Raw genomic sequence first — 142,303 nt, forward strand, 5'->3', positions numbered from 1 at the left:
GAATAAGGGAATTTCCCGCAAAAAAAGGGAAAGTTGACGGCACTGTTACAGTATTCCACTATGACCCAGGTTGACATATGGGCCAGTTTTTCCTGGATTCTGGCCATGCCACCCCATGGCCATTTACTTTCCTGGATTCCCAGCTTTCCTTTCTTTAAAAAGGCTCTAGTGCTTATAAAATCAGATATTTAAGGCAAGATGTGCAGGGAGTATTCTGCCCAATCATTTCGTGAGGGGGAAAAGCTTTCTCCTCCCACTATGGAAGTCACAGCTAGAATTGGCATGCAAGGGAAGGAACAGGGATAAAACTGTAGAGTCACAATTCAACTGTCTGGGATTATGGAACTTCTTGGTTCATTTTGCATTTTATTTTTCCCCTCCCCTGAAGAAGTGAGACACCCATAGTAAGCAACAGAGGTTATTTGCATACCTGATCTTGGGCAGCATGGCCCTTCAAACAAAAGTTCAAAACTCAAACAACGTCTTATTTTGTTGCAAAAATGTGCCCCCCCCTCTTAACAGATTAAGTATTTAATAGATTGTTGTTTAGATTTTTACTTTTTAAACAAAGCATACATATAATATACAAATTAGGCTGGCAAGATACATGAAACTAGAATATTTTTTTAAAATAAAAAACCTACCCTTTAACCAGAAGGTTCCCAGCACAGAATACAAATCACTAAAATGTAACACAGCAATATCACATAAAAATTATAAAAACAAATGATCATCATAAAACAGCATTCCAGCAGTAGAATTCAATTCTAAAACCAGTACTCAGAATCTATGAGGGGGAATTGAGGCGAAGAAAGTGTGGTTTGTCCAAAGTTGAAATGAATCCACAGTACCAGAGGGACTTAATCCCAGGTGTGTGATAATGACACACAACTTGTAAACCATTTACTCTTATCAAACAAGCAGACAAACTATTACAGAGGCAATGATCACAAATCAAAATAACCTTTATTAAAATTAATATTGAAAGCATAAAAAACTTAAATGAGGAGAAAAGGACTGAAGTTGCACAGTAACACTGTTGATCACACAGCAACGAGCACATTAACTGTATAATTTAGAGGTACTACCTGTTTATCTGGAAGGAAACACCCTGTTAATCCATATGCCACCATTTCAAGGGCCTGAAGATATACTTAAGAGTAAGAGCTAACGTACAAAACAAACATAGAAAATACAGTTCCTTAATGTGTGCTGAACTATACTAAGAACATGCAGATGACCAAGACTGGTGGTGGCATTTTGGTGTTGAGCCTGGGATAAAAGCAATTGCTAAATAGCCTATGATACCATCCTGTAATGACAATTCATGGTTTACAGTGCGAAGTGTGGAAATCAATTTCTGCAAAATTTGTATAAACCTCTGAGCAACAATTCTTCATTTAAACTGAAATGGCCCTGCTAAACTTCAGTGTGCCATTTTGACCAGTGAGATGAGATCATCATGGTCTCATTTTGGCTTGCAAGTTCTGAATGTACTGCATTATTTAAACAAATCCCCCCCTCCAAAAAAAACCCCTCAATCTCCAAATTTCCTTAAATGGGAACAGGAAGGGTCATTGTTCAGTAGTACAGAACTGTGTGTGTGTGTGTGTGTGTGTGTGTGTGTGTGTGTGTGTGTATGCAGAAGGTCCCAGGCTCAGACTATGGTACCTCCTCATAGGGCAAGGGAATATTCCTGTACCTCCATCAGGGTAGAACAATTTAAATAAGCAAGAAGAAAATAGCAATTTTAATCACTGACTTAAGTTTTCTACTGATACTTCATATATTTTTCCTAAGTGATGCAAATCTGACCCCTAACCATGTTAACTTGCAAGTAAATACAGTATTTACAATTTTTGACTCTTGCATTCTCATTCCAGCATTGCCTTTCTTTGTTGTATGCATTTTTGCATGTTTCCCTTTTTTTAACGTACATATTAAGAAAAAATATTCCCATAGAGGGTGCTTCTTACCACCAGCAACCATGATAGCTTTGGAGATTTAGAATGCAATCCTATACCCTTTTTCCTGGGAATAAGTCCCATTGAACTTAGTGGGACATCTGAGTACATTTGTGCTGCAAGTTTGGGATACAGAAACCTGCACACTAGACAAATTTTATCTTCTCTTCCCTCTTCCTGTGTGTTGCTCCATTCTGCTTCACTTTGCCTGATTCACCGTCACAAAAACAAAGTAGCAAATAAAATGAAATAGCCATGACCAATTGGCTGACGCAAGATCTGATATAGTTACTGGGCAGGCTAAAACAACTTGTTTTCATCAAGCAAAAATGAATTGCCTATGTTTGTTTAGTTGGTAGAGTATAAATATTCCTATCTGAGAAATGATCAAACGGGTTTGTCATTTACACTTGAGAAGCCTGTTTTAATGCAATATGCCTGGTAGACTGTAGGGCTAACATTTTTATAGCCAGATTATTTAACATTAACCTAGTTATCCTTTGAAAAACTTAACATTTACATTTTTTAAATATTAAAAATTCTGCTTTTTAAAAGCTTATCATCATCAATGTTTATCCACTATGCACAGATAATGTGGTCTGACTTGGTAAAAGGCTGCTTCCTATGTTTCTAAGGGGCAGAAGGTTTAACGGTTGACTATAAGATAGGGGAAAGTTAGATTTCTAAAAGCTCCATTGTTTGAGATGTCACTAAGCACAACAATTTGCTGAATTCTTAAATAAAAATACAAAGGATTTTAAAAAGTTGAGAGTAGATATTGCGCACCTTGGTATCAGAATCTCTCACGAATAGACACACACATTCTAACTGTCAAAATCAAACTATCATATAACTGAAACCAAATAAGGCTCCTTCGTTAAAAAAAGAAGTCAACAGAAATGTTTAGTACAAAGAACTGGTTTTTAAAAATTGGCATTAGACTAGGCTTCCATGTAGAACACTTATATTAACTTAAGAACTTACTGTGTTCTTAGCAAGTCAGTTTCGGACTAAATTATTGTACAGAAGATGTCTTGAGGAAAAGCATGCACCATCAGTAATGTTTTCTCCCAAAGGTCATTTTTAATTGCAAGGTGATTCAGAGAATAGTACACAAGAGCTTCTTCTCCCGGAAGGGATTTTCAGATGTGGGCACTGGAATAATAAGGGGATCTTCGCCCATGTGAGCATCGCAGTATGCCAATAAATCAGCAGCAGCCTTGGATACCTAGAAAGGTTTAGAACAACAACAAAAAAAGGAGGGGGGGGGGAAACAGAAACCTAAGCATCATCATCACTGCTGCCTCAGAGCCAATGGAATCAGTTGAAATATTTCTATAGAGTACTGATTTGCACTAATAAAAGCAAAAACACACCTCAGAGCACATAGTCTTTATACTCAAACCTGGGCACAGGGCAGTAAGAAGGGTCCTCTTAATAGGCAAATGAGGAATGCCCTGGGGGCACAGCATGCCATCGCAAACCCCCAAATATGTTGCTTTTGGTAAATGTATAAAGCAAACCTACATATTCATGACAATTCATTTGTCTTCTCCACGATTGTGGCAGTGCCTGAAAATGGTGCCCACACAGGCTGAACTGGTAGAAAGTGTGGAATTACTTTTTAATGTGAAGAACATGTTCAGCTCATTTGCTGTCTTGCTACATCTTTTATCAGATGTTTTACAGTGTTGATTCGAGACTCAGAAGAGCTCCACTGAACTCTCAACTGGTTAAAATGAAACAAAACAAAGGAGGACAATATATAAATACTATCATTATCTTTGTTTAAATGGCTTGTTAGACTTGGGTTAGATTTAGACAGTGATGTCTTTGTAGTGGGTGGTGGCTCTGAGATTATCCACATTGTACCTTATCACAGATATAACACCCAGTTAACAACTAGCACAACTGCACCAAGTCCCAAAAACTCTCCTGGGTATGACAGTCACATAGGAAAATGGACAAAGGCAGCAGGGTGAGAGAAAACTCTACAACATTAAGTGGAGTTTCATTTGGTAAAACATTAAGTGGAATTTCATTTGGGAAACATTTCCTTCATGTAACAGTACAACTTGGAAACACTCAGACACCCCTTCTTCCTTCTCCTGCCCTCTTTTATATACTACATATATATTACCACACCCTCCACCTCCTCCTCAGGATAAAATGACTACTCAGGGGTTCAAGTTATCAAACATTTGAGATTTTAGCGTGAGTTAACAGCCTTGAGGAGAACTGTGGAATTTTACCATTACATTTCAGAGTAAAGGAGGTGATTAGAAGCAGCCCAAGTTAGAACATAATCCTGTTAGATACACTATAATTATAAGATTCAGTGACAAGAGAAAATGCTGCAATTACTACAGTCACCTTCCATGACAAGACAGACATAATTGCTATTCTTGTGACAACGCCCACTCTGCTTTTGCTTTGTCTAAAATGAGCACATCCACAAACATCTCTGTAACCACACTGTTGATCTCGCAACACTTATTTATTTTAGAGATATTTGCTCAGCCTCTTTTTTAAAAAAGGAAAGAGAGAAAACACAATAGCTATTGTATGCAACAGTGTGTGATCTGTCACTTGTAATAAAAAGCAACTACAGTGTTTCTTGATTGGAAGGCAGCAAGATCAACCCACTGGATATCCACAGACATTTAATTACACAAATGATTTATATCACTCTTGTCTAATTAATTAAAATCAGACACGAGTATAATTTCTTCCTCCTTTAAAAAAAATCCTCTCACAATAACAGTGGTGTATGAGTTTCTGGATCATAGCAATTGCTCTTCTCCTTTACACTCTCTCTCTCTCTCTCTCTCTCTCTCTCTCTCTCTCTCTCTCTCTCTCTCTCTCTCTCTCTCTCTCTCCACAAACACACACACACACACAAAACAAAAACAAAAAACAAAACAAAGATGCATTTTGTGGACTAATAATGTTTTTTACACTTATACCTCACTTTTCCTTTGATGAAGGCACAGTGGCGTACAAATGGTTCCTAGGCCTCTACTATTAAAGCAGCATACAGCATTAGACCCGTTTATCTTTAGAAGGAGAGTCACTTGCTTTCATAACTTCAAGCAAAATCTGCTTTGGCACAGTCTTAACACTTTCAATACACACATGCTTATGGAGGTGCTTTCAGAAGCTACTTTTGCTTTGTAGCTGAAGGCATCCAGTTTCAGTTTCTGACAAGGAAAAAACAGCAGATTTGCCATTTGTGTTTTGCTCTTAATGCCATTGCATGATTGTGAATTAAACTTGTACTACCATTTAATTTATTACTGCAGAAAGTGGACCCTTTGTACAGCAAGCTGAAAATGTAAAGACCATCAAGGCTTTCGAATGCCTCTGAATCCTATTTTGTTCAATGTAGCAAAAGTAAATTGTACTCTGAAAAGAATGCATCAAGTCTGACATTTAATAAGAACACTGACTCCTTTGGGAAAGGAAATAATGTACCTTTTCCTGAATTAAGAGGAGAGATGGCCCTTATCAAGAAAGAGCGAGATTGATCTACAGTGAAATCATTTTGGTGTAATCTGATCCTCAAGTCAACAGCCAACTGATCTTCAGGCATGAGATGTGCATCCTGTCAATGCTAGAAATGTGTCCTTTGTTTTAGCACAAGCTGACCAAATATTTATGCACCCCAAGAATAAACATTATATTATGATGTAATAAATGTAGACATAGTAGCAGTTTGAAATTTACCTTTATCCTGTCCAGATATGCCTCCATTTTCAGCTGCTCCACTGCTTTTCTTGCTTGAGATATATTTGTTGTACTGTTATTAGCCATTACCTCCTTCATCCTCCTTTTTCTAGAACAATAAAGATTACAGCATGGGGGAAATGCTCAAATTCCAAATGTAAACAAATCAAAGCATATATTCCTTTCTAGCCATGTTTTCATCCTTAGATCATTCTCTCATTTCAAACATCATGGCATGGAAAAGGGTCACAATTTACCTCCACAAACTCTCTTTTCTCAAAACTCTTCCAGTATATCCAATATCTAGTTTTCTTTACTAGGAACAGAATACACTTATACCGTGTTTCCCCCTTTTTAATACGTAGTCATAAAGTAAGCCAGGGCAGCAATTTTAAACATTTGTAAAATGTAAGACATACCCCGAAAATAAGACGTACCCCCATGCCTGCCAGCTCGGGGCCTGGAACTGGCTGCTGCTGCAGCAGCAAGCGTGCGGAGCGCCCAAGCCAGCGGCTGGGCCTCTGCCGAGCCTGGCCGAGGAGCCTTACATCCCAATGCCCGGAACCGGCGGCTGCTGCAGCGCCGAGCACGCGGCATCGCCGAGCACTCGGAACGCGCGGCAGTGCTGAGCGGAGCCCCCGAACCAGCGGCCGGGCCTCTGCTGAGCCTGGCCGAGGAGCCTTACATCCCGCCGCCCGGAACCGGCGGCTGCAGCAGCGCCGAGCGGAGCCCCTGAAACAGTGGCCGGGCCTCTGCTGAGCCTGGCCGAGGAGCCTTACGGTACATCCTGCCGCCCGGAACCGGCGGCTGCTGCAGCGCCGAGCACGCGGCATCGCCCAGCACTCGGAGCGCGCAGCAGCGCCGAGCGGAGCCCCTGAAACAGCGGCCGGGCCTCTGCTGAGCCCGGCCGAGGAGCCTTCCACCCCGCCGCCTGGAAGCGGCGGCGGCTGCAGCGCCAAGCACGCAGCATCGCCGAGCGCTCGTAGCACGCGGCAGTGCTGAGCGGAGCCCTTGAACCAGCGGCCGGGCCTCTGCCGAGCCTGGCCGAGGAGCCTTCCTCCCTGCCGCCCAGAACCGCCGCTGCTGCAGCGCCAAACACGCAGCATCGCTGAGCGCGCAGCAGCGCCAGGCGGAGCGCCCTGCCATCCCGCCACCCTGAACCAGCTGCTGGAGCGCACCGAGTGCTCAGCAGCTCGGAGCACCCAGAAGCGCCCTTGCCCCTTTCTTCTTCTCTCTCTTTTTTCCCCCATACGCCCATCCTGTCAACAGCATATCCTCTGCTTTACTGGTAGGTGATAGAGATAAATGAGAGAAAAGCTACATCAGCAGAAAATAGACAGATTTCTGTCTGACCTTTATTTCCTAGGAAAGTCTTCCCACTGCAAAAGTAGACTGCAGCGTTAACTCAAATCTCATGCACATTCAAAGAACTTGCTTTCCCTCAAAGAATTCTGGGCATTATACAGAAGTTTGCTCCTCAAAAATTTACAGTTCCCAGCCAACCCTTAACAAACTATATTTTTGCATACATTGTATTGTTCTAATACATACAACAGCCTTGTCAGGTAGGACAGAGCCCAGCAGCGCCGTGTGCAGTGCCCAGCAGCACCCTGAGCCAGCGGCCTGACCCGGCCAAGGAGACCGTAAGGTAATAAAAACCATAATAAAAAAATAAGACATCCCACCAAAAATAAGCCACCCTGTGTTTTTTTGAGGAAAAAAAGTTATAAGACGGTGTCTTAAAAAAGGGGAAACACGGTACCAATCAGGTGAGGCCACATTTCTATGCTGAAGCAGGAGCCATGAGACAGGTTATAAATCAAAACAGGGACAGTAAGGACTCAGATCTCTGTATATCCCCTAAGCAGTGGCTAGTGTGACTAACACTAGCGATCATGGCAGCCTACTAGCTAAATTTGCAATATAAATTTCAGGGGGAGGAGGTTCACTTATGAAACAGCCCAAAGCTCTGGGGTCCCATGGGCAATATGCCGTGCTTTCAGACACCACAGTTGCTACCCAAGGCCTCCTCCCAGGTTTCCCACACACACAACGGATGGCACTGGGCTGGCTAGAAATAAAGGTGAAGACATCAAGTCACCCCACCCTCTCATCTCCATTTCCCCAGAATGCTTCTGGTACATGCTTTTCCCATTTGGTGTTTGATTTGCCTGCTTTTTCTCTGGTTTGGGTGTATTGCCAAATATGCCTCTGGGCCCAAAAAGGCTGGTAGCCCATACCATACATGGAGTACTCTCACCAAAAGACCCCAGGCAAGACTATTTTAAATTTTATGATCAAATCACTCCCTAGCCTTTTAGAACAGAGAAAGCTATCTCATGACTTGGTTTCTCTTAGCATTTGTCTCAGGGGCCTGCTAAGTCCCCGAATCATGCATTTGTCTTTCAACTGAAGGCTGATGAAAGACAATGGTGTAAGCAAATGGTGCTGCTTAAAGACAAGTGTGGATTCACATTTGCTGTTAAATCTTTGGCTAAAATGGAAGATGATGCCTTTGAAAAGGGCTGAAAAGATGTTTCTCCAGTGGGCACTAGGACACTGCCCCCCCCCAAGTGGGAATTGATTCAACTGAGTTGTTGACTGAGATCAAGAGAATTTTAAAGTTATATAATCAACCTCAAAATAATAATAATGCAGATCTGTCAGCCCTTCAATTTATCCATAAACATAATAGTCAATACTGTATATTTACCCCAATTTATGTGTACTTATTCTCATTGCATCTGGTGAGAGGTAATTTTCAAAGCTGAAATCGATAAAATTACCCGCACTCCTCTATGCCTCAAGAATACCTATTAGAATTAGCACTGAATTCAGCTGAATGTTGGGAGAGGTTTGCATTACAGTGATCTGATTGAGAACTTTGGTTCCAAGAAGGCTCAAAAAGCACATTTCATTACATTACATCATTACATTCATTACATTAATTAAGAGAATTGCCTCTTAAATCATTAATCACTGTACCATTATTTATTAGTGAAATGGCCACCAACAATTCACCATATGTCCCTCCCATGATGAAGCCATACAACATGCTTTTTTTTGAAGGAGTACGCTTTCTCTGTTTCTCCATCACATGTGGAGTCAACAACTTGTATTCATATATTTGCATTGCAGTGTTGATATGCTATATGAATCTTTTCCACTCCGGTTGTAATAAAAATAGACCACAATGCATGCAATATGATACTTTTATAATACTTTCATTGAAGCTTCATGTACAGCCGTACTTTGGTTGTCGAACGGAATCCGTTCCAGAAGGCCATTCAACTTCCGGAAAGATTCGACAACCAAGGTGCGGTTTCCGATTGGCTGCAGAAGCTTCCTGCATGCAATCGGAAGCCACGTTGGACGTTCGGGTTCCAAATAATGTTCGCAAACCAGAGCACTCACTTCCGGGTTTGCGGCGTTTGGGATCCAAGGTACGACTGTATAGAACTGAATGAAATTTTATGCCTGACTTGTTTTCACATCTTTAAGGGCCCCCATAAATGATTGCCATTTATTTCACAGCAGGAACAGTGATGTCATCTCCTGGAGCCCCATTTTCCAACTCTGCATGCCAAAAACATTTTTCTCATGGAGAAAAAACCCACCAAAAAAGCTAGGCCATAGAAGAGGCAGTTTACATCAGTATGCACAGCTATGAGTTAAACCCCCACTTTTAGTTGGAAAAATTCCATTATCACCAAACAAAATGTGGAAAAAATTTCAAGTCCACCCAAACTTTTAATCAGACAGGATGTTAAACAAAACATGTGAGAAGGGGGTGTCTTGGGGGGGGTATTGCCTTGGTATTAAAGCCATAATATCTGCATTGGCCCAAAGTTCATTTTTTGTTCTATATAGCCTAAGAATGTGTGTGGCTAAACAGCGCTAGTGCTTCAGGTTTTACTTCTGCACACACACACTTCTTTCACTCTGCAAGCTGAGAGTCATGGATGTGGTGGTGCTAAACAAAACACTGGATAGCCCCCCCCCCCCCGGAAACCAATGTTTCTTTCTTGGTGGTGATGAAAGTACTGATTTTGAGACACTTGTGTTAAATGCAGAAAGTGGTGGAAAGTTGATAGCAGATAGAGGTCCTTATTACACAACCACTGCCTTGCAGTTCAGCTGACAATTTTTTATTTTATTTTTTGGACAATTGAGGCCAATACAAGCATATCCATCTGTCTATTTCCAAAGTCAAAACCTGAACAGAATCTGGCTTTGGAAAACTATATCTGTGTGTGGTGGGGGTGGGAAGTACAGCAGGAGAGGGTCTCTCTATCTGCACAGTCCCTATGCAAAGTCCCTCTATCTGCAACAGAAGGGGGAACTGACAAATTTACCCACCCACCTCAGAGGTTTTCAGCACCAAATCAGGGACTGTTCTTCGGCCCCTGAAAAGATCATGAAGGTGGAGAATTAGACACAGACTGAGTGAAGATTGAGTTCAGCACCCATTGTCTACTACATAAAGGACTATGAGGCATGATATCCCCTGTGAATTTTGATCAGTCCCAGGTAGTCTAATGTTTTGGGGTTGTGTTTTTTTTCCTTTTTAATGAATGCACTCAACATTGAATGTGGGGGCAGATGGGGCTCATCAACCTGGGAAGGAATCCCATCTAGGAGAAGGAAACTCTGATCCTAAACCTCCACTGCCTTGCAGGCTACCGGTATCTTCTGCACAAATCCAGAGTGGGGTCCCAAAGATGGTAGGATGGCACCTTGTACGCCGCCTCCTGGCAATTCCTGCAGCCAAGCTGGTGCCAAATATATTGCTCTGCTTTCCTTCGGACTACATCAGTGAGGGCAAGGGGGGACGGGACTTGTTATATGTGCAGCCCAGAACCTCCACACGCACTGCCTAGACTTATGCCCTGGGGAGGACACTTCCTGATACGAACTCAACAGTTTGACTTCTCTCAAGCCAGATGGAGGCCAACTAAGCAGAAAAGGCATTACAAATCCTAGTTCTGCAACTTGACAAGTTTTTCATAACATAAAAGCCCTCTTAAATGAAGCCAAAGGATTATCTATTCTTATCACCTGTTTCCCCACTGACCAACCCGATGCTCATGGGAAGCCCACAAGGACAGTCCTCTCCTGCTGATGTTTCCCATGAATTTATCTAATCCACTTTAAAGCTATCTAAGTATGCACTGTGTGAAGAAGTGCTTCCTTTTGTCTGTCCCAAATCTTCCACCGCTTGGCTTCATTGGAAGACACACACACACACACACACACACCGTCACAAGAGAGGGAGGAAAACATCTCAATCCATTTTCTCCACCACATGCATAGTTTTATGGAGCCGTATAGTGATGCATTCTTCCTAGTCTTTTGTCCTTCCTTCTCCTCATGATTATGCTTATGCTGTGCCATTTGTGCCCTGCTCATCTCACTCGGGACACTGTGATACCTTCTGCAGTGCAAGCTTCTATTTGCACTCGGGAAGCTACGAAACTGGGGGGAGCGTGCACTAGGAGTCTGCCTGTCTTACAAATATTCAGATTTCTTTGAACAAGATTTTCAAATGCACGTCAAGCAAGAGATATCTGCTTTCAGCAGGAGGTCATCTTGATAACCATTCTCACACAGCTCACACGTCTGCAGAATTCTGGGAAATACGTGCCAAAATTGGCTTATTGCCTTTCTTGGCTACCATCTCCTTCGTCTACCATCTCTCCATGTTCATTATGTTCAATTTTTTTCTGAACAAGTATCACTTTTTACATAATAACCCTCTCTAATCAGTATCACAATGGCCACTGGAATCCAATATTTTCCGGGTGATCTAGGCAGACATGAAGGCTCTTCTGATAACAGAGGCTGGGTTGCAGGTTCCCTTTATGGAAACTCACAGTACCCATTATTTCTTACTAGTAGACTGACTCAAGTGAGAGGTACCAGAGCCATTAGGGTTGTGATGATTCTGGCCAACAAATCACATGAGAGTCATTAAAATACAAAACTGGCACACTTCCTGCAAGTGATATAGAAATCTTGTCTAACCTGGAAAACACCAAGCTTCATTTGCATCAGGTTGTCTAGAACTCATTCCTTGGACCTACAAGCTCAACGGCAGAAACATGTGCACAATGGAAAAGTATGTCTCAGAGCAAGTACAGAGTGCATAGCCCAACCACCCATTTCTGATGCCAGGAAATAAATGTTTTCAAAATCGGGCAGCTTGTTGTTTAGTCCTTCAGTCATGTCTGACTCTTCGTGACCCCATGGACCACAGGCACCTTATACCCCACTATTTTTCTTTGTCAATCCATCTCCCTACTCCCAGGTACCCATTACCTTTAGGATTAGGTAGAACACTACTCTCACCTGGAAAGACTATCCCATTATTCAGTAGTTCCTTCCCAAGTTACCACACCTGCGGATAAGCAGAGTATCCTTGAAGTCAACCCTGCAATATGTGCGAGTGATTAAAATATTATTTCCTTACATGCACGCAGGACCCGGGTCTCACAGGCGTATCTATCTATAAGGACTAGCAGGCACTTACGGTATACACCTCGCAGTATTTTGCTCCCTCGTCCATCACAGAGAACACGAGATCGACAAACGCTGGAGCCAACCCACGCGAAGGGATCCCTGGAGACTGCGCCCCTGGGAAGTCTTCGACTCCCGCCCAAGATTGGGCGAGACACCAACCCAGCGCAGCGGTCTGCTGCTTTCCTTTGCTTGCCTACTTTCCCATTTCCATTCCTTCCCTGATCCTGACCCGCAAAGACTCACCCCTTGCAGTCAGACGACGACGGAGGCTCGGGACAGTACGAGGGACTCTCGACGGCGGAGCAGCCCGAAGCGGCCACCTCACGCCCCGGCTACAACCAGGCTCGCGTCGAGGCGGCACATGCCTGTCCGGCGCGGGGGGTTTGAAGGAGCACGGCCGGCCCACCACGCCCTGCTAGACGCGCCTCCCTCCCGGAAAGGGGCCCAGCGGGACCCGCGGGCTGCTCAGCCGCCTGTCCTCCTGCGACAGGAGAGCCCAGGCAAGCTCTTTGCAGCAGGCTTTGAGCAAGGCAGGCGGGGGCGCGCGCGCACCCCCGACGGAAAGGAATTCCAGCTCGTGACGTCAATGGAGTTGGGTGGGAGAGCAAGAAAGAGCGCGCTTCCATACCTACCGGTACTAGCTACTCCTGGCTTCTCATATATATCTTTGTTTAATGAGGGCAGCCCGTCTGCGGGGTGTCGCGTGTTGCAGGAAGAGAGAAACGTGTGTGAATTTTCATCGCGCAAATTAAAGTGATCACAGTGTCTGTCTCTCTCTCTGCCCATCCAGCAACGTTTCTGCCTCTTAAGCAACGCAGAAATTTCCCTAGAAACGCTAGGAATTACTTCCAACCCATGAAAGCGAACATAGAGTTTACTGTTTATATAGGTGGCAGTGTTATATGAACTGGAGCAGGCATCCCCAAACTGCGGCCCTCCAGATGTTTTGGCCTACAACTCCCATGATCCCTAGCTAACAGGACCAGTGGTCAGGGATGATGGGAATTGTCCAAAACATCTGGAGGGCCAAGGTTTGGGGATGCCTGAACTGGAGGTATAGAAATGCTTGCTTGCTTGCTTGATTTAGGAAGGAAGGCACTAAACCGATTCCAATGTCTAAATAACCAAATAAAGCTGTATCCCGTCACGTAGTAGGCCCTGAAAGGTGTTCGCGGGTTCACTTTTGCACGGGGGGGGGGGGGGGGGAGGATTCGAGATGACACACTTGTGGGTTGACTGGGTACCAGCAAAAGAATATTGCTCATACCGTGTTTCTCATATTATAAGTCATGTCTTATATTAATTTTTTCTTCAAAAAAACACGACATGGCTTATTTTTGAGGGATGTCTTATTTTTTAATAAAGTGCACGCGGGCGCTGTTTGCCGGGCTTGTCAAGCCCAGCAAACAGCGCCCGCCGATCTTCGGTGACAGGCGGGGGTGGGCGGAGAGCGGAGAACGATCTCCGCTTCCCCCCCACCCCCGCCTGTCACACAGCACAGGTCGGCGGGCGCTGTTTGCCGGGCTTGTCAAGCCCAGCTAGGAGCGCCCGCCGATCTTCGGTGACAGGCGGGGATGGGGGGAGAGCGGAGAACGATCTCCGCTTCTCCCCCACCCCCGCCTGTCACACAGCACAGGTCGGCGGGCGCTGTTTGCCGGGCTTGTCAAGCCCAGCTAGGAGCGCCCGCCGATCTTTGGTGACAGGCGGGGATGGGGGGAGAGCGGAGAACGATCTCCGCTTCTCCCCCACCCCCGCCTGTCACACAGCACAGGTCGGCGGGCGCTGTTTGCCGGGCTTGTCAAGCCCAGCTAGGAGCGCCCGCCGATCTTCGGTGACAGGCGGGGATGGGGGGAGAGCGGAGAACGATCTCCGCTTCTCCCCCACCCCCGCCTGTCACACAGCACAGGTCGGCGGGCGCTGTTTGCCGGGCTTGTCAAGCCCAGCAAACAGCGCCCGCCGATCTTTGGTGACAGGCGGGGGTGGGGGGAGAGCGGAGCACGATCTCCGCTTCCCCCCCACCCCCGCCTGTCACACAGGACAGGTCCGAAGATCGGCGGGCGCTGTTTGCCGGGCTTGTCAAGCCCAGCAAGGAGCGCCCGCCGATCTTCGGTGACAGGCGGGGATGGGGGGAGAGCGGAGAACGATCTCCGCTTCTCCCCCACCCCCGCCTGTGTCACAGGACAGGTCCGAAGATCGGCGGGCGCTGTTTGCCGGGCTTGTCAAGCCCAGCAAACAGCGCCCGCCGATCTTTGGTGACAGGCGGGGATGGGGGGAGAGCGGAGAACGATCTCCGCTTCTCCCCCACCCCCGCCTGTCACACAGCACAGGGCTGAAGATCGGCGGGCGCTGTTTGCCGGGCTTGTCAAGCCCAGCAAACAGCGCCCGCCGATCTTTGGTGACAGGCGGGGATGGGGGGAGAGCGGAGAACGATCTCCGCTTCTCCCCCACCCCCGCCTGTCACACAGCACAGGTCGGCGGGCGCTGTTTCCCGGGCTTGTCAAGCCCAGCTAGGAGCGCCCGCCGATCTTCGGTGACAGGCGGGGATGGGGGGAGAGCGGAGAACGATCTCCGCTTCTCCCCCACCCCCGCCTGTCACACAGCACAGGGCCGAAGATCGGCGGGCGCTGTTTGCCGGGCTTGTCAAGCCCAGCAAACAGCACCCGCCGATCTTTGGTGACAGGCGGGGGTGGGGGGAGAGCGGAGAACGATCTCCGCTTCCCCCCCCACCCCCGCCTGTCACACAGCACAGGTTGGCGGGCGCTGTTTGCCGGGCTTGTCAAGCCCAGCTAGGAGCGCCCGCCGATCTTCGGTGACAGGCGGGGATGGGGGGAGAGCGGAGAACGATCTCCGCTTCTCCCCCACCCCCGCCTGTCACACAGCACAGGTCGGCGGGCGCTGTTTGCCGGGCTTGTCAAGCCCAGCTAGGAGCGCCCGCCGATCTTCGGTGACAGGCGGGGATGGGGGGAGAGCGGAGAACGATCTCCGCTTCCCCCCCACCCCCGCCTGTCACACAGGACAGGTCCGAAGATTGGCGGGCGCTGTTTGCCGGGCTTGTCAAGCCCAGCAAACAGCGCCCGCCGATCTTTGGTGACAGGCGGGGGTGGGGGAGAGAGGAGAACGATCTCCGCTTCCCCACCCCACCCCCGCCTGTCACACAGGACAGGTCCGAAGATCGGCGGGCGCTGTTTGCCGGGCTTGTCAAGCCCAGCAAGGAGCGCCCGCCGATCTTCGGTGACAGGCGGGGATGGGGGGAGAGCGGAGAACGATCTCCGCTTCTCCCCCACCCCCGCCTGTCACACAGCACAGGGCCGAAGATCGGCGGGCGCTGTTTGCCGGGCTTGTCAAGCCCAGCAAACAGCGCCCACCGATCTTTGGTGACAGGCGGGGGTGGGGGGAAAGCGGAGAACGATCTCCGCTTCCCCCCCCACCCCCGCCTGTCACACAGGACAGGTCCGAAGATCGGCGGGCGCTGTTTGCCGGGCTTGTCAAGCCCAGCAAGGAGCGCCCGCCGATCTTTGGTGACAGGCGGGGGTGGGGGGAGAGCGGAGAACGATCTCCGCTTCTCCCCCACCCCCGCCTGTCACACAGGACAGGTCCGAAGATCGGCGGGCGCTGTTTGCCGGGCTTGTCAAGCCCAGCAAACAGCGCCCGCCGATCTTTGGTGACAGGCGGGGGTGGGGGGAGAGCGGAGCACGATCTCCGCTTCCCCCCCACCCCCGCCTGTCACACAGGACAGGTCCGAAGATTGGCGGGCGCTGTTTGCCGGGCTTGTCAAGCCCAGCAAACAGCGCCCGCCGATCTTTGGTGACAGGCGGGGGTGGGGGAGAGAGGAGAACGATCTCCGCTTCCCCACCCCACCCCCGCCTGTCACACAGGACAGGTCCGAAGATCGGCGGGCGCTGTTTGCCGGGCTTGTCAAGCCCAGCAAGGAGCGCCCGCCGATCTTCGGTGACAGGCGGGGATGGGGGGAGAGCGGAGAACGATCTCCGCTTCTCCCCCACCCCCGCCTGTCACACAGCACAGGGCCGAAGATCGGCGGGCGCTGTTTGCCGGGCTTGTCAAGCCCAGCAAACAGCGCCCACCGATCTTTGGTGACAGGCGGGGGTGGGGGGAAAGCGGAGAACGATCTCCGCTTCCCCCCCCACCCCCGCCTGTCACACAGGACAGGTCCGAAGATCGGCGGGCGCTGTTTGCCGGGCTTGTCAAGCCCAGCAAGGAGCGCCCGCCGATCTTTGGTGACAGGCGGGGGTGGGGGGAGAGCGGAGAACGATCTCCGCTTCTCCCCCACCCCCGCCTGTCACACAGGACAGGTCCGAAGATCGGCGGGCGCTGTTTGCCGGGCTTGTCAAGCCCAGCAAACAGCGCCCGCCGATCTTTGGTGACAGGCGGGGGTGGGGGGAGAGCGGAGAACGATCTCCGCTTCCCCCCACCCCTGTCTGTCACACAGCACAGGTCCGAAGATCGGCGGGCGCTGTTTCCCGGGCTTGTCAAGCCCAGCAAGGAGCGCCCGCCGATCTTCGGCTCTGTTCCCCGATGCGCGACGGCTCGGGGAAGCAGGCAGGGAGCTCCTGCTGGGTTCCGCGCCTTCGCCTCTCGCTCGGTCGGGGCTACACAACATGGCTTATTTTCGGGGTATGTCTTATTTTTCACCAACCCTTAGAAATCCTGTCATGGCTTATTTTTTGGGGATGCCTTAAAATATGAGAAACACGGTAGTAACAGTGTCACAAACCGATTTGGATTTGATTAATAGGGAAAGGTCATCCAATCTCAATCTGTAATTTAACATGACAAGTGTGAGGGGTGAGTAAGAGCTGCTTCACACTTTGAGAAGGAATCGTGTTTGCCAGTGATATACAGATGGTTCCCATAGCGAACACGAAAAAGTGTGAAGGACAAAGAAGCGTTCCTAAAACATTTTGTTAGCCACGCTCCAAGCACAGAGGACCTTGGCAACTGTTTAAACTTTAACACCATGTGTTATTAAGGTGCCTCTACTCTTCATACTACTACAGGGAACGCTGATGGAGGCTCCGCAAAATAATGGTATATTACCAGAAAATGTTAAAACGCTCTTAACTAATGGGGAGTTTGGAATTATAACTATGTAGGGGGGGGGGGGACTAAAGCTCCCAAGGCTCTTTGGGGAAAGCCCAAATGGATGGTGAGGATGTGACATTAGGGCCAAGAGTAGCAGCCTCTGGCTATTCCTCCTGAGCCCCAGCCATTCCCCACTACAGTGGTACCTCTGGTTAAGAACTTAATTCGTTCTGGAGATCCATTCTTAACCTGAAACTGTTCTTAACCTGAAGCACCACTTCTGCTAATGGGGCCTCCTGCTGCCGCCACGCCGCCGGAGCACAATTTCTGTTCTCATCCTGAAGCAAAGTTCTTAACCCGAGGTACTATTTCTGGGTTAGCGGAGTTTGTAACCTGAAGCATTTGTAACCCGAGGTACAGTACCACTGTATAACCATGCCTGGGTTCCCAAATCCAGCCTGCTATTAGGTGTGGAAGATGCTCTCTCCTCACTTCTTGTTGGCATCTGTCTGCCTCGGGAGACAATGGAAGAGTGCGCCTTTGGGGACGACGTCGAACTGTTGGAAACTTAGAGTTCCTGCTGTGGCTGTAGAGCCCGATGTGGGAGACATGTTTTGTTGCAGCTGGGGCAGATGAAGGCGTCCGGTTGTGCTGCTGGAGATGCTCCATGGCATTCCTTCTAGCAGTCATTCCTTCTCTGCTATGGATGCACAACCTGACTGTCTGTCTCCAGGCACTGAGGTTGTCTGGAACGGATTTCAACTGCCAGCCCAAGCAGCTTCTGTATATGGATATATGGAACAGGAGACACCCTCTTGTTCGGGCATCCCCAAACTCCGGCCCTCCAGATGTTTTGGACTACATTTCCCATCTTCCCTGACCACTGGTCCTGTTAGCTAGGGATCATGGGAGTTGTAGACCAAAACATCTGGAGGGCCGCAGTTTGGGGATACCTGCTCTTGTTCTTCACCTGAAGCAACAATTATGTCTTTGGCCAGCCCCGTGTAGGACATACATGAAAGCCCTATTTATTATCACTGTGCTGGTGCAGGAGGCAGGGGTAGAACAGAGGAAAACACAGCTGTGACTGACTGGTTGAAAGGGGTCTATGACAGGGGTTCCCAAACTAAGGCCCGGGGGCTGGATGCGGCCCAATCACCTTCTAAATTCGGCCCGCGGACGGTCTGGGAATCAGCATGTTTTTACATGAATAGAATGTGTCCTTTTATTTAAAATGCACCTCTGGGTTATTTGTGGGGGCCTGCCTGGTGTTTTTACATGAGAAGAATGTGTCCTTTTATTTAAAATGCATCTTTGGGTTATTTGTGGGACATAGGAATTCGTTCATTTTTTAATAAAGAATATAGTCCGCCCCCCCACAAGGTCTGAGAGACAGTGGACCGGCCCCCTGCTGAAAAAGTTTGCTGACCCCTGGTCTATGAGGTAAAATGACGCTAAAACTGTATTATTGCAACAGCAGAGCTCGCAGAGGTGGATTTAGGGGAGCGCCCCTGCTGGGCCCCAAGCAGGGGGCACTGCAACAATGGCAAACAACAGAAGGTAAGGCGAAGGGTGGGGGCTGAATTTTGGTGTTGTACAAGGCACCACTGAAATTTTAAAGCCTTCAAAGTCTGCCACTGGAGCTCATTTTAAGGCCTTCTCTGTAATGGAATGTAAATTGTTTTTCAAATTTCAACACTAGGTGAGAAACAGCAATGGCTGTGTCAGATGAATCTACTCAATAGCATGGAAGGAAGCATAAGATGCAGCCCTATAATGAAGCAAAATTAGGCAGTTGCCTCAGGTAGCAGACTGACTTTTGTTAAGAATGGTACAGTGAAACCTTTGGCACCCTTGTGTCTGTGCTGGCTGGAGCTGCGGGAAGTTGTAGGCCAAAGGACTGGCATAACGGGCGGGAGATAGATCTGATTTTCAGGGCACAGTCCAATAGGAAGTTCTGAAGTGAATGGAATTCCAAAGTAGAATTGTCTTACAATACTGAATATCTGCAATTTATTTTTTTGCATTTAACTGGTCCTAAGAAGGAGATTGCACTGGAGCAAATGTAAACAAAATAATGACCCAAAATAAGTAATGTGAGTTTTCATCTGTATATTATTAATGCCTTATCTATATTTGTATGAAATACTTTATTACTCAGCAATATAGGAGCAGTGAACATAAATATACTGTAATTATATTATTATTATTTACAGGGATATTCAATGTATGCATAAACCTCATGAGGTGTTATTAAGATTTCCAGAACAAAGCTGCCATGCTGAATAAATATCATTCTATCCGAAAACCTTATTGCTTAGCATAAAAATACTGCATCTCACAAGGTCAGTTGTTTTGCATATTTAAGATTTATAATAATGTCCTAAAAGTAAGACTTCATAAGTGACATTTTGTATCCTAATGTAGAAGCAATTAAAATGCCTTAAGAACAATGAAAAAAAGATGTTACCTCAAGCACAGCATTGCAGTATAAGTCCTTGTTTTTAGATGGTAAACATGATTGAAATGTGAACCAAAATGCATTTTCCTTTTGCAGTTTTAAATGTGGAAATCCATAGTAGGTGTTAATGTAACGTCGGCATCAAGTTGGGAAAAGACTAGGAAGAGACATACATATATTCACACACCATGCCTAGTGTGCTTTTTTAGATTCTGGATTAATCAGAAATACTTTTTTTTCCCAAAAGAAAGCTTTTTTGAAACAATTCTGAAAGCTTCAAGACTCCTACAATTTTATATTTGAATGAGCAAGAAAAGGGCGTCGATTGCATATTTCTGAAGTGACCAGTTACAGTTTTCATGATGCTTTTAAAAAGAGGCACATGCAAAAAAGAAACATCAAAGGGAAGATCAAAATGAAAGATGTAGATTATGGAAAAATGTATAAGTTAATACATCACTAAGGAATTCTGGGCTTATTTGCTTTTCCCCAAGAAAGAGAGTAGATGCATTTATACCACATGTATATCAGAAATTTAAATCAACTTATTTATTGAACTAGTCACATGAGAAAGCCATTAAGATTCAGAATTTTATAAACTGAATGTTAAAGGCTTTACATATTTAACTGTTAATTGTAAATATTGTTGTTGTTGTTTAGTCGTTTAGTCGTGTCCGACTCTTCGTGACCCCATGGACCATAGCACGCCAGGCACTCCTGTCTTGCACTGCCTCCCGCAGTTTGGTCAAACTCATGTTCGTAGCTTCGAGAACACTGTCCAACCATCTTGTCCTCTGTCGTCCCCTTCTCCTAGTGCCCTCAATCTTTCCCAACATCAGGGTCTTTTCCAAGGATTCTTCTCTTCTCATGAGGTGGCCAAAGTATTGGAGCCTCAGCTTCACGATCTGTCCTTCCAGTGAGCACTCAGGGCTGATTTCCTTCAGAATGGATAGGTTTGATCTTCTTGCAGTCCATGGGACTCTCAAGAGTCTCCTCCAGCACCATAATTCAAAAGCATCAATATTGTTACAATTTGCTTTTAACAAGAGTGGGGAAAGTCATGCTGAAAATGTCATAATTTTGTTTAAATGCATAATTTTGAAAGAAAACGTATGGGTTCCTATTCTGTGAGTTCATGTTCTGCGCATGTAACTCTTCATTAGTATTATACAGATATACCGTATTTAAAAATGTAATTCATGCAGTTTTTAAACAAATCAAAATGATTTTAACAGAATTATGATATTTATAGTTTTTCAATCCCCTACCATTGCTAAAGCTGAATTGGGAAAAAATAGTTTTGGTGGAGTTTAAATATTTGAAGTAACAGAATTGCTCAGTTAGCCAGATTGTCATAATTCTGCTCCCCCTTCCCCTCCGCCATTGCAGAGTTTTTACAATTCTTATATGACAAATAGAAGCATATTTCTGCTTCTGCTTCCCCATTCTTGATGTCCAGAGTATAAACCACAAGATGTTCCAGTCTTTGGGATTTTTATATAATTTGAAATTATTTTGAAAGATCTCTGTATTGCTTCATGTTGTCACAACAGTTTTGCCTATTAAACTACAGGTACCATATATACTTAAACAGCTATAGACTTATGGTCTGTTATAAATTAAGACAGTGAATAAATAGAATCACATTTCATAGAATTGTACTTCTGGTATTTCAACAACATTGGTGCAGAGACACCTACAGAGAGTTAATTTGCTTCTCTATAAAGCAAATCTGAGTTCTTGAATTTTAAAACACTGGTAGTGGGTGTGTCCATTCTAGAGAAAGGTGTACGACAGTCAACTAATAAGTTACACACACAAACCGACCTTGTGGTTTTTTTTTTAAATAAACCTTTGAAATATTTTAATTCTGTTTTATTTTTTTACAACACAAAGGGGCAGAAGTCACCATTAGCGCTTCAGGGTTTAGAATATACATGTCCACAAAATGATTTGTAAAAATATTTTTACATTATACATTGCAGCATTTAAACTTCTGGGTTAGCGCTTCTACTCTCTCCTGAAAAAAGCACACCAGAAGTTTCCTATAACCAGTGATATGGTCTGGTGCGTGAGCATACGTAGCAGCCTTCCACTGATATATTGCTAATCTACTCTCAGTTATCATGAAGATGTTGAAGAGTATTTCAAGACCCAGTTAAGCAGAAGAGGTTCTATAATCTACCCTGGATTGAAAGCGCTTCAAAACAAACCAAGGCCAAGGAGCAAGAACAGCCATCAGCCAGCTGCATAGCTGCTCAGGAATGAGTAGAACATGGGGAGTTTCAAGCGCTGTTGGTCCTTGCGACACCAAGCAATAACAGTTCCTTCATTATTTGCTGTGTACAGATGATGGCCATCACAGGAAAATGTAAGGCTGTAAAGAAAAACAAAACAAAAATCTGTCACATCTCACGGGTTATTGAGAAAATTAAACCCTAAACCAAGGATGTTCCTCAAAGGGATTGCCGGGGGGGGGGGAGGAGACTCAGTTTTAATATACCTGTGCTAATACATACATTTATTTTCAACACTGACATCCTGCCTTTCTAAAAATAAAGTCTCGTACAAAACAGCACGTTGTACATATACTCAATTCTGCAAAACGTTAGGAATGTTTGCAACAGCTCCTCCGCCCTCACCCCTGAATAGGTCCCAAGGAAAACTGCGGCACATCAAGTCTACACTCACTCTTATTTTATTCTAATTTTTTGGAATTTGCATGCTTTCCCTCCCCCGCTCCCCCATCCCGGCTGCCACTTATGCTGGAGTGCAGTCAGGCAACCATAAATTTCCTTGTGCAGTTTTCTGGATTCCTGCAAATCTTAGGGATCGAAAGAAAATGTATGTGAAATATCTATGGAAAGAAATATATATGGCTAAGCTCCTGATGTGCCTTTACTAGCCCACTGCAAAAGAAATGGCTTTTGAAAGTAAATTCCCAGCATACACTTTTCAGTTTGCTGCCCAATTCATTTGGCGCTAAAAATTTTTTATGCGGTTTGCTTCTGCAGTTTTCTCGTTTTATGTAATCTGACGGATCAAAAGAAAGAATATTTATTCCTCCATTCAGGAATGCACCAGAAATAATTATGAGCACAGCCAGGAAAAAGAAGAAAGAAAGCACAGAGAAAGTCATGGGCATGGAAAGGAGCATAGCAGATACTGACAACTGAACACAAAAAATGATCTACTGCGGCCCTCAGTAGAGCAGTTGTGAGCCCAATTTCCCCCAATTTATTGGATTATCCCCATTTCAGACAAACCCAACTTTACAAGGGAAATTGATATTGTTGGTGTTTGAGGGTAATATCATGTGGACTACACAAACTAAATGGGAACACAAATAGATGCAAACAGCCAGTAAATTCCAGTGTGAACAAGCCCTAATGCAGAATTCTCAAAATTATCTGTAATAGGAACTTCAAAACGGTAAGCAAAACATATTTCAAAGACATCAATTTACACAGAAAACAATGTTTTCACAGCGTAACAGTAAATTGCTATGTGTTCCAAAATGAAGACTTTTGTTTGTTTATTACCTTACAATAGGTTTATTTGATTTAGGGAATGTAATTTCCCGCACAGGTTTCAAATCCCACGTGCTCCACAGCCTAAGGAAAAGACAGACAAAGACAGAATGACTGCAACCGCATACAATCCAAAAACATCTTTTCAGAGATTTGGCTGCAGTATTGTAGGACTAGCACTTTCATCTCATTTTGTGTCCTGCCAGAGTCTCTGGTTAAACTTGTGTTGCGGATTTTTGGCATTTTTCAAGATGCACCCATGACCTTTCTGCACTAATGTATATGTATACCTTTTTAGTGCAAGTGTAACGGACAAGCTAGTTGTTGTTTTTTTAGAAAAAAGATTTAAAAGCCCCTTTCATATGCTGCAAACAGGTCCCTTCTGAAGCAAGAGTGCCCTCCCTCCTTCACAACCTTGTTGTAAAGCTGTGAAACTAGGGTTACTGTATGGAGGAAGCTGTCCCCTTTGCTCCACAGAAATAACCAACTATACACATATTCAGCACAGATGCAAGGGAAAAGAAGTATGCTACAGCGTTTCCCAAAGAATAGCTTTTATAAGGAGCACTTGCAATCAAAAAGGGAAATTGCCTCTCGTAACCACTCACCGTACAACTCCATTTTCCAGCCCTCCAGCAATCACATTGATAGAGACTCCTTCAGGCTGGTTAGAGAAAGCAACAGAGCATATAATTTCCCTGCAGTGCACATGTCCCACAAGATCACCGTTCACGGTCCAAAGTCTCAGATCACTGCCACCACCAACTGAAATGCAGTAGAACAGCTGCATTAGCAAAATAAAATCTAGAACATGATCTAGATGAAACAATATACTACCCAAAAGACCACTCAAAAGAATGAAGGACTAGCATCCAATCATATGCAAGCACTGATATTACATAATGTTTTTCTGGCACTGATTATTTCTCAAAAACATAAAATCCAAATGTATTACACAGAAGCTATAGCATTAACAATAGGTAATACCAATCACACCTAAGAACCGCTAACCAACTGAAGGTGTTACTGGACTGCAGGGGGACATCTTTGTCAATATAAGGGGCACCCCTAAATTGCTCTAATGTGGAGGATCTCAAATATTTTTCACATTTCTTTTATTTCAAACATTCACATACAGCTTTTTAGATACAAATTGCTTCTCAAAGTGGTTTGAAGCACGATTAAAACATAATTATCAATGGATACAATGAGGACTGGCAACAGAGAAAATATGATGAGAAGTAGCAGGCTGTATTTTGTGACTCTGAAGCTATTGCTCAGACAATTCACTCAATTCAGGTAGGCATGAAAAGCCATGCTGAATTCCTCATGGAGGGAGGTAAAAAGGATGTCTATTTCCACTGATAAGGGGAAAGCTCTTTGGTGACTCATGTAGCTCCATGCCTTTTCCCATATATAAAGAAGAATAAAATATATAAAAAGGAACACAAGCATTTGATATTTATTTATTTATTTATTTATTTATTTATTTATTTATTTAAAAATGAAGACAACACACCTCTGGGTCATGACTTTTGATTGAATTTTACCAGTCAATCAACCAAATAAGAAAGGTATCAAAATAACAAGAAAATCTAACTCCAACACGAATTTATAAAGAGGCAGGTGGCAAGAAGGCAGCTTTAAAAATTAATTAGCTTTAAATCACCAAGGAAAAGGAACAGGTTAAAAGTAATATCCAGATATATAACACATCATTTCCCATCATAACACATCCAACCCCTCTTTACCTTTAAGTACTCCAGGACTAGAGTAATTATTACAGGTACCTTTAGCTCAAGCTGAGGAGCAGAAACAAATGAAGGTGTAAACTGGCCATTAATCTCTCTAGGATTTTAGAGAGTTGCTGATAAATCAATTCAGTCTCTCGAGATGTGCAGTAACCTACAAATAGCTACAGATAATCCACATTCTCTTCTGGAATCTCCTCTTTTGGAACACCTACGCTGCTTGTTTTAATTCTATCGCAGAGCCAATGAGAATATCACCGATATTTGTCTTGCTATTGCATGTATACTTAATGAACATTTTAATATAGTCCCCATGCTACCAGTTATTTAATATTAGGAAGCAAGGAGAAGATATAATTTTAACAAAAGCAATTTCGGCTTGTATATATCCCACAGGAAATTTTTTGATACAGTATCTTGGATAACAAATCTGATGGTTGGGCCTTAACTTCAGAGAATGGAAACTCCTTAAGAGCTAGCTGAACCATTAAACCTTTGAGAGGTTGAAGAGGCGAAAAGTTATATAAAGGAGGGAAATGATTGTATGTTAAATAGTTATTATATATTTCAAATTCTAGGAGGAAACACCATCAAAGCATTCTTGACATATGGCTGTCAAGCCTCTGCTTAAAGACCTCCAGGTTTCACCTGGGAACATGCATAGTAAATATGATGTCCAGGAATCACAGGTATGCAAAGTGTTCAGTCCCACCTTCCTACCCTACAACCCTTTGAACCCATTACTAAATGTTGGGATGACCCTCTAGAACATCATTCAATGTTGAACAAAGGGCATCTCACAGAAGGGAAATGAAGCTCCCCTTTAGGTGACCAGGCCTTTTGAGCCAAGCTACACCTACCTGCCAAGCCCCTTTCAGATTCTGGATGCTTGGGAAGCAGCACAATGTTTTTAAAAGGAGTATTTTTTTTTCTTTGCAAAAGAAGTACCGGTAGTTTGTATTTAAAGCGCTTTCCCCAGCACTTAGAATATGATCTGCTTTCTCTGTAGGAACTTCAAAAGGCAATCAGCTGATCACCATTTAAAAGAAGCCTATTTCAGCTGATTGGCACTGAAAGCTCTTCTTCAAATAAGGTTGCTCTAAGCAATGACCAGCCATTACAGAGACCTTCTTTGAACTTTGGTGGGTGTCAATCACCTAGTGTCATTTATGGAGGGTCCCACCTACCTGCCATAGTTTGCCAGTGGACGAGATCAGGATCTGGTCCACTGGACAGTTCTGGTTCCTCAGCCCTGTTTAATGGGTCAGTCTTTGCTAGTATGTGCCAATAAGAACCCCGGGATCTTGCCTTTAGGGGCACACAGCTCAGTGGAAGAGCATAGCTTTTGATGCAGCAGGTCCAACATTCAGTCCCTAGCATCTCCAGCATCTCCAGGGAGGGGGGGGGGGTAAAGGCTCCTGTCTGAATTCTTAGAGAGCCATTGCCCATCAGCTTAGACTGAACTACAGGGTCTGATTTAATGGTCTGGTTTGCACACCAAGGTAAGCTAGTCTGAAATAAATGATACCTTCCCTTGAACCAGCAGCACCCTTGTGCACACTGCTTAAATAATGTCTGTCCTACACCTGCCTTTGCCCAATAGGAAGGAAACAAACCACAGCACTGTTTTTGAGAAGGCACCTACCTGAATCACAAACTGTTGCAATGTCACCTGTTGTTTCACTAGCAGACACTGCTGTTACAGGACTCTTGTGCCCAGCAAGACTTTGCACGTAGCAGAGCCTGTAAGAATCAGAGTTCAGTGATGAAAGAAGCAGCTTTCACTGCTGTTGAAAGTATCAGTATCTTTCAATCCACATTTTATTTAATGTGCCTGCCTCCAATGTCCATTATGAATATCTGACTACAATATTTTTATATAGTATGGGTGGGATAGTACTTAGTTATCACCATCCATTTTATGATAAATGAAACAGAAGTCAATTCTACATTATATTTCAATATTTAAAATAAAGAAGTTGTGTGCAGTCAAGACAGCAGGAGGATATATTGAAGGATATTCGTACCTGTTCAAATCCCAGATGATGCAAGTTCCATCTTTGCTTACGCTTATCATTATACTGTAAGGCTTGCAGACAAACAAGCTGGTGATCTCTGCAGTATGGCCATACAGGTGCACTTGAGATTCCATCTCAATCTCAGATGGCTGAAAAGGAACAAAGACACACTAAGTTCCAACTTTGGTTGAATTGGGATGTGGGGGATGAGGAGGGCACAAAACTATATTGCAAAACAAGGTCTGATGCTAAACTAGTGGGTGGGGGATAGATGTTTTAAATAACGATTTTCACTTGCATCATTGATAGCTCCTATTCTATACAGTTGTGTTTTTCCATTTCAGCTATCAAAACAACAACATGTAAGTGAGGGTTGCTCAAGTCAAAAGCATCCATACCACTTAAAACACACACACACAACCTGAATACTTGGCTGACAAACAAATGGTAGTATGGTATTAGTGCTGAAAGGTAGCATCTTCAGATGTCTCACATAGTTATTCTCACAGCTGCCTTATTTGTCGAGACACATTGTCGCTTGAGTAATTTATATCTAGATGTGTCTTTCACATTGCCATTGTTAAGAACAAACTGCAGCGAGAAGGAAATAAAACCTTGCCCAACTTTACTATTATTTAATTCCACCCTTTCCTCTCTGAAGAGCCAAAAAACTTATTGAGGTGCAGAATTGTCATTATAATAAAAGAAGCTGGTAAGAACAGAAGGAAGAGGCGACAGACAAGAACCAACACTTTTCCTAGATACGCTAGCCCCATCAATGTGGTGCTAGACTCCAAAAGCCCATTAAAAACAGATCTGTCTCTCTCATGTACCAAGTCTAAGATTTCTTGTGCCAGGATAAAAGTATAGGGCCTGTCGTCCACATCTGCACTATGTTAGAAATCATAGCACCACTGTGTTGCCATCTCACGCTGGTATTTCAGGTAGAAACAGCAACGCAAATAGTTTAGAGCCACATTGTATGTCTTTCATTCTTAAGTATGAATTACTTCACACGTGATTGGCATGGTGGCCCTTTTTAGTGGGGTGGGATCTGCAGCCCTGCCTTTGTATAGCTGTGCTTTTTTAGGTTTTTAGGTTGGTAGAGCATGAGACTCTTAATCTCAGGGTTGTGAGTTTGAGCCCCACATTGGGCAAAAGATTTCTGCATTGCTAGGGGTTGGACCAGATGACCCTCGTGGTCACTTCCAACTCTACAATTCTATGACTCTGTTGTTGTTCCTAATTGATTTTAATGCAAGTCGCTTTGGGTCACTCTGTGACAAAAGTGACTAACAAATAAAATACATACTAATTATTTCCTGCCTTGCACTGAATCAAGTTGTCCACCTAAATTAGTCAGCTGGGAGCAGAAACCAAAACAGATGCCAGTGAACATGCTGTCAAACCATATGGCCTTATTTTGAGACACAGACTAGACACAGAAGTTTCCTTTGCATGCTGTCTGTTGTGTGTAGAAATGCCAGAGCTATGGGACTCCCATAAAGATGGTCACACCTGAGCAGAAGGGAATGGGAGAAATGCCCACATTTAGGTTGAGAGCATTTATAGACCAAATATAAGCCCATGCTGTATCAGTTTATTTTCTGGTCTTTAAAGCACCACTCTCATTTGCCACAAACAATATTTTCAAATTTTAACTTCTGCAGTTGATGTAAACTAAAAATGGAGATCTAATCATGGATCTCCTGCATCACATGTAACTTGGCTCCAAATCCTCATTTATCTAGCAAACCCACAAAAAAGGGAAGCATTTTGCAATTTAAGCAATGATAAAACATTTTGCTAGAAGATGCAGCCCAATCAGAAAACCGATTTGGTACAACAACAAAAAAGGCAAGGTGGGGGGAATCAGTTCTTGCTAAGATGCTTTCTCTTTGTATTATTGTTTTTTATAGTCATAGAGAGAGAAATAAATGCGATTTACTATAGCCAGGCTTTTAACTAGTTACTATTTCACTTTCATTTACTTACTGTGCTGCTAGTGAATCTGTTCATATATGCTGTGATGACCCCGCACTTGCTGCCAGTAAAAAGCTGGCAGCTGTCAGGCACCCAAGCACAGCTTGTTACCTTGGATAAAAGAAAAAGTGAGAGACATTTAAATAGTATCCTACTCTACTTTTGTTTTTATTAAGTTTATGGCCTGCTGTTCATCTCAAAGACCCTTCAAGGTGGCTTATAACAGCAGAGCAGACACCCCACACTTTTCAGTTCTTTAGCTGTTTTTTGGAAGTGCAATGGCTAAAGCTCTCTTAATCACAGAGAAACCTATAGCTGGTTAATGAGGGTGCAAAGCCACCCAGCACAGCAGGGCCCCTTGCTTTCATCATCTGAAAGCAGATATTTTACACCAAAAAGGAAGCTGAATCCAAACCTTGCAGGGGGAGCCCAGAAGTAGTTTCTAGAGCTGTGCAGAGGCAATTGCGCCTCAAAAAACAGAAAATCCTGTTGCAGGCAGGCCAGCACATGAGCGTAACTGGGCTCAATTACTTTACCTTTTCCAGATTTCATATTCATTAATTTTAACAGTGATAGCTGTCTTCACTATTTTTTATTTTTTATTAAATTCCTATACTTCCCTTCATCTGGGGCTCACAGGGCAGTTTACAATATAAAAACACAATAATGCATAACATAGTAACAAACAAAAACAATAATGCACACACACAAACAAACACAATTGAAAAGGCCATAGATTTATGAACAATTGTTTTCCTATAGTCTTGCTGAAGTGAACAAGTCAAGTGATGACTGGTAGGGAGGTCCTATTCATGGTGCCACCACTGGGTACGGCCCGGCTGGTGCTAACCTATGACAGGGCCTTCTCGGTGGCAGTTCCCTGTTTGAGGAATGCCCTCCCTAATGAGGTCTCTCTTGGTCTTGGTGTTTCTCATTATGCACATTCAGGAGGGAAGTAAAATCATTCCTATTCGCCCGGGGATTTGATGGCTGAAAGAGACTGTTCTTGGCAACCTTGAAATTGTTAACTATGAGGGCATGTGAACATTTAAAAAATGCTTTTAGATGTTCTTAAAGTTTTAATGTGATAAGTATGTTTTGTTTTAGTTGCACTGTTTTATTGCTTGTTTGCTGCCCTGGGCTACCTTGAGGAGGAAGGGCAGGGCAGAAATGTAGCAAACGAATACTACTAGCAGAGAAATGCTCACAGAGTTAGCAGGCTTATCTACATATCTATAATCCAGAGGAAGCAGAAGTCCAGGAAAATCAGGGACATGAACGTAAGACTAATAGATTTATAGTGGTATAAGCCCTCATGGACGAGAAGCCATTTCTTCAGTTGCAGACCTGCTCACACACATTCCGGATTTCCAGTAAGTGGCCTTTTGGCCCCACTAACAAATACATAGCTGTCACCTGAGGATGAACACTGTCTAAAGTGGGCGTTAGTTCACAAAAGCTGATGTTATATTAATAATACGTGTATTAGATCTTGGTATAATTTAGACATAACACTGTGCCCACATGCTCCCTCATCCCTTTCACACCATAATACATGGCTGATTGGCCTCCATCTTGGGTTTAATAAACCACAGTTTCTCATTACATCAAAACCAAGAAATTGTGGTTTAATCTCTGTTAACAAACAAGGATATGATATCAGGGATCAGTTCATGGTGAGCAAACAGAGATTAAACCAGTTTCCTGATCTTAATAGAATTTTGTTGTTGTTTAGTTGTGTCCGACTCTTCGTGACCCCATGGACCAAAACACGCCAGGCACTCCTGTCTTCCACTGCCTCCCGCAGTTTGGTCAAACTTTTGAGAACACTGTCAAACCATCTTGTCCTCTGTCCTCCCCTTCTCCTATTTCCCAGCATCAGGGTCTTTTCCACGGAGTCAATAGGAAACCGATCTTTTAATAAGCCATTATAGAAGTGCCAAAGAGAGACAAGCAATGGGAGGAGAGGGGCAAGAACAGCAAGCATATGGACAAAATCATTAGACTGATTTATTGAACCTCAATCATTAGACTGGGATTATCTTTGAACCAGCATTTCATCTAAGATGCTATGGTTTTGCTGGTCTGGTTTCGCTGCTGCAGATGAACACTCTTTACCTTCTCAAGTTTTTCAAACATGGCATTCTATAGATGAAAAGAGGGGAAATAAAAATAGCTTTTACCTGATGAAACTGTGAGCTCTGTATAAAGTTAACTGGAGGTTCACTTTGCTTGCTTTTCAGTCTCAATATATTGTCAGCATATCCCCAACTCAGAATGGCTGACCACTGGATATCTGTACTGTGCATGCTTCTTACACCTATAACAGCAGTCAGGACATTCAGATTAAGTAGAAAACTCACAGTGTGTTAGTCTACAACAAAAAGACACATATTATGTATCTATTTTGGGATTTTAAATTCCACTGTTCAAATGTCTGAGCAACAAATGAACACTTCCCAATAAAGTCTTAAAATCAGGGGTGGAGAGTCCTTTTCAAATGGGAGGGCCACATTCCCTGCTAAGAAACCTTTTGAGGGCCACATGCTAGTGGCATGTGGGACACAGGCAAAGGTGGGTGTTATCTTTGCATTAACATTGTTGAAGGTCAAATTCCAGCAAGGCAAAAATCCTGAGGGTGGAGGTGAAGCCAGTGTGGGCTGTGGCCAAGGGAGAGTTCTGTAGGCCTTACAAAGCAGCCTGAGAAGCCATATTTGGCCCCTGGACCCGAGTTTCTCCACCTCTGCCTTCAATAATGTGGTCGTTTTTAATTTTATCTGTGCTGTATATCCAAATATCAAACTCTGAACTTGATAGAGAACAGACACACTTGAATTCAGTTTCTTAAACATAAAAAACACTTACCACAGTGAAGAATCCTTGTTTAACAAGTTTACTGGGACCAATTCACATGTGATCAGAGCAGTACAATTACTACAGAGATCTAAAGACCTTGTAGGAAACTGGCTGCTAGAAGTGACTTTGAAGCAGATTCTTAGTACATCTGCAGAACCACTTATTTCTGGATGGTTCTGTAGATGTGGCTAAAATTGCTCCAACTCCCCTGGGAGCCACTTCACTAACTGCTTCCCACACAGTTCTGCTCCCATGCACTTTGAGATCTCAGCAACAATTATGCCACCCAGGTAACACATGAGTCAGGCCTCAGCATTATATTAGCTGCGATCTTTGAATGAGTGAGAGACTGGACAGAGCAGTTGAGACAATTAGGTTGGCAGCATCAATTCTTTTTTGCAATGCTACTGCAGAGACCACTGAGCACCCTTACCTTGCTCTTTGCTATAGATCATCAGAAGACAGAACTTCCGGGATAAACCACAAATTGCTCTTGTTGGCAGAGCCTGCAGGGAGCCAAACCTTTCTCCATGTGGTTGGCTGAAGCAGACAACAGGATCAGGGGCACTTGGGGAACCTACATATTCCCCCCACTTTAAGCCTTTAATCCAAGGTAAAGGACTCTAAAAGATAATGAAATAAAACAGCTGTCAGCTAACACATTTTAAACAGTCATTGTAGCAAAGCTTTTTAAATCTCAAGCTGAATGCAATTTTCTTTAACATACATAAATTAACATATATAAACCATGGTTTATTGGTTGGAATGGCCAATCCTAGCTCATGTCCTGGTTTGGGAGTAAGCTCTTAAACCAGTCTCGCAATTCAGAATCACAAGATACTGTAGCATACTAGGGAAGTGTTTCTGAAGCAGGGTGGAAATGAAGGCTGGAAAGAGGCATGAAGAAGGAGCATGAAAGTACAGGACTTGTTTCCAGGCTGGTAAACTGCTAGACTGGGATATCTGAGCCAGACCTAAGGGTTTGCTAAAGGTAAAGGTAAAGGGACCCCTGACCGTCAGGTCCAGTCGCGGACGAGGGAGCTGGTGTTTGTCCACAGACAGCTTCCAGGTCATGTGGCCAGCATGACTAAGCCGCTTCTGGCTAACCAGAGCAGCACACGGAAATGCCGTTTACCTTCCCGCCAGAGTGGTACCTATTTATCTGCTTGCACTTTGACATACTTTCGCACTGCTAGGTTGGCAGGTGCTGGGACTGAACAACGGGAGCTCACCCTGTCGTGGGGATTCGAACCGCCGACCTTCTGATCGGCACGCCCTAGGCTCTGTGGTTTAGACCACAGTGCCACCTGTGTCCCAAGGTAGATATAATCTACCTTGCGAAAGATAGATTATATCTTTATTTCCATTTTTGGAAATTTAATTATTTCCATTTTTGGCATAGATAACTGACTTCCTGGTGCTGATCTTAACCTTTAAAGCCCTAAATGGCTTGGGGTCTGAGTACCTTCTTCTGAATTTTCCTCCCCACAAGCCCTAATCATCATCTGAAGCCCTAACTCATATCCCTCATGCCCAAGAAGCACAGCAGACAATACCCAGAGCTAGAGACTCTAATGTTGAGGTGCCCTGTGCCAAGTGAGGTATACCAGACCTTATCAGTGCTTCTAAAAACCTGGATGCCCCAAAAGGCTTTTACAAGATTCTTCCCTTTTTGCTGGTTTATCTTTGTAGCCTGATAGCTGTTTTGCTGGAGTGTGTGTGTGTGCGCGCGGGTGTGTTAATGGGAGCTTGGATTTGATGTTAATATCTGTGGCTTGTTAAAATTTGTGATTTTAATGTGGATTTTGTTATTATTTTAGACATTTGTGTCGTGAGTTTTAAGCCACATGGAGTTTCTTTAAGGATTAGGTATGCTAAATGTTTTTAGAGTAAGTAAAATACATTCCTGGGGAAAATAAAGTGTGTGATCTAATAATCTTAGGTTTTAATAAAACATTTCTGTGAAGAAACTTAGGGACAACATTTGGGGATTAGTATCAGTGAACGCTTTCTTTAAACATGAGTTTCTTCTTTTCTTTTAAAGGAAAATCTGTGGACCTCTCTGGTCAACACTGACAAGGATTCCATGAGAAAATAAAATGAACAAGTAATCAGGAACATGAAAAATTACTTGATGCTTTGCAGTCCAACTGAAATATCTCCTTGTCAAAGGAAAACAGCGTGAAATATAAGAGGGTGATGTTCAGACACAAACGTTGATAAAAGCTTTAGAACAGGCATAGTGAACGTGTGCCCCCCCCCCCAAGTTGGTGATGAACTACAACTCCCACCGTTCCCAAACAGTGACTATGCTGCTGAGGATGATGGGAACGTGAGTCCAAGAACATCTGAAGGGCTTCAGGATCCCCTTCCCTGGTTAGAAAGAAGGGGAATCTTCTAGATACTCCCCTACAAAAAGAGCCCACACACTAGCTGCCACATATTAATTAATATTAAGCAGCCTTATGAATCACTTCGACATACCGGATATGTGATCTCTTTAGTTTGCTCCTTTGTGTCTCTGAATGCAAGCTGCACCAATAGTCCCATGGGAGCAAGGAGCTCTCCTTCCATAATGGGCTTGGATCCAGGTCTGCTGACATGTGCGGTGTGGAACAGCTGGCGAGGGGTTTGTCCATATGTTTTTATCATAGTCTCCAGGGCTCTTCTTTGAACTGGATCTTCTACAGCTGACACGTCCATTCCAAAGTATGTCTAAAATGTGAGCCAAATACAAGAATATAATGTTCTATTGAAAAGACAAAAAAGGGGGGTTCTTGCTGCGCAGTCTGATGCACTTAACATCTGCATGTGCTTGAGACTTGGATTAGACAAAACTCTCGAGTAATGAAGCACAATACTAAGCTTAGGTAAAGCATACCAAATCTGCAGACTGACAAGTAATGTTCTTACACATGATCAGAATTTTAAACTAACAAGACAAATGCACTATGGCTGCAGGCCAGCTACTCCTTTGTCAGGCACACTGCCTATTAACGATCCAGAATGGTTGGCGGATTTTTCTTTAGTGGAAGCTGAATTCGCACACCTTGGCAGAGTAAACTGAATCAGTGGCGGAGCTTCATGTTCATGCTCTGGCATGGGGGGGTGGAGAGCAGGCGGGGGCGGGGCTGGCGCATGTTCTGGGGGCGTGGTGCGCCGCCCGTAGGGGCATGGCATGTGTTCTGGGGGCGAGGTGCTCAGCGCGGGCGGGGGCAGCCACCATGGCACCCTCAGGATTGTGCTGCCCGGGGCAGAGCGCCCCCATCGCCCCTCCCTTCCTACTCCCCTGAACTGAATACAGGAAGGTCTTTAGGATGCAGGGTCTTTCCCTGAGGACCTGGTGCTCAGGGTCGAAGATGCACTAATAAATGGTCAAGGGGATTGCCAAGAAGCTCAAGGAATTCTTTGCATCCATCCTCAAAGAAGAAGATGTAGGGCAATTCCCTATGCCTGAACTAACTTTCACAAGAGGGGAAACTGAGGCTACTAGTGATGACAAGAGATGACCTTCTAGGCCTTAGGACAAAACAACACCCCTGAACCTTCTTACTTATTGAGGAAGTTGGGGAGTGTCCTGTAATATGTTCTACAAATACAACATCCAGTGATTCTGTACAATAGATCAAAATCGATTTATGAAAAAAAGGTACTCACAGCAGGGTGAAAGACATTGATAGCTTGAACTGAAGCCTTGCCCTTTTGCTTATACCCAAACACTAAATCAATCCAATGGCAGATTGTCTGGGAAACATGGTCAGACTCCAAAGCTTGTCGGTGGATCAGGATAAAAAGTCGGGGATCATTTCGAGCCCAAGGTGGGAGATTCACGTGGTTCACTCTTTCCCCATTCTGACGCACCCCAAAATCAAATCCTATAAATATAAAGCCTTGTTTATAGTAGTTGGCTTGGGTTTGAGTACCCAATGCAAGCAAACGTTCACAACCCACGCTTCCCTACAAGCAGCTCAGAGCTGCCTACACAATGTTCCTCTCCTCCCAATTTTATACTCAACGAAACCCCAACACACCTTCTCTGTTAACCAAAAACTCAGGAAGATAAAAAAATTCTGGAATAAGCTCCTTTACATCAGTCATTGATTCATATGATGAAAGGCGCCAGGTTGTGTTGGTGGAGTGGAAGGTTCTGTCTGGAATGTCAAAACTCTGGTCTGTAAAATGAAGTCAAATTAAACTGATTATACTACAGAAAAGAACACATTGCATGAGCTATGCATTTATAGAACCCTGTAATAGGGCAAAATAAAACCAACATGGATTATTTTCTTGGTCATACAATACTACCGGGTATCAAAGCATCAGCGTAAAAAATTCCAAAGCTATATAAATGTACTACACATACCCAGTTCATAATAGATATTATCATAATAGTCACATTTGGCTAACGAAACAGCGATAAATACAAACAGTTTCCATATAAATGATCAATTGAAGTGTGCATGCACACGAAAGCTCATACCAAAATAAAAACTTAGTTGGTCTTTAAGGTGCTACTGAAGGAATTTTTTTATTTAAATGTATATATGAAAACCTAAAGCAATTCTTACCTTGATAAGCTAAGAACATCTTTGTGAAAGGAGGCATCCTAACCAGGAAGTGAAGTACAGTTCCACTATTGGAGTAATGAGATCCATAGTGATAAGGTTGCACAGGGGGCATTGGGTCATCGTCTCTCGCTCCTTTACGGTATTCCTCTTCTAAATACTGTAAAAGGGAGAACATATGGACATAGCTATGCTTCTCTTAAAATCCACACAGAAATGGACACACAGTCCTGTCCCTATGTAGACAGACACCAAACTATAATCAATCTATCCACCTGTGCTTATTGTGAAGGCTCCCTTTAGTTGGTGGGCAGAGGCTTTATCTCCAACCAATTCAGAGGCAGGGTATCATGCAATTAGGCTTCTGATATTTTAACTATCTGGAATACATCCCTATCCAGTTAAAAAAAAAATGTTGGGCAAGCTTATAGTAGATCAGGGTGACCAACCTACGGTCCGTGGGCCAGATAAGGCCTGAGGGACTCATTTATCTGGCCCGCAGTGACCCCCACTGCCGCCCGTTCTTACCGGCGTGGTGCGGTGCAGCGTGGCACGGGGACCCACTTCTGGGTGAGAGGATCACCAGAAATAGCTTGTGTGCATGCGCACGGGCCTCCTCTGACCCGGACGTGCACTGGAAATAGGTGCAGCGGGTCGGAGGAGGCCTGTGAGCATGCACACAAGCTATTTCCGGTGGTCCTCGGACCTGGAAGTGCGCCAGAAATAGCATGTGTGTGCGTGCCCATACACATGCACGCCCTCCGGCCCGCTACACAATCATCGCTAGAGACACCGGCCCGAGGCAAGGAAAGCTTGGAGACCCCTGTAGTAGATGTACACAGGAAAATGAGCAGAATCCTGCTGGATCAAGTGAAAGGCACAAATTTGACAGGTGGCTGGGACTATTCACCTTGCCAGTGACACAATAACATGACAAATGTGGGTGGAAAGGTATATTTCACCAGCACATTCCCTGCAGAAAGTGTGCTGTTGTTGCAAGACTGAACTTTCTACTCATCAGCTGGTGAATTAAGAATTCAGTCTTGCTCTCTACAGAGATCTGCAGTGTGTTCCCCCCCATGACTAGACTCTGCCATGTTGTTCATCAGCTTGAAGTCATACAGTGATGTCAGCTGACTGACAGATGGGCGTGGTTTGGGGGAGTATGGTCTTGCGGGCCAAATTGGGCCACCTGGTAGATCGGCCCACAGGCCAGAGGTACCTCAGCCCTGGTTTAGCGGCTAATCTCTTCACAAAGGCCAGTATGGGGAGGAATGTTGGGTTGTGAATGTTTTATTTCCTTCCACTCAGTTGAACTGGAAATGTATGCATATGTTTGCAGAATGAAAAGCAAAGTCAATAGTGTTACATAGAGTTCTCCTTTTATACCAGGCTCGCAGTAAGCAATAATGCATTAGATATCTTAATACCTTGTAAGTGTCCACATAACGATCTTCCTTTTCTTTTGATTGTACAGCTATGGGTTTGACCAAATTTCTGAAATTATACAAATATTAGCAGCTTGTCAGTTCCATAAATTACTGATACTTGCTGTAGTTAAGAAACACAACAATGAATGCAACAATGAAAAATATATCAATTCTACAGCAGATGGCATATTTAGTAAATTACTTTAAAAGAAACAATTCATGGTATTTCTTATTACCTATAAACGGATGGATCATTGAGCTCCAGTGTTTCACTAGTATAGTCGGAAAGTATAAAGGGAAATACTGGATACTGCATAAGATCATTGAAGGAACGGCCTGCATGTTTGTTTAAATGAGTGAGGTATTCAAAATTAGTGATCTGTCCTGTGTACCACAGTTGGGTTAATGCTGTAATGTTGCCATACTTCAAGATGTTAGGGAGGTTGTTTGTTAGGATGTGGTGGTACACATCATCACGCACCTAAAAAGAACCAAAACATCAAGCTTTTACCAAACCACAAATGATCTAGTCTCCTGAAACATGCATATTTCAGTTTTATAACATAGTCATACTTTTATTTCGGTGCTTTAGTTGAATTAACACATGCAAATACCTACATGCATCAATCAAGCATTGCAGTGGGAGAGATCTGCCCATGGAACGAAACTGGCAGAAGGGGACTTTCCTACCTTCTCCTTTTCTCTCAGACCCTCTGAAAAGAACCCTCTCCCCAAAAGGATTCTGGGACCCTGCTGAATAGAACAATTGCCAGATTTTGTGGAGGCACCTTATGCCCTGCTCATAGACACCGCCTCTACACAATCTCCTTACAACTTCTCCACATCTCTCCACCACTACAGCACATCCTAGGCAGCAGTGTCCCGCAGCTGTGGGATGGATGGATAGATAGCTAATATTTTATTATTTGTACCCTGCCCATCAGGCTGGGTTTCCCCAGCTACTCTGGGCGGTTCCCAACAGAATATTAAAAACACAATAAAACATCTAACATTAAAAACGTCCCTGAACAGGGCTGCCTTCAGATGTCTTCTAAATGTCAGATAGCTGTTTATTTCTTTGACATCTGATGGGAGAGCTTTCCACAGGGTGGGCGCCACTACCAAGAAGGCCCTCTGCCTGGTTCCCTTTAACCTTACTTCTCACAGTGAGGGAACCGCCAAAAGGCCCTCGGAGCTGGACCTCAGTGTCTGGGCTAAACGTTGGGGGTGGAGACGCTCCTTTAGGTATACTGGGTTGAGGCCGTTCAGGCTCTTTTCAGAGGGGTTAGGAGCTGCTCAGGGAAGGAGGTAATGTTGGGGAACTCACTTTCTAGCCAGCCCTTCTGTAGGCAGTTCTCGGGCTCCAATGTATTAGTTTCAACAGTATTTAGGACAATCATACAAGCATAAATGAGTACATATCCTCCATTTCAAATGAACGTCACACTCACATACACAATCTATGCATGCTATTATATGAATGATCACCACTAAGAGGTTTAGTCAGTGACTGCTAGGGGTGGAGACTTTTTGGTGACGCCTGTCCAAAATGTGGAACCTCATCCCAGAAGTTCTAAGACAGGCTTCCTCTCAGGGTTGTGGGTTTGTTTGTTTTTTTAAAAAATAATTATCAGGTCTTTGAATGGCACTGTGGGCTTTCTGATGTACTTTGTTTCTTGTATGGTAATTTAATAGTGCTAAATATTTTTGGTTGGTTGAACACTGTTATGAACTTTTGGGGAAAGTAATATAACATTTTAATAAGTGTTAAAATATGAAACTCTGCAGAAGTAATGTCAAGATTGCCCAAAGACTAATCCAATTCATAAAAAAACCATTTTGGTTTGTTTTATGATACAGCAGTATATAAATATCTTTTTTTATAAATAAACAAATAAATATATTTCTGTACACATTATTCCTGCCATGGTTGGTTGCCCATGCCTTGACTACTGAGAATCTACCACAGTAACCATTGCTGAAAGCTAATGAAAATGAAAATGAATACCATTTCTATCAAATTCCATCTAACAACTTGCTAAGCATTTTTAATGAGATTAGGAAAATTCAAAACTAAAATTATTTTCCCTCTTACTAATAAAACAGATTACAGTAACAGATAACATTGCGATTGACATCCTATCAGATACAATATGAAAAAGCCAACATTCTCAGGCCACTATTCTCTCCTTGCTGAAAAACAAGTTATTTCACCGCTTTAACGAAGTGATGAAAAATCTGCCTTAATATTCTATTAATAATAAGCTTATTTTGGTATATACTAAAGAATATATTTAGGCTAACTGTTGCTCAACATTGCTATGCTGTCATGGAAAACATTTACCTTTGTGTTGTCAAAAGCTAATAGCAAAGTTCTGCCATTTGTTAAAAATATTTCTACAGCGTTGTCCCGTAATTGCCACCAACGCTTGTGCACTTCTTTGATTTCTTCAAATGTCCAAGAAAACGATGCTGGTTCAGTTTCACCATGAAAGCTCTGAACAAAGCACAGCATATTAAAGTTATTAGCTTTTTAAAAACCGTGTTCATTTAAAATGCATTTATTTGCCATGCTAATATTTTGTAATATTTCAGATACTCAGTAATAAACTTTGCAATTGGGTGGCATATGAACACTGTTAATACATACTACATTATCTGAATCTATCATTCTTGATTTCATATTATATTTGACTCAATAAGCATTCAACAACTTCATGGCCAGCAGGAGCAGTTGACCTGGTCAGGCTCCAAGCAAGGGGCCACTGCTATGGGCATGAATCTACGACCCCATCAGGACTATGGACCAGATGTGCTTGCAGGAAAGTGTCACATGTAGAGTTATGAGATGTTGCATGAGAAAAGAAGAGAGCTAGGAGCAATGAGGAAGAGCCAGAAGAGCTTGGAAGTGGCTGATTGTGCCCTATGGGCAGCAGATGCCCAGAAGACAGGGTATCTTCTTGATGGGGCCTCTCTGGTGTTAAGGCAAGCTATCACTACACCTCCCTTGGCAGGGGATAAGAGGATGCCTGTTTGTCATGCATAAACAACCATAGGTTGGTTGGTTGCTGTATGCCTGCATCCTCTTGTCATTCTCATTAGGAATGCCAAGGATTCTGGAGAAGATCCTCTTGGTTGCACATTCTGGCCTCCCCCAAACAAAACCTGCTGGGAGGGAAACAAGCTGCACTCTATAGAGAGTCTTCAGTGCAGGATTTTGTGCCATGGTCCATTACCAGTTCCCCTTATGGTGTTTTCACCAGTGCAAGCACTTTGCGGGGAGTCACCGCACATGGGAACCAAATCACTCCCATTAAATGTTCCTGGCCTGCAGTCCCAGCCTCTGGTCTGTAATCCCTTGATGAGAATTCTAAAGTACTTACAATTTTTATTTAAGTTAGATGCTTGAAAATGCAATCCGATATACATGCTTGCTCAGACGCAATGAGTTTAATGGAACCTGAGTACGTATAGGACTGCAGATTAAGTTATGTTTCTAAATTATACTGTCCACAAATTTTTTTAAACTGCTTTTCTTTGACAATAGGGTTTTCCCATGTTGGTCAAAATTTGTTTTAGTTTATAGGCCAAGAGGGACGTGTGTGATTTAAGGAGGGAAGGGATGGGGCCAGTGCTTTTTTCCTAAAAAAAAAAGTTTAGGGGTACTCTCATTTTCCTACTCATATTGAAATAATGCCCCTCAATGAGGCCAAACTTAGATGAACAAAATGTTTAGGGGTATGTGTCCCCCTGCGTCCCCCAGAAAAAAGCACTGGAGGGGGCCAAGGGCCCACCAATAGCCTGTGCTCATGGGTCCCCAAAATCTGAAGCTGGCCCTGAACAGCTACCGCAGACTTTCCATAAAGAATGTAAAGAATGATGAATGATCTATTGATAAATCAGTTCTGGTACTATAAAGCCTTGGATAGAATTTCCAACCCCTGAAAAGAAAAACAAATATCCTAAATCACTTTCAAGGTTTTGAATATAAGTTTTTTTTTACTTAAGTTGGGAGGACTACTTCTGAAATATTTACAAAGTAAATTGCTCAAAAAACACATTAAAAATGCATATAACTGAAGTCCTGGGATTTAACACAATCACAGGTTATGGCTAAAATTATGCTAATGAAAAAGATTCACTTTTTTACTTTTTTTTACTTACCAAGCTTTCAATTGTATCAGAAGCATTGTCTTCCACAAAATACATTCCGCATTTACCTGCACCATGAAGAACATTTATATGGATTACAGTATTTATTCACCCACTTTGTAATATATAACCTTATTATGGTAGGCATTTACACTGGAAATATACCATTGATCTCAATAAACTGACATGAAAATAAGTCGACACTAGATCCTCAGCTATTGAACAGTTTCTAAAACTAAACACGGAGAGAGCTCCAATGTTGGTCATGGTCAGAGTAGACCCATTGGCATCAGAATCAGGACCACAGCACGTAGGGAGGAGGAGGAGACAGCACTCCCATCTGCATTCACTTCCATCATGGTCCTGATGCAAATACCCCACCATCCACAGAAAAGCCATCTATTCAGCCTTGGAGTAAAACGTCTATTAACATCAATGGAAGCTTCCCTCCTTGGGCTCATAGCAGTGTTGAGGAGTTAGCTGATCTTATGGGGAGTAATAGCACTTTTGCAGTTTTCATTGGAACCACAGCAGGAGATAGGTTAAGTCCCTCATCTCATGCACTGTTGTCCAAATCCTGATAGAAACGCAAGGAGAAAGCAGTTGTTTATAAGAATCATGCATTTAACATGATGTCTAGCTTGGCCTGAGGAATAATAGCTTTTACCTGCAAGTTTTCTTTCCAAAGTTTTCCAAGTTATTTTTTTTAAAAAGGTGCTGATTGCAAAACATTCACTTTAAATAAAGCAACTCAACCGCTTAAGTGTGAGGTTAAAGAAATAATATCTGTTACCTAGTAGCAATTCACCAGGAGTCTCTCTAGATGGTGCCACGTTGATGCATCTTCGATTTACTCTGCAGCGACATACAGGGAATTCACTGGTTTGCTGTTACGAACCTCTCCAAAGAATGTCAAAACTACCATTCTCAAATAAAATACTTTAACAACATGGTCAATGTGTTCTGTCAACTGAATTACCAGTCAAGGTCACTTGCATGATTCCAACTATACTCGGCTGAAAGCTGGCTAGTTGAAATTCCGCAAGTTAAATGCAAGGTTTCCCTGGCACGAAAAGAACTTAAAAGCTCTCTGCCTTGCTTGCTGTGCAAGGCCCTCACAGTGCTCCAACTCCAGAAGGCTTGGGATGCTCACAGGGGGGCAGTATGAGTGTACACATTTTTGTATATATGCAAAACCCTTGGAGCCGAACCCCCGCATAAGGTGCAACCATACTGTACACCTTCATTAGTCACGGACTGCCTAATTTGATGGTGGGGAGGGAGGAGAGAGAAAACGGTTCCTGATCGCTAGGAACCAACTCTCACTTTGAACAGGAAAGTGGGTATTTGCAATCCTGAATTATGCCAATTCTTCCTTAGATGAAGGGCAGCATCCAATGAAGCATGGCAATGACTTCTAGCTGCACAACAGAATTTCACCCTCTCTCCCCACATGCCCCCTAATTCTGTTCTTGAGGTTCCCCCAACCCTCTGGAGCATATCTGGGGAAGGCACAGGAAGCATCCAACGAGAAGAAAGGGAGCAGAAGTTCCCTTGTGCTAACGAAAATCCTTGTGCTACTGGGACTGCTATCTTGGATACTGTCCACTGTTTCTTTGTCCCTTTTAACGCAGATGGTCAAGCTATGCAAAAGCTTTTTCTCTCTAATTCAAACTAACCTTATATGCTCACTGGCAGCTTTATCTTTTACAGTAGAAGAGTGAGAAGAATGTGTTTTGTCTTCGAAGAGATACGACAGAGGGGGTTTAATAACCTCTATTAAAAAACACAAAACAAAAAAATTATTTTTTGCAACATTTAAGAGACAGTGACAAGAACCCCCCAGAGGATATTAAAGCATACCTTCAAATTTCTGCCTGTCTTTGAGAAGATATTTATTTGGAATAGTTAAGTAGCACCTCTGCAAACGTCGCCTCTCTCTGTTGGGGCCTTCTGTCGGATCCAGTTGCCAAGATGTTGGGTAGGAGCTTGGGTCATACCAGAGTGCTCTGAAAGAAAAAGCATTTCATCAGGGATTAGGTGCCATCTCTGTCTTAAAACAGTGGTGCAAATTTCAGGAAGTCAAGATCTTCCCAGTGTCACCTTATGCCCCAAAACTCAGTTCTGAAGAGCCTCAAAATATTACCACACATTCAAAAAGTACAGTTATGCTACTCATAGATAAAAATACAGTCTCTTAAGGTACTGAAAACGGAGGATGGGTATAATTTTGAGAAACTTGGAAATCAATTTGGTCCAGCTTTCAGTGACCTGCAGTAAAATGTGTTTTTATTCCATTAACCCTTCCTGATTTTTGAGATCATGTTAGAAGAAGTCTAAGTTTGCTAAGTGTACGTCCTGCATGTATTCTCTGTAAGAATAGGAATTTGGTTTGTATCACTCTTTCCTTGAAGATGGCGGTAGGGATTCCTAAACACTTTGCTGCTAATTCATTCATCAGTTTTGTAGACACAGAATGGCATAGTTTACATGCAACCCCAAACTATGGTTTTGCACTATGCAGAAAAGTATTTGCAAATCCAAGTGAAGTGTCTGAGATGTGCTCTCTTTCTCCACCTCTTCCTGCACAACCAGGAGGAGAGCTGCCAAGATTACTTTAGCACAGTCAATAAGGAAATCATATAGCTCAAGACTATATGATTTCCTTATTGATTGTGCTAAAGTAATCTTGGCAGCTCTCCTCCTGGTTGTGCAGGAAGAGGTGGAGAAAGAGAGCAATGACAAACCTAGACAGCATCTTAAAAAGCAGAGACATCACCTTGCCGACAAAGGTCCGTATAGTTAAAGCTATGGTTTTCCCAGAAGTGATGTATGGAAGTGAGAGCTGGACCATAAAGAAGGCTGATCGCCGAAGAATTGATGCTTTTGAATTATGGTGCTGGAGGAGACTCTTGAGAGTCCCATGGACTGCAAGAAGATCAAACCTATCCATTCTTAAGGAAATCAGCCCTGAGTGCTCCCTGGAAGGACAGATCGTGAAGCTGAGGCTCCAATACTTTTGCCACCTCATGAGAAGAGAAGAATCCTTGGAAAAGACCCTGATGTTGGGAAAGATGGAGGGCACTAGGAGAAGGGGACGACAGAGGACGAGATGGTTGGACAGTGTTCTCGAAGCTACGAACATGAGTTTGACCAAACTGCGGGAGGCAGTGGAAGACAGGAGTGCCTGGCGTGCTATGGTCCATGGGGTCACGAAGAGTCGGACACGACTAAACGACTAAACAACAACATAGCTCAAGACACCTTCTTTAGAAGTTCAGTAAAAAGGCATTAAGTTCTTTATAAATGAGCAAATATTTTCTATATGCATTTCAGATCATTTTCCTTTGAGATAAGAGACGAACACAAGAACAGCCTCTCATATCTTGAAAGGGAGATTGCCACAGTGAAGTTGCTTACCTATCATGTGTTAGTTGCTGAATAAGCTCCTGCCAGTGTCTGCTAGCACTTAAGTCTGTTTTATACATTCCTCTGATGTGATGAATCACCTTCTTTCTTTCTATTCCTTGGGACAGAGACACAGCCTGGGTGATATCTCCAGCTGCTTTAGAAATGTCCTTCGACTTTGCATCCAGGCGCTGAAAGAGGCTGAATAAGCAAATCAACTTAAAAGGATTATCAGCTGTCTATGTTTAATAAAAATAAAATACCGCAAGTCCAAATACTGCTAGGAACACGACCAGTTTATGGGTGGATCCAGGCATTCAAGCCTTATTCACTTATACGACAGGAATACTAAATTACTAAAACTTGGTAGGAATAGATTATCTGTCAACACAGCATTTATATGGGTAAAGTAACTATTTCATGTTTCGGAATCCGACACAGTGTAGGTTTAAAAAGTTAGTATGAAATACTTCTGTTTCAAGTTGGCCTCTCTTGGGGCACTGAGAGACCATGCAAGCACCAAGGCTATTCAAGCAGAAGGCATGGAGTGGAACCTGACATGGCCAAACACATGGGACTGTTGCTACTGGAAATTGCAAGCTTCTTTTGAGTTTGCCACCTCCTCCTCTGTAATGTGTCATTTAAAAAACAAGATGTGACACCATGACATGCATTTTCCTTTCTTTGTTTCACATCAATAGCTGCTATAGAGGTGGGCAGAAGTGGGGAAACACATGGTATGACGCTATCCCATATGCATTTCATTTGTTGGGGTTCAGTAGAAACAAGTTTGGTGATGTTGCTGCTTTTGGTGACAACTTCATATTTTTGGCAACACCTCATGCCGTTCTTAATGAAAACAGGAACAACTTACGTTTGCCTATTATTAGCCATAGTCTTCTCCCAAGCAGCTTTGTTCACATCTTCCTCTGCCTCATATTTTTTTTGATCCTGACAAAAATGGTTAGAAAAAAGATTTAGGGGCTCTTTTCTTTTCAGTTACTTACCAGTATTTTCATATTTCTTGTATCAATGATTCATTTTAAAGTATTTTATAAGCTTCTCCCTTTTTTATTATCTTCAGAAAAATGTTACAGAAATCTCCAGAAAGCAATCTTTTGCGGCACAAAAGCTAGCTCTCTTGTTCTCTCAACTGATGTATGCATCTCTTAAACAGGGCAAAAGTGTGACTTTGTCCCCCAGAGACCATTTCAATGACAATTAGTCAAATGAAGATCAATAAGAAAAGTCATTGCATAGACTTACACACCTCTCTCATAGCTTTTATAAGGTCTGGCTTTGGTGGTGCGTTGAGAGGAATATATTTGTAACCACAAAGTTTTAATGCATTCATAAATACTCCCACTGCTAACTGATCTTCACTGGACAGCTGCTCCTTGTGATCATGCATTAACTCAAATAAGTAGAGAGACAGTTTGGGCCCATGCTGAAAAGCAAAACAAGAATCGGAAGTAAATTTTTTAAGGTCAGTGGATTTCTCGTTCAGTGTTAAGAAGCACCACCATGCTTACTTGCAAAGTTGGACTTAGACAGTCTCGCAAAATTTCCTGGTGGCTGATTTCAGATATGATCTCCAGAGTTTGCTTTCTCTCCTGTAAAGGGCGTGCAGGAGACAGCGCATGCACAAGCAATCTTCCAAGCTGCACCCGAAATGTATCCTTACAGGACAAGAGAATTCTCTTCCACTGTTGCCTTGGGGTACTAGATCTACTTGTGCCCTAAAGAAATAAAAAAGTTAAGAAAACTTAACCAGATGCTTTTTTCCTAATCTGACAAATAAATCCTCTGTTTGATTTTGTACATGAAACAAAATGCAAGTAACATAATGCACTTTCACTGAAGATTCCACCCCCTCTTGCCATGAATAAGGTTTCAGATATACATCCTCTCATTTTCCTACTCATATTGAAATACTGCCCCTCAATGAGGCCAAACTTAGATTCACAAAATGTTTAGGGGTATGCGTACCCCAGAAAAAAAGCACTGTATATGGAGGTAAAAGCCAAAAGCTTTAATAAACATGACTTAATCAACAACAACAAAATATAACAGGATTGGGTTCAAACGTTTTGGAATGTTTTAATATTGTTCAAGCTGGCATATCAAATCCATACTGAACAGTTACTTAATAATAATTACTTATTTAGAAACTGTATGCAAGTTCCTTCTGACCCCAAACCGAAATACACATGCACCCTAAGAGATATTTTTGGCTTAAAGGATAAAAAAGAACTGAGAAAATAAAAGGAAAAAACAAACTGTAAGGCTTGTATATCCAGAATACATAAAATGGGATTTAGGTAGTGGAGACAACAGACTGCAAGAGATAACACCAAGCATGGTAACTTACAACAGATAATCCAATTCCTTCAATCATTATCTTCAAAATTTCTTTCAAGAAAGCAAATTTAAGGCTAGGTTTCTCCGGTTGCTCCTCCTTTTCTGCCTCTTCCATCTGTGAAACTGAAAGTCTACTCTGCACTGGGTCCTCCATTATGTCCAGCATATCAAGGCAGTTTTCAGAAAGCTCTGTAATTTTTTAAAAAACATTGCTAGGTCAGTGTTAAAAATCAGATGATTCCAATCCAGAGCCACATTCACCCTTTTTTAAGCAACACAAGTAATATCCATTATACAGTAATGTGTATAAAAATAAATTTATTCAAGTCTGTGTTGGACTGAATTGTGCTGTAAGTTGGGGAAAATCTTGTTACTGCTTCTCTCAATGTGTGCTATTGTATTTTTCATGAATTTTAGAGTTTTGTAAGTCACCTTCCTAGGATAGTGTGCTCAGGAGAGGTGCTTTAAGAACTCTTTTAAATAATACTACAACTCATGAATTTTAGAGTTTTGTAAGTCACCTTGCTAAGATAGTGTGCTCAGAGAGGTGCTTTAAGAACTCTTTTAAATAATACTGCAGCAAATTACCTTGAGTTGTATCCAACAATGTCAAAGTAGATCCACTGAAATCAATGGATTTCATCAACATTGATTTCAATGGGTCTACTCAGAGGCATAGCTAGCCCAGGTGGTACCCGGTGCGGAATATTTTTTGTCACCCCCCCCCCATGCCGCTTTGCCAGGGTGCTGGCAAAGCTGCACCCTCTTGGGAGCCACGGCTCCCGCCCATCCCCCTCCCTCCCTCCCCAGCTCACTGTAAAGCGGCAAAGCGGGAGCCACTTACAGTGAGCCAGGGTGGGTGGGAGGGAGGGGGGCCCGGCTTACGGCAAGCCAGGGAGGGAGGGAGGCTGGGAGGGGCGGGATCCTTTGCTCGTGGCTGCAGCTGCAAATGGAGAATCCTCTACATGCGGCTGCGGCGGCGCGGTGGCTGCTCGCGCTGCCATGTCACCCCCAGAGACATGCCACCGGGAGCGCACCGCCCCCACCCCACTCCCGTTGTGATGCCACTGGGTCTACTCCATACTGACTCCATATATCTCTCCACATTCTTACTAGCTAATTTGTTTAATTTTACATCCTGAAAGTGTGGCCATTTCATAGAACTCCATGCAACAATTCCAATCTTTCACCTGTCTAAAAACAAACTTTAACGCTTCTCATGTAAGCCAAGCAAGCCAGAAATGGAAATGCCTTCTCCAGTTTGGCAAAACCAATGCTATGTCCTAGTGGACTGCAAAGTTTCAATTGAGGAAGCTGATAATATAGCTATTGGTAAATGGGATGAATTTTAAGGTTATTATTATTATTATTATTATTATTATTATTATTATTATTATTACCCCGCCCATTTAACATTTAAAAACTTTCTGATAATTTTTGAAGGAATATTATTACCTTGATACATGAACCTGTTGGCTGACAGAACAGTAATTCTCTGTAACCTCTGTGTAAGCTCTGCCTCGCTGGCACAAACAGGGTTGTCATTACTCATTCTTCGCTGCATCATCAAATTGAGCTCATCGCTTGCAATTGTACGCATTCTCATTACCAATGTGTCTGACTGAGCAAGAGAAAATTTTCTAGGTGCTTCAAAATGAAAAAGAAATATCAATAGAAAAAGAAGTATCAATAAAAGAGCTATTGATTAAGAGCCCCAGCGCTACTGATAAAGACTCTGGTGGTGATCAAAAGGAGGGAAACTTTCAATTTTCTTAGGAAAGGAGCACAAATGTTAGATGATTAATCAATGCGAACTAAAAAAGGAGGGGGGGAATCAGTCAGGCTAAGTGTCAAAACAGGTTCAATAAATCTAGCTGATTTACATATCATCAAAACATTTTTGATGACACGATGCTCTAAATCTAATTCTGCAAAAGCATTCCCTGAGGAATGTTTTTTCAGAATGAGCTGGTAGGCACAGCTACCATTACTGCACCTGTATCTGTAGGGAATGAACAGAAAGCAGATCCAAGAGGGGACAGGAGGGACGACTCCAAATTTAACAGACTGAAGGAGGAAGGCATCTCAAGTTGACCATAAGAAAGGAAATGTTGTCTTGGTAGATGAGGAATAATGGAGTCTTTCATTGCAACTGAACCTTTGTTTTAAACAAAAAATATCAGTTTTATGTGACTAATCTGAAGTATAGACATACTGTACTGCAAAGTCCTTTTACAAAAAAATAAAATAAAATCAGAGTTCAAAGAAAGTCTAGAACTGGCACTCCAGTTCTGAAAATGGCAGTAGGCTATTGGGCTATCTAATATCCCAACTGGGTGAATTGAAGGAGATTAAATGTGCCCAATGATAGGTCTACACTCGCTGTTTTTTGAACTCATAACTAAATAACGATGACCAGGTGCAGTCTAGGGATGGAGAGTATGTCCATTTAGGATTCTCATAGCTTTTCATTTTTCTAACCTTAGCATTCAAATCAAGTCCTCATGAAAAATTGTTATCATCTGGGTGCTCATTTTTTCCTAACATACCTATTTTTGCAAACAACCTTCCCTAATATAATGCACTTTTGTAAGTCCTTTTTGCACTTACGTGCATTTTAATGCACACTTTCCCCTAATACATGCATCTTTGTACACTCCTTTTGCTGTACAACTGTATTACAAAATTTAGAGATGCACAAAAGGAAGGCTTGCATATTGTTTCAGGAAGGGGAAATTTAGTACACTTTCATGAGAACTGAACATGATTTCTAAACTATCTTTAGTCGGTACCCTATCCTGAGTCCTGTCTCTGATCAATGCTCCTCTTTATGTGGTCCAGAAAAGTCTGCCTCTCCCTAGCCAGTGTCTTGCTGGTCCTCCTCAATATGAAAGGGCACCCAATTATCTGTGCACACAAGCAAGGTTGTCATTTAACTGAACTGGTTCAAAATTACATGTCCCAATCCTGCTTTGCAAAGTCCCCCATAACAGCATTCACTCATGGGAAACTTTGACATTTTAAAAGAACGCCTCCACATTAATGGGATAGGTTTCACTGCAAATTACGACCAGGGATTTCTAATTTCAAAAAAGAAGAAGAAAAAGAAACCTGTGCTGAATTTCATTACTCACCAGTGATGCTCTGACTTTTTTGCAATATAGCCTGCTGATGCAAAGGAATTAACTGGGATGAATTGCTTAGATCTTCTGAGTCTTGATTTGCTGCGGTTTTTATGAACTCAATGCCTGCTTGCAGGACTCTGAACTGCAAAGCAATGGCCATATCTGAAAGGAAGAGATCAAATGAACAAGCATTTCTTCAAACTGTGAAATCGTTAAAATAAATAAAAAAGTTACTTTTCAGTATATTCACAGAAAGGAACTTGCGACATACTCTGTGTTCTTTCATTCTTGCAGTTCTGAAGATGTCCAAGTAACACCATGAGATCTTCAATAATCCGAAAATACTGGGAGCCTGAAGAGCTGCAGGCATGGATTGTCACTGCTACGAGTAACTGCTGTATATCACACACAAGTACCCTGTAATCGTCTGAGATGCTGCTGCAAAGGAAGTTAAATCATTCACTTGAATTCCAGTATTTTGATAAGAACGACTCACATATTCAGTGCCAAGTAACCTGTACAGTCCTACCTCGGTTTAAGTACACTTCGGTTTGTGTACTTTCAGTTTAAGTACTCCGCGGGCCCATCTGGAACGGATTAATCCACTTTCCATTACTTTCAATGGGAAAGTCCGCTTCAGGTTAAGTACAGACTTCCGGAACCAATTGTGTACTTAAACTGAGGTAGCACTGTATCTACCCTAATCCCATTATTTGCTTGGCAATTCCTGACCTTCCCACCCAATACTTAATTTATACATCTAACTAAGAACCATAAGCTTTTTTAGGAAATGTCCATCGAAAGATGTTCATCCTGTACAATGACCAGCACATTCTAAACAAATGTTTATAACAGCATTCAAAGCTTTAAAAGTTGAACACAGGAAACCCTGCAACAGGGGTCAGCAAACTTTTTCAACGGGGGGGGGGGGAATCCAATGTCCCTCAGACCTTGTGGGGGGACGGACTATATTTTGAAAAAAGTAATAATGAATGAATTCCTATGCCCCACAAATAACCCAGAGATGCACTTTAAATAAAAGGACACATTCTGCTCATGTAAAAACACTCTGATTCCCGGACCATCTGCAGGCTACATTTAGAAGGCAATTGGGCCGGATCTGGCCCCCGGGCCTTAGCTTGCCTTGTTGTTTAGTCGTTTAGTCGTGTCCGACTCTTCGTGACCCCATGGACCATAGCACGCCAGGCACTCCTGTCTTGCACTGCCTCCCGCAGTTTGGTCAAACTCATGTTCGTAGCTTCGAGAACACTGTCCAACCATCTTGTCCTCTTAGCTTGCCTACCCATGCCCTATAAGAAGGATCCGTTATGGTAATATAATAAGCACTCTCTTTCATAGCTGCCAAGTTTTCCCTTTTCTCGCGAGGAAGCCTATTCAGCATAAGGGAATTTCCCTTAAAAAAAAAAAGGGATAACTTGGCAGCTATGCTCTTTGGCAACAGAATTTATTAGACCCATTACTAATTTAAGAATGGAAATGTGCTCCCCTGTCACTTGCTTACTGCTTCTTGGGACAAGACTGCCTGCTACTTGAACAAAAACTAGAGCAATCTATACAGTGTAGCAATTCTAAAATAGTACGGACTAATCCATCACTTACTTGGCTTCTAACCCGTTGAGAGCTGCTAAAGTATTGCACAGTGCATATAGCAAGCCATTATCTAGCAGCATGTCTGCCATTTTAGAACAGGAGTTTATGATTTGCATCAGGAAACAGAGGGAGTTATGCAGCAGGATGCTATCGTAGAGGGAGTTCTCTATAAGCCCCAGAACAGGTATCACACACCACTTTTGAAAAAGTCCAGCACCTTTCACATCTTCTAAATCAAAGCTGTTAAAGGGGGGGAAAGGCAATCTGTAAGGCAACTTTAAATATACAACAAAAATGACAATCAACCCACATCTTATTGACCTTTCTGTGTTAGGCTATTAGAAGCAAGATGGAACTTGGATTTACAAATTCATATGTGGTTAGTTCAGTTATAACAAGGTATGTGGATGAAATCAAACCTCTGGCACTGAATAGCATCATGATTTGACACACAGCACTATCCTAAGTACTTAATTTGCTAGCCTAACAAGTCCTGGGGTTTAATAATAAGAGATAACAAATTCAATTCATCTTCTGCATTACAGGACAGAGAAAAATCACATTAGTAGAAAAACTAAAAATCTTACTGGCTGTGATAAATCATTCTGCAGCTGGCACCATCAATGAACACGAAGGCAGAAAAACCTTTGCTATAAATAAAATAACTTGGCCACCAACAGAGACTTTGATACACATGCAAGGATTAGTAGTGAAACAATTAGATCATGGGTGGAAAACCTTCTCTGCTTTTTTTTGTTTCCTTTCCTTTTTAACGCCAGTAGACTCTCAGTAGTAGAACTAAACCCTCAGGGTCCCTTCCAATTCTGTGATTCTCCTGGAGCCTGCCTTCCCACACACCCACGTCTTGCCCAGGATATCTTCAAAATTGGGAGACCCTCTGGAGAAGATTTTGCGCATGTAAAGGAGGAGGGAAAGAAATTAAAGAGCTGTTTCACCAATGGAACACTATTAGTGCTGCTTTGGATACAACCAAATGAGCCTAATCTGGCCAAATACAACACACAGTGCAAAACAAGGAGTGTATATTTCACAAAACAAAATAAGGATTGATGAAATGGTTTTCTTTGAGGTGCGCTAATGGAACTGGAGTTCTTATGAACTGTTTATAGCATAAATTGATTTATTCTGAGTGGGCCTTTGCAGGGAGATGAAGGCACTTGGCAAGGAATTTATATTTGCCTACAGCATACTGCCCAATTTTTAGCTCAACTAAAAATAAGTTAATCTATAGATGATAAAAAAAAGTATTAGTTACTCTTCATCAAGACTGACTGATCGACCAAACAGCATTTCCATGAAGCATTCCATAAGTTCTTGAGTGCCTTGGTGAAGATATAACTGGTTAGCTAACAAAGAGAAACCACGATTCTTCAGGAACTTCTCCTTTTGTTCCCTGGTTGCTCTGCTGAAATACGTGTCCAAAAGCTGAGGGAACAGAAGAATGATTTTAAGTTATTCATTATGAAATTCTTTTTCTAAAACTATTTAAGGTAGCAGTCATGCCATTGCTTGTGGCAGTGAATTCCATATCCATATTTAATATAATTATACTTAATATATATTATACTTGTTTCCCACTCTTGCATGGGAATTCTGGTGGTTTCCCATTCAGAGAATAGAAGATATATATATGATATATATATGACAATGCTCGGGGCCAGATTTAGGTTTGATGAAGCCCTAAGCTACTGAAGGTAATGGGGCCCTTTATATGTCGAGCTGTCCTTTGTCAACAACAAACTGTCACTGTTTTTTTGTGTTGAATATATGCTATATAGTAATTTATGAACCTAACAGGTATTTAAAGCCATTTCACGTAACAAATAGGAGCCTACACAACACAAAACACTGTTGCTCTATGTAGGTTTTATTTTATTTGCTTTTTATCTTATATTTTGGAAATGTACTTCCAGGTGTTTTTTTCTTTAATTTTTTTGGGGGCCCCCAAGAGAGTGGGGCCCTAACCTATAGCTTGTTTAGCTTATATGTAAGTCCGGCACAGACAACGCTGCATGATCATGTGCTTCTAGGCCATTCACTGGCATTCATTCATTTTATAATTTTTCATTTTATAAACTACTTTTTATACCATATTCTAAACCTACAGCTAGTCAACTTCATTGGGTGTCCCCTATTTTTAGTATTATGGTAGTGGGAGTGAGAGAGGATGTTCAGGAAAGGTCCTTAGTTACATCTTTGGTTGTGACCCATGAGATTACTTAACCAGTTTAATCAGACTGCAAATGTGTATAATATACTTTTACACAAACACACAAACAAACATATTTTTCCTACTTTAATAACTCCTTGTTGTATGAGAGCAGACGGATGGTTCACGAGAACTATGAGAACATCGGGCTGAATAAGCTTGTCCATCACATCTTGAAGCATGACATCCGGCAAGATCAAAAGTACTCTCCTCAAGAGCTTATAAAAACCACAGCATACGAGTACGAGAGAGTCTTCTGTTGATCTGATCAGAAGAAGAGAATTTATTACTAAGATGCCCTTCGTATTTATTGTTGCACAGTAGAAGAAGATTGCAGCCATTGCCAGAATGAGTGGGGGCTGGAATGTAACAAGAAGAATGGTAATCCACTTGCTTCTGCCTCAACTGCACCATGTCTTACACCCGGTAGAAGAGAATGAATCTCTTTAATAGAAGGTTAACTTAAGTTAATAGCTCCACTCTTTATATAAAACTCTGAAGCATGAGTCCTACCCAAAAGAAAAGTTCCCATATGTAATTCATGGACACATGGAGAATTGTGTCTTGTGGAGTGGCAGTACACTTCTATTCTCTGTTACAGTTACCGGAGAAACTGTGGTTGCTGAAAATACCACTACAGTAGAAGAAATTAATTCAGACCGCATGCATACATACGTACAAATAGTATTTTTCTCTGTGTGACTGCATATGAAGTGGTTTATTGTGTCCCCAAGGTCCTGCAAAATAGGTCCATTTCACACACATATAAAACAGGCCATTCTTACAGGTCCCCTGCTGCAATTCTGTGGTCCCCAAATGGCTTTTGTGACCCTCCCAAACTAGTCCTTAAAAAAGAGAGGCCATAGCAATTTCTACACTTTGCCCGTGCCTACTTGCCATGAACCCAAGTTGACCATGGATCCGAGCAGCCCTCAGTTCCAAAAAGGTTAACCACTCTTGTTCTAAGGCAGTTGTGGGGAACAGTTTGGCTCTCCAGCTGCTGCTGAACTACAACTCCCATCAGCCCCAGCAAGCATGGTCAATGGTCAGGGATAATGGGAACTGGAACTGTAGTTCAGCAACATCTGGTGGACCTGAGGTTGCCCACATCTGTTCTGAGGGATTATTCACCTAATATTTTGGGGCTACTTTTGTCCACAAAATCAACCAAGCGAAGTTCAGTTCTTGCCAAGTGAAAACTCCATGAACCTACAGACGTGAGAATTATAAACTTTCACATCTACGTACCTATCAGCAGTGCTTTCAGATTTCAGAGCAGCCTGTTTGCTACTCGAGGAAAAGGTGAGATGTTCCCAGTCTTCAGAAGCCACACTCCTATCAGCCAGGCTTGGCCAACGAGCAATAGTGGATCCACTATGAGCAGAAAAGGCTAATCCCAAACCTGCAAAGTTGCCATGACTTTTCTGAAAGGTAGACAACCCTTTCAGATTGTCAGGACGCCTCGGGGACAATGCAGGTGCAGCGCCATCTTCACTCAATTTCATTCCTGTGTTTGCTTCTTGATTCTCAGAAGGCTTGTTCAACATCTCCACCTCTTCCTTTGAAATATCAAACGTCTCAGGAGAAGTCAACTCTCCCACATTTACAACTGTTTTTGCAGATTCACAGCTACTGAGCAAATGCATCATTTTAAAGACTTCCAAGCTCTTTACGAAATTATTTTTATGCAGTAGCTCATCTACACCAGTCTTTCGAAGTATATTCAAATTCTCAACACTGTTGCTCAGGTTCCCGCAGAACCCTTTTCGGTGCATTTGTGGAGAGGAAGTGAGAGATGTTGGGAGGCTTTTACACCGCCGGACAGGTGCCTGAGGAACTGCTGTCTGTAGCTCGCTGATTTCAGAAGAATCATTTCCTGAGAAAACAAATATGGCAAGTGCTATTCTCAATTATTATTATTATTATTTTACATCAGTCCGTAACGAAAATATTACAGTGGAACCTTGGTTCGCCAACTTAATCTGTTCTGGGAGTCCATTCAACACCCAAAACGGCTTTAGAACCAAGGCACGGCTTCCAACTGGCTGCAGAAAGCTCCTACAGCCAATCAGAAGCCGTGCTGGGCGTTCAGCTTCTGAAAAAGGTCAATGGCTACAAGCAGCTGGAGGTAGCAAAGTTTCTGAACACCAGTTGCTGGAAATCATGGGAGAGGAGAGCGCTCTTATGTTCATGTACTGCTCCCTGGTTTCCTACAGGTATCTGGTTGGCCACTGTGAGAACAGGATGGGCCACTGGCGGCTTGATCCACCAGGTTCTTATGTTCTTAAGGTCCACAAAGTGCTTCTGGAGAAAACCTAATACTGTTCTCCGCCCATTATTTCAGTTCACTGACACTCATTCATCTTTACTGTCTTCCTTGTCAACAACCAACCCTTCTCTTAACACTACTCTAGGGAAGAAATTTCACCAGCACTTCCCCACTTAATTTATCTGAAATTAACATGCCCACTGAACAAAAGTGGCCTGCCTTATTAGTAGTAGTTACATGTTCTGCCTGTTCTGGTGTTCAGAAACTTTGCTACCTCCAGCTGCTAGTTTGTAAATTAAGTATTATTTTTGTATAATATAAGCAGTATGCCACTGTTTTGAAGGTTGGTAATGTACTATTACTTGCTGGTGATAAGCTGAAGGTAGAAACTTATTTGGCATCTTATAAATATATTTTCACATTGCTATGTATTTGCATCAATGTCAAAGGGACTAAAAGGGAGTGCTTAAATTTTCCTTGCCACTGTTTCTCCAGTCCAAACACCCATTTTTTCACTAGCATGGTCTGAAATACAAGTAATGAGAGATTTTGAACTTTGGGTGGGTCATGTACACTGGGGGTGAGAGACCACAGCTCTGTTCCAAACATTTGTTTGTTAACATGTATTGTGTCCCTAAAGCAGAGGCTCTAAAGCATAATAAGTCAGGACCTTTATAAAGAAAGGACTATATTTCATAACCTACAACAAGCTAGTGGAGAACAGCCATTTCTTGAAAAGGTTTCCTGCTGTGTTATAATTAATGTCAGCTAAATATAGGCTGTTAATTGGTTTCACACACAAAGTGTTCATACAGCATTTTATATCTTGCCTCCAAAGTAAAATGGATGTCACACATGTCTTCTGAGTCATCCTTCAGTATACAAGGCAAGTAGCACCAGGACTTGTAGGAAATACTTCGGGAGTCCTAAGTACTGAATGTTCCAGGACTACACCAGTCTTGGGCATAGAATATCTGTGTAATTTGACATTTCTGTGGCTGTTTATGGTGTGAAGGCTGCCATAAACAGATTTGCCCAGCACACTTCCCACCAGACGTCAGCAGAGCTGAAACACAATCGGTGGTGAAGTAAGAGGAATTGGCCTGGAGTCTTGATTGATCAGCAACACAAGATTGTTCTAGGTAGATTACTTTAAGTGTAGGTTGCTGTATACAGAGACTGCTGTGGGGACTGCTTGCATACTCTCAGCAGACCAAAACTGAAACTCCCAGTTGCTCACATAATGCCATGCGCATGTGCATGATTTCACTTTCTTATCTTGCAGCTGTGTAAACAATCCAGCTTCACAGCCAGAGCTTCATATTATATACAGAAACTCACAGAGACAGTTCTCTGAAAACAAATGACCAATACCCCAAAACAATTTCCGCACAGAAGAGAGAAATGGAAGTGGAAGATCTTATCCCAATACCTTCCAAATTGCACATGCACACTCACTACACTTTTGGAAATGCACAAGCTTCATTCATCGCTATGGGTGGTATGCAACTAATTTTTACTGAGAGTAGATCTACTGAAATTAATGGCCCTAATTCGTGTTGATTAATTTCAGTGGGTCCACTCTAAGTAAAATGTAGCTGAATATCACCCCTTGCTTTCAATTTAATCTATTTTTTACAAGCATTAAATATCAGACACTCTTACATTAATGTTAGAAGTTCCTACATCTCTGTTAGGAAAACATTCTTTAAGAAACAGATAACAAGTTCCTGGAAGCTTTAAAGAGGGTTCCAGGGTTTTCTTTAGTGTGTAGGAGTGGCACTCTAGGCTTGATTGGTGTCAGCTGGAGGTGCAAATAAAGGGAGGAAGTTGCAGGCTGCAATTTCCACACACGCTGTCAGCACTCACACTGACAAGGTTGGAAGTAAGGCAATGTGTGCTGCTGATACGGTGAGTTTTGCTGTGTCAGGATTGTTAATTACTGGACTGAGATTATACCGTGCTGGAGAGATAAAGGAATGTAAATAGCTTGTATGTAATAGTAATAGAAATGCTTGTGCAACCAGTCAAGCAATAAAGCTCTTGACTGTGAATTTGAGTATGACTCCTGTTCTTGTCCTCTGCCTCCGGCGAAAACTCTGCTACAAACAGTAAGAGGTGGTTTTACTGAGGTGCTACTACACAATGATTGCATAGAAGCATAGAAGCTTAAAGGGACTGATTCAGGCTGGTGATACATGCATCTCTGGGTTATGCTGCAGTTCTCACTTCACTGTAACTTGGGAAGCTCAGGTCTTGTGCCAATTACTTACTTTCTTGACAAACAGCTGAAAATCCAGTTGGACTTGTAATTGCCAGTGCTGGACTGTCAATAGATTTTCCACCACTGCTGGAATTCCTCAAATACATAATGGACTGGACCTTCTCTTGGAAAATGTTGCCATCTAGAAAAAGCAAACACGGGAATTTAACATCTCAGAAGATTTCATTCCTTGCACAGAATTTAAGTGGAGACATTGAACTATGCTAAGTCTTGACCAGTAATGTGATTCATCGGAGCCCCTCTGAACAAACATATTAGAGGGTGTTGACAAAGATGCAGTGTAATCCTGTGTGTATTTATTCATAAGTACATCTTACCAAGCTCAACGACACTCTCTACAAACCTACAGAATTGACTCTTCAGCGTCTGTACATGCAACAAAGACCTTCGGCTATAATTCTAATCAGGCTAGTAAGTAACCTTCTGAATTTAATGGTACTTAGTTCTAAAAAAAATATGCCTATCTATGACAGTTTATTGCAGGTGCAAAGAGAAGCATTCCACTCCTGCAATTCTTAAGAGATATACGAGTCTCTTAAGAGACACATAGACCTGCCTCACAAGCATTTCAGTAGCTAATATCATTCCCATCTTCAGAGGGGATGAGAAGGAAGAAGGCCAGCAGCACCATTTAGGTGAAATAGGAAGCTTCCAGTGAATAGATTAAACTGAATGGGTGCTTTAGTTGTGCACCTTGAAATAACTAATGTATCAACTGATTAGAACTTGCAGCTTTCCAGCAATCATTCACATGAGCATGAAAGCTAAAATAAACCAAGTGTCCTCAAAGATCCTTCAAGAAGCTGTGTGGTCCTTTTAGCTTATGCACTATCCTGCTTCACAGAACTAGGCATAGAGTGGCTGAAGATGAGGACATTCGGGTTCCAAAGAATGTTCGCAAACCAGAACACTCACTCCCGGGTTTGCAGTGTTCAGGAGCCAAAATGTTCGATTCGCAAGGCGTTCGGGATCCAAGGTATGACTGTATTAGCTTTTTACAAATATATCAAATATGTTGAACATCAAGCTCTGAATTCAATACAATAGGGCTGAGAGACTAAAAATCTGCTACCATAAACCAATCAGAATGCAAGTATGAATATAATCTGGGGAAACAAATCAAGAGTAGAAGCTATAAAATGAAGGGGGCAGGGATTGAAAAAAGGTAATCTGTTATGCAGGGGTCTCCAAACTAAGGCCCGGGGGCCGGATGCGGCCCAATCGCCTTCTAAATCCGGCCCCCGGACGGTCCGGGAATCAGCGTGTTTTTACAAGAGTAGAATGTGTGCTTTTATTTAAAATGCATCTCTGGGTTATTTGTGGGGCCTGCCTGATGTTTTTACATGAGCAGAATGTGTGATTTTATTTCAAATGCATCTCTGGGTTATTTGTGGGGCATAGGAATTCGTTCATATTTTTTTTTCAAAATATAGTCCGGCCCCCCACAAGGTCTGACGGACAGTGGACCGGCCCCCTGCTGAAAAAGTTTGCTGACCCCTGCTGTTATGTTTCTGTAGTATTAATATAGTTAGTTTCTTATTTTCTGATTCAGGTCAAAACAATACTTTACCTATGTGCAGGGAAAAGTAGAAATCTCTGGGATTGTGACATACATATGTATTAGTAGGAGGGTGAACTGCTAAGAGGAAATTGAAGATCAGTGCCAGCAATTCCAGATCTGGGGGAGAACCAAGTACTTCTTCAATTATTTTCACAAATGATGTGCAAACTTCTGTAGGCATAGATGTGAAGTCTTCTTCTTTCTGCTCCTAAGAGAGAAACAAAGAGAGAAACAAATAGAGTCCTACAAAATCACAATTTCATTCTATGTACTGTTCAAAGATATATATCTGATGAAACTGTATTCCTTTGTTTTACCTGTACTCACACTTCTAGGATGCATGCATGTATACCGTAGCAGAGGGCATGTTACAGAATTATGTAAAGCTGCTATTTATAACCTTTTCCAAGGAATGGTCAGAAAACTCCCTGCTGGCAATAGTTTATATATCTCTTTCAAAAAGGAGATCAAATCAGATCCATCAGCCCCTTCAAAATCTAGAATTTTTGTTAGTATCTGTAAGGTAATTACTCTGGGATGCCGAATCTCAACACTTAACACTTAAGATTTAGGACCAATTGACAATGTTACAAGCATGGTCTTGTAAATACTGGCATTATAGCTTGCAGCACTGAGCTCCACCCTAACTTACGTGTGTGTGTGTGTGTGATCCAATGGAAACTAGATATCAAGCAATTTTGAAACCTAACGTAATGCATATCTACTATCTCAGATATAGCTATCATCTGCATTAACTGGCATATGTGGAGAATATTCCAGTGAGGCATGAGGGACCTACAGACCAGGAAAGTTAGAAGCGCATACTTTTTGTGGTGCAAGGTCATCTCAAGTCCTGTTCAGATATACTTCAAAGGAGCAACATTAGTAGAAAAAGGCTGTGGAGCTATGTACCTGTACCCCCCTCTCCCAATTATCACATAGCTCTGCTGGCTTCCACATGTAACTTCTACAGCAGCAGAGCCTTTTCTAATTATGAAGGTTCCCCATTTGATTAAGCACCCTGGAAGACTGGGGTTCTAAGTAGCACAGGAAGACTCCACTGGTAGAAAGAGCCATCTGTTGCAAATGTTACACCAGAACACCAGCAAATGCCGTCTGATATCAGGGGTGGAGTTGTAACAGTTAAATAGGGCTTATGGCAGGCATCCCCAAACTGCGGCCCTCCAGATGTTTTGACCTACAACTCCCATGATCCCTAGCTAACAGGACCAGTGGTCAGGGATGATGGGAACTGTAGTCCAAAACATCTGGAGAGCCGAAGTTTGGGGATGCCTGGCTTATGGCATTTGCAGATCTAACTAAAAGTCACATCATAAATCAGTTAGTGGAATCAGTGGAAGTTGGGAAAGCCAGACAGACGGCTTTCACTATTCAACAGTTTCTGTTTCTGTTCAAAAACACCACTATCTGTAATATCTTTATTAATAGGGCTGGAGAAAGAGGGGGAGTGTGAGTCAGATGCTGTGAAGCATCATGCACATGTTCACTCTTACAAACACCTGAAACATTCAAAACAAAGGTTGTGGTGCCTTACCTGCAGAACCTGACATGTCAGAAGGAAGCGATGCACAACTTGAGCTTTGAGGAGCTGCTTAATGTTAAACGACTGCTGCCAGTGATCATCATGGATAAGGATTTCCAGAGCTGATAAGAGTGTTTCCCAAACACCTGGCTGCAAAAGCAGAAGTAGTCTTAGGCACACACAAAATCAAAATGAAGTTAGAAGCAAGTTGCCATCAAAAGTTTATTGGTAGAATAAAAAAACAGTAGCCAGCAAGGCAACCCAAAACTTCAGAAATCTAGATTGTTAGTGGGATGTCAATGAAAAAATCCCGTGTGCTTAGCATAACAGTGGTCACAAATGCATGCAGGACCTACATTTTACATCTAGATAGCACCAAAATATTTTGTTAGGCTTCTGTCTAAAGTACAGTGGTACCTCAGGTTAAGAACTTAATTCGTTCTAGAGGTCCGTTCTTAACCTGAAACTGTTCTTAACCTGAGGTACCACTTTAGCTAATGGGGCCTCCCGCTGCTGCCGCACCACCGCTGTACAATTTCTGTTCTCATCCTGAGGCAAAGTTCTTAACCCGAGGTGCTATTTCTGGGTTAGCGGAGTCTGTAACATGAATTGTCTGTAACCCGAGGTAAAGGGACCCCTGACCATTAGGTCCAGTCATGACCGACTCTGGGATTGCGGCGCTCATCTCACGTTATTGGCCGAGGGAGCCGGTGTACAGCTTCCAGGTCATGTGGCCAGCATGACAAAGCCGCTTCTGGCAAACCAAAGCAGCGCATGGAAACACCGTTTACCTTCCCGCCAGAGTGGTACCTATTTATCTACTTGCACTTTGATGTGCTTTCGAACTGCTAGGTTGGCAGGAGCTGGGACTGAGCAACGGGAGCTCACCCCGCCGCGGGGATTCGAACAGCCGACCTTCTGATCGGCAAGCCCTAGGCTCTGTGGTTTAACCCACAGTGCCACCAGCGTCCCTGTAACCTGAGGTACCACTGTACTATTAGCTAATAGCCACCAATCCAACATTTGAACCTGAATTCAGACCTGAAAATGATTGCGAATCAGAAGTTTGCATATGCTCCTGCTGAGGCTGTTTTTTGTGGTCAACTTGTCTAATAATCATTAAGAATTATGAAGATTATTCAGGAGGATGGGGCTTTTCTGCACTTTTAACTATTTCCTAAACACAGGTGCAGGTGACAACTGCATCTTCTGCCTCCTGCCCCAGTTCTCTTCACAAAGCATGGATGATATATATTTACCTTCTCCAAGGTGCTCTTAAAGTCCTTGGTTATAGATATATTGATACAGTGGTACCTCGACTTACGAACGACTCGACAACCGAATTTTTCAACTTATGAATGGGGATAATGGCCGCGAGCTTACGAATGTATTGATATCCAGAAAAAAACCGCGGTGGTTTTAGATTGGGATTTTTCGGCTTACGAATTTTTAGATAGGGTTGCTTCGACTTACAAATTTTTCCATTTTCAATGCATTCCTATGGGAAATCAAGTTCCCAATGGCGTTTTTCGACTTACAATTTTTTCAACTTACGAAGATGCCTTCAGAACGGATTAAATTTGTAAGTCGAGGCACCACTGTTCTGGTATAGCAATGAAAGTATTTACACAGCCACTACAGATTAGTTTTAACACTACTGGGAAAATTTAACCACACACAGAGAGAGAGAGGGGGGGGGAAGGGGGTCTAGATCACCAAGGAAAAGGTTTGCCAGGGGAACCTTGAAGAGAATAGGTAACTGACCTGCCTATACAGGCATTAATTCCCAGCAGGGCACCTTTGAGCACTATGGTGCCTCCCAAGCCCCAAGAGCCCTCCACATTTTTTAATCTTAAAATTGAGAGGACCCTGCAGTATAGCTGGAACAGTGTTTTGGGGTATCTGGAGGTGCCCACTTTGGAGGAGGGTTCTGAGCATTGCCATTTTTTTCTTCTGTAAAATGGGTATTTTGTGGTGCTCCTGAGTTTCAATTCAAATGTACCCTTGGGTCCCTAAAATGTTGAGATCCCCTACGTGAATTAAAAAGTGAATCCTTTCTATATAAGTGCACATTCAGAAGACAGGCCAACTGCTTGTTCTGGACAGGGCTGCCCTCCCTCTAAAGGAGAAAATGCATAGCTTGGGGGTATTCTTGGATACACCTTTGTATCCAGGAGACCTTGGAAACCATGTCACATTTTCTAGATGGAATAGAGATTTTCTGGTAACAACCATATTTTAACTTTGATTTAGTTGTGAAGCAGTCATGTTCTGATCTGTGCAAATCACCTGGGCTTTTGACCATATCTTCCAATCAAGTAGCAGCTCTTCCAACAGCTTGACATCTTGAATCACTGCTCTAGACTCTACATCTAGTATGAACTGCCCATTTTCATTCAGATGAATCATCTTCTCACTGCAGCATCCTGCAAGGAGAGTCTTGCAAAGGGATAACAAAGAGATTCAGTTTTGTGAAGTTATGAACCAGAAGTGAACACGAAAAGTAGACTAACAATTTTGCCAAGATCAGTCAATGCAAAGAGAAGTTTTCAGTAGAGCACCTTACCTGCAAAATATGAAATCCAACGATACATTTAGGCTTTATCAACACCTGATGAATCATGGAATAACCATTGCAGTTTTCTAACTCATGTATTCTCTGCTGATTGTGTTTGGTTAAGGCAAGGATAACTTTCAGAGCTAAAGCTTGGGTTTCTTCACAGTCGCTGATTTCCACAACCTAAAAATAAGCCAATATGCTGCTTAAGTAATAAAGCATGTCTGACAGAGTGTTACTTCAGTGTTACTTGTCCTGCCCCGCATGGATGATCTTGTTACAGGTATTATGGAGGAGCTATTTCATCTGCAAGCTCTTCGTCTCTACTGGTGGCACATTTTAGGCCTTTATTGCAGGGGTTGATTTGTAAGGGGAGACTAGACCATGTGCAATCCTATCACCAAACAAGGCACTGGACAGAATAACAACTAAGTAATGCCTATTTAGCCCACCCTTGTAGTGTGTTTCAAGTGCTTCAAGAGTGCCTCAAACAAACTGGAAAATGGCCATGCTGGAACTACCCTTTCTCTCCCATGCAGTCCCCTGGACTTCACAGTGGTCCACTGGATGTCACCCATTATTAATTAAAGTGATTTTAATCCAGTACTCCTCAATCTGTGAATAGCATAGTCTCTGAAGGGCAAAATCCAAATCCGGGGGTGGGGGGAATAATGTAAGGGTGGGGGCTCTGCCACATCCACAGCCTTGCCATGCACACAGACAAATTGCTTCACCATCCTGGAGTTGGCATGGCAAAAAAGGGGGGGGGGGAGGACAGGACCCTGCTATTTTTCCAGTCAATTCCGTTTTAGTAATGTTGCTTTTCTTCCTAATTAAAAGACTTCCAACCTACACATCCAAACCAAAACAAATTTTGAAACACTTTGCGAGAAGTGGTAGGTTAGGATTTCATTATGGGCAGTATTGGGCAATCAGTAAATGAGTAAGAACTTAGGTTTTAATTATTTAATTAATGCTAAAAGAATTGCTTGGCCTTTTTTTTGGGGGGGGGGGGAGAATCACTGCACGTAAACTGCAGCTTCCCCACCCATACCTGATGTGTCACATACACTGCTGTAGATGAAATGTAGCAGGGTATACACACAAAACAGGTGCAATATCCCTGATTGTAGTTCTGCTTATAGCTTACAGCAGAAGAATAACATTTATTTACTGACAGCATTTTCCTTATACCTTCATTAACAACAATGTTCCTTATTAGTAGCCCTATGAGGTGCCTGTCTGGGCATAGCTGTCAAGTTCTCCCCTTTTTTTAAAGGGAAATTCCCTTATGCTGAATAGGCTTCCTTGCGAGAAAAGGGAAAGCTTGACAGCTATGTGTCTGGGAGCAGCTTAGGTTTCATGCAGCAGTTCACCTTATATGCTTCCCCACATACTAGCAATCAAAAGTCCTGAAAGTCTGCCATGACAAATGCTCTAAGAGGGAAAGCAATTTTTCAGCATCTTACCCTGGCAAAAAGGAAGACAAAGGACCCAGTTCCACCAATCTCATGCAGTATGCCCTGGAGACTTTTGTATTCTGCAGGCTGTAGCATTTTCAGGTAATGAGGATCTGGCAAATTGCTTTGTACTTCTTTTGAGCTGAAAGGTCGTTGGGAAGGAATGGTTTTCGCTTGACCTTTAAGCCTGATTACTGGCTCATAGATTGTATAGTGGCCAGGGCAGCAAGTGGTGTAAACAGTAGCAAGGCTTTCCTGAAATACAAGACAACATTAAAAGAGATTGCAGCTTATACCCAAATCACCACTTTTCTTCTGAGCTTCCACTGTCATGGTCGGCACAGCAGTTCATCCCTACGCATTTAATGAAATGATAGTAGCCTTTCAGAAATGTAACTATGAATTGCGATACATGAAAAACAAAGTTATAGGGTAGAAAGGAGAAAACCTACAGGAGATAAGTTGGGAATAAATAAAGGTTTCTCAGGGAGACAAAATGAATCTGAATAAGTTGAGGAGTGTGTGTGAGATATTTGTACCAGAAGTTAGAGTCACATCTCCCCGAGTTTCATTTTGTCGTTCCACCTATTCCATTTGTGGTCTTCGGAATTTGTCTTTGGGGTTTTGTTTTGTTTTGTTTTTTGCAATAACAGCCTTAACAGAACTAATGTGGCAGCAAAGACTTCCATACATCTTGTATTTTAGATCAGGATGTGGCCTGAGATGGTCTGGGCACAAATGCTATTCCCAATAAAATGTGGTCACAGAAAGTGTGGTTAAAACCAAATGCAAGTCAAGTGACCCAGGGCACATCACAGATACACCAGGGCTTGGGAGCCTTTGGTAGACAAATGTTGCCGAACTATAACTCCCATCTGCCCAAGCAAGGATGGTCATGGATGATTGGAATTGTAGTTCAGCAACATCTGGAGGGGTCGCTGGTTCCAGCCTGAGACAATAAGACTTTGTGTAGGAGAGAAACACTCTTGGTATTTGTTACCTGCCCTGAATACTTGAGACAAATTAGGCTATGCTTCTAAAATAAATGTCACCACTGAGCATTGTGGCTTACAATTTCTCATTCATTTTTCATGCTGTAATGGGGGAGAGAGAGAGAGAGAGAGAGAGAGAGAGAGAGAGAGAGAGAGAGAGAGAGAGAGAGAGAGAGATATTTAGTACAAGGATTACAAACTTACAGTTAAAGGTCCAGTGTCCACTTCTCTCTTTGTCATTAGGAGTTCTTTTATTTGTTCACATTGCAGAATTTCTTTATCTATGTATTTGGTATAATCAGTTATTGTTTTGCCATATTTGCAAGGCATTACAGAGGTAAAGTCTGGTCCACAAGAATAAAGATAAAATGCTTCTTCTGGCCCAATTTTTGCACCTACAAAAACAAAAACATGTGTTTCAACATATGCTGCCTCATTGGCATTAAAAAATACTTCTCTTGTAGCTCTCCAATATCTTAGTTCATAAGTGATAAGACAGGTTCTCATATTACACTGCACGTGTGGATGGCACGCCTGCATCAGCATTCAAGGAAGTAACGCAACATGTGAAGCCACAAGAAATCCCATGGCATGCAATGCACAAATATGTATCTTTGTGGTCACTGGATTTGCAGTGGCCAAAATTCATGAGCCACCAAGACCTGAATGTGTGGTATCTGTCGCAAGGCAAGACCAAGACCAAGCCGAACAACACAGTCTAAGTTGCACACTGCTTCAATGAAGGTGCTAAAGTTAAAAACAGATATATCCCAGTTTACAGCCCCAAGAATCTTTCAAAATGGCTCAATAAAAGGTCTTCCTTAATGTCAGGAACTGAAACAATGTGGTTTCCATGTGGCACCACAATGAGTCAGACAGTGCTCACGCCCTCACACGCAATCTTCCCCAGCAACACTCTATGAGTCACCTTTTGGCAGCCACCTTCCAGAAAGCTGCAGTGTTATTTATTTTAGTAGGAAGACTTATATCCTGCCTTTCTGTATCTAAAGAGACATTCAAGGCAGCTCTTAGTAAAAAAAAAAAATTTAAAGGAGAAAAACATATGAAATAAGGAAACAAAAGGAGACAAGGATTGCTGCTAAACTTGCAGGGGTCAGCAAACTTTTTCAGCAGGGGGCTGGTCCACTGTCCCTCAGACCTTGTGGGGGGGCCAGACTATATTTTGGGGAAAAAATGAACGAATTCCTATGCCCCACAAATAACCCAGAGATGCATTTTAAATAAAAGGACACATTCTACTCATGTAAAAACATGCTGATTCCCGGACCGTCCGCGGGCCGGATTTAGAAGGTGATTGGGCCACATCCGGCCCCGGGCCTTAGTTTGGGAACCCCTGCTGCTAAAGTTTCACAGAAATACAGAATTCTAGTTGCTGGAAACTACAGGAAGGGGAGTGTTTGTTGTGCCCAAGGCCTGCTTGCAGGTTTCCTACAGGCCCCAGGCTGGCAACTAAGAGACCAGGGTGCTGGACTAGATGGGCCACTGGGCCTGATCTAGCAGGCTCTTATTTTGTTCTAATTGTCTTTTTTTTAGGTATAAGAACTATGACACGGCAATAATAAAGTTTAAAAAACCTCTTTCGTATCTGGTGCCAGTTAGTACAAGATGACCAGCAGCACATACGGGCAAAAACAAACAAATTTACCATTGAAGAGAAGCAGATTTCCCAGGTCCCATCTTCCAGCCAACTGCAAATACTCATCTTGGGATGATGTATAATGGCCAGTCATACAGAAGGTCTTGTTACTGTCAGAAGATAAGCTTGTTTTCCTCGGGAGGGTATAATCTAAACTAATTTCGGGTTTTCTAAAGAAAAAGAAGAAAGCTTTAGTATATCCTGAACAATTTCACTTGGATAGTGAGAGTAATTAAAGGGCTTATAATGGGCCTTTTCACTTCTTCTGTGATAATTAAATTGAAAGCTGTGTAAAATAAAATAGAAGCTATCTCCTACAATTGGCTCCACACCTTTACAGGGTGCTTCAAATAGCCTGACAGTGCTTCAAATATAGCTGCTGCACCTATCATTCCTAGATCACCAGATGGCTGGTAGCACAGAGGACACTCACCTGGGCCCACAGCCTCAATCTCTGCAGCAACCATTCCTGCTGCTACCCTACCCAGGACCAAGCAAATACTGAGGATGTTCTTTGGTAGACCACCAGGAACATCTCTCATTGAAGCAGACCAAAGAACCACACAAAAGCAAATGGGCATAAATGTATCAGTCATGTGTCTGATATATTAAGAATAAAGACTATAATGCATACCGTACTTCAAGGGGGAAACAATAATATATTAAATCCACTTAACAGTGAGACTAGAGAGATGCAAGATCTTTAGGGCAGGTGCTTCAAGAAAGTTATTTAACATCCTCTTCTTCCCCATGCAACTTTACTGGTAAGGCTATGTCAACAGTCAAGCCTGCTCTCTGCTGCAGCTGCAAGCGCACCTGTATTCTGACTTCACCATTTCCTACCCACTTGGCCTAGAACAGACTCTCACTGCCAGTTCTACACGGCCACTTCCACCTTCCAGGTCTGTCTGATGTTAGCTCTTTCATACAGTATCAGCCGAGTACAAATCTTGGTGCCTTTTTACACTGCCTTGTTTATATGAAAGTGTTGCTTATAAATATTTAATAAAACTAATAAAAACAACCACAACGATTTCATTGGCATTAATGGTTGCAAGTGGAGCTTTAATTAGGATGGCAAGTCGTACAAAGAGCTCATTTAAGGATACTGAAGGATTCCAGCAGCAACAGTTTAACAGAAACAGATGGGTAAGCAACCACTCCATTCCATTATTTCAGTTGTGAGCATTTATTTGTCCTCCTCCTCCTCCTCCTCCTCCATCATCATATTTCATCAAGCTCAAATTTAGAGGGAAGGTAATGCCTCTAGAGCAGGGGTCAGCAACCTTTTTCTGCGTCTGGTCCACCATCCCTCAGACCATGTGGTGGGCCAGACTATATTTTGAAGGGGGGGGGGGAGGACGAATTCCTATGCCCCACAAATAACCCAGAGATGCATTTTTAATAAAAGCACACATTCTACTCATGTAAAAACACACTGATTCCTGGACCGTCTGGGGGCCGGATAGACAAGGCGACTGGGCCGCATCCAGCCCACAGGCCTAAGGTTGCCTATCCCTGCTCTAGAGCTCCTTTAATGATAATAGTTCTATAATTTACCACATTGGGGAATTACCTCTGACCAGAAATCCACAAGGACAGTGTTCCATGGATATTTTTCTTGCTTTCTGGCTCTTGCAGGTATGTCAGTGCCATATGCTGCCATGTGCCTACAAGGAATGTGTTCTCGGGTGTTTCCGCTTGTGCTAACAGTCCAGCTTTCATTTCATCGTTTGGGTCCATACACATACTATGAAAATATGAGAATATGCCAGTCTGTCATCCTTTTAAATTGTGGTAGAGTTTTTAAATTTATGCATAAAATACTACTCTGGGACACTGTTGTATTTCCAATACATACAGACTTTGGGTCCTAAAAGTTGCTATGTTTTTCATTGTTCATATAGATTGAACCAAGAAATGTCAGTTTGTTAGTGACAAAAATACTATCTGCCGCTCATTTTTTAGGTTTCTGCCTACAACTAATTGATGCATTCCCCCCTTTTTTTCTGTAATAGTTCTTTGAAGCCTGGATCCTCTCCTTCTCCACTATACCCCCCCTCTAGTTGTTACTGTTTAAACAACAGTGCTCCAGTTCATAGCCATCTCCTCATCATTACACTGTGACAGGATGGTAAGAGATGACCTAAATGGTTTGCTTTTCACATCAAGAACAAGAATTGTAGGCACAGCCTCCCCACCTGCATTATTATGAATGCTTGAAACTGTTCACAGCTGTTGTTTTAACCCTCTGCTGCAGTGTAATTTTTCAGTCAGTTTATTGTCTTTCCTGCTTTTTTTCCAAAAAAAAAAAACCACAAGAAAATATTCAAAGCAACTCAGGGCACTTTTTTCTGTTTCATTCATGAGGCATCCTGTCAGGACACTTCATGGCCCAACTGTGCCTTCTGTAATAAGGTAAATTAATCCTTTCCCCCCTAATGCTCACTTTTGTAAGCCTTGAAAATCATATTTATCACACTGTACAGATTTCTTCTCCAGCTAGGCTCCGTGAAATACAATTGCCAGCATGGTGTTACCAATTAAAACTGATCTAAAACGGATGGTGGGCAAAAATCATCTGACCCATTTTATGTGTCTCATTCCCTGAGCTCCAAGCAGCAACAAAAGTGACTGCAGTTAGTTAAAAATAAATAAGAATCATTGCTAAGAACTCTATGATCTCCTGATAATGTAGCACAGGCAACCCATCATTTATGCAGTTCAATATGTACACGACTGTGCACACATGAATCACGCTGAACTCCAAAACATCACAAAAAGGGGCGGAATAGGGTGTTTGCAGGCTTCTTCAATGGGGATTCAAATATACATGATTTGATTGATGGGTGTGGTAGCTCATAACATAACCCCTGTGTAAATGGGTGGTTGCCTGTATTCCCTGAACGGGACCCTATGTTAAACCTACTAGAACAGAAGAAGAAATAATGCATTTGTCAGTGTGTAAAAACAAGTTTACAGTACCGAAATGTGAAACTTCCAGTGTTCACATTCGCCCATACTTGGATCATCAATGCTTTGGACCCCAGTGAAAATATATGAAGGCAACCATCTTCAAGAAGTTTGTCTCCTAAATTGAGGTGATCAATTCCAGCTTTGCTTTCTTCTAGAAAAATGGTTAAATCAGGTACATAGTTAAAACAATGGATGCTGACAAGCACAACCGTCTTGCATTCTATAAGTATAAAAATGTAGCTAGCATTCCATAAGATAGTTGAAACTAGAGTCCTAGTTGGATTTGAAATAAACCGCAGGCATGCCCAAATTTCCTGTCCATTATGATTCCATTTTGCATTTCTTAGAGGAAAAACCACTGATAAAATTTATAGCTAGCTAAGAATGGTGAATTGCCTGCAGTTTTTCATATGCAAAACACCCTTGAGCTTTTCTCACAAATTGTATGTCATTAACACTATTAATTAAGGTTATGCTTAAAATTCTACAAGGCAGGCTTAGGCAGTATGTGGACCGAGAACTCCCAGAAGTGCAAGCTGGATTTCGAAAGGGCAGAGGAACCAGAGACCAAATAGCAAACATGCGCTGGATTATGGAGAAAGCTAGAGAGTTCCAGAAAAACGTCTACTTCTGCTTCATTGACTATGCAAAAGCCTTTGACTGTGTCGACCACAGCAAACTCTGGCAAGTTCTTAAAGAAATGGGAGTGCCTGATCACCTCATCTGTCTCCTGAGAAATCTCTATGTAGGACAAGAAGCTACAGTTAGAACTGGATATGGAACAACTGATTGGTTCAAAATTGGGAAAGGAGTACGACAAGGTTGTATATTGTCTCCCTGCTTATTTAACTTATATGCAGAATTCATCATGCGAAAAGCTGGACTAGATGAATCCCAAGCCGGAATTAAGATTGCTGGAAGAAATATCAACAACCTCAGATATGCAGATGACACAACCTTGATGGCAGAAAGCGAGGAGGAATTAAAGAACCTTTTAATGAGGGTGAAAGAGGAGAGCGCAAAATATGGTCTGAAGCTCAACATCAAAAAAACCAAGATCATGGCCACTGGTCCCATCACCTCCTGGCAAATAGAAGGGGAAGAAATGGAGGCAGTGAGAGATTTTACTTTCTTGGGCTCCTTGATCACTGCAGATGGTGACAGCAGTCACGAAATTAAAAGACGCCTGCTTCTTGGGAGAAAAGCAATGACAAACCTAGACAGCATCTTAAAAAGCAGAGACATCACCTTGCCGACAAAGGTCCGTATAGTTAAAGCTATGGTTTTCCCAGTAGTGATGTATGGAAGTGAGAGTTGGACCATAAAGAAGGCTGATCGCCGAAGAATTGATGCTTTTGAATTATGGTGCTGGAGGAGACTCTTGAGAGTCCCATGGACTGCAAGAAGATCAAACCTATCCATTCTTAAGGAAATCAGCCCTGAGTGCTCCCTGGAAGGACAGATCGTGAAGCTGAGGCTCCAATACTTTGGCCACCTCATGAGAAGAGAAGAATCCTTGGAAAAGACCCTGATGTTGGGAAAGATTGAGGGCACTAGGAGAAGGGGACGACAGAGGACAAGATGGTTGGACAGTGTTCTCGAAGCTACGAACATGAGTCTGACCAAACTGCGGGAGGCAGTGCAAGACAGGAGTGCCTGGCGTGCTATGGTCCATGGGGTCACGAAGAGTCGGACACGACTAAACGACTAAACAACAACAACAACACTATTAATGCAGGAGACAATGGAGAGTGGAAAAAAGAAGCATGCATCCCAGCCAAGATAGATTTGCATGTATATTAGAAACTCATTTAGAAAGAGGGGAGAGGGGAGCAGATTTAAGCCTCAAGCCTCTGGTGAAAATGACTAAAGAGCCTGCTGATTTGTGGTACTAAAACATGGAAATTTGCTACCAGTAAAACCTTCAACAAACTAGGATCTGGAAAGTATCAAGCAAATAATACAGTTGTAAGCAAGTGGCTTATTGTGTGTCTTATGATTCACACATGCTAAGAAAACTTCAAGAGCCAACTATTTATAGCAGGGGTCAGCAAACCCTCAGGATCCCTTCCAACTCTACAACTCTATTATTCTATGAAATTCCAAACTCCCATGTTTCAGTGGAATAAAAACAGGCATGGTATGTTGGCTTTTGCAATAATTCTCTTTACTGTAATTGTCATATTCTTGTACTCCATTGATTCTCGCTTTGTTGAAAAGTGTTTTTTATCTTGTTATATTTAAAAATAAATAAATATAAGTATTTTTTAAAATATACAATATTTTGATTTGGAGCTCCTTACAGAAGAGCAATGTGTAATGTTTCTCTATAGCTGGAATCTTTTAACTCAAAAAAGCTCTCTTTGGGATCAATGCTCTTTCCTCTGAATGTGTGACACTACATGCAGCTAGAAGAATGACCTGATTTTTAATATATATATATATTATCAAAAGTCTTTACAGATCCAGTTTCATTGTATTACAGAATATGACTTACCCATATCATCAAAACTGCTGTCGTGTGAAATCAGTGATTTGCTCCTCCTTTTCATTCTTTTTGCTTTCTCTAAGGAAATGTCTACTTCATGGATGCGTTCCGTACAAAACCACAATGAGATGCTGAAACCTTCAGACATATGTGGCCAACAGTTTTGCCCAACCAGAGGCAAATGGATTGGAGCAACGTGCCAAGAAGAAAGTAGATGGTGAGGCAAGCTCTCCCCCTCTGCTTCCTTCTTGGTCTGTGCAAACTTTGCTCGTCTTAGAAGTCCTATGGTTTTGCTGCCAAAACTGAGAGTTGGTTTTTGCAAAGGGCTACTTCCTGAATTTGGTAGTTGATGCAAAGGAAATGAGATATGCTGTAAGGGCCTCATCTCGGTATTTGTCTCCAAAATCTTCAGAATTCCTTTAAGCAACGTGCTCTAAAAGAAATGAATAAAATAAGACAGGAACTACAGTAATACCTAGGGTTACGAACGCGATCCGTTCCGGATCGCAGTTCATAACCCGAATAGTTCATAACCCGAATGTGATGCGCAGTGCCATTTTGCGCATGTGCGATGCTTCTGCGCACGCGCGTGCGGCAAAAACACTTCCGGGGTTGCGCAGTTCGTAACCCGAACTGTTCACAAACCGAGGTGTTCGTAACCCGAGGTACGACTGTACATAACTGTTCATTGCTATTATACCCTAAACTGCAAGAATTAACAGATTGTTTCAATTAGCTCACTTTAAAGAAACTGATGCAGCTCAAAAAGTTGTTTTGAGACAACTAATATTCAGTTTCCTCAAAGGTGAGTTGCTTGATCATTTTGGTTCCCCTTTTCTGACCTTTTCCAGCTCTACAATATCCTTTTTGAGGTCAGGTGATCAGAACTGTACAGAGTATTAAAAATGTGGTTGCATCCTATATTTGTATAACCTCATTGTGATATCCACAGTTTTATTTTTAACTGCTTTCCTAATCTTCCCTAGCATGAAAATTGCCTTTTTACCACCCATTCACTCAGTTTGGAGATGTTATTTTGGAGCTCTCTGCAATCTCTTTATTTTAACAGCCCTGAACAATGTAGTATCATCAGCAAACTTGGACACCTCATTGCTTACCCTCAACTCTAGGCTGTTTATGAGCAAGTTAAAAAGCACAGTGCGCCCCATACCAATCCTTGGGAGACTCCATTTTCTACATCCCTCTATTCAGAGAACTACTTCCTACTACTTAAGCAATTCCTGATCCACAAGAAGACCTCTCCTCTTATCCCATGACTGCTAAGCCTAAGTCTTTGGTGAGGTACCTGTCATAATAGTATGAAAACTTTCTTACTGAATGGAGATTCATAGAGTGCTAGAAGAGATTCAAATGAACCCAACCTACTCCTCACAGTCAGGATTATCCAGTATCAAAAGCACTCTGAACAGATGAGGGTATAATTGCTTCTTGAAAATATCTAAACACCAATTGGCTTGAGTATATGTGTTTTTGTGTATATGTTCTACCCCCAGAAGGCAAACCTTGTGCAAGACACTAGTTACCTGTACAGTGGTACCTCTGGTTACGAACTTAATTCGTTCCGGAGGTCCGTTCTTAAGCTGAAACCGTTCTTATCCCGAGGCATGCTTTCGCTAATGTGGCCTCGGGCGTGCGATTTCGGTTCGCATCCTGGGGCAAAGTTTGCAACCAGGAGCAGCTACTTCCGGGTTAGCGGAGCTCGTAACCTGAAGTGTTCGTAACCAGAGGTACCACTGTAATGACAATGTGTCTAGTTGCAGCAAGGATTGCCAACCCGCTGCCCATTGGGGGTCATAGCCTTCAATTGTGGCTCTTAATAATTTTTTAGAATTGAGGGGGAGGACTCTAAGAGCAGGGCAGAGGGCTGCTGGACCCGGAAAGGCCCACCCCATAGCATTCTTATTGGTTTGGAAGGCTGTTGGAGAGAAGGAGAGACATGGCAGGAATGGCTTCCCCTCTCAGCTACTGGCCCTATCCTGCTTGTTTGTTCACTGTAGCTGGCACTTGTACCCTGTAGCTGGCACTTGCTTCACCCAAACTATCTGATTAGGGGGCTGACATACTACTTCACTCTGAAAATGCTAAATGAAAACAAAATAGCTACTATATCAACATTGGCAGTGTACTTCAAAGTACTTCATTTCATTCTAAAAAATTTACCGTAGATGGCGTTTTTTCCAAAAAGATTCTTAAAAGAAGAGTCAGCTCTTCTGAACAGGTTTTTGAGCTCATCAGAGACACCAGCAGATCCACCAGCACCTGCTGACATGCTGAAAAGCAACAGCATCATTCATTTTGAAATGTTATCAAAACTACCAAAGTTATTAAAATAAACAGCTAGAATACAAGAAGTCACCCTGTCAACCCCTCTCCCCATCCTGATAGCAGTTCTTGCATTGCTGGGTATTATTTCTCCTAAAACACAGGAAAACATCAGGAGCAACCACTGAGCCTGCAGAGAATTGTCACCAGAAAAAGACTAAAAAATCCTAATACTGTATGCATGTACAGCTGTGTACATTTGTACAGCTAAATAAGCTCTTATAAGCCAGTATGTAAGCGTTTCGCCAACATAAAATAGTTTTAAAATAAAAAAATTCCTTCAGTAGCACCTTAAAGACCAACTAAGTTTTTATTTTGGTATGAGCTTTCGTGTGCATGCACACTTCTTCAGGTATCTGAAGAAGTGTGCATGCACACGAAAGCTCATACCAAAATAAAAACTTAGTTGGTCTTTAAGGTGCTACTGAAGGAATTTTTTTATTTTACTTCGATCCAGACCAACACGGCTACCTACCTGTAACCATAAAATAGTTTTGCTACTAACATTTCTACCCCATTGTATCCTGGGAAAACCTCAAAGTGCCTTGTCCCCAGGAGCAGGGGGCTCTCTTAGGTGGATGACAGCCTGATTAATACTTACCTAGCTTAAACAATGCAAGAGCAATATATACTATCAGACCACCTCTCAAAGCAAACTAAGAATCAAAACATTTGAACAGTAGAATTAAAGCAGCAACAAAAATTTCTAGGAAGAAAAACAGAAACTTTTCAATGGTATGAAGAGCTACTAAAATCCTAAGTCCCATTATTTAGATACATAACATGATATTTAACCACATTGCCCCTGTGACTCAAGACAGGCTGTCACCAAACTCTTCATATCACTGTTTAGTGGATACATACTATGAAGCCAAGAGCCTAATAACGTACTATTCACGTACTCTATTATTCTTAGTTTCAATCTATGTCCTAAGAAGAAGACATTTCTGGCAGAAGACACTGTCAACCAAAAATCTTGAGACCCAAAACATAAATTGACTTAGGGCTATTGCCCCACCGTGGCTATACTTTCTTTCTTTAAACCGAGAAGCATTCAATCTTACAATTTTCTGGAATTCATTTGACACTCATTGGGCCAGTATGAATGTAATGCTAAACTCATGGCTCAGAGAGACCTAAAAATTTATAGTTAAGAGTACCTGCCCAAGTGAACAGTACCCAAAAAGGGAAATACTGCTTTTCTTTATAACTCACCATGAAAATTGGAATCTGTCTGTGTCAATATGTGGATGAACCCTACCAAGAGACTCTTTACAGCTCCCTAAAAATAAAAAATAACATTATATACTGAACAATCATCTTGAATTAGCAAAATGCCCACCAAGTGATGGGGAAGTATGTCCTTAGAAAATGGGCTTCAGCTCTGTGGCTGGCTGAGTACTAGTCCCAACCTCCTTTTAAGCTGGCTTTGCCTGACCTTGTCCTGTCCCCTCAGACTTCCTCTCCCAGTTGATTACCTCAACTGCAGTTACCTCAGGCCTCCTACTCTTTGTATCCACTTGAAGACCATCCCAACGGCATTAAGATGACTACCCAAATAGAGAACAGATATATGGGAATGTGGCCTACAGATGCCCAAGTGTTTAATGAACTGCACAATGAACAGATCTTGTCTTTGTTTACTTCAAGCCTTGGAGATTGTGTCTGCGTCCTTAAGTCCAGCACTCTTACAGCATTTCCAGAAAAGAGACATTCTGGTTGTTGCTCACCTCTGCTGTTGTTCTCACCCACATTTACTCTAGACCCTTTGCTTCTAGGCCAACTGAGAATGGTATTCTGTGCCTCTTTTGCTAGTGTGAGGCAAGCTGATTCATGTGCATGCAAATAGGTCTGAGCTGGGATGTGATTTGGTGATGGGGAACACTGATGGCTCTCCTAAAACAGAGGAAAGTAATGGGGGGGGGGAATAAGAGAAGTCTAAGGGATCACACCCTTGAAAGGTTCCTTGAATTGTCTGACCTTCCCATCTTTCTATCCCAAGGATGAGCAGAGACTTGTGAATGTGTGGGACCTTGTTGCATAACTTATTAAACATCACTACTGTATAGCACATATGTATACTATATATGTGCAAGGTCATAGAATTGGCTTCACTTACCTGCTGCATAAGCAACATTGCATTTTTTCCCTTCAGCCTGATTGCTTTCAAGAAGCTCTGGAAAACATGTGTAAGGACATCTAGGCTTGGGTTGCTAGCAGAAAGTAAATGCAATTCCAACATACAGATTTCAGGATATATTAATTCCCCTTGAATGAGGTTTTCTGCTGTGTCACTGGCAAAACTGGAATAGCCAAAACATCCTTTTTCTTTCTTAATGTCTGTTCCTAGAAAGGAAGGCACATGGTTATCTGCTGAAATTCAGCTACTCTCTGCTGTATCTACCTACCTATTTTGTGGAGCTTTGCCCCTACTGCCCAACTTTTAATTAATAAGGATCTGGTGTGGTTATCAGATCTTTTTAAGCATACAATTGTCATGCAGAAATGCTAAGGGACTCATCAGGCAGTGGGTTGCAGATCGACAAGCATATACACTACATGAATGCTTCACTACTACAATAATCCATTTTTTTAAATCTTTCTATTTACTGATGTGCTTATGCCTCACCACCACTACTGCATGCAGACACTTTTGTGCCATCCTGCTTAAGGAAAATAATAACTTACAAAGTGCCTGCTTTATAAAAGGTTGAGCTGTACACATCAAAAAAATAAAAATTACAGGTCCCATGAGAAAAGAAAAAGAAAAAAAGCAAGAGTTATGACCTGTCTACTCATTTCACAAGTTTATAAGAAATCTGGAACCAGAGAAATACAGCAGCAGCAACTGCTGTGATTCAATAGTATTTTTTTTAATTTTGCAGATCATAGGAGATGCTGCCACCATGCTCCTCCTCAGGCAAGCAGACTACAAAACATGAGTGAAAATAAGCAGCAAATGTGACTTTAAGATGACAGCCAGCCAAAAACCAATACAGATTTCATCTGTAGAAGCTGTCAGAACAAATCAGCCCACAGGGTTCCAGGATTCTTACATCATGGTAACCATATTTAATGGTTTACCATGAGTGTGACAATCTCACCCATTTTGTTCTTTCCTGCTACTGTACTGGAGTAAGAAACACGATCACTGACTTAGTGTTAATGTTTGAACTGGAGATTGTGGGTTTTTCCTCCTTCAAACAGATGATGATCAATAGCCAAGCTATTGACTTACTGATAGTGGTTTGGAGTGAAACAAACCACAATGCCCAGTACAGACACAATGCTAATACAGGAATTGTGGTCCATTTTTTCCATGCACTCAAGGGGAGGAGCAGAGATCAGAACAATCATGGTAAACTGTTAACTATGTTTTACTATGACATGTGAACTGGACCACTGTATTTAAAGATTCACCATCAAATCATGATTCAACCATCAGAGCTGGAAAATCACTATGCCTGGTGAGTCCACACACATGTGAATGCTGCTGGAACGTAAACCAAGGCGTATTTGAGAAAACCATGGGTGCATCACATGAAATTAAGTTCAGACTTACCTTCATCCTTGCTTTCGCTGTCATCAGGATTGCTTTCACTGTCTGCATCATAGCCTTCTTCTTCAGCAAAAAATGTAAAGCTACAGCACTGGGATTCTTCAGCTTCTTCAGATATATCACCAGCCTGAGGTGCAGGTTCCTTTTCAGATTGCTGGATCTGTGACATGCATATTTTATATGTTTAAGATCACCCATTAAAAACCTGCAGAAGATTCTGGGCTTCACAGAATATTTGACCACAGTCAAGTATTTTCAAATAGACCAGATTTGATACATCCCCTCACTTTTACTTTAATCTTTATGGATTCTATCTGTTCTGTCATCTTTGCACTTGCAATACTATTTAACTCTTGTGCAGAGTGTAGAAGTTACATACAGTAGCAGAAAGGAGGAGATGGACCGTGAGGTTATCCTAAGAAGTACCAAGAAAACTGCTTTCAGCAAATAAACTAGATACACAAAACCCAAATGTCTTCGTGTTCAAGTCCACATAGACATCCTGGTCCACAACTTACGAAGCTCCTTCGCTTGCCCACTTTCTTGCAGTCAACAGAAGGCAGACCTTCCAGCTTATAAGGCCATAAGCGAGAATGTCCTCAAGTTCTGCTTTTCAGAACTTCCAACACATTAGGGGAATGGTAAGAAGAAGTAGTAGTAGTAGAGGTTGTTGAAAGAGTTGAATCTCTCCAGACAGCTCAATTTAAAACCACAATAATAGCAGCTCAGCTATAATGCATACCACAGATCAGGAAAGATAGCACCAAGTTCAAGAAGATGTCAGCATGGCTAATGAGCAGATGCAAGGAGTCTATTTAAGACAATAAGGCTTCCTTCAGAAAATGGATGTCTTGTGCCCAAATGAGAAAAGGAACAGAAGAAAAAGGAAAAGAAACTTGCACAAAAAAAGGTGACTGGAGTAACTTCCCTTTGAGAAGAGATTACAAAATTTGCGGCTTTTCCATTTACAAAAAGAAAGGTGAGTAAGGGGGGACATGGTAGAGGTGTCTATAATAACGCATGTTGTAGAGAAAGTGGATACAGAGATCTTTTACTTCCTCACTCATACCCAGGGCCATCACATGAAGCTGAAGGTTGGAAGATTCAAGATAAATAGCACACAGCTAAACTACGGAAATATGTAGTGATGGTTACCAGCTTAGATTACTTTAAAAGGGGATTTGAAAAATCCAGAGGATAAGGCTCCCAGCCATGATGACTATGGTCTACCTCCAGTATCAGAGTGCCAATGGTGGGGGACAACAGCAATAGCCCTCATCTCCTGCATGTGAGCTTCCTATTGCCACCGCCTTAATCACTGTGGGAAAGCAAAATGCTGGACTTGATAGGCTTTTGTTCTGATTGAGCAGGGCTGTTCTTATGTTAGTCCCTATATTTTCCATGCCCAGAGGTTTGAAACAGGAGAAGGCAACTTATTTTTTCTGATGCACATCAAGTTACTCCTTCGCCATGCCCTTTGAGAGAGTTTTCTAATTCTGACCTATCTGCTATCTGAACTGTTTGTAAATAGCCTATTTTTTTCTGATGACTGATGGTAAAAATATAACGCTTATTAATGTTCCGTAACTGATCATGAGAACTTGAATCAGGCTATCAGACAAGCAAGCAGGCAATACAAAACATGCATTTTTATCTAATTATACCTTTTCTTTCTTCTCTTCGGAATGATCAAGATCAGCAAAATAGGTTCCCAAAGCAACTCGAAGCAAAGAATCAAATAAAGGCTTCACCAAGTCAGTCTCCATTATTCTAGATTTTGTAAGGTGGTCCCGCATTTCAAGTAATATATCTTCCACACACACATTCTACATTCAAGTAGGGGGAAAATAGGCTTACAAGCTTGTCCTGGTTAAATAAAACGGTACTAAAAGCAATTATAGTTTCTTCCCTATTTAAATTCCTGGCCTTCTCGCAATTGCCAACATCACAACATCAAGAACTAAGCATATTTGCTTTGAGGGTCCTTTGTTTTGTTTTTACAACCAAGAAGTATATAAATTTTATGAAATTAATAATGTGCTCTTTTGCATGTTATATACATGGTATATAGATCACTATAATTTCCTCCGAACAGTTCTAATTTGTAGATTTCGCACAATATATTTGGTTAATAATAATAATAAATTTATTATTTCTACCCTGCCCATCTGACTGGGCTGCCCCAGTCACTCTGGGTGGCTTCCAGCATAAATACATAGTAAAACATTATACATGGTTCAAAAACCTAAATGAAAAACACACCCAATTACAACACTCAAGCCTAAAAAGCGGCAAGATAATACAAAAGAAGAAGAAGAAATGTGTTGTGTGAATAAGTCTCAATGCACCTAACCTTTAGGTTACTTTCGCTACATTTCCTCAGGCTGAACACTGTGTCCAGATCTCTCTATGGAGATGCGTCTCACACTTTATGCTTAATTACTTTATTCTTATTACTGCAACAGCTTGTTTTCCTTCAACGGAACTGTCCGCTGTGTACCATTTAAAATGTTGCAATTTCACTAAATTTAATGGGAAGTTCAGCTTGCCATCTAGAAAGTAAGATGCGACTTTAAAATCCAGAACAGTTGTTTTTGTTCCTACCTCTCAAAAGGTTTTTAAAAGGGCGAAAGATTTATACGATCTGAAGAGAAACCAGAGTATCCTCTCAAAAGGTTTTTAAATGACAATATGAATGTAATTATTTCATGGCAGGTTACCTGGGGAAGAGACTCCATTTCGGACTTCTGCTGGAAATTATTTGCACTGTGTAAACAAATAGCTAGCAGAGCTTCCAAGAGCCTGATACCCTGGAGCGACCACTCGTCTTCCTGCATGAAAGCTCTTTTCAATGTTGCAGTGCCATCAGCTGAATTTTGTTCCACTCCTGAATGGTCACAGGAAAGGCATTCAGGTTGTCCTGCACCGTCAAGATTCTCGTCAAGACTATCCTGGTCTGACTGCCCTCTCTCATTACTCATCTCAACAGGCTTCTCCTGCTCCCCTTGTTCCTTGGCTCCTTTTTTGGCAAGTTTCTGAATAATCATGGCTATCAGTTTATGACATACTTCAAAGCCACCAAGTCTATGGAACTGTCTTTGGAAAACCGAGCTGCACAAATAGATCCAGCGGCACATCGACCAAATGTCTGCTGCTCTATGGATATGTTCCAAAGAAGGCAAAGAGAGACTTTCTGGTGACAGGCATGGGAGCCTGTGGCTCAAAGGTTCACTAGCTGTGCTGTCATAACCTGAAGTATCTTCAGAATCATTAGTGGAATCCCGATCAGCATCTGCTTCCTTACTCACACATAAGAAAGCAACACAGAGAAATATGTTTATCATGTTGACGTGAACATCTTGACTGACTGATTTCTTCTTCTTTGGATAGACTTCTTTGAGCCCAGCATAAAATTTGGTCAGGCTTTGAGGCACATCTGAAGCTACTTGCTGCCTATGAACCAAAGCACCTAATTCTAACGCAGACTTCTTTTGCTCATTGTCTAAGACATCTAAGTCTGGAATCACTTGGTCCGTCTGCTGGTCTCCAAGGCAAAATATTAACGTTTCGAACACTTTCAAGGAATAACTTCTTACAGAGTCCAAGTAATGCAATTCAGTCATTTGATTTATTCCATTGCAGCTTATGAACAACTCTCTTACTATTCTGTGGAGAAAAGCAGAAAACCAATTAGATAGAAAAGGAACCCAAAAAATTAGCATACTGTGGGTTGTATCAAATTGTGTACCTCTGCCAGGGGCAGCTGGTACTGAGGATCTGTGCCACACACCTGACCCCCTGCCAGTGAACATGATCCTATGATTATTGTGCTTACTGAGAGGGAGAGTGTCAGGGAAGCAAGCGCAGGGAGGTAAGCGCCAACCCAGCAGTCCCACCCCTGCTCCTGCACCAAATTCCCTGCTGCCCTGCCTCGTCTATGAGCCTCTGATCAAGCCCAATTCCCCAACAATTAAAAAAATTAACATACCTGGATTTAAACAGCGCAGGCAGAGTCTGCAAATAGATTTGAAGCACTTCCTGAGGCAAACTCCGTTTGTGGTAGCTGCCTGCCTGGCTGATGGCTGTCGTAACGCCTAGTTGTTGAGAGTTATGAGCCAATTCAACACCTCTCTGGAGCACTGGGCTGAATATATAATTGTACAGTTTCCACTGAATGACTTCGTTGCCTTTCTGAATCAAATTGCAAACATGGCTTGCTATCTGCATGCAGCGCAGTTTGTCGTCCTCTTCAAAAACAAGGCTCTGGTATGCCTCCAAGGCATCCCACTTCAGCAACATGTCTTCAGATCCTCTGCTAGGCAAAATTCCTTGAAACCTATAGGGAGTTGAAGAACTTGATGGGGAAACGTCAGTGGCATTCCCATGCAAGACATCATCCAGTTCGGCAAGCTGATCACAGTCAATGGTACAAATGTTGCAGGAGGCCTGCGTGAGTTTTTGAGAGACCTGCGCTCCTCCCAGTTGGTCCAATATAAATTTATTAAGGATGCTTAATATATGTGGCTGAAAGTTTTTCAATACTTGTGATCTGAAAGAATGAAGTAAGGGGGTGATTACAGACCTGGGGTCCATGCAACAACATATACCCACATTATGGACACCGGACAAGATCTGAAAACATGTGCTGTTAAGTGAAACCAGCTCCAGCAGCCGCAAACACTGGTGAGCACAGACAGCGATGCAGCAGCACCGGTCAGGATAATGAACTTCCCCATCCAGCGTTTCCTCAAATGGATTCTTGGAGACTTGGTTTTTAAAAGTAGAAACTGGGAGCCCTGAGAGGTCTCTGTGGTGATGCATGAAGTGAGAGTACTCACATCGCCTGTGCCGCTTTCTCGTGCACACAGACTGATGAAGTTGCTCCGACTTCACTTTTTTGATGGTGCTGATTATTTTCATGATGCTGTTAATGAGGGCTGAGAGATATTCCGATGCTTCCGAGTTCATCTCACTTTCCCTCACCACCAGCCATTCCATCTGCAGCACAGTGGTTTCAAACAGTCTGAATCCCTGGTGCTGTATGAACTCATGAGCAAGATCCATCGCTTGACTGAAATAAATTGGATTGGAGGCGGCGCTCTGAAGGCAGCAGATCAGGATCTGCAGAACTCCTTCTATGAACTCCGGCAAAAGGAGGGCTCTGTGGCGGTATCTTGAGACGGCGAGGTTGCCATGGGTTCCCTTCTGTAAAGCTCCCCTTTGCCCTGAAGCAAAAGGCTCGTATGTTTTTTCCAGCAAACATTTAGTTTTTAAAGCTGCTCTGAGCAAATCAATTAGATTTTTCCTTAAGTTGCCAGGCATGGTCTCAGCATTGTTAACATCCACAGCCATCAGGTGCAAGACTGTCCTAAAGAGCATCCTCTGAGCCAGGGCAACGGGTTCCTCCGCCCAGCTTGAGGAAACGGCTTCATTTTCAGCAGTACTGCTTGCACTGTAGCAGTCTCCAAGTCTGGACAAAAGTTCCGTTAGTGTGCACACCACATTTGCTGCCAGCGCCGACTTGTGATTCACAGAAATATCAAACTTGCATATTTTTTCGAGCAATGATAGTAAGACATGACACAAGTCAAAGGGAGAATTGTCCTGGCAGCTGACAGATGTTGAAGCTGGATCCTCTAAAGTCTCAGAACTGACTTTTTTGACTGGAATAACCTGTTCGGAGTCACCTAGATGCTCCCTACCAAGATTACAACTCTGGACTTCCCCATCTTCTAGAAAGCTGCCTCTCCCTGTATTGTATTGTTCCTTAGGTGGGTTTGTAAGAAAAGGCTGCAGGATTTGGGACCTCCTGTGCTTCATAATTACGGCCGTCTTCTCATCTGAATTGCCTTCTGAATCAGAGGTGGATAGCTGGGATTTCCTTGCGTCCCTCACAGAATAGCGATGAGTAGTTTTGCGCTGCCGTCTACTTTTCCGGGAGCTTAATTTTGCAGACACCTGGGCAGACAAATGAGGGTTTTCTTCTAGATCTTCTTTTTCCTGAGTAGATTTGAGAGAACCTGGAGTTGCCTCTTTGGTCAAGCATATATCAACACAGAAGGGCAGATTAAAATCTGTCGGAAGTCAAAAATTACAGTTAGATGATTCCAACTATGGAGCCTCAGAGCCAGTCTAAACATGATCCAGGGGTACAAAGTTATACATGCAAGTCTTGGGCTCATATGGCCTCAGCAACTACACCAAGAATCTTTAAGATGAACTGAGGCATACGTAGATAAGCAGGTCCCAGTTATTTTTATGCACCATTACCTAGGTCCTACACAAAATGGAGAGGATGTACGAAACTCACTCCCAATACACCATTATACAATTGCACTCTCGCATTTGATACATATACATGCAAACATTTTCAGGTCCTTGAATGTTCTGTGCTAGAGATGCTCCCTGAATCAGTGCCCTACCTGCAGTGCGGGTTATTCGTGCACTTTAAAAAGTGCATACAGGAAAATTTAGGGTGACATCCAATCCTAGCCAAGTAACTTAAGTCCACTGAATTGATTCCAGTGTCTTGTAAGCAGAATTTCACTTGTGCAGCAGAATTCTCCTTCCTCTCCTATGCAGCACCCTATACTCCTATTCAGATCTGCTTTGGAGGGATATCCAAACCCTCCAGAACAGATGCCAGGGAATGCAGAAGGAAGGAGAAGAAGGAGAAGTCCCACTGCTCTGTTCTGCTCTTAAATGGACGTCACTGGATACAACCCATTGATTTCAACTGATCTACTCTGTGACATCGCTCATAAGAGTCTGCAGTTATACATACATAATCTGCAGAAAAATAATGCTATTTATGTGCATAGAAAAAGCACAAGTAAGATTTAACCACTTTGCATATGAGATATGGGAAATTCAGGGCAGTTTCCCATTTAAGCATCCTGTCAGTGCAGGGATTTTTGCTTGCACAATGGGGCATTTCCCACCCCCTCTCCTCCTGCTGTGCCTTCCACAAACCTGGCTCCAGGGGGTTGGGAGAACCTGCAAAACATATTTAGGGAGTGTGCAGGAGGAGGAGAGGGGAAGGAAATCCTTCCACTCACAGAATGTTCACGTAGTGCCATGTTGGCTACAACTCTAAAAGACACGACCAAAATTCAGAACAAATATCCAAGTATATATCTTAAATAACGAAGAGGCATTTCTTCATGTGTGTCAAGAACATATACCTAATGCCTTTTCTTCTTGTACAGGTATTTTCCATACTAGTGGCAGAAGTGAGAGGAGGAGAGTAAGAAGGTCTTCGCGACAGGTCAGTTCCTGTTTAGGAAACAAAGGCTGTATCTTTATGGAAAGACAGAAACTGTTATCCACCACAGATTCAAAACATTTAGTTTAAAACTTCTTTGCTTTCATTTTAATACCTTTTTCAAAGCCTCCAACATTTATTTCTCTAGTGTGACATACCAACATCATGATTTAAATTTTAAATTCAGCTGCCCCAGTGAGAGTCAGGCTTAAAAGGCTGCAAACCAATCTAAAGGCATGTAGGTATTTAGCATATCCTTATAATAAAACTTTCCAAGCTGAAATACTTCCTCGCTCATAGAAGAACGAGGGAAAAAATGAGGGGGGGGGGGAAACAAATCACTTCTGCTGGTTTGGAGCAGTATGGCATGAGGCAAGAAGCAATTAAAATGCTGGTTATTATAACTTAACTGCCCATGGTAAAATAAATTCATTTAGAAAGTTAAACTAGTATTTCATCTACACACACGTCAAAACCAACATTGTAACTGAAGGTCTGACATTTTTTTAAAAAACAGCTACTTTGCCACTTTGAAATGCAAGATAGATATCGAGCCAAACCTATTACAGTCGTTATGAAAAATAAAGTATTACCTGATCAAGTATGGAATTAAGTTTAGTAAGCAAAATGAATCCACGACCTTGGATAAGGTATTGCCCCAGTGCGGCTATGTGTGTTTTTTCCTCTTCCTCCTCCCTGGCCTCCACCCTTTGGTCCACTGCATTGCAAAGTTGGCTGACATCTGACAAAAATTCACGTGCCAGTGAGTTACTATCACTGCTCATGTCTGAGCTATATATTTAAAAGAGAGAGAAAAAGAGAAAGAAAGTTAAAGAAATAACTAGCTTGCAGGAGCTGAAACAAAACAATTACCGTACTACTTTTTGAGGCCACATAAATCAGCCCAGTTTTACTGGATGGCTCCATACTTAATTTCCAAGAAATTACAATTAACTATTTGCTACTGCTACACTGCCTTCTTCTCTGAGATTTTCTAACAATGTGATCTGCCATTGATATGCAGTTGTCATAATGAATGCTCCCAAAATCCAAGACTCACCAGAGATTAAACTTCCTGTCTCATTTATGATATTTTGTGAAGTGTTAAATACAGTAGGTCAATTCTTGGTATGCCCTCCTGCGGCAAACCTGCAAAACAAAACAATGCAAAAATCCAGAAGTTAAAACAAAATGACTAAGCTCCAAATCCCACTTCAGCCATATATTTAGCTCTCCTGCTTCCATCTTTCTACCACCTGCATCTGTGTACAGAAGCGAGCAGCACCATGTGATGGCAAGAATGCTCAGAGCTAGCAGACAGAAAGTTCATCAGAAAGCAATGCAATGTTAAAAAAAGAAAAGAAAAGAAAAGAAAAGTTAAATGTGATCTTAGACCAGTGAAGAGGAGTTCTTAACTTTCCCAGTGCAACATCTTATCCTTGTCATATTTCATCCCCTTCCATCTCTTGTTAAGATTCCAGATGAACACTTGCAAAGTGTTAAGGTTGTAGTCATGGGTGTGCGCAGCACATTTCATTAGACTGTGCATACACCCAGATTTTTTAAATTTATTTATTTCAATGAAAGAAGAAGGGGGAAGCAAAACAAACAAATTAGGACAATGAAGAGGGAAAGATGCAAAATGATTTTTTTTAATAAAAAAAATCACAAGAGTGGCCAAGAAGTCCAAACAGGTAACTTTTCCTACAGAGAAAAGACCCATGCCAAGCTAACCAGGGGCATGGCACTGCAAATCTGGAGGGCCAGGGGTGGGGTGACTCCTTCTCCTGACTTGCACACCACAAAAGAAGCCCCTCATTCCCACAGATCATCCTCCACCAAAGGTGGCCAGCAGGCTTCAGATGGAGACAGAGCCTTGAGACAGAGACAGATGTGGGCAGAAGGAAAAGTCTGGAATGGATCTGGAGCTTCTGCCAGCCAAAGAGGGAGTCCCTCCTCCCTTACTGTCATCGCTGGAGCCAATCACCCTACCACCACTTCCAGAGAAAGACACAGGCAGAAGCTGATCCATTCCAGAGCCGCTCCAGCCTTTTTATTCTGCCTTTGCCTCTCTGTCTGCTTCCCTTGGTTCCCCCCTCACACCTTTAATGTCTTTTTAAGCATTAGGTTGTGCCTGGGCACCTCCCCCCCCCCCAACATGCCTATGGCTTTGGCTGAAAGCTTAACTCAGAAAATACCCAGAAAATTCATGTGATTGATAGCTAGTGGCCTGAGCCAATATATCTAAACCATAATAAAGTTTGATACCTTGGTTTATTAAAACTAGCTCGAGTAAGAATAGGCTACAGTTTGAGAAACGTCACACTCTTCCTCTCACACACAGGCAGGAAACATGCAATCCTGAGGTTAGCCACAGTTCTTTTGCAATCATCTGGACTTCAGATGATTACCTGAAACAGGCTAATGTGTTTCAAGCTCTACATCAGGCATCCCAAAACTGCAGCCCTCCAGATGTTTTGGCCTACAACTCCCATGATCCCTAGCTAACAGGACCAGTGGTCGGGGAGGATGGGAATTGTAGTCCAAAACATCTGGAGGGCCGAAGTTTGGGGGTGCCTGCTCTACATCATAGCACCCAAAGCCAAGCACTTTTCAGATCCATCAACAATAGGCAAGTTGGGCAAATGTTTAACTGTCCCATGCTGAACTCATTAAGTCTTGGAAGTATTACTAAAACAACACGAGAGCTACTTCTCCCCAGCTCCAATACATTACTATTATGGCATGAGAAGCATGGAAACCTGTGCATGGGACCAATAACATCAATTCTTCCTACCCGATAACCACTAATCTGGGAGAGGCAGGGAATTGAGAGGGAAGAAACAAACCAATTTGCTGCACTCTAGACCGCCAGGCTTGCCTCTCTAGAGCCTAGGGCTTGCCAATCAGAAGGTCGGTGGTTCGAATCCCCGCAGCGGGGTGAGCTCCCGTTGCTCGGTCCCAGCTCCTGCCAACCTAGCAGTTCGAAAGCACCTCAAAGTGCAAGTAGATAGATAGGTACTGCTACAGCGGGAAGGTAAACGGCGTTTCCGTGTGCTGCTCTGGTTCACCAGAAGTAGCTTTGTCATGCTGGCCACATGATCTGGAAACTGTACGCCGGTTCCCTCGGCCAATAACACGAGATGAGCACCACAACCCCAGAGTCGGTCACAACTGGACCTAATGGTCAGGGGTCCCTTTACCTTAGACCACCATACATAATTGCAACAACAAAGGAAGACACCATAGCAAAACAACTATCCACCACAAATGATTTTCCTAACACCATAAAACATTAATGATTGCTTGACTCCCAAAGGAGTACAGATTTATCATTTTAATATGTTTTAACATGTTTTTTTTCTTCTGCATCTTCATAAGTTAAATGATGGAATATGTGGTTCTAAGCAAGCACACACCTCACAGATACTTGCTTACAGAAGAAGAATGCCACTCCCCCCGCCTGCCCACCACCAAAAAACAACCCTTTCCTACATTCTGGGAAAACGAAGTACAGGGGCGTTACTGAGTATTCACCCTGATTTCTTAGCACAAAGATTACATCAAGGTTAGGTTACATATGGACTTCACTGAGCATTGGTTCAGATTTCTTTCTGGGGTGGTTGCAAGAAAATGAACATTCATCCTAATTTGCTTGCAGGATGTTTGCACATCTTCCCATTAGTCATTTGTTCATCCTCCGCTTTTCATTGCATGTCCCCTTAAAGCTAAGTAGCTTTCCAAACCAGAAGAAGTCCTGGCGGGTGGGTGTCTGTAGGTGTTTAAGTGGATTTCTAGTGCTAGGATGACAAGAGTGCTTGCATGACCAAACTGCTAATCTTCAAAGGGGCTCAAATATATGGTGAATTCATCTGCTGGGAAGCGTTTCCCTGTTCACTTCAGCAGAAGAACACATTTCAAGCCACACACAATGACTTTAATGCACCCAGGTCTGACTGAGAAGTATGAGATAACACCATTTACTGACTAAGAACAATGCAACATGTAGGACTGATTATACTCAGACCTAGTGCTATCACCATACAGAGGCCAAAATACAAGTTTGGGGATGGGTACAGTATAAGAATAGATGGCAGTGGGTTGTTTAGTAAATACCTGCAGTGCATACTTCCCAATTCTAGCCTGCCAAGAAATCCTAAGACAGTGTAAACACTGTCTTTTCCACACTAATGCATTACTGTATTTTAAATGGAAGCTATAAAGGTTTATGCTTTATTTATTTAACACACGAGTGATCCTTCAGCTGGCTCTGCTTGGCTTACTGTCATTTTAAAAAATATGATGGGATACAGAGTCTGGCTCCAACAAGGATTTCAATAGCTGGTTTATGGCCAGCATTCTTTTAAAGGGGAAAGAAGTCTATTCTAAGATCTCCAGGCTGGTGGCTCACAAGTCAAATATATAAACTGCTAATATCCAACATTACACTGTTTACACACCCAAAGTTAATCAAATGACATTAGCCCATGGCAGCAGAAGGCCCACCTGACTTCCATTCAGTTACTTCTTACAGCAACCTCTTGGTTTTTCCCAAACTGGAACCTTCTGCAAATTTATTCATTCATTGAACTGCATCTACCATTCCTCACAGTTTTCACTTGCCTTTCATCTGAAGGCAGCCCTGTTTAGGGAAGCTTTTAATGTTTAATAGATTGTTGTATTTTACTGTTTTGTTGGAAGCTGCCCAGAGTGGCTGGGGAAACCCAGACAGATGGGCAGGGTATAAATTATTATTATTATTATTATTATTATTATTATTATTATTATTATTATTTCAGTGCAGGGAGCCACATTGCCACGTAAAGGATCGTTTGGGGGAAGAGTGAGGCATAAATAACCATAAACCATAGGTTATTTTAAACTTTAAACCATAGTTTTAAAATATACTTTAGTCTATAATTTTAACTTCTCAAGTCAAGTAACATTTGAACCAGACCGTGGGGAGAGAAAAAGAGGCCCTGCCCCTGGACCTGTGCATTAACCGACCACAAGAGCAACATAAAATTAAGTTATGCCGTATGAAGGAGGGAGGGAGGAAGAGAGACAGAAAGACAGAGGTGGCTCACAACTCAAAAATATACATGACTACTACTATCCAACACCTGAAAATAATAAAAGGAAAGTGTTTGTTTGTATTTTACACAGGTTTAAAAATACAGCAGCATTCAGCAAGTTTTTTCCATCTACTCCAACATTTCAAAGCAGAATCCATAAAGCAAGATTGCTTCCTCCCCAAAGTCCTTTGAAGGGGGAAAATATAATAAAATGACGTTTTAGATCAAAGATCTAAATGTTTTCATGACTCTTCTTGCCCAGTAGCATCCTTTCAAATACCTTTCAGCCCACCTCTGCTCAAAGTTGTGGAATTATGCCACATGAAGACAGACAACCTATTAAGCAGTTAGATGTCTATCCAGTTAAGCTTATATAGCATATGTCAAACACATTACTTTAGGCTCCATCAGAATATCAGCAGAGTGCCACCAATAGATTTCAAAGCAAAGATCTCCTTCAATATTGTATTGGCCCGAATATAAGCCACACCTTTAAAATTCAAGGGGGGGAGGAGAAAAAAAGACAATACCCAAATATAAGCTGCTCCCTTAAAATTCCACAGACACTCACACCCGTTCTGTTTTACTGTATGTCTGTTTCAGCAGCGATATCATAAAATCTAATTTTTGTAAGGTCATGAATTTAAGCCACACTTTAACTTTTCATGGTCAAAATTTGGAGGGGAGGGGAGTGAGGCTTATATTCAGACCAATACGGTACATGCAGCCAAATGTGTTCTGCATCAGTGAACATTTTCTAAATAAGTCTCACTGAAGTAATCTAAACATGATTAAAGGCACAGGAAGATATCAAGGCAGCTCATCTGGACACCAGCCAGTTACAGTCCATTTCTTAGCCCATTCTGGACAGGAAAAGGCTACCCTGTACTAAAAATCAATAAAAGGAAATCTACCAGCGTAAGTATTGCGACTTCCATTATTGCTCAAAACAACCCTTAACAGGGCTGTACAATTCTTACAGCCCCCATCTCCCCTGCTTCAAGGACTCTCACACAGACAACACACTTGTTTTATTAGGATTATTATTAGTTACTTGAACCTGTTTCACAAGATCGAGACTTAGGCAGAAAAAGAACCCTTAAGCATGCAACATATCAGTCCCCTGAGACATGTGAAAACTATATAGGATTTAACTCTATAACAATTCATAATATACCCAATCACAGTCACTTCCTCTGTACCAAGTATAACACCCCTGAGATTATCAAAGGTAACTGATACGTTCCCCATAACCACAATGAAATGAGAGACTTGAATCACATCTATAAGCTCTTGTATCTCACCAAGAGAAACTTGTAACAGTGTAAAACTTGTAATAGTACTTGTCACTTTTTCTTGCGGCCCAATTAGTGTGCAAGCAAATCCTCCAAAACGTATCAAAATAATACAGAGAACAGTTTGGCTATGTCCTTTCAATAACCATAACAAAACACAGCAAACCAAATCATTCAATGCAAGTCAACTATAGTGGGTCCTAACTATATGGAGTAACCATGAACAATCTAAACTTGGGTTTGCCCCAATCACATTTTTACAGGGGAATTTGGAGTTCGGTTCTTAGAATAAAAGAAGTATATATAAAGTGGAAGTTGGGACTTTGCTACAGCTTTTTGCCAAGACACTTTTCTTCAGCTAGGAAAGACATCCAAGATCAGAACCCAGCTTGGACTGGCAGAGGAGAGTGACTTTGGAAAAGAGACTGTGGGGAGCTCACCTCAACACAAGGCGAGGCTAAGCATCTAACCATGTGCCCCTTTTGCTTGGGCCACTAGTCCTTGTTATATGTGAATACAGATAACTCAGGTTTAACCAAAAAGGTTTGCAAGCTATCATGTAGTCTGAGTTTCTGTAGAACTCAGGCTTTGTATGCATGAGGTTCTACTTGAATCCCTGGAATTTTCAGTTAAAGAGCTACAGGTAGCAAGGATTGGGGGGGGGGCGGATCTAGAGAGCTGCTGCAGTTAGGGCAGCAATACTGGGCTAAATGGACCAGTGGTCTGAGTCAGTATAGGGCAGCTCTGAGATGTTCTGAAGAGGTGGCACCTTCATTCATTGCCATGACATGTTTATTAGCACGGGATACTATAGATCTGTATATAACTATATGCTAAAACAATGAATTCAATTTTGTATAATCCTCAGTATGCTTTTTAAAACAAAATTTAGTAACATTGGACAAGATAGAAACAGCTCTGAATGAACATCCATCAGCTTCAGAAGACAAAGCTATCATACCAACGCCATGGAAATCTCAAGTTTAGTTTTCACACTCCTAGAATTAATCTCAGTGTAGCCTTTCATTAGAAAATGATATCCTAATACAGTTGTGACAAAACTGCTATATTAGCCTCAGAGATGAACACAGCCCAATCTGCACCTCATGTTATATTGTGGTTTAGTCCAGGGATGCGAAACCGGTGGCCCTCCAGATGGAGCTGGACATCCACCACAGCCCCTGCCAGGGTGGCCAATGCTCAGGGATGGTGGGAGTTGTAGTCCAGCAACCACAGGTTCCCCATCCCTGGTTTACTGCTTATGTTGACATCCAAATATGTGACTGAATGCCTCTTCCCATATAGACCTGGCCAGGTGTTGAGAACCGCAGAGGAAGACCTGCTGGCAAGTCCATGGGGTTCCAGTGCATGAGAGGGCATTTTCTGTGGTGGTCCCCAGATTGTGGAATGCTCTCCCCTGCAAAGTGCATCTGGCCAGCCACATATTTTGACCTCAGGTAAAAGCGCATACAGTGTATTTGCTATAAGTGATGAGGTGAGAGATTACTTCTTTCATATCCTTATGTAGCTAACCTACCTGCTACAAGAGGAAATTGGGAGTTTGCATGTACCAAACAAACTATATACAACTTTCAGTTGCACATTTGTGTTTCTTCCTTGTACGTTCAACATCAGTAGTTACTTATTTTGATACCTGACTTCTGGTACCAACAGCAAAAGTTATTTGACTTGGAACACTAGCATTCTCTTCCCCCCCCCTTTAAATATCTTCTTTTTATCATTTACTGTATGGTGGGGCTACTTCAGCATGTTTTATTTAATTGTTTGCCACATAATGAAACGTACTTCCATTTCATAATTACTACTAGGCAAAATAGACTCAAATAAAACTTTCTGACAGTAAGAGCTGTTCAACAATTTGGACAGATTCCCTCAGCAGGTTGTGGACTCTCCTTTGGAGATTTTTAAGCAGAGGTTGGCTGGCCATCTGTCATGGATGCTTTAGCTGAGATTCATGCATTGCAAGGGGTTGGACTAGATGACCCTTGGTGTCCCTTCCAAGCCTATGATTCTATAAATAAAATGCTACACCAAACTGCACATTGCATTTCTACGCATGCTATTTAAAGTGTATTTTGACCTTTTCTGTTAAACTGCATTCTGCAGCAACTTTAACTTCCAAGTCAGAATCTAGATTCAAAGATCTTTCAAGATTTAAATAGACTAGGATGTACTGTAATGGAAACTCCTGAGGTTAGCTTAAAAGTAGCCTTTGAGCTGGTTGTTCAAAGATCTCTACCCAAGATTCTGCAAAAACACTATGATGGGAAGAATAAACTAAAAACACGAACTTCAGCTTTATAGGAGGGGAAATCCATTAACAGTTTATAATGCAAACATTAGGAGGCTTCTCTTTTTTCCAGCTTAGCTTGCCTGTTTGTGGTCCGCCAGGACCACATAACACCGATCCTGAGAGATCTACACTGGCTCCCAGTACGTTTCCGAGCACAATTCAAAGTGTTGGTACTGACCTTTAAAGCCCTAAACGGCCTCGGTCCTGTATACCTGAAGGAGCGTCTCCACCCCCACCATTCAGCCCGGACACTGAGATCCTGCACCGAGGGCCTTCTGGCGGTTCCCTCATTGCGAGAGGTGAGGTTACAGGGAACCAGACAGAGAGGGCCTTTTCGGTAGTGGCACCCGCCCTGTGGAACGCCCTCCCAGCAGATGTCAAGGCAATAAGTAACTATTTTACTTTTAGAAGACAACTGAAGGCGGCCCTGTTTAGGGAAGTTTTTAATGTTTGATGCTGCACTGTTTTTAATATTTGGTTGGAAGCCGCCCAGAGTGGCTGGGGAAACCCAGCCAGATGGGCGGGGTATAAATAATAAATTATTATTATTATTATTATATAATTAACAATAAAGCAGAATCCTCATCTTTCTCATCCACCGTCACTGAGAAGCTAGTCGCCTTTGACTGGACTTAACCATCCAGGGGTCCTTTACCTTTACCTTTTACATAAGCTAGAACTATAAAGCTACATGTGCTAGAACTCATTAAGGTAAAAATTACGAATATAAGAGAACTATCATTACAGGACTTTGAGTAGTCTTAAACTTACAGCTCATATTTTGAACAATCCCATTAAAGTTATCAAAGAAAAAATTTACTGTAGAAAGCTGCTAATGTGATTTCAACACTTTATTATAGCCTGTGAGTAGGGGAATGTATACTTTTACATATGCAAAACACCTCTATGGTGCTTTTACAAATAATACATTATGATAACGTGGTTTCTAGAAGAGAACAGCAGTAGGTAATAGGTGCAGAAGAACACATTTAATTTGTATGATGGAAAAGACTGCAATTTAAAACAGCTTGTCAATAGCTTGTAAATTACTGCACAACACAGGAGAAAATTAAACAACAGGGCTTGTCAGTGTGATGCTTTATCAGTTCAAATAATCTCAAAATACTGGATGCATCTCTCATAAAACACCAGATATAATCAAGGTGATCATATGCCTTAATTATTCAAAATCCTGGTTAAAAACAAACTCAAATGTCTGAGGCAGCATGATGCAGGAGATAAAATGTTGGGCTTTGGCCTAAGAAAATAGCTTAAAATCCCTATAAAAAAATCCTTCCAGTAGCACCTTATAGACCAACTAAGTTTGTCATAGGTATGAGTTTGGTGTGCATGCACACTTCTTCAGATACCACACGTGCATGCACATGAAAGCTCATACCTATGACAAACTTAATTGGTCTCTAAGGTGCTACTGGAAGGATTTTTTAAATTTTGTTTTGACTGCGTCAGACCAAAACGGCTACCTACCTGTAATTAAAATCCCTACTCAGCCTTACACAAGTCACTACCTTTCAACCTAACCTACCTCACAAAGTTATGATAAAAATAAAAGACACCCTCGTAGTTCACCCCAGAGCTCAGCATACGAGTTTTGTAAGATTAAGGCCCCATAGGTTTCCTTCAGCAAGCACCACCTTACCTTGCAGCAGACTGAATCAAACCTGGGTCTGAGGAGGCAAGTGTCATTGCAGGCAACTGACACCTGCTCCTATTGGACTGACAGTGCTGACAGACAATCCTGTAGTACTGAAGACTAGACCTCTAAGCTGAGTAGGAGGCTCCCACGGTCCTAATCCCTACCATTTTCTTTGACCTGTCTGTGGCAGAAAGCCAAAGCAAATTTACCCAGTGGGAACCACTAGGTCACACTGAACTGAGGTGGGGTGGGGTGGGAGACCAAAGTAAAAATGTAGCATGGAGGCTAAGAAAACTGACAGTGACAATAAAAAAACAACAGTTTGCGGCAGTTGTCCAAAAATAAAAGCTCAAGAAACAGCTGCATTTCTGACAAAAGGCTTCAAGTGAAGCTTGTTTACTATCATGAAATCTTCTCCCACACTTAGTAGCTGGATTCTGTTGCCTCGTTAATGAGACTCATGCACTGTTTCCCCTCTGCACGCAACTTGGGCGCTGCTACGGCTAATTACTATCAGCGCCGTCCCTCCACCTCCTGCCGCCTGATGCCGAGAGACAGGCGCGGGGGAGTTGATGCCAGCCTAGAGTATCAAGCCGCCCAGCAAGGACCCTGTATCTCAAGGCTAGTAATGTGCCAGAGAGACAGCAGCGACCACACTCAGGAGGTGGAGGGTTGGGGCGCTGGGGCGGGAGAGAAACTCCTTCTACGTAAATGCAAACACGATCGATGCGGTACGTCGTCCATGCAAAAATTCAAAAGCCCCAAAACGAAAGTTACCACTGACTGGCCAGATCAAAACCAGCCCTCAGCCGCAAAGGAAACCTATTGTCCGAAGAGATGCATTAAAATAGAAGGGAACCCATCAGATACCTGGCGGGCAGGACTTTTTTTAAGGAAGGAAAAAGAGAAGCTCTTGACTAAGATAAGCAACATTTGGCAACCTTGCACCGCCCGCCCCCCCCCCCCCGTCCATTGCAACTGCCACACACTGGAGTATCCATGCAATGGAGGAAGGGTGCATGTGTGTGTGTGTGTGTTATGGGGGGGGGAATTGGCATCCCCCCACCAAGTCATGGGATGTGTCTCTCCTCCCCCCCCCCCGCAGTATGCGCACCAGTGGAGAGGATGAAGGGGAAGGGTGTGGGGAGAGAGTAAAGGGCTGCCTTGAAACAAAGCGATCGGAGAGCGGGAAGGGAAGGAGAAGGAAGCGTGGCTGCGGCGGAGCAGCCCCCCTTGCCCGTGCCACCAGCGACATTCGCGGGTGCCTCCCCTTCCCCTCCTCGCTGGGCCCCGCACAGCCGCCGCAGCTGCTTCGGAGCACCTGCACTTCCTTCTCGCCCCTTACCTGTTCTTGCCGCCTCGCCCAGCCCGGCCTTCCGCCAGCCCCGCTCTTAGCCCGTTGGCGGCGGCGGCGGCCGAGCACTGCTGCCCATGGCAAGAAAGCAATCCTGCCGCCTCCAGCCCTCCCTTCCTTGGTACTTCAAGTCGCCAAGGAAACCCAAGAGCCCGCCCCCTCCAGCAGCTGCAGAAGCAGCAACGCTAACCCAAAACCACCGATTAAGCCGCGCAGGCTCACTCCGCAAACCAGTCCCTGGGAATTTTTTTTTTGCATCACGTGCAACCCAAGGACCAATGGGAACAGCAGCCCCGAACCTTGACCTGTGTGAAGGGAAACCCTTTTATTATGCAGCAGTAGCTGGAAATCTGCGTTCTGTCATCTCGCGCTGCTCCGAGCGCTAATCTCCGGGCTCGTACTTCTGACTTTTGAGTTCCTCGTGTCTTGTCTTCTCTTCTTCTTACCCAATTGCACCGCCCTGACTCCCCATACAAGCCATTATGTACCTGCATCCTTCTCGCTTAACTTCAGCACTGCTCGTCTATGTCTTTCTTCCCCTCCTGAAGTGGGATGAAGTGGACTCTAGTTCAGAAGAGCTTGTTTCATTTATTGTTATTACTGTATTATTATTATTATTATTATTATTATTATTATTATTATTATTATTATTAGTGTGTTAGGCACCACAAGGCTCTTTGTTGTTTTTGCTGCACAGAATAACACGGATGTACATCTCTGGAAGTTGTTTCCTTGTTTTTGAACAGAACAACTGATTACTGTGAACAAATAGTGACTGTTCAATATTCATTCATTCGTTCCCCTCCTTTCCTCTGCTACTTCCCGTCTTTTACATCTCTAGTCTCATTACAGTTGCATTTCCCTGGACCTGCCTGAAGTTCACCCTGAAGGTTACAAAGCCCCAGTTCCTTATTGGCAGTTCTTGTTTGCAAATGAACTGGCATCCTCTAGAATACTTTAGATTTAGAATCCAAACTTAGGACTTGTTTTGATTAGACATGGTCTAACCAGAGTCACTAATGTGTATTGCATGCACAAAGGCAGCTAGTTGGGAGTCCTTACTTAACCGGTAGTGACTGGTGATGGTGCACAGACAGAAGTGTCAGAGCTTCCCTTTGGGAAAGTTGGGAAATAAACCGGTAGCTGTTCATCCCCATAAACAATCTCATAGTGCTTTATTATTGGGCACCAGGAAGGTAGGGAATGATCAAGATTCACATGGTGATGGGTGTGGTAAAGAACAGGTCTGTACAGTGCACTTGTCATAAGAATTTATATCCCATTGTGAGTTTCCTATACTCTTAAGCAGCTAGCTGACTCATGTGGTAAACTCATCATGTGAGTTGGGGCATCACACAAAATCTTCTGCTACCCTACCAGGAGTAAGGTTCATTGACATGTGGAGAAGCTCACATGGGTCTCACATCGACCGTTACTACTGTAAACAGTGGGAAATGTGTCATAATGTGTGTGTGAATCCTGTTGTTGAACATAGCATGGAAGGTTGGTGGTTCAACTCCCTGCGACGGGGTGAGCTCCCGTTGCTCAGTCCCAGCTCCTGCCAACCTAGCAGTTCGAAAGCATAACGGTGCAAGTAGATAAATAGGTACCGCTGCAGCAGGAAGGGTAACGGCATTTCCGCACACTTGAGCACTCATCATGGTCCTCCATGCGCCAGTAGCGGTTTCGTCATGCTGTTCACATTACCTGCAAAGCAGTGGACAAACACTGGATCCCTCGGCCTGAAAGCGAGATGAGCGCTGCAACCCCATAGTCACTTTTGACTGGACTTAACCACCCAGGGGTCCTTTGCCTTTTTTTACCTTTACCTATGCACATTTAACTTAGCAATCCCACTGAAAGCAATTAAACTTACCGTACTTCTAAATTGATCTACCGGTATATAGGATTGCACTATTTTATTAATTTGTTTTATTATTGTAGTGTAAACAATACACTTTTTGCCCCTAAAGAGAAAAATTAATGTACTCCATTTGTATTAGTATAAATTCAAGGATGATTCAGTAGCGACTCTTATGGGTTTCATCATGTGACTATCTATTAGAATGGGTCGTGTTTTTGCCCTTGTCTGTCATGTTGCCTACCCACAAATAGCAAAAAATATTTAGCATTCATTTACATACATGTGTGCAATGGTGAAGCAGCAGAGTTTAGAAATCACTTTTGAACTAATAAGAAGGTTGCCTTGTTGGCAAAAAAAGAGTATTTGTTTATATTATATTTTTTTTGCATTTATATCCTGATTGTAAATCTACCAGACATGTTGTTCATTTTTTCTCTCAGAGCCCCCAAACCTTGCTTTTCTTCAGTGAGGTTTTGGTAAGTCCCATGACATTTTATACTTAGCTTGCTCAGCATCTAACCAGGTGACAGGACAAAATAAATTCTGGAAAGTGCATCCTTTCGATTAGATGGAGTGAGGGATAACCAAAGATGTGACCTTGGTAGTGCTGCCCTAACTCTGGGGCATTTATCCCAGGTCTCAGCGTTTGTTGCCTACTCTTATATGAGTTGTGGCATCAACTGAAAAGAGGTTTATTTGCCCAGATCTTTTCATGCAGAATATTGTTCTGTTTTTATCTGCTGACTGCTTTTTGCATGTGTATTTATTGCTATTTATTCCCTTTGTTTTACTATAGTTGAAATAGATTCAGGTAGGTAGCTGTGTTGGTCTGACACAGTCGAAATATATATCTGAAGAAGTGTGCATGCACACGAAAGCTTATACGAAGAACAAACTTAGTTGGTCTCTAAGGTGCTACTGGACAATTTTTATTATTATATTTATATATATATTGACTATAGTTGATAATAGAATAAAAATGTATTAAATGAATAATTAAATCAGTGAGATGAAATGAAAATAAAATTGCTTATCATTAAATGTATGTGATAAATGGGTCACAAAGAGAACACTAGTGATATATATTCCCATGGGTGAAAATGAATGCAAACTTGTGTCACCAACTTCCTTGGAAATCCATATAGCCCTGCAAAGGGTAGCATTTGTACTAGCAGTTTCTTCACTGTGTGTAAAAACGAGTAGGTTTTGTCACTCCACGGACTACAGATAAAGCTCTCTTTAAACTGATAGACATGATCTTATGAAGGTCAAATGACGCAAACTAGTCCCTTTAACATTAATAGAGTTTTAACTCTGACTTCAATGGGAACTGGATTGCAAACAAAGTATCCACCTATAGAATCTCTACCGATAAGGTAACAAACAATTAAATAGCTTTAGGAAGATGTGCATCATTTTGCAAATTTGCAGTTGTTGAAAAAGGACTGAAGTTCTATTCTGACTTACATTACTGACAGGCTCAACAGGAACCTGGATATATCTTAACAATGCTATACAGATCCAACCCCACACACTGCAAATCCTCTCTAAATAGTTTATAAAATAATAAAAACACTTATTTTAGCCTGCGGTCTAGGACTGCAATCCTGAGCACACTTAGTAGGGAGCATAGCTGCCAAGTCTCCCACTGAAAAATGCGGGATCAGCAGCGGCGCAGCACCAGAAGTTGCTTCTACGCATGTCCGGACATGCATAGAAGCGACTTCCGGCACTGTGCTACCCATGTATGGGCACCGGAAGTCACTTCTACGCATGTCCGGACATGCGTAGAAGCAACTTTCGGTGCTGCTCTACCTGATTTTCGGTGCCCAGGCATGGGCGGAGCGGCACCGGAAGTCACTTCCATGCATTTCCGGACATGCGTAGAAGCGACTTCCGGTGCAGCGCTACCCATGTCTGGACACTGGAAATCGGGTGGCACCAGGACCCAAAATGGAGCCTCCGTGGCAGGTAGGAAATCCAGGGGATTTCTGGGATTTTTTCCAATCCGGGCTGCCAGCGGGAAACGGTTTTAAAAACGGGGGTTTCCCGTGAAAAACGGGAGACTTGGCAGCTATGGTAGGGGGTAAGGCCCTCTGAATGCAATGGAACTTATTTATGAGTAAACATACACAGAATTGTTCTGTAAGTTTATTGATCTATTTAACACAATTGGCAAGGCTACTAACTGAGGAAAAGGCAAGAACTTGTCTATTTTCTAAAATGCTTTAATGTCAATGCATCAAAAGTTGTATTTTTGTATTAGTGGTATAGCTACGTAATTTTATAATGCAATCCTAACTATGTCTACTCATAAGTAAATCATATTGAATTCAGTGGGGCTTGCTCCCATTAAGTGGAGTTTGCAGTGCTGCCTTAGACTCCTGCTCTCCTCACAGAGCTACAATTCTTCCAATGTATAGTGTATATGGGCCTAATAGACTTATACTCACTCCTTTAGATGGAAATGTGCATAATTTCACTTACTTCAAAATGTGGTAAAACCGGCTTTTACCGCGAGAGCCGTGATCATTCAGTGGAGTGGGACTCTGGGCTTAACTGAACCACTGTTGCATCTACACATAATTAGCAAAAATATTGTCCGCATAGTCCAGACTGTCCCAAATGTGTGTTTCTTGTACTTTGTTCAAGCCAGATTTCCAGCCAGTATAATAGATTAACTCTAAACAAAGCATATCAATCAATATGGAGCACAGGTCTAGGCTCCATTAAGCTTATTCCCTACTAAGTAGGTCCATGTGTATAGGACAGTGGCCTTATTTGCATTTGCTACCTATGTCTCCCTCTGTAGGCTTCCCAATTGCCAGTTTTAGAATTTAAGCTGCTGTGGGGAAATGAACTTGCTCTTTATTTATGAAACTGCATAAAAAGTCATGTTCAGAGGAGGAGGAGGAGGAGGAGGAAGAGGAACAACCACTACCACCTGCATTATTAATTCAAGTAAATCTGTGGAAATTATACTATTTTGTGTTTTCTTTTCTTAATTTACTGTATGTCAGTCAGTCCTAGGTCAGATCACTCATTTCTGTTGGGGTTTTTTTAAGCGTAGCCTTGTCTTCTTCAATCTTTCTCAAGAATGTACATTTTCTTCCTTTGCAATAGCAGACCATTTACCTGCTCTATCTTGCATGACTGAGCAAGTTTACTTGTAATCTTGTGATTATCTGTGATGGTACGTGATAAGCAATCTTGTTTACTTTTTAGTGGGAATAACTCCCTGCATATTACACAAACGTTACCTCTGGAATTGTAGACTTTTGTGACTCAGGAGTTTCAGACAGGATTCAGATAGTTAGCTCTTAAGGATACCGGCAATTTTTGTTTAAATAGTGTCTTCTCTTTCAATGAAGTTTATATGATTGGAAGAGGGCTGGAGAACACTGGAGAACGACCAAGGGTGACTTTTTACCTGACAATTTTTCCATCACAGAAACAGTGTTGCTGCAAGGTTTGAGGGGGCCCTGGCAAAGTGCCATCTATCTGCTGTCCCCCATCCCTCTGCCACCTCTAGCACATGAATTAAAAACACCTGGTTTCTGGATGCCTGCCCCAATTCCACTGTTATCGGAAGGCAATCGTTCAAATATCCCGCACCCAACCTTTTTTAGTTATCATCATCATTCGTACCCCTTGATAAATACATCTGTCCAATCCTTTTCCAGAATAATCTAGAACGGCCCACATCTTGTGGCAGTGCTTGTAGTCTAAAGAAGGACTTTCTTATCTCTCTCTTGAACCTATAACAAATCAGCTGTACTGGAGGAGTGCCAGCTTTACTGTCATGAAAAAGAACAGTACTATTTCTCTGTCTAGTCTCAATATCCAAGCAGTCTTACGTTTCCCTTAAGGCTGGTTTTTGCAAGGTTTGTTTCTCTGCATTCTACTGATTTAATAATGATGGAATTATCTTGTAAAGGTGCATAGCTTGAGGGAAAAGAGTCAGGATATATTTTTTGTTTTAATGCAGCTAATAGTAAGCATCTATTAATGTGCCTAAACTCTGTACTTTTTGTTGTATTCCCGTTATATCTGTTAGGGCCTAACTAGAACCTAGGATGTGCTGCTTGCTGCCACTGACCTACATCTCTACCCCAGTAAAAGAAAGGTGTGGTGTCAGTGCATACAACACTCATTATCTGCTGCTTACAGGTGGCAGGGAAATGTTGAATGTCATTACATTACACCATGCACCTCCTGTAATGTCAAATTAGACTGTAAGTCATTTTGTCAGGGAACCATTTTATTTTATGTACACCAATTCAAATCTTAAATAACTAAAACCTCCATGTCTGAAGAGAAATAATTAGGAATCCAGCAAGATGCCTCACACCAAGTTAGCCTAGCTCAGTATTGGCTTAGCTTACCCACGTTTTCTGACAGCTTTTCTTTCTTTTCTTTTCTTTTCTTTTTTCTTTTCTTTTCTTTTCTTTTCTTTTCTGATATATTCTTTATTGAAGATTATTTAAAAGTACACAAAGGTACAAAAATATATTTTTAAAAATCACACACATTTTAACTCATACACATAAGAATACAGAAAAAAGAAAACAAAAAAGAACTAAAACATATCCAAAATGTTACATCAGATTAAACATATGATACTTCCAATCCTTTTCATTATACCTGATTTCTTCTATCTTTATTTTTTTCACAGGTTTTTATTACTATGTCTTCTTCTTCTTTCCTTCCTTAAATGCTTCCATTTATTTTTATTTTACAAATATCATTCCAGTTCTGCCAATATGGGATTGTTAGTGCTATAAAGATTTATATATTATATATTATCTTTATATATCTTTATATATATATATATAGATAATCCACTCTCTTGATACTTTCTGTTTCTCTAATCCTCGCATCGAACCTGTCAAATTTGCCAATTGTAGATATCCTATCATCAATATTTGCCAATCTGTATTTGTAGGGAGTATTTCACTTTTCCATTTTCTTGGTACAAGAACTCTAGCCGCAGTCAGACCATACATAAACAGTGTTCTTATTTCCTTTTTAATCTCTGGTGGTAAAGTGCCCAATAGAAAAATTTCTGTTTTTTTTCTTAAAGGTTATTTTGAATAATTTTTAAAATTACTCATAAATATCATTCCAGTTGACTGACAGCTTTTCAAGGGTCTTCCATAGCTCTAGCTGAAGTGCTGGGGACTGAAGCTGGGTCCTCCTCCATTGTTTTTAAGAGAACTGAAAGTGGTACTATAGGGGCATAATTTCCTGTTGTCACTTCACAAGCCTCATTGCTGTCTCTAGTTAAACAAGTTTTGAAAGCTAGGGAAGTGCTGCAATAATAAACTGGCAAAACTCATGAAGACATAATAGCAATGTGCAAACTCTCTAGACAATGGCGCCTCCTTCATGCTTCACCTCAGAAATAACTGCCTGTCTGTGAGTATTTGACGCTGTACTTCCACACCTGCCTATGTTTCAGGTGTCGTATAGAACGACGTATTTGACTGCCAGTTAGAAGAGTTCTGAGTTCCTGTCACAGAAACCTTAAATTTAGCCTTCTCCATCAGTTTGTCCTACACAGTATTTGATACAGACCATTTAACATCAGTGCTGCATCAGTGAAATGTACTGCGGCAAATTTTCTGCATTTCTTTCTGGCAACTGAGATCAGGGTTCTTTGTCAATAACATCTGGCTTTTCAGTTTCACAGGATAGGTTAACATGCAGAGCAATTAATAGCACTGCCGATGGAAGGATGGAGGATAATTTCCCCCAAAAAAGGGAGCCAGATACAATAAAGATGGCTATGAATATTGCATAACGCCATGCAAGGCAAAACCAGTCCTCATTATTTCACTGAATAAGCTGGGCCCTGGAATTGTAGGAGCAAATTTTGATAGGAATATGACAGACCTATCAAATTCTAGCTGAAATGGAAGTTGAAAAAAATTATCTGCTGGTCAATTTACACACACACACACACACACACACACACACACACACAGTATTTGCTGCAAGTACTGAGTTGGTAGCTATAAAGGCTGACTCCATCAGTTTTATCCATTGATATTGTTGTATGTTAGGCAGGGGATTAATCGGCATGGTGCCTGATTCCCTTCTAATTCCCAGGGTCCTGGATCCTGCAAGGGTTAAAATCTAATGGAGGATATCAATGTTGAATTAGGCAAGGGTCATGGTTGCCATTTAAGTATGGTCCTTAGTTTAACAAAGGAAGTAGCTCTGTGCCATAGGGGAAATGGGGGGGGGGGCTGCTCCCTCACCTGATTGGTAATGAGAAAGACAAAAGCCAGTGAGTTTTTGTGAAAGCTGGGCTAGAAGCAGGCAGAAGCCAGAAAGGCAGAGCCATGCTTGATTTCTGCTTGAAGCCAAGGCATTGACACTGGGCGAACCAAGACTCTTGGGGTGTTAATGCTGTGAGTCCCACCATCAGGTGGTTGTTGTTGTTTAGTTGTGTCCGACTCTTTGTGACCTCATGGACCAGAGCATGCCAGGCACTCCTGTCTTCCACTGCCTCCCGCAGTTTGGTCAGACTCATGTTCGTAGCTTCAAGAACACTGCCCAACCATCTCGTTCTCTGTCGTCCCCTTCTCCTAGTGCCCTCAATCTTTCCCAGCATCAGGGTCTTTTCCAGGGAGTCTTCTCTTCTCATGAGGTGGCCAAAGTATTGGAGCCTCAGCTTCATGATCTGTCCTTCCAGGGAGCACTCAGGGCTGATTTCCTTAAGAATGGATAGGTTTGATCTTCTTGCAGTCCATGGGACTCTCAAGAGTCTCCTCCAGCACCATAATTCAAAAGCATCAATTCTTCGGCGATCAGCCTTCTTTATGGCCCAGCTCTCACTTCCATAAATCACTACTGGGAAAACCATAGCTTTAACTATATGTACATATATACAGGTTGTATATACTGTATGTGTAAATCTTAAAAAGCAGAGACATCACCTTGCCGACAAAGGAGTGCCTGGCGTGCTCTGGTCCATGGGGTCACGAAGAGTCGGACACGACTAAACAACAACAACAACAACATATATGTGTAAATAAATTGTATATCATAAGGGCACCGCAGCCTCCACTGTCCCCTTTTCGAAGGAAACCGAACCTTGGATAAGCACCTGGAACTCCTGCACCACTTGGAGATTGGGGTGGCATGCAACTATATCAATATTACAATTGGAAGATCAAAACCGTTCCCCTTTTTTACTGCAGGGTCTGTGAACCAAGGGTGATTGGACAAAGAACAAGAAAGAAGAAGAAATGTTTCAGTTAAGTGAAAAACAAGCAGGAAATGAGATATGGTCACTATGTAACCCTAGTCTCAATTGTAGTCAATAAACTTTCATGGCTAGTCCCTGTAAGCATTCTTTTGCCTTGATTATAAATACATACCATTAGAAATTAATTTTTTAGAATCTTTCAGCACTTCTTTTGTACATACTAGAATGCAGGCAAGGGGAAATAAACACACACCATTCTCTTTAATACAGATGTGGCAACTCGATGGTAGCCAGCCTGGTTGCCTGTATTGGGCCCATGGCTAACCCCATCCTGTATAAAGATGTTCTGGGACACTACTGCAGGAAAGGGAAGGCTGACAGAGAAATATGAGCCAGTCCCCCCCCCCCCTGTTTTCTGTATATGAGTTGTCTGCAGTGAGGATTTATTTCTCTTTTTTTGCTGGGTGGGGGTGGGGAGGCTTTGCTTCCCAGTGCATGCTTTGTTAATACCAGCACCTCCTATTTGTGCTGACTGATTTCAGCTGCAGTTCTTTCACATTATGACTGATGTCATAAAAGCTGCCAGCTGCACAGCCTCTTCAGTTTTTCTGGTGATGCTGGCTGGTTTTGTTTTGTCTTTTTGCTCAACTGAGCAAATACACCTTAAACACAAAGCAAAGCCCTTAGCGAGAAAGGGTACGGAAGCTTACTTAAGCAAGCAATTTGGCAGATTGTATAGCGTTAACATATGACAATCTAATTGTTTTCATTTAAGTTATATCTGTCTTTATCCAGACTTAGTGATGGAACAGATAGCATAAGAAGAATGAGGTACAGTAAGGACACCAACCTACTCCGCTGCTGTGTTCTATTCCTTTAGTTTAGGCATCCATCATACGCAACACAGGTACCCAAATGCACTCCTATTACCTGTGTATCTTCCTTTCTGCCCTCTTCTAAGCATTGCTTTGGATATATAGCTTTAGCAGAGGTCAAATTAATCACATCACACAGATACATTGATCTCAGTCTGGCAAACTTAGCAGAGCCATTTTATGATCATATCTTATACTCTTTTCTCACTCTCAGTTTTAATTTTACTTGTTAGCTCTTTCTGCCTTTAGCTGTCCCCAGTAGCTGAAGATCATCAGGCTCTAGCAACCCTGTTCAGCTCACCCTGCAGCATCAATGTACTACGTTAGTAAACTGACAGTTTGAGGAAGGGGTTCAACCATATACTGGAAATTTAAGTTTGTGCAACTAAAGTGAATCAAAACACTGTAGTGCCCTAGCGCAACAAATCCACTTTTTAAAAAAATGCTTTTGCATTTAGGAAAGTGATGGAGAAATGCACTGAAAACTGGGATAAACGATTGGTTAACAGGAAGTCATGTAAATATCTATAAACAGATCACGATTAAGGCTTTTTGTTGCACTGTATAACCGCTCTGTAAACGAATCAGAACAAATATTCAATAATGACCCTCAATAATGACTGGAGATAGTCTAACCCAGGGGTCAGCAACCTTTTTCAGCTGTGGGTCCCTCAGACCATGTGGTGGGCCGGATTATTTTTTTTGGGGGGGGGAGTGAACAAATTCCTATGCCCCACAAATAACCCAGAGATGCATTTTAAATAAAAGGACACATGCTACTCATGTAAAAACACGCTGATTCTCGGACCATCCATGGGCCGGATTGAGAAGGCGATTGGGCCACATCCGGCCCCCGGGCCTTTGGTTGCCTACCCCTGGTCTAACCACTGCCTAAGCTTTCTGAAACTAAATTAGGACAAATGCTGAATAAGGAGGTCATCTGACTGGCGAAGCCCTGTAATGGCTTCAGGCAACTGGAACTGCTTCTTGTTCTTTCTACTGAAAAGCAGCAGCTTCCCTTCTTCCTGCAATGGGCCCCACAAATCCTAAAGCTGCTCTTGATCACAGCAAGGATTTCACAATTAAATACTTGGTGTATAAATAGAGGGAAGAATCCTGTGCAAGAAAGCAAACTACAAAAGGCCACATGTATACACACAGACACTAGGGAAAGAGGCAGCCTGGGCGTCTATTTACTCAAAGTCTGGTGTTCCAGAATCCAGAATCTATGAAAATATCCATGTGATTTTATTTCCAAGATGAATGTTGGCAGACGCTTATGAATACATTGCCAGACTCCAGTCCATGCAAAAGAAGAGGCATAGCTAAAGGATGTTTAGCTGAAGCCCATTAAAGTCAATGTGAGTCTTTTGTAATGCAATATTCATAAATTTATTAGTTAGTTGCTTTTCTACCATGTACAGGAAGTATATAAGACAAGCCAAACAGGATGAAACATCCCAAGTTAAAAGCAATCAAACAGTACCCAAAACAGAACAGCTATTAAAGCAATATTCTGCCTGAAGTTAAAACATTTTTGTACTGTAAAGAAAGATTTCTTTTTAAAAAAAAAAGTTTCACATGTGTTTACCTATCAAAGAATTGCACGTGAAGGAACTAGGTGCTCATATCTGGAAAAGGAGCCCCACAAGGTGGTCACGGCACCACTGAAATTATTAAATCTGAAAATATCAAGTTGATCACAGATCAAATTTCAGTAAAAAAGAAAAAAAGGACACAGAAAACACCCTTAAAACTGAGATGGCAGGGAGGACCAGAAGGCAACAATTACTGCAAAACAATATTATGCACCCCAAAAAGAAACTGGGCGTCTTACAAAGATTAAAACAGTCTTATAGTCTTACTATAGAAGGCATACAAATATGCAAACGAACCACCTGGGAGAGTGCTAACTAGGCTTTGGGAAAGAGACGGGTGGACTCTAGGACCTTGTCAAAGCCTCACGCTTTCTTCCCAAAGTCCCACTTACGAAACTTTGAGACTGCAGCCCCTCAACTCAGCACCCAGTGCATGTGCACAGCTTGCACGGCCCTAAATGCTCCCCTGCCAGTGTGTGGAGAAAGATAATAATGGCACATGGTCACCCAGAGAGCTTCATGGCCAGGTGGGGATTTGAACCCAATGTTCAACACTCTAGCTATTATAGTACACTTGCTCTCTTGATTGTGATTATTTTGCTCATGTGAAATCTGGCTGAACACTGTGGGAAACATGATGCCGGACTAATAGAAAGGCCCTGAGTCTGTTCTGTGGTAACAGATGGAGAAAAATTGACAACATGGGAAATGGCATGTATGTGAGAACCAGAGGTGGAAATCTTGGGCTTAAAAAAGGGGTTGTGGTATTCAAGAGAAGTGAACAAGCAGACAGAGAAAATGAAAGAAGAGAAAGGAAGGAACTGAACTGCCAAAAAGTAAATAAAGGGAGCCTGAACTGAACATAGTAAAGTAGGCACTGAGAGTCTGCAGCCTTCAAATGTTCCTGAACTACAACTCCCATCATCCATGACCACTGGCCATGCTGCCTGGAGCTGATGAGAGTTGGAGTCCAGCAGCATCTGCAAGGCCACAGATTCCTTATCCTTGTAGCAAAGGAAGCCAGCACAAGGAATAGTGTAGAGCGGGCTTCACCAACCTGGTGCCCTCCAGTTGTTTTGGAATACAACTCACATCAGCCCCTGACAGCATGGCCCTGCCAACTGAGGCTCATGGGAATTATAGTCCAAAACAACTGGAACACACCAGGTTGGGGGGAAACTATACACTTATACCTTGAATCCTGAACGCCTTGCGAGTCAAATGTTTGGGCTCCCGAATGCCGCAAACCCAGAAGTGAGTGTTCCGGTTTGCGAACATTCTTTGGAACCCGAACGTCCAACTGGGCTTCTGCGGCTTCCGCAGCTTATGAATGTTTTGGAAATCAAATGGACTTCCGGAACAGATTCCATTCGACTTCCAAGGTACCACTGTAGTTGCTTTCAGACACAGCTACAGTGTACCCTAGAGCATGGATTCCAGAATAATTAAAGCACTCCCCAAACTTTAATTATTAGGATCTTGTGACACTGAGGTTTGTAACAAATTAAACTGTAGACCTTTGAGGTGAGTGTCCTGGTTTCAGGCACGGAGGGAAACCTGTTCAGTTTCCTCTCATCCTGAACAAATGTATGGCGATGTTGTTGTGCAGTTCTTCTGTGAAAACCCTCAAGAGAAAACTTTCCAATTTATCTTGGGAGTGAGGCAAGCTGAAAAGGGCAACAAAACCACACTAGCTGCAGAGATGTTGACGACAAGCTTTGAAGTGAACCCAGGCTGCCGCCTCAAGTTGTAGGGAGCAGGCTGAGGCAGGAAATGAGAAGCACGCTGAATTAATCACTTGATGCTCTGATTAAGAGGCATGGGACTCTGTATCATGTGATAGCTAAAACTCTAAGCTCCGGTCCCTCAGACATTATTTGGTACATGAGCAATTTGAATGGACAGATGGGGGTCATGAGCAGGATTACAACTACTATTAAGCGCAAAAACAAACTGAGTCAATTATAAATGGAATGTCCGACAATCAGAAGAATATAGGAATGGCAACCTCCCATTTTGTATTGATTTCAATGTGTATGTAACAGTGTATATCATAATCACATCCCCTTTTCTGAATATCACTGAATCAGAGTAAAATCTTTGCTGCCCAAGAAACAACCTGTGTGCCAGGAATGATCCTGCATTTCTCCTTGACTAGGCCTTGCTATCTGCCCTGCTCTTGGATCAGATTGGGGGGGGGCAGTTGCTTCCAGGGAGGGGTTGCTTCTTGCTGAGACTGGCTGCATATACACAATGTTTTCAAGCACACACCCCTCCCCAAAAGAATCCTGGGAACTGTAGTTTACCCCTCTCAGAACTGCAGTTCCCAGCACCCTTAATAAAATACAGTTCCTTTAGGGCAAGTGTTAAATGTATGGTGTGTATGCCGCAGGCAAGATAGGAATAGGAATAGGAATAGGAATAATTTATTGGCCAAGTACCAACATACTTGGAAGTTTGCTTCGGCTACACTGCAATGCAAACGTACCTTATACAAACACTGTTCCACACACAATACAATAAAACAACACCATAAAACACTCTTAAGCTCATAAAAAAAGAACAAGTACTTTACAGAGCAAAAGCCGAGGCTGCCCTTCTCGGCGCCATCTTGGATAGTCATTGATAGCCAGGCAACTGCATCCAAACTCCTCCTTGTGAGGAAATAGCTGTGTGCCCTGAGCAGTCCTGACCTGCTGGATATTATCTGATGTGTTTCCAGATTTGTTGGGGTGGGACGGAACAAATGCTTCCAGAAAGGGAGGTGATACACAGCCCAGAACCTGTGCAGCCAGTCAGGCATAAGGTGTGGAGTCTGTTGCTTCTCCAAGAATAGAAGATCTTCATGCAAATCGGGTCCAACGTGCAAGAGAGGGCACGCGTTGTGGGGCCCCCGGCAAACAGGTCTAGGTGTTGGGGCGGGGACAATTGGAGCAGCCACAACACCCTATTGGTGATCCATCTGACGGGGTGCAATTGGGCTGAGGGCATGCCAATCAAAGAATCAGATGGATCACTATTTAACCGTTGCACATGTCCATAGAGAGCTTCCTTCTCCGGAACTGTGCACCGGAACACCCGCCCACCGCTCCCTAATTTTAGGGCTTTCGCTTGACCTTGCTATGCCGTCATATGTCATCTGCCTTTGTTGCAGGGGCACGGCAGGAATTTTTCCCACTTGGCTGATTGGCTGTTGCCACTTGGGTTTTGCCTGCAGTGTAGCAATTCGTCACCACTTGTAAGGTTGGCGGATAGGCTCTGGTTCATGCTGATAGGGTGGAATGATCCCTTACCAGCCTATCCTCAGGTATTCCTCTTAAAGAGGGGTATTCCCCCAAGGGAAGTGTGTCCTCGCCAGAGTTCTGGGCACACATGGGGGAATCAGGACCTGGCGGTAGTCAGGTACCCCGTCCCAAGTGTGGACCTGGATGCTGACTCATGGTGCACCCTGAGTCAGTGCTACCTAGGTAGCGTTTGGAACCAGAGCCTATGCAACCACTCACTTGATTTGTATTCAATAAAGTTGTGGCCTAAATTCTGCCAAAAACCAAACCAAAAATATGAGTCATGTCTGAATTTATTTCTAGGCCTGGGTTAAAGGGCTCCACACGCAAAAGCCTGAACCTGCTGATACAGTAAACAGCTTTATTGAAGCCTGTTTATAAGGCGCCTTTTACTATGTGAAATGGGGTGTATGGGGTGTCAGGGGAGGGGTAGTACCTCTGGTGGGGGACATGTCATGCTCCTTCTAGGGTTTGTCCACCTTTGGTCTCCACCCTGCACTCAGCTCTCACCTATACTATCTGATCTCCATAAACAGGGTAGCATATAAATGTAATGAGGACTTGAATAAATGAAAGACTGAAGCTTTCCTGTTTGTAAAAGAATCCATCTCCCCCCCCCCCAACTTTTCCTTAGTTCCTATTTATCTGTACATTTCCAACAGGGAAATAAAACTACGCAATATTAACTAAAACTTTGGTTAGTGGCGTATATTCACTTGAATATTAATGCATATGGAAATTTTTTTTTTTGGGGGGGGGATATCTGAAGCTGCTTACTGAGCCTCAACACAGGTCCATATAGTCCATTATTATTATTTACTCACTCTGGCTGTGACACTCCAAGGTTTCAGTGCCTAACTAAATGTTGAAAGTGTAGAAAAGGAAGCTGCCTAATGCAAATTGTTTGGCCCTCTAGACCTGGGGAACATTGGGGAACCTTTGAACCTTCAGCTGTCGCTGAATTGCCCTGCTATCTTATGATGAAGGGGGCAGTATATGTCTAATAAAACACCACCACTAACAACAACAACAACCAAAGCTTCCATCATACGAGGTCATTGGCCAAATGGTTTTATTTTGCAGCTAAAAATTTTGCAGCTAAAAATAATTTAACACAGCTAACATTATAAGTAGACTATACTAAAGATGGGTGACACCCTTTAATCTTGTTTGCACAGACTCCTATGTTTGTCATCTATAGGTTGTTCTTTGACGAGTGCTTTTGCAATCAGTCTTCCATCAGTTCAGAGGCTTGATGTCTAACTGGTTTTGCTAAGGATCAGTAATGATGGCAAATCAATATTAGGTTTAACAACATAGACTTGATTTCCACAGACTTCGGAAAAACTAATAAATAATAGGGCACAACTTCAATGGTTTCTTATCCATAAATGCTGCAACCACTGATTTTTTTTTTGTTGTTGTTTAAAGAAAACCAAGTACCTTATAGGGCTTTGACTAAAATTTAAAAACTTTAAATGTCCATTCCATCTACATGGGGCATAGCACAAGTAACTTAATTAGAAATAAGTAGAAGTGTGAGCCATTCATGCTCCATAATCCCCACTTTGAAAGAACCTCCCAATCAGTGATACATGAGCAAAACATTGATCCTAAGGATAGGATTTTCTCAATGGCATTTTGGCCATATTTTATCAATATGGAATTTCAGAACATGGGGGCTTGCTGGCAAACAATACGAAAATAATGTTTATAATATTTATTCATTTACAACTCAAAAATAGGGCTGTTGACTAGTTGCTGAAAGTGTTTTTATGTGATAGAATATAACAGTTGTTATCTTAAAATAATGTGGTAGTTACCATATGGAAGCTCAGGAAATTTCTTCCCATAGTGACAGGGCTTGTCAAAATATTGAACACTTGGATGAAATGCAGAACACTTGGAAGATAGGCTTCGTTGCCTTTAAAAAGAACATGCACTGCTACTTCCCCCTCTCCCCCCTGGTCATTTCACTCCCTCCCTCTAGTTGCGCCATGTTTGTAACTAGAAAATTTCATGGGTGGGGAGGCTTTCAATTCTATGCCCCCATGGACTAGCCAGATGGTGAGTTAGGAAGAGCCATTCATCTGAATACAATGGAGAATGGCTGTAGCTCAGTGGAAGAACGCCTCCTGACCTATACACACAGAAGGTTCCAGGTTCAGTCCCCAGCATTGCCAGGTAGGACATGAAGAGAAACTTGCCTTAAACCCTGACAAGCCAATGCACAATACTAAGCTAAGTGGACCAGTGGTCTGACTCAGTATGTATAAGGCAGCTTCCTATGTTCCTAACAGCTTCTGAAATCTCAATTTCTCCATGCTCAGAGAATGTTAACTGAGACTCAGAAAATGTCGTACAAAATGCCAGCTGGCTGCTGTAGGCAATTGACACGAACCTCTGGTCTTCATCTTCTACTGACATTACTTAATGCTTGGATGTATTTTGCATAATTAGGTAAGGACCCCATGATGGTCCAATCAAAGGCGACTATGGGGTGTGGCACTCATCTCACTTTTCAGGCCAAGGGAGTCAGTGTTTGTCCACAGACAGCTTTCCGGGTCATGTAGCCAGCATGACTAAACCACTTCTGTCGCACGGAGGACTGTGACAAGTGCCAGAGCACACAGAAATGCCACTTATCTTCCCGCCACAGCAGTACCTATTTATCTACTTGCACTTTTGAACTGCTAGGTTCGCAGGAGCTGGGACAGAGCAATGGGAGCTCACCCTGCTGTGTGGATTTGAACCACCGAACTTCCGATCAGTGAGCCCAAGAGGTTCAGTGGTTTAGACAACAGCACCACCTGCGTCCCTTTACCTTTACATAATTAGGGCATAATCCAAACTTGGCCGCTGCCTGGCAGGGCTTAACAGGGTGGTGGGGCCAACTGCCACATATGTAGGTGGAAGGTTGGGGGCAAGCAGATAGCTGTGCCAGTAATTTGGCCTGGATTGGTGTCAATGCAGCCACATGATGGCAATGGAGTTAGTTCAGTTCCACTGCAGAACACTTCATATTGGGGTTTTCTGCTGGATGCATTTCTGCCCACTTTCATGTTTTTGGGCAGAAGGGGCAGTGCCACACTGGCAGTGATGTTAGCTTCCCTCCACTTGCAGAGGTGAGCAGAAGGAAGGGGCAGGAGGTGGAGGGGATGGCACCAGTCCTGGTCAGTCTTTGACCATATTGGGCACAGTAGACACTGCATCCAGAGTAGGAGCATGCATTATATTTCATTATTTTTATTGTGGAACACTGTGATTATTCTCTTCAAAGAAAAGCAGAGTATAAATATCAGTTTAACTAAGCCCTGGCTATACAACCGTTTGAGGAGATAACAACACACAGCATGCAGACATGGGTAGTAGAACTCGTGTTTTTTTTAAAATAAAAAAATAATAAACAGCTTCAGGGGGGAACCTATACCTCTGGATACTGGTACTGAGATGTACAAGAGCAGTGTTGTCGTGGTAGACCTTGAAGAGCAGGAGCTCATCATGGCTGCCCCTATAACAACACCACATGAGAGTCCCTAGCCATGCCCCAAGAGGAATTCAAAAATGCAGGCAGCTCTGTTGCTCCAGAATTCATTTATTTTTATTGTGTTTATTACCTTTCCTTTCTTTTGTCATGGAATCCAAAGTGCCACACATGTGGTTCCCAGGCTGAGATAGAAACACCCTCCACTTGGTCATTTTTTGAATGCTTCTAAAACTGGCTGTTAAACTCTGAAAATCTGATAGCAATAGAATTCATTAAAGAATATGTTGCAGCAAAAGTGTCTGCTTAAGGAACACACACACACCACTTTTTAAAAAAGCATATATTTATATCCCCAACTTTTACCTAGCATAATAAATAGCATAATAACCAATTTATTAGGATCAGCTGGCAATCATGGAATAGCAGCATGTCAAGGCTTTTGCTGAGGAGGCCTGGGTTGTCATCCCTGATTAGCCATGAAATTTGCAGACTGACTTGCCTTAGGCCAATCAGACTAAGCTGTTTCACACCTAACACACCACCCACCAACCCTCCAAACCTACAAGAATTAGCAAATACTGCTCCAGCATATGTTATAATCTACTGTGAGAAAAAAAGTACTGCACTCCCTGCTCCACTACACCACTGTGCAGCATCCAAGCCCATTTCTAGTCAAAGCAGACAACACTGGGCTGGATGAACCAATCCCACGAAGGGAAACTCCCCACTGGAGTAGAAATCATATATCGAACAGATGGAAAGCTCTTCAATCTGAGTAGGCTGAAAGCAAAGATTAAGGTTACCGTAATGTCTGTCATAGAGCTTCAGTATGCTGATGACAACGTAGTGTGTGCACGCTCAGAGGATGACATCCTAAACATCTTTGCAGAAGCTTACAAAAAGCCTGGCCTTTCACTCAACATCCAAAAAACCAAAGTGCTGCACCAACAAGTACAAAATAACCCCTCTGCAGAGCTACAAATCCAACTCAATGGTGTAACGTTAGAAAATGTTGGTCACTTCTCATACCTAGGCAGTTATCTATCCACAAGGGCCAACGTTGATGCCAAAATCCAGCATTGCCTGAGCTTTGCAAGTGCGGCTTTCTCCCGATTGAAGTGCAGAGTGTTTGAGGACTGGGACATTCACAGGGAAACCAAAATGCTTGTTTACAAAGCTATTGTACTACCAACCTTACTATATGCTTGTGAAATATGGACCACTTATAAATGCCATCTCCAACTCCTCGAAAGATTCCATCAATGGTGTCTCTGAAATTTTTTACACATCACGTGGGAAGACAGGCAAACTAATATCAGTGGAAGAAGCAAAGATCACCAGTGTTGAAGCACTGCTTCTTCAACATCAACTTTGTTGGACTGGTCATGTTGTACAGATGCCTGATGATCGTCTTCCAAAGCAATTACTCTATTCCGAACTTAAAAATGGAAAGCGCAATGCTGGTGGTCAACAAAAGAGGTTTACAGACTGTCTCAAGGCAAATCTTTAAAAAAGTAGTATAAACACTGACAACTGGGAAACACTGGCCTGCGAGCACTCCAGTTGGAGAACAGCCTTTACCACAGGTGTCATGGGCTTTGAAGAAACTCGATCTCAGGATGCAAGGGAGAAACGTGCTAAGAGGAAGGCACACTTGGCAAATCCACACCGTTATCAACTCCCGCCTGGAAACCAATGTCCCCACTGTGGAAGGATGTGCGGATCCAGAATTGGCCTCCATAGTCACTTACGGACTCATTGTTTAAACCGTGTTTATGGAAGACAATCTTACTCGGCTGCGAGTGATCGCCAAAGAAGAAGAAGAAGAAGAACAACCAATATTCATAAGTGTCATGAAGTGTGATTTTGAGTGGAGAAAAGGCAAGGGGTGGGAAAGGGGCTCAGACCTTTCCCTTTCTGATGGTTCTCCACACCAAATAAGCAGCCCCTGCCCTTCCACAGTTAAAAACATGAATGAACAACATTTTGAATCCCTAAGTGGGAAGCAGCTGTACATCTCTTTGGAAGAGAGAAACAGTGAGAGGTGGAAGGATAACGCACGCCTTTCCCCTGGTTTCTTTTTATTTAATATTGCCCTTTCAAGCTGCTATTCTTTTTTAAAATGATAATGTGTATATCGAGGGCTTTGTCACATGTATTTGCTTGAAGTGTGTAGGCAGGCTCCAACTTGTAAGTCAGCCAGAAAGACAAACAGAATCATCTGCTAACCCTCGTGCCTGATGTAAACATAGGCATTTAACTTGCGTGTCAGTTTCCTGATGTCTGTGCTGCTCTCTTATATCTCCAGAGTTGTAATTTGAACTCCAAAGCAGAAACAAAGACTGACAAGTATATCCATTAACCAGGCTTCACTTTAACCATCTGGATTCAGTTTCTGAACTTTCCAGTACTGTCTCTGCATCAGATGTCACAAGTATTACATCTTTCTACTACCGAAAAATGTTAGATAGCAAAAAGGAGAAAGCAAATTCCATTGAGCAAACACACTTTTCACTGTAGTGAAGCGCGGTGAATGAAATGGAGAAGGAAAACACGGTATTGCAATAGCGAAAAAGGTACAATACCTGGGAATTTGGATGACAGCAAAAAATATAAACCTGTTTAATGACAATTATGAACCAGTATGGAAAGAGATAAAGAAGGATTTAGAAACATGGAACAGAATGAAGCTGTCGTTCCTTGGAAGAATAGCTGCAATAAAGATGAATGTATTACCCAAAATGTTATTCTTGTTTCAAATGATTCCTATAATAAAGGGAACAGGACGATTCAAAGAATGGCAAAAAGTTTTGCAGAGATTTGTCTGGCAGGGGAAGAAACCAAGAATAAAATATAAGATTTTGGTGGATAGAAAAGAGAGAGGTGGATTCTCTATGCCGGACCTGAGGTTATACTATGAGGCGTCCTGTCTCTGTTGGCTAAAAGATTGGATAACATTGGGAAATACAGACTTATTAGATTTGGAAGGATACGACAACAGATTTGGGTGGCATTCATATCTTTGGTATGATAAGAAAAGAGTTCATAAAGGTTTTACAAATCATGTGATAAGAAGGTCTTTGTTTGAGGTATGGGAAAGAAACAAATCGCTGTTACAGACTAAGACTCCATGGTGGATTTCATCAGTGGAGGTGTTGACAGTGAAAAAGATAAATATGGAAGGGAGGAGGCCTACCTATGAGGAAATATTAAGAAAATCTGAACATGGCTGGAAATTGAAATCCTATGATGAAATCAAAGATTCTTTGACTAGTTGGTTGCAGTACCACCAGGTAAATGATGTGCTTTCAAAGGACAAAAAATAGGTTTTGAAGACAAAAGGTCTAAATTTCAAATAGAATTGTTGGAAGGCAGAACAAAATTGTTAGAATGGTATACAAAGGATGAATTGGCAAAGGATGTGATGATAAAATGGGCAAAAGATTTTGGGTACAATATTGAGTATGATGCGTGGTTGAAGTTATGGAATCAAACATTGAAGTTTACTGCATGTACTGCCCTGAAAGAGAATGTCTGGAAGATGATGTATAGATGGTATTTAACACCAGCAAAATTAGCTAAAATGTATAGGATGAGTAATAAAATGTGCTGGAAATGTAATGAGAAGGAAGGAGATTTTTATCATATGTGGTGGAAATGCGAAAAAGTTAAAAGATTTTGGGAAATGATATATAACGAACTGAAAAAGATCCTTAAGTATACTTTCCCCAAAAAACCAGAGGCATTTTTATTAGGAATTATTGGACAAGAGATTGCAAAGGAGGACTATATAATATTTTTGTATGCGACAACCGCGGCTAGGACTTTATTAGCCCAAAAATGGAACACTCAGGATTTACCGATGACTGAAGAGTGGCAGACAAAAATGATAGACTATGCGGAACTAGCGAGACTGACTAGCAGGATCCGGAACCAGGGGGAAACAAGGTTCCAAAAAGACTGGAGTAAATTTGTGGACTATATGGAAAAGAACTGTAGAAGTTTAAAGACACTTGCAGGACTGAAATAAATCCTACGAATTGATTTTAAATGGATGGAATAAAGGAACTGCGAGATAAGAGCTGAATAGAAAACCAAATGAGGGGAGGGAGGGAAGTCAAGCTCGGCAGAGCATTGAGAAGGAGAAATTTGGGAAGAATTGTTAAAAAGATAGTTGTGTGTGTTATTTGTTTTTGAATGTTTGTTTGTTTTGTTTATTGTTTTAAATGTGTTTTCCTTCTTCATTTCATCCCCGTTTCTTCACAACAGCATTTCCCCTCCCCATTTCATAATGTCTTCCTTTCCATACCTCTATTAAACCACTAACCCACATAGTCCCACTTAAGTATTACACTGCGTGCCCAGTTGCCTCCTGACAAGCAGACTCCCAGCTTGGCAAGACAGCAGCTTCAGCCTCCAGATAGGAAGCCATGGTGCAAAGGCAAGAGAGAGCTTGCTCAGTGGTAAGGAAAGAGGAAGTGTGTTTATCTGAAGGGAGGATAGAAAGATATGTGCCCACCCCTCCAGAGTGTTGCTTGAGGCAACTGGCTCAGAAAGACTCAATGGTAGCTCTGGCTCTGGTTCATTGCCACCAGACCCAGGAAGGCAGGGTCTCGAATACCTTCAGCTAAAAACACTGCTTATCGTGTTCAAGGTGCTTAGAAGTCATTAGAATGGGGTGGTGTTTAAGAGTTGCTGGGGGCGACATTTCAGCTTGGGGAAAAACATTTTTGCTACTTTTTGGACTATGTCCTTGTATTCTTTTTGTTAGGCCTCATTATGAATTGTTAAGTGGATTGTTTAATCAAAGTGTAGTTTTTTTAGTATGAGATGTTTTAATTAATCTATTACTGTTGTTCTTGTTATATCTTGAAATGTTATATTTTACTATGTGATTTTTTCTGATGCCGTGAGCCACTTTAAGCGTGGGTCACCATGCAAAAGCAGCATACAAATAAGCATTGATGATGAAAAAGTGGCTTTGCTAAACCTTGTAAATAAAGGAAGACAAATCACACTTTTCTCATTATTCAAGGGTTTTGCAAAAATCCAGAAATACTTCATTTCACATTATCTGCTTTAAAACAATGTCCGTATTTTAACTGCATCTGGATTTGGTAGCACAAAGAGGTCGTTTCAGTGAAGCCTAATCGAAATAAGACTGGATGTAGCGTATGATTGTGTCTGAAGTCTTACTACTGTTCAGCATGCCTATTCGCATGTTAAAAACAATGTCAAGATTGTCCTTGTAAATCATTTATGCAAGGCAGCTCAGTTGTCATCGTTCTCATAGACCATAAAATGAATTTACTCAGACAGAAAGCTTTGTTATCCAAGGCTACATGTGATCGTCTCAAGGCATGGAAAATATATTCCATGTGAGTGCAAGGACAATTAAAAAGTATTAAATCTGTTGCCAGCTGTCACAGATGGGTGTTGGCTACTCCCGAGTAAGCACTCCACACATCCTCTGGATTTTCAGAGTTTTATTGTGCATGCTATATACAGTGGTGAGATGTCTCAAATCATGTCTGCTCTGCATGGGGCAGAAGCCCACAATGGCGTCTCATGGGCTCTGACCCCCCTTTTAAGACTGGGCATCCAAACGCCCCTCCTCCTTGCTCTATGGGTCCTCCGTGGTCCCAAAACAGGCTCCTGAGGTGCCGTTCTACTTACTCCCTCCTTTCCAGCCCCTGCTGAAGCTAGCTCCGCCCCTGCTTCCCTTCTCCCAGCCTGGAGCTGAGCCTCCAGGACTCTGCAGAGCCCTGGACCCTTCTTAACCCTTCCTGTTCCTGGTTTTCTCTCCCAGACTTGCTGCTGCTCTCCCATCTGATGGAAGTAAGCAGAGTGGGCTGCTCTCTGCAAGCCCTCTCTCTTACATCCACCCCCCCTCCAGGCTCCCCCCCTTTCTGAGGCCTGGGTTGCCTGGTCTGATGTCTGTAAAGAGGGCTGGAAGCCTGACAGGTCTTCCTCCTCTGTAGTGTGTGTAAAATCCTGTTCCCAGTCGGTGCTGGGTGGCTGGTCCGTGTAGTTCCCTCCGTTGTCATCCTCCCCCTCCCTCTGGAAAATTGCTTCCGATTCCCGGAGGGCTCCTTTGGTCTGCGTCTCCCCTGCTCCCCACCTGGGATCGCCCTCCCCCTCTGTGTTCCCTGTGCTACTGACGTGTGGTGGTTTGGGTCTGTGGGAGAAAGGAGCGTGCAGTTCCAGTGTGCGGTCCTCCCCTTGCATGGTGTGTGTGGGTGCCTCCGCGTTTTGGGAAGCAGGAGTGCCCTGCCTGGCCATCAGACATTTTAACCCCCCCTCCCCCCACCGGGAGCCCGGACTCGCTGTGGCACTGTAGACCTCCTCCTCTTCCCTTCTTTCTGGAACGTCTTGGCTGCCTTCTCCCTCCACCCTTCTGTCTAGTGTCTTTTGTGTGATTTCCTCCCCCTCCCTCCTGTCAGCATCTTGTGTTGGATGTGTGTCACGTCCTCTGAACCTTGGGCTTTCCCTAAAGTGTGAGAGCAAAGACCTTTGACCCACGGGATGGACCTTTCTTGCTGTAGGTACTTCCCCCCTGAAGGTGACAGGGTTGATCTGTGTCAGAACCTTGAAGGGCCCCAGCCTTCTGGGTGCCAGCTTCTTCCCCCTTCCCCCCATGGGAAGGCCTTCTGACCACAGCCAGACCCTGTCCCCTCCGTTGAAGACCTTCTCCAGTCCCCTGTGATGGTCTGCCCCCTCCTTGTAAGCCTCATTGCTCCTCGCCAAGTCTCCATCCAGTTGTTGGTGTACTGTCTCCCTCCTCTCACCCCATGCCTCAATAGTTGGTCCCCCAATCTCCCCCTCCCCCTGCTCTGGGAAGGCTCTGGGGTTTCGCCCAAGATTGGCCTTACTGGGCGTGAGCCTCGTGAAGACGTGTACTGCATGCCCCTCCATGGGGTTGTCATGATATTGCCTGAGAATCTTCCCTCTGAGGGAGTCCTGGGGTATATACAGGGCATCATTGCTAAAGAGTAACCCCTCTTTCTCTGCAAGCCCTTCCCCTGCCCCCTCTCCCTCCCTCAAGTCCCTCCGTATGTTCTGGGTAAAAGTGTCCTCTTTGGTGAGTTGGCTCAGTTTCTCTTCCTGCTTCCCCGCCTCTGCGTCGTTCCATCCGGCTGGGGAGCCGATGTGGTGCGATCCTGAGGATTCTCCTTCTTCCATTTTCATGATGGCCACAGTGGCTGTGCGCTCTCGGTATTCTCCTCCTTCCCTGCAGTGCTCCTTGTCGTCTGCATCCAGGGGCGTAGCCAGGATCAAAACTAGGGGGGGGCAAGCCATGGTCATTCAGGGGCGGGGCCAAGGCACGGAAGGGGAGGGGCCACAAAGTGGGCAGGGCTAAAGGGCCAGTGGGCCTGATGACATCGTGGCGGTGGCAGCAGCGGCCACCTTGTGCTTCTGGGGCTGGTAGCGTTGGCGGCTACCCTGCTTGGCTGGAGAGGACGGGAGGGTCGGGCAGGTGAGAGGGGGTGGCAGGGCGGGCGAGGGCGAGGCAAGACAAGGCCGCAGCCACGACGGCTCTGAGGCGTTGCTGCATATCAGCATAATATTTCAACCATGGTTCAAGCCCCACCTTAGGAAAAAAATCCTGCATTGCAGGGGGTTGGACTAGATGACCCTTGTGGTCCCTTCCGACTACAATTCTATGATTCTATTGATATATTACCATAGCATATGCATCATTCTGCTTTCTTGAATTGTCCTACTCCTAGGCATAGCATCCAACTCCTAGAGGCCTAGGTGCCCCCCCCCCAATTACTGGTAAATACCGTATTTGAAAGAGTCATCCCATGTTGATGGGCTTTCTATGTGGGGCTTATCTGCCCCCCCGTATTTTATTAAGGATGGAAGAGGGAGGGAAGGAAGGAAGAAATAGAGAGAGAGATAACTCATATTTGTGGGTGTCTCTGGATGACGCTGTGATGCTGGAACTCTGCAACAAGAGGACGGGAGGGTCGGGCAGGCGAGAGGGGGTGGCAGGGCGGGCGAGGGCGAGGCAAGGCATGGCCGCAGCCACGACGGCTCCGAGGCGTTGCTGCATATCAGCATAATATTTCAACCATGGTTCAAGCCCCACCTTAGGAAAAAAATCCTGCATTGCAGCGGGTTGGACTAGATGACCCTTGTGGTCCCTTCCGACTACAATTCTACGATTCTATTGATATATTACCATACCATATGCATCGTTCTGCTTTCTTGAATTGTCCTACTCCTAGGCATAGCAGCCAACTCCTAGAGGCCTAGGTGCCTCTCCCCCCCCCCAATTACTGGTAAATCCCGTATTTGAAAGAGTCATCCCCCCATGTTGATGGGCTTTCTATGTGGGGCTTATCTGCCCCCCCCGTATTTTATTAAGGATGGAAGAGGGAGGGAAGGAAGGAAGAAATAGAGAGAGGGATAACTCATATTTGTGGGTGCCTCTGGGTGACGCTGTGATGCTGGAACTCTGCATGTACAGGAGCCTTGTAAGCAGCTTTCTCTCTGCTTGATTTACAGCAGGCACGTCCAACAGGTAGATTGTGATCTACCAGTAGATCACTGGATGTCTGTGGTAGATCACTGGTAGGTCACTGGCACCCCTAAAAAAAGCTCACCCAAAATTTTCCTCCTCCCTCAAAAAAGTTGAACTATGACCTGAAGCCCTAAACAAAAATGGGCCTCCCTCCCTCCTAAAAGAAGCTCAACAAGTTTGACCTAAACCCCAAAAAACAGGGCTTCCCTTCCTTTTAAAAAAACTCAACAGCTTTGACCTGAACCCCCCAAAAGGGGGTAGATCACCCCCAGTTTTAAACTCTGAGTAGATCAGAGTCTCTTGGGAGGTGGCCACCCCTGATTTACAGTATACAGATGCAGGAGGAGGGGCAGACTGGAACACCAATGCTTTTTATAAACATCACTGTGTCTGTCAAAGCTACAGCCCCCCCTTTCTTATTCACTTCTTTTTAGCCTTGCAGAGCCACCTTAGTCAAATTGAATCCTCTGAGTCTGCACCCTCATTAAATCGCCAATAGAACTCTTAATGCTCCTGAATGCTCATTAACAACTCCCACTTAAGAACAATAGGGTGAAATGGTCAGCTATCGAATCTTGCCTGGGGATATATGCTCCATTGTCTTAACTGCTTAACTACTGGTAGCCACTTTGCTTTATTTATTTGATGTGTTTTTGTTACTGCTGTGTCCCCCCCCCCAGCAAGCGGAGACTTAGGTGCTCTTGCTAAAGCAAAGCCCTTTCCACTTCAGTTTTTGGAGGGGAAAAGTGCTGGTTATGGTCTGTAAAATACATTAATTTTTTTGCTTCTAGGGGGGGCAGCTGCCCCCTCCTGCCCCCCTGCCTACGCCCATGTCTGCATCTCCAAAGGTGAGATCTCCCTGGCGCTGGCTGCCCACAGGGTCATTGTCCATTAAGTCCAAAGCTAGCACTTCTGAGTGCTTGTTCACTGTCATCTTCCGAGAGGGGGTCTGTTGCGTGACCTCACCCTCCTGCAATTCCCTGCCGCCTACGGTCAAGACACTCATGGGCAGCTCCCTTGGGAAAATGGGAATCTGATTCTGCTTAGCCAAGTCCACCGATAGGAAATCGTTGCTGCTGCCCCTGCAGAGAAGCCCGACTGTCTCCTGGGTCTGGCCTCTTGGCAGCTGCAGACTCACTTCCATCACTTTGTCGTGCTGTGGGGTGTTACAGGAGGGCTCAGTTGTTGGTGCTCCGCCTGGCCCCTCCCCTCCTGATCTGGCATCCAGGCTTGTGTCTGTGCCTGCCTGCTCTCGCCATTCCTTCCTCTGGGGGCAGTGTTCCACCAAGAGGCTGGGTGCATTGTAAGGAGGCATCTCCCGCCTTTCTCTTCCCTCTGTTTTCCCGCGTCAGCGTTTGAAAGTACCCGTGCGCGGGCTTTGACCCTCTGCATCACATCTGGCTGGAGGGGTCTGTGCTGGGCTGCAGCTGCCTCCCCGGGACTGTGTGGGAACTTGTGGCCACTGCCTTTCCCCTCAGTCTGTCCCCTCTGCCCGGACTCGCTTTGCACCTCCTCCTGCACTTCCACGCCACCATGCCTCTCAGCCTTAGAGCCAGCTTGTGCTGAGGGTCGCCCTTCAAAGTGCTGGCCCTTGGCGGCAACCAGCTCCTCAGCCCTCCCGAGTGTCCTCTCTGCTTGTCCAGCCTCCGCTCCTCCGGCCTGGCTGTGTTCAGAGCTGCTCGGTTCACCAAGCCTGGCTTCCCCTGTGATTAAGCGCCTACCTTGTTTTTGAGTTGTGCCATAGTTGCAGGGTGCTTGCTGCAGCTTGCTCTCTGCTGCTCCCCTCACGTGTGCCAATCCTTCCTCGGCATCTCTCTCTCCCCATTTAGATGCAGCTCTCTCCCCTCGGGTTAGCCATTAAAGATTGTGGGCTTGCTGTCACAGATGGGTGTTGGCTACTCCCGAGTAAGCACTCCACACATCCTCTGGATTTTCAGAGTTTTATTGTGCATGCTATATACAGTGGTGAGATGTCTCAAATCATGTCTGCTCTGCATGGGGCAGAAGCCCACAATGGCGTCTCATGGGCTCTGACCCTCCTTTTAAGACTGGGCATCCAAACGCCCCTCCTCCTTGCTCTATGGGTCCTCCGTGGTCCCAAAACAGGCTCCTGAGGTGCCGTTCTACTTACTCCCTCCTTTCCAGCCCCTGCTGAAGCTAGCTCCGCCCCTGCTTCCCTTCTCCCAGCCTGGAGCTGAGCCTCCAGGACTCTGCAGAGCCCTGGACCCTTCTTAACCCTTCCTGTTCCTGGTTTTCTCTCCCAGACTTGCTGCTGCTCTCCCATCTGATGGAAGTAAGCAGAGTGGGCTGCTCTCTGCAAGCCCTCTCTCTTACACCATCCATTGACATTTTACAGCAGTAACTGATTTTGGAGATATGCAAAGATTTTATCCCAAACTCTGTTTGATTAGCTAGTAATCAGACCTTCTATCATGTTCTTCTTTCCTATTAGCTACACAAACGGAAAGGATTCCCTATCCTTTTCATGCTTTTCATCATCTTACAGATTCTTTTCTGGGGCAGGGGCATGGAGAAATAGTTGCTTTCAACCAGCCATTTCTATAGTCGCTATTAAATATAATCACAAAGGAATAAAAACACAACATTTTCTTAAAAGAGTAAAATGATCTCACCAAAGTATGTCTCTTTAGCTTGAGATATTAATCATCTGTTGCAGCAATCCAAGCATTGCCCTCAATCAAAGACCGGACATACTGTTCACCACACACAGGTCACAGTTCTTATCTTGTTTCTTTCTAGTTAAATCTTAGATTCATAAGCAGCAAACAACTGGGAGATAAATTAGACAGTGGAATCCAAACCACAGCACAAAATTATTGCTCAAATTCTAGAAGAGACGAGTGGTATCTATGGACCCATTCAGACATCCTTTTGCTTGTGCCATGATAGTTTCTGCTTATGAAGCTATTGGGGCAGTCATCTGCAATCCTGCTTTCAATGCTATATTTTGACCCACAAATACTGTGGGGTGATCACACAGCTTCGTTTCCAATCAGTGCATATCCTCCGGTGACATCCTGATGAAATTCTGCAATATTTCATACCATAAATATTCCAAGTGGTGCTGCATGAAGTTCCACCACTGCCCTGAGCAACTCTGTTCTGCCATGCAGCTGACCTTCGGCATGAAGCCAGTTCTCCAGGGCCCCATAAATAAGGGAAATCATACCATTGCTTGCAAACAGTTGAAGCTTCACAGCAAAAAGGTTCTATTTGGATGTCTACTTTACAAACCATCTGTTCTGTGGCATAATATTTTGCACGCACATGCTTGCTTTAGTTCCTACAAACATATATATGCCATTATAGAGAGGGTTAAACAGGGGAACCAGGCAGGTGGGAGTTTACTGGCACATTTTGTTTTTCATACTATGCCAATCCGCTTTCATGAATTATTAGAAGACAAAACAAACAAAAATGAAGAAACACAACCAACCCTTAGGCAGTAGGCTCTTCTACATGTATGCTTAGCCATGATACACCATTCCGTTCCATTCCCTCTCCCACTCAGTTTTCCCCCACCCACCCACCCTGTTTGTATTCTATGGCAACTGAGCACCCCCATTCTTATTTACACTGTTTTTGTCCTCCACCACACAACTAGGGTTCCCCCCTAATATTTTTTGTACTTTTGCAAACCTTGAGGTTTCCCTGTGCCTGCTGATACTTCTCTCATGTGCTGATGTGGTCATTTTGACTACATAAGCAAGAACACACACGGGCGCATAGCTGGGGGGGGGCACAGCCCCAGGTGCATTTTTTTAGAGGGGGCATGACCAGGCACCCCCATGACAAGCTCCCTCATTGGAGCCTGACTCCGGCACATGAGGGAGCTGCTGAGGCAGCTTTCTTGCACCCGTCCGCAGCAGCTCCGCTCCTAGGACAAGCCTGACCCGGGGGGGGGGGGGTGAAGTATGGGAGAGACAGAGGCAGCGTTGCCACCCCTTTTCTGCACTGGGCTGCGCATGTGAGGGAGCTGCCCAAAAAAACCCCAAGCAAATATAACCTTTTTGGTTTTTTGTGGTGCGAAAAGCCTGTTTTTTATCTACTAGAAATAACACAACTGGACTTAACAGCATATCAGCCTTTGCAGAGAAGCCATTGGATGAGAAGAGGATCTTAAATATAGGCAATCCTTAGATCAGCAGCTTGGTCCACTAGCACAAGTCAGCATGGGCAAACTCTGCGAATTAACACACAAATAGATGCCCCAGGGCAAAGAGAAGAAGACCTCATCAAGGGAACTGTGTTTTGGGGAGCAGGGAGCTTGTTTTTGGAATTGAGCACTTTTACTGAGGCAGTTTGGAGGTGTCAGGGATGGCCAGAAATAAGTGACATAGGGTATCCATTGGCCAGTTGGCTTCCTTGGTGCTCTGCTTGTTCCCATCATGTGGGAGGGAGTGGAATCATATGTCATGGTCATGAATGGAAACTTATCCTGTCTCCTGCTTTCATACCAAATGAATATGCATATGCCATATACAAACTGATTTTTAAACAGTGGATCTACAATGTGCTTATTAAAACCACTGTCTGAAGAAAGACACAACTGGGTATGACGGTGGTAGCAGACCCATTTGGGGGACTATGTCTGTCCTGATGACACGTCAAGAGGGATGAGGAGGGACCTCATTTAAAGCAAAAGGGGTGCACAGATAAAGAGAACTGAGCCTGCACTTTCCCACCACCTCACCCTCTGAGCCCATCTCTCCAAGCCTAGCTCGCTTCTGGTATCAGAGCTCAACTGTAGGGGGAAAAATATGTCCGTCTGCATTGCTATTTTCCTAGAAAAAGAGGTGCCAGAACTCACCATGAACATTGGTGAGTTCCGGCTGAAAAACAACAACCCTGTCCGCCTGGAGACAGACTATGGGAAGGTAAAATACAGATATGCAGTCACATGCAAACACGAGCAAAATCCGTATCACTGTCAGTGAAGTGAGGCCTGTCAGAGTGAGCTTAGCCATGCCATCTGTTTGCTTGTCAACCATCTGCTTTATTCCCAGGGGATGTCATGTATATTGGCCTTAGCTAAACCCCACTGAAGTTACTGGAAGAGTTCTGGGAGCCTTCACTAGATTAGAAACAGACTCTTTATAAGCGGTGTAATAAAAATAATTATGCTTATTAAGACAGCTCAGCTAGCTTAGGCCTAAGAGTGTCAATAAACAGACATCGTTTTCTGAGAAATTGGAAATTCCATGTTAGGCTCGATGCCGAATGTTGTGACAGGAAGATCAACCGGTACAATGTTCTTCCCTGTTTGCATGCCAAACACGCGCATATAGAGCTCTCCCGCAAACCTACTTAACTTCCATTAGCTGCCCTAAGGAATTATGGTACTCATCAATAGTTAAAAGGATTGAGCTCACAGAAACAATGTCTGCTGGTGACTCACCTGTTGAGTCAGAACGAGCGGTGTGAACTATGTAATGCATCAGACTCCTGGGAATAACTTCAGCTTGATTTATTGCCAAGGATTAAATGAACAAACTGCTAGCCAATAGGACATCCTCCTTTCGCAGAAAGCAACTCTGAAACAGCTGCACCAAAGCAAAAGAAGAATAAGAGATATTAAGTTCCCATCTCTTTCTTAAGTGATGCCTTTTATTTGATTTACATTCCCCCAGTCCCCTTAGAAAAAGCAGAAATGTTCTAGCTAGTAAGCACAGCTCTTATTTCCACTGCACTGACATGTACCGGAACAGCACATAAATCAGTGTGCATGAATGTGGGAGCAGAAATGTATGCTTATTGTAAAGCCTAGCTGAAATTTCTCAAAGGGTGCGTGGGTGGAATAATATTCTTCAACACATGTATTTATTTATTTATTCATTCATTCATTCATCTAAGTTGATAGGGACCCCTGAGCTACAGAGCTACAATTCTTAGAATGGTTTAGTAATCAATCCCTTTCCCCAGGAAACTTCATTGGAGAAGGTATCTGTCCTACTGGTGTGGGAGCAGTGGTCTTTATATTGTGTTCTGGGGTGACTGAAAACTTATCACAGGATCTTCACTATGAAGATCAGTAAATGGCTAATAAAAGGTGAAGGTAAAGGGACCCCTGACCATTAGGTCCATTCGTGACCGACTCTGGGGTTGCGCGCTTATCTCGCATTATTGGCCGAGGGAGCCGGCATATAGCTTCCAGGTCATGTGGCCAGCATGACAAAGCCACTTCTGGCAAACCAGAGCAGCACACAGAAACGCCGTTTACCTTCCCGCTGTAGCGGTTCCTATTTATCTACTTGCATTTTGATGTGCTTTCAAACTGCTAGGTTGGCAGGAGCTGGGACCAAGCAACGGGAGCTCACCCCGTCACAGGGATTCGAACCGCTGGCCTTCTGATCAGCAAGCTCTAGGCTCAGTGGTTTAACCCACAGCGCCACCTGGGTCCCTTTTAAATGGCTAATAGGCTTCCCTAAAAGGAAGCTTGCTTAGCACCCTTCACCTTTGTGTGTAATGCTTTGCCTAGGGAGGTGTTTGGCATATGCTCAGTTCACATGAGGCAGTGGTCAGTCCCAGAAGGCCTGGTTGGTGTCTTGCATTATGAGGTCATGTACACACTACCTATAAAGCACATTTGAAGCACATTCAAATGTGCACTGCAGTTTACCCTTCCCAGAGTTACAATTCCCAGCAACTCTCTGTCTCTGCCTATATATACAATATGTATTGCTGGATTCAATTAATGAGCTTCATCAGCCTGGGCAAGGATGCTTGCTTGCAAAATGGGGCTTTCCCCTCCTCTTCTCACCCATGTCCCCCAGGAGTCAGGAGAACCTCATAGAGATAACAAATTAAGAACTGATATTTTTCTATCCTTTCAATCCATTCAAAATCAGCTGTCTGAAGAAGCTGTGTCACTCTGCCTAATGGTAGGGCTGCCCCTCGGACGAGGTAGACATTTGTGTATTGGTCAGTGCAGTGGATTGGTAAATGAGAAAGAGTGTTCATTGGAGGCAAACCAAAAACCAGAGAACCAAAATGTTCAGCTTGGGTCCACAAAGCTCAAGTTTAAGTCCACCCACATTCAGCTTGGTTCAGCTTCATGGAGAAATTGAGGAATACCAACACCACCACAAACACTTTCCTTGCATTATGTTTGCCTGTGCAACTTCAGAAAGTAACGCTGGAAGTGTTGCAGAGGCAAACCAGTGTGCTGGAAGTAATTCAAGACCAGGCCTCCTTTCGTTATCACAGGAGAGGTTTATATTACTGAAGAAAATGTGAGACAAAGGAATAAGACTTATAAGGTGTAGAACCACAACCAATATATTCCATCTAATTTTCATCAATCCTTAACTCATGAATTGTACTGAATTGGTAGCCATTCCAACAAGTGGGACCTGCAACGAAATGTTGCAGGGGGGAGTATTGCTGTTGAGGATTCCTAACAATCTATTCCATCCCCCTTGTTCCCATTACCCCCCCCCCCCAGAAAAGTCAGTCATTATTCTGTGGCCACTTGAGTATGCTTGTTCCTGATTGGTCTGTTATTATTGGGGTACATACTCCATCCCCATTTAGGGCTTTTGTTTGTACTGCTGCAAATGCGCTTGTGCGTGGGTGGTGTCATTTGGTTACGTAAATGAAAGCACTCAAAAGCCTGAGCATCAGAAATAAAAGAAATTATTATCATTGGTTCACATTTCCTGTGTCACTTCCTTGAGACATTCAGGGAGGAGAGAGGGAGGGGGAGACTTTGCATAACACTCTGTCCTCATTTATTTGGCACCAACTGGAATAAAAAGAAATTTTACGTATTTCTATTCCACCTTCCGGGGCAATCTTTCACAAGGTGGCTTCCAATAAATTGTTAACGGCAACACAATGATGAAGTAAAGAATATGCTATATAAAACCATCAGGGGTGTGTGTAGTGTGCAATAAAATCAATAAAAAGCTTAATGGAATAAAAGCAAAAGTTCTATTCACATATTCATGCTGAAATCAATTAGACAAGAAGCATGGAATAATCTCAGATGTATTTGGGGGGGGGAGAGAGAAGGAAAAGTAATGTGGAATTGATATGATCTGGGAAGAGGCATTTCTCCAGAATTGCCTCTAAATGAACATGGTGTGTGCGTGCCGTGTGAGTCCATTAACATCAATATGCATGCAAGTATGCTGGGAAAAAGAAGAGAAGATGCACAAGAGAATGTACTTTGCAAACTCCCCTTCCAGCTTTCCTTTGGGCAGTGGAGCCTCTGAATGACGCACACAGAGACAGTGTTCACTCAGCAGAGCAAGACAGCATAACAGATGGGCTGGCACAATACCTATTTTCTTTTCATTTTTCTTTTTTTAAAGGATGCCCTATTTAGCTGGGTTTCATTATCTGAGTGGTTTTTATCTTCTCCTTTTAACACTTCGTTGGTTTTTTACATGGCAACGAAATAATAACAAAACAAAGGGCATTAGAATTGGTTCCAGGCAGGGATATAAATGGAATGATTGGAAGTCACATAAAGGAAGAGGGTGAAAAGGCAGCAGAGGCAGCCTTTATGTGATGGCCATTTTCCTTCCTACCTAAGATACATTTCTTCCATTACATGATGTAGAATAACCCATACTTAGGAGAGCAAAGTAAACATTTCATGGAAAACGCATGTAACAGTTTTAAGGGGCGCTGTTGGGAGGTTACTATCATCAGAGTCTTGGAAGGGGAAGGACAAGATGGCGCCCCCCCCCCGACGTGATGACCACACTGGCAGCTGAACCCTAGGGAATGTACACACTACATGACCACGTGCTTTCAGTGTTTGATGCAGGCACCTTTTAGGGGCTGCTGTACATACAACAGCATCCCCATGTTGTCTGTGTCCTCTACTATTTGTCAGTCTAATGCACATTTTTCTGAAACAGTTATAATCAATGTTGTTGTTGTTGTTGTTGTTGTTGTTGTTGTTGTTGTTGTTGTGAATGCACCTAATGTACTTGCTGCATACATGTGCACACAGTGAGTGCCCTCTCCCAAGGAGGCAGAGTCGTAGAGATGTTCCACTCCCCTTCACCATCTTCAACTTGACTGTGAATGAAATGGGCAAAACCAGGAGGTGGTAAAGTAACTTAGCTGTCTCTGTATACCAACATAAATATCCGCTGTTTATCAGTATATCAATATACCACTTTCCGGCCAGCCTGTGTTTTTAAACTGCCAAAAAACTTTTTTTAAAAAAGGTGTCAGGAGCTGGAGTGGGCGTAGGTCAACAAAATAAATAAAGCATCCGATGTCAGTGAAGTTAACTCTTTATTCAAAGAAACCAAAACAACACAGGCCTAGTGATCCCAGCAACTCTTCTCAGTAGGTCTTGCCCCAATGAAGCAGTTGTAAAGACTGAAGGTCCCCTCCTCTCCTGAGTTTTTTTTTTTTTTACAAGCAATCGGGAGACTGCATCTGCACACACAACCATTCTCTCCTCTGCTCTTTTCATTTCTCTGTGTGTTCTGGGAGACCAGGGAGGAGGGAAGCCGGTTGCAGCAGGAGGCAGAGACTCCCTGGCTTCTTCAGCAGCCTGCCTCATCTGTGTCTCCTGACCTTCCTCCGCTCCTGCCCCTGATTCTGGACTTTTCTCTGCCACAGCCTCCCCCCACTCCCAAAGCCCTGTTACCTCTCCAGCCTCTGACACCTCCCAGTCTGCTTCCTCTTCTCCCTCTGACCACCCATTGCTGTCCCTTCACCAGTCCCCTGGCTCTGAGCTTTCTTCCCCTGGGGGTTCACTTGGGGGTTCCCCAGTGGGTGCTTCCCACCACTCTTCTGCATCCAGCCAGCCCAAGACATCAGGTCTGTGGAAACACCAATCAAAAGGGGGGGTGGGGAATAGACAACACTGCTGCACTGTTTGAAAACAGGCCCATGTGTGTAGAGACAACATTGATAGTAGCTACCACTTTATATGCCATTATCACACAAAGGTTTGCACAATTACAAACAGCTACGTGAAGCCAAAAATGAGGAAGAACAAAGCCCAAAGGACATACTTAAGGAAGGAAGGATTTTCTTGCTACAGCTCAGGACCAACAATATCTGCAAGGGTTTCATTTTTTACTTAGACTGCTGAAGAGCAAGTGTCTTTGAAAAAGTAGACAATGGTAGAAGCACATGAATTCTTAAACATAAAGTGCTCACATACCTGAGATACATACATACTGAGACACTCCATTGTCTAATTGTACTTTCTGGAAACAACAGAAGCTCTTCCAGCTGAATAAAAAGGTCTCTGCCATAAATGTTCATTTTCTATTGTCTTTAAATATATCTCCAGTTATTTTTGTATTGTTTTTAAAACTGTTTTTTTAGATGTCTTTATTATATTCTTTTATTATATGGCAATTTACACACACACACACATGCACAAACTTTCCTGTCACAGTACATTCCTGATATATTTTTTTTGCAACCACAAGCATGGAGCCTTCCCACATGATTGGAACCACTGAGATAAGTGGATTTAAAATGTTATGGCCTCCTCATATGCACATGTGGTTGCTGTTGCGTTTGGAGAAGAACAGCCCTATTTAGTCAATCAAAATAGGACATAATCTTCCCACAGAGCAAGGGGTTATGATCATGTCTTATGACCCTGCCACCAACTTCATGCATCCATCTGGCTCTTCAGCACAAAGCACTGACTCTCTGGAGATTATTGCGCAAGTAGGTGAAATTGCAGTAAAAATGTAAAACACTGTGCCTCAAAATGCCATATTGTTGAGGGAAATTGAATCTGTGGAACCAGAGAGCCCTCTAATGGTGGAAGACATAGAGGGCTGCCCAGGAATTCAGTAAATTGATGGTGTTAAGTACTGTGGGAAGGAGGTTTTCTACAGGCCAGAGGAGAGTGTATCTAGAAGATGAATTACACAAGAATGAAACGAGATGCATCCAAGCAGGAAAGGAGGATGCCATACCGTATTTTTTTAAAAAAAGATTCCACCTAAACATTAGGAAGAACTTCCTGACAGTAAGAGCTGTTCGGCAGTGAAATTTGCTACCAAGGAGTGTGGTGGAGTCTCCTTCTTTGGAGGTTTTTAAGCAGAGGCTTGAAGGCATATGTCAATAATGCTTTGATGGTTTTCCTGCTTGGCAGGGGGTTGGACTGGATGGCCCTTGTGGTCTCTTCCAACTCTATGATTCTATGATTCTAATATTGACAGGTATTAGGACATAAGTAAGAGAGGCTAACTAAAAAAAGGAAGAACAGCTGGGTAGTATGGGAGACCAGCAATCCTTTTGGCCTAAGGAAGCAACTAGGACAGCAAGAGGTTTTTAATATGTGGGGGTCAGCAACAAGGGTTTTACATAACATCGTGTAATAACATTCTCTGAAAGGAAGCTGGGATAGCTCAGTTGGCAAAGCTTGAAACTCTTAATCTCAGGGTTGTGGGTTTCAACCCCATGTTGGGCGTAGGTTTCCTGCATTGCAGGAGGTTGGACTAGATTACCCTCATAGTCCCTTCCAACTCTACAATTCTGTTTCTATGAAGGATGTTTCCATCATATCATAATCCCTGTTATGCCTATTACAATGACACCACTCCACAGCTCCTTGATCAAAGGAAGAGGATATTCATTGGATATTGTGGTTTTATTGAGGGCCCTCTAATAATTACAGGTGCAAAGGTCTCTAGCTTTCCTCTTAACTGAAAATATGGGGAGGGATGGCATAACCTTCTCTTTAGGTTGATGTCTGTAAAATATTTCAAGGTGACTAGTTCTGACTCTGACGATCTGCATGCAGGCACCAGCTGGATAGCGCAATTGTAGGGCTGACTGGGGTTGAGGGTTGCTGGTTGGCTCCCTTCTTTTCAAACTTGTATCATTAGGCGTGATATTTCTTGGGGAGGACCCTGGAGTTAGAAGCAGGTTGGGAGTGTGGCCTGAGAACCTCAGATGAGGGTGCGGCAACTGCATATACTGTATATGAATTGAGAATGATTTTCAGGATGTGTCCTTGAAGCAACCCCTCGCCCCTTAAGCTCCTTTATCATGTAGATTTGGTGGGGATGGAGGACACCTTGCTTTAGTGTCCCCCAGAATTTAGTGGAGAGACACCACAGGACCCCACCAGAGTCCCCTTCCAGCAGCACAAATATAAGATGGGGGACGCCTGGCTTGCCTGTAGCACAAGTTTAACTTGAGTCAACTGTGTGATGCTGCACTTGTGTAGTCTGGACTGAGGGGACGGGGAAAGGATGAGTTGCTGCTGTTGTCTATACTAACAGAACTTCCTGGCACTGATTGTCCCTTATCAAAGTAATAACAGTGCTCTTTAGTCCCGAGGCCAGATGCATGCACCAGCCAGCCAGATTATCTCCTCAGAAATGACAGCGATCGGGTTTGTAACAACAAAGGAAGCATTATTCATCATCCAGAGATAAAGGCATACAAGGCTACATCTGCAACCGTTGTGACACTCACTCTTGCTCCTCCATTCCTGTGTCTTCAGAATACAACCTCCCTCTAGTGGCTGTTCCTTCATGTTACAATCATTCCTGCCGCCACCATTCTGACTGTCCGATCTGTGATTCCAGCTGGCTTCAGATAGACGTTAAATAAACTTGTGGCTTAGCTGGCTTTGTGATTCTGGCAGCTTCCTTTCCAGGCAAGAGAGCAGGGAGGATAACGTAATTGAGATGATTTTTGGTGGCTTTGGGTGGTATTGTTAGATAGCAGGGGCTTCTAAGCACATGCAATACTGGCCCACCTTAGATGAAGAGATCATTCCCATGGACTGTACTTCTTTACCCCCGGGAAACCACCCTTTGCTGTGGCCTTTGTCCCCAGGGGCATGGCACTCCATCCTTTTACCAACAGACCCTGTCCCTAGACCCAGTTTTTTGACACCTATCGGATCCCATGCCTTTTTCTCACCTGTCTCCATGCTGGGGGTCCATGAAGTTCCAGAATGTTGCCATTCAAGAGCTGTCAACTCTATTCATGTACAAAGCAAGGGGCAAGTAGATAAATAGGTACCGCTCCGGCGGGAAGGTAAATGGCTTTTCCATGTGCTGCTCTGGTTCGCCAGAAGCGGCTTAGTCATGCTGGCCACATGACCTGGAAGCTGTCAGCGGACAAACGCCAGCTCCCTCGGCCTATAGAGCGAGATGAGCATGCAACCCCAGAGCCATCTGCGACTGGACCTAACGGTCAAGGGTACCTTTACATTTAGCTTTAAGGTTTTATACTGAAGAAGCGCTTGCAGCTTCAGAGCATGGGAAAGTTGGCAGGGAGGGTGGTGGCAATCAGATCCCCTCACTTTATACAACCTTCTGCTGCAAAACGTATAAATAAAAAATAAAAGTAGTTCTCTTTCGTACCCTGGCTAAATTGGCATATACTCAAAATTCAAAATGTTTTTGACTTTTCCCCAATTTATATTCAAAGCTAGCAGACAGGCTGCCTTCCAACAAGAAGAATGGCAAAGACGTAACTGTGACATGGCTAATCCGAAAATGAACAACATTATAGCATTTACAATACTAATTACTCTTGAACTTCTATAGTTTTTGAAGCCATTTGGACTCTGTTGTGTTGCCATAACTTAGGATACTTCGTGTTTTCTGATGGAGTCCTTCCTTCCAACAGTGACTTGTTTGCTTTTGTTTATTCATATGCAAAATAGTTTACAGTACAGTTAAGTGAAGTGGCTCATTCCCCTCTAGATCCTTCAGTTTTAATTTATTTATTTTTTACTTTTTATTTATATCTTGCTTTTCCATATAGCATTTAACATGACTTCCAAAATATATTGTTACTGATGTTTTAAAGCATGCAAATCTGTTTAACATGGATTCATTACTTTGTAAAATGTCAGACATGTGATCGTTTAATTATTTCAATGGCTGACTACCCTGAAAAGCATGAGGGCTTGAGGAAGGGTCACTACTGTCTTTCTCCTTTTGCTTTGGAAATCTTCAGTTGTCACATTGTGAATCATTGGGGGAGCTAATTTGCTACCTTTTATACCTTCCTTCCTTCCTTCCTTCCTTCCTTCCTTCCTTCCTTCCTTCCTTCCTTCCTTCCTTCCTTCCTTCCTTCCTTCCTTCCTTCCTTCCTTCCTTTTCTCCTTTCCACCCCTTTCACTCTTATCCAAGAGAGCTGCAGCCTTTGAAGACTGTGTTTGATCCTTCTTCTAGTTTACAGGGGAATTCAAGTAACTTTGATGTTGGCTTTCTTACAGAAGGGTGTGAGGAATTGTAGAATAACAACCATCCTCCCTGCCCCCTGCAACACCACCAGCAGCAGCAACAACAACAACAACACCTGGCAAATAAATTTTCAGGTTACAGTAAATGTCATGGGTCAAATAGATAATATGGTTGCAGAAATGCACCAGAACAGAATACTGTATACACACTTACTTTTTCATCTTCAGAATTTCTCTGTCCTGAGGCCCTGTGGCACATGACCTCAGATAACTAAACAACTGAAATCTGAAAAGCCTAGTTCACCAATCATGCTAAAATAGATCCCATTTAAGAAACATTTAAGAAGTTTTCAATGTTTGATGGATTTCTGTAATTTAATATTTTGTTGGAAACCGCCCCGAGTGGCTCGGGGAAGCTGGACAGATGGGCGGGGTATAAATAAATTATTATTATTATTATTATTATTATTATTATTATTATTATTAAACAGAATTAGAAACCAGAATGTCTGGTCACCGAGTTTTGTAGTTTAGGCAGATATTTTATTCTCCGGACAGTGATCTGAGGGCCAGAGTTTATCTTACAATTGGAAAATAGCTCCCCCACCTTTACCAATGAAATTGTGGGCAACTCTTTTTAACTCTGGTGGTATCATAAGGGGCCAGGTCCAATTTGCCTTGGGAACTGGGTCTTCTTACCTGTGAGCTGCCAGGTTGCTACCCCGGCTTCAAACCACAACATTAACTAAATTAAATGTGTGGGTTTCAAAGTCAAGCAGCCTTCACCAGCCTGGACCCCTCCAGACATTTTTGATTAAAACTATCAGTCCCAACCAATATGGCCAGACATATGATTACAGGGGGCAGAAGAGGAGCTTTTGATCCCTAGCACAAGCACAACACATGCATTTCTACTTTCAGTACTGTTTGTGCCTACAAAGGTTTTGGGGCAGACATAATGCTTTGTTTCCAATCATTGCCTGTCCTGTGGCTTCCTACCAAAATCCGGTATTTGCTCTCTAGATAGCAATAATGTGGCAACATTTGGGAGGCATCACAGAATCAATGAAGTGGAATGGGTGAATGTTCCAGTATAAACACACCACTAATACAATATCATTGCATCAATGGCATGCTGCAAAATGCACCCGCTGGGGGAGAAAACCAGCTTGAGGGGCCCTTGAGGGAGAGTGAACAGAAAAGCAGAAGTGCAATAGATATTTAATTGGCTGTAATAGGTTACAGCTTATTTTAAATCTATTTCTAATGCATTGATACCAGCCTCTAGCATTCAAGTTGGAAAGGACTGAAACAGAAATTGTAACACAAAGCAATAAAGCAAATTCTTGCTAATTTTTTTTTTGCTTAAAATGTACTTAAATGATGTTCCTATTTCATATGAATATCAGCTTGCAGAGACTAAATGATCTGAATATCAAAGTTCACCCCAAAACCTTTTGGCCTTGCACTGATAGACATAAGAGTGATGAAGTTAAAGTACAAGCCTGCATGTCTACTCAGATGGAAACCCTGAGGGGTCCAATGGGGCTTACTTCCAGGTAACTGTATAGAGCAGGGATGGGGAACTGGGCAAGCCAGGGAGGGGGATCTGTCAAGTGTTATTGGACCCCAACTCCCACCAGCCTCATCTAGCATGGCCAATGATGGGGAACAGGCCTATGCAATGCAGAGGTGGTCTGAGGCCTGGGATGGGAGTTTTGCCCATGAGAAGTGCCAGCGCCTCATCTGCTCTGATGCTACATGCTAGCACACAGTAACACAGGTCCAGATTTTACTATCGAAGCCTTACAGTGCATATAGACAGACAAGGGCATTTCACCCTTGATTATTTTGCCCATTATGTCCCCAGTTCTTGGATGGCCCCCTGGTGAGCATAG

General features: G+C 43.0%; 2 protein-coding genes across 7 annotated transcripts; both read right to left on the bottom strand.

The window, feature by feature from the left end:
- Window positions 1-947: 947 nt before the first annotated feature.
- GNG4 (G protein subunit gamma 4) lies at window positions 948-12,771 on the bottom strand. Its single transcript, XM_035108401.2, has 3 exons — window positions 12,453-12,771; window positions 5,691-5,799; window positions 948-3,192 (listed from the first exon to the last, which is right to left on the bottom strand). Exons 2-3 carry the CDS (start codon window positions 5,787-5,789, stop codon window positions 3,064-3,066), a joined length of 228 nt encoding a protein of 75 aa, XP_034964292.1. The 5' UTR covers window positions 5,790-5,799; window positions 12,453-12,771; the 3' UTR covers window positions 948-3,063.
- Window positions 12,772-21,484: 8,713 nt separating this feature from the next.
- On the bottom strand, window positions 21,485-99,567 carry LYST (lysosomal trafficking regulator). 6 transcript variants are annotated; one of them, XM_035108397.2, is made up of 53 exons: window positions 99,370-99,567; window positions 88,744-88,832; window positions 88,277-88,475; window positions 87,604-87,694; window positions 84,408-86,493; window positions 83,140-84,085; window positions 82,084-82,245; window positions 80,423-80,579; window positions 78,980-79,206; window positions 78,076-78,142; window positions 76,699-76,808; window positions 74,527-74,950; window positions 72,039-72,177; window positions 70,630-70,803; window positions 69,063-69,223; window positions 67,601-67,791; window positions 66,414-66,659; window positions 64,954-65,127; window positions 64,677-64,826; window positions 62,400-62,537; window positions 60,854-61,052; window positions 59,273-59,404; window positions 55,979-56,606; window positions 54,817-54,994; window positions 53,777-53,946; window positions 52,510-52,740; window positions 51,161-51,327; window positions 50,899-51,051; window positions 49,220-49,411; window positions 47,775-47,953; window positions 46,936-47,142; window positions 46,674-46,850; window positions 46,278-46,354; window positions 45,416-45,604; window positions 43,859-44,004; window positions 43,675-43,771; window positions 42,789-42,850; window positions 42,008-42,063; window positions 40,188-40,340; window positions 38,080-38,324; window positions 37,844-37,910; window positions 36,417-36,573; window positions 35,880-36,020; window positions 35,506-35,723; window positions 34,333-34,563; window positions 32,282-32,471; window positions 31,176-31,312; window positions 29,005-29,103; window positions 27,019-27,158; window positions 26,637-26,734; window positions 23,849-24,005; window positions 23,253-23,324; window positions 21,485-22,087 (listed from the first exon to the last, which is right to left on the bottom strand). In XM_035108397.2, the coding sequence occupies exons 3-53, from the start codon at window positions 88,466-88,468 to the stop codon at window positions 21,949-21,951; spliced, it is 11,319 nt and encodes a 3,772-aa protein (XP_034964288.2). In that variant the 5' UTR covers window positions 88,469-88,475; window positions 88,744-88,832; window positions 99,370-99,567; the 3' UTR covers window positions 21,485-21,948. The 6 variants fall into 6 exon arrangements, with proteins under 6 accessions (XP_034964288.2, XP_034964289.2, XP_034964286.2 ...); XM_035108398.2 differs by having other exon boundaries at window positions 51,161-51,324; window positions 72,039-72,180; XM_035108395.2 differs by having other exon boundaries at window positions 72,039-72,180.
- Window positions 99,568-142,303: the final 42,736 nt, after the last annotated feature.

Source organism: Zootoca vivipara, chromosome 3 (genome assembly GCF_963506605.1).
Source record: "Zootoca vivipara chromosome 3, rZooViv1.1, whole genome shotgun sequence".
NCBI classification, from domain to species: Eukaryota; Metazoa; Chordata; class Lepidosauria; order Squamata; family Lacertidae; genus Zootoca; species Zootoca vivipara.

Coding starts and splice junctions, on each gene's coding strand:
- GNG4 (XM_035108401.2), bottom strand. CDS start 5,789: ATGAAGGAGGTAATGGCTAATAACAGTACAACAAATATATCTCAAGCA. Junction 3,193..5,690: donor CATATCTGGACAGGATAAAG/GTAAATTTCAAA, acceptor AAACCTTTCTAG/GTATCCAAGGCTGCTGCTGA.
- LYST (XM_035108395.2), bottom strand. CDS start 88,468: ATGAGCAGTGATAGTAACTCACTGGCACGTGAATTTTTGTCAGATGTC. Junction 46,851..46,935: donor GTCTAAGTCCAACTTTGCAA/GTAAGCATGGTG, acceptor TTTGCTTTTCAG/CATGGGCCCAAACTGTCTCT. Junction 37,911..38,079: donor AATGATCCATCCGTTTATAG/GTAATAAGAAAT, acceptor GTATAATTTCAG/AAATTTGGTCAAACCCATAG.